This window comes from Orbicella franksi, chromosome 9 (genome assembly GCF_964199315.1).
Source record: "Orbicella franksi chromosome 9, jaOrbFran1.1, whole genome shotgun sequence".
NCBI classification, from domain to species: domain Eukaryota; kingdom Metazoa; phylum Cnidaria; class Anthozoa; order Scleractinia; family Merulinidae; genus Orbicella; species Orbicella franksi.
In genome coordinates, this window is record NC_138153.1 from 19,547,958 (window position 1) to 19,692,136 (window position 144,179).

Consider the following 144,179-nt stretch of genomic DNA (forward strand, 5'->3'; position numbering starts at 1 on the left):
GCACGAGCCTGTAGCTTGTTTTAAAAGCGAAGGGAATGTCAGTTCGACTATGAAGTTTCTTTGAGTGTGAAACAATGTTGATTTCTGTATGCTTTCTTCAAGATTTGCGACGTGTATGAAACTTGGTATATCAATTTTTTTTAAAAAAATGTCTATTTAAAAGGGATGGTAATTTCTTTTGCTCGGCACATGTACACGGTTCATGTGTAGCCTGTCTACAGCCGCCCCCTCCCCTCAAAAAAATCGGGGAGAGAGGCGGCTGTACACAGCTACACATATGCAAATCACAACGTTTGCCTATTCTATTCCATTATTTATGAGACACTTGAAAGCGAGCTCGTGACTCGCGCGAAATTTTCCTTTGAATCTTGAAAACGCAGCGATGTATTTTCCAACTTCCCATGTACCACTCTACTCTATTGCCTATCACCCAATCGGATGCGAGTAAGTAACTCTTGCGAGTGTCCAGAATAAGTTTTTCGGGCAAAATATTAAATTTCATGTTCAATACTAAATTCGATCTTTTTTCTGTAAATCCGTTGACGAAGTATCTTCCACGAAAGTTGGGAATCAGCCAACCTTCATTCACAAATTGTAGTCTAACTGAGAAGAGCACTTTTGTGTAATTTTTTTTTTTTATCACACATGAGCAGCTGGTTAAGTCATTGAAATGTTAAGGATTTTTTTTTTGTAGATTTTCATGTATGGCAATCATGGTAAAGGTTAATAAACTATCGGGTCAACTTATTTATTATTAATCAATAGTTGTGCTATGTTTGATTACCTCCGATCACGGCTCCGATAGACTTGTTTACAAGAACTGGAGAAATCCGCGCGAGCTCATTGGCTAATTTTCATTGTCATTAAGCAGACAGACACAACGCGTCAACGAGTGAGAGCGGACAATTTGACAATTTGTTATTGTAAATGACGTCAGTTTTTCATGCGTCTGTTCTGTTATTGACAATGAATTTCGTCATAACATTGTCAGAGTAGTCTGTGGATCCGCTCGGCTATCGCCTCGTGAATCCACAGCTACTTTGACAATACGTGAACAGTAACAGGGCAGACGCATGATAAACTGACGTTAATTTGTGAAATAGAGGCTGGTTTTCACTAGTCGAAATGCTTACGACTTAGTGAAAATCAAAAATCGGAGTGATAGGCTCGACGGAACTAGATTGTTGGAGTCGTAATGAGACGTGGAAGAACCCACTAATCACAATTCTCGATTCCAAGCATCGTGATTGGTTTATTCCTCGGCTCTGACCATCTAGTTTTCACTGGATCACACGCGTTGGAGTCTTGTTAAAATGAAATTCCCTGTTTGATAATACTCTTCCTGTCTGTAAATATGCAGATCGAACTGTGTCATTGAACTACGGAGCCGAAGTAGGCTTCCTCGTCACACAGTATTATTGTTCCTATATTTAATGCCATTTATTTCCTTCAATTTGTATTCCGTGCTCCTATGAATGGAATTAGACCAATGAATAAGAGAATAGATTTCATGTTGACTATTGCGTTCGCAGAACGCAGTTCATAATCTTGGGTGTCCTGTGATCTCTTTTGACACTTTTTCGTCGAACGGCTGCTTTGAATGACGTCATACGACGTCATATGCGCAAAAACTATCGCGCACCTCGTGGTTTTCGTTGTAATCTGTATAAGTCTGAGCATCGTAAAGCGGGTATTTATTTTAAAAAAGACTACGTGGTTTATAGTTTATTTTATATGTTCACGAACACGACTTCGAATCGCCTTGGCTTTGGGATGTTAACCATGAGAACAGTTATATTTCATTGGCTGTAGTTTGATTGATCAGTTCCAGTTGATTAGTTCCAGTTGCGACAGATAGCTCAATCTTTATCCGGCCGAATATCTGGAATATTTCAGATATTTCGTATTTTTACAATTTTCAGAGCATTTTAGCCTTAACAAGTTTGAAACTTTTCAGAGCATTTTAGCCTTATCTGGAATATTGTTTGGAATCGGTGGAAAAGTACTCTGAAGGCACGATCCAGGCTAGATTGTAGAATACCGGGCCACTCATTTGCATCTCATTGAATTTGAATTGTTTCTTTTGTTTCTACATGCTTCGTTCTTTAATAGAAGCGTCGAGGGATATGTTAATACTTCACATACTTTATTGTTGCCTCGTCAATGGGGCTTTTCAGGAGCAATGACTAACTACTACGTTTTGGCAGCGTTTTTCAAGGACGCTCCCTTCTGCTTAGTACCCTGGTTTACTCCTCATGCAGGGCGTGAAAGCAGGCTCAAATTGGGACTCGCTGATAATGGAACCCCGACCCCCTCCTACCCACCCCGGGGAAAATATTGCTAAGGAGCTGATGTTAATAGACGGAAAACTCCATCATATATTTCAACAAACAATAAAATGCTATCAAAGAGAACATTTTTAAGGAACCTTACCATTACAATCGTGTGGAGAAAAGCAATGCCAAAAGTACCTATGACTGATGTTGGATGGCTCCGTTTTCAAAATGTTTCCTACCCACACTAAAACGCAAAGCCGACGTTTTCAAATTCCTCCGGTTTGAAGAGGAAAGCTCCGTTTTCGTGACGGCTTTGTGTGGACGGTAGGCCTAATCGTAGAATTAAAGTTGCGTTTTCAATTTCTCCGGCGTAGTGTCGAAGCCCGAGATCGTTTAAAGGCGAGATAGCTTGCACAGACCTACCTAAAAAGTTTGAAAACAGGGAGATCGCTATTTTACCTTCTCGACTCCTCCAAAAACTTATTAACTGTAGAACTCCGACGATCTGAAATGTTAATCACAAACATGCTTCAGCGATGCAAAAAGATTTTCCCAAAAAATTGAAAAATTGGCCAAACTAAGTGTGAAAAATGTGCTTTAACGCTTTCCTTCGTATCCGGGAGATTCAGCCTGCATCCGGGAGAGTCCCGGATAATCCGAGAGAGATTTGGCATTAATGTGGGTTAAGATTGAGGGATGAGGGTTTTTGAATCCTCTTGGCGGTATGACTCCACAAAAAATGACAACAATCAACCCCTCCCTCTCCCGCTGGGGATATAGACGTTGGCGTTGAGTTGTTTTGTAATCATGTTTACTTAACGCTAATAAATGGCAATTAAGAAATATTTATTTACGACTGAATACTTTAATGCGATTTCAAGTAGCCCGTCCGTAGTTATGACGCAATGAAAATATGCTTTGCATACTTGGGTTGACAACATGGCAATACAAGCACAATGTGAATTAAGGTAAACCGTCAAGGTCATTGATGTTGGCAAGTCCTTGACTGAGTATCTCAATCAAGTTCTTCCATGAGCCACTTAAAGTTCAACTAATTGACCGCTACAGTTGAGAGTATGATATTTATAAATCTATAAGTTGTTAATGTTTTTTTTAAGTACATATATACATGCATAAATTAGTGTTACAAGAGGTGCGGGATGTGGAGTACTGGAATCTTAGTTATCACTAAAATATTGAGCGATTTTTCAGCTACAGTTAAAATTCCAGCCAGTTTCTCAGCTATCAGTAAATGATGCAGATCTCGAGCTTTAGTTATCAGTTGAGTTCTCAGTTACAAACGCGTCACTTTTAAGCTGACAGTTAGCATTTTGAACATATTTCCAGCTATCTCAGCGATCAGTTAAAACTCATTTAGTCTCTCTTACATGCAATCGACGGAAAGCGGTTTTTATACCTCACAAGGACGCATGTCTTCAGTTGTACGTGTGATAACTTGAAAAATAGGTGTAGATTGACTGAAAACAGTATTTCGTGACAAGGAAAGAGAGCCAAGAGATTGTATGACTCCAGAAGGGGTAAACGTGCCTTTAATCATTTCTAATCGTTTGCCCCCAATTAAGATTTTCCGTTTGGTCAGTAGACCATAGTAAATCTCGTTCAGTCATCACGCGATTGAAGTCGCTGTCCGTAGAAACTTGAAAAAGTTGCGAAACATATTTCATCGCGTTTGTACCTCCTCTAATGAGCAACGTTTGCAGTTCATGGAGTTGAATCGACATCAATCTGATTTAACCGACACTTCTAAGAGAGCTCTTGCTACAAACCGAGGGAAATCAGAAACGTTGAAATCTACGTATGAAACCCTTGAAAGCGAGTACAGGGCAAAACGCAGCAATCTTAATGCCGAGCAAGCACGATTTGTTCGTCTTATGAAGACCAAACTTCCAGCCATCAAAGTGTCCAAGGATGAAAGTGAATCAATTCGCCCTCCATTCCTAACGCCACCGAATTCTCCACTCGCCGAAAGACATAGGACAGCACTGCCGGCTTTAATCGAAAATTCACATACCCGAATTGGTAGAAGAAGGTCCAAATCGTTCTCGGATCTGTCACACACACTCGACGTACACGACCGAGAAACGCTAGGAACTATGTCAAGGCAGAAGTCCTGGGAACACTTAAACGACCAAGAAACATTAACTGAAAAACGAATGAATTTCAACTGTGGTCGACCAAGAAGTCTGTCCGCAATAGATCCGCCATCGCAGGCAACTGCTGACTCCCTCACAAAAAGTCGAAGTGATGATGAAGAAGAAAGGCTTCTGGGAAACGGAGGCAAAACACAATTTTTCGCTTTTGGAACGGAAACAGCCAGAAAACATTCTTCGCCGGCCAGGCTCACTCCGATAAATGTAGACAGCATTCATAAAACACGCAAATTAACCAGTAAAAAGCCATTTGGTGAACAGTTAGAAGACGTCAAGGATTTGAGATATTTAAGAACTGGAAAGTATTCATCAAGCCCGACTCTAGCTGGTGAAGGAAATATGGGAAGTCATGAGTGAATCAATTAAACTAACTACGATATATTCCCCGAAATACCAATCTATTCGTGACCCGGTTATTGTGTTTACATTTTATGTTAACGTTTGTGAGCATTAGTATTGGCCTGCGCTCAGTCAGTCGGAAAATTCTTTGTCAGTGATACAACACGAATAAACCGTTATTGATTTATGATTATCTCCTGTTGTTTCTCGATGCAGTGAGTCATTTCCTGCTTTTCCCGCGTTGTTATCACTTGTTCGCTTGTGATTTTTGAAATCAAACCCATGTTTTCCATATTCATTGTAAATATCAAGCTGTACGATTGGACTGAGTAACGGATTGTAAAGTTTTAATCGATCGGAAGTTCATTTGTTGTAAATTGTGTAACATTGTTGTTTGTAAGGCTGCTCTGACTAACGACCCGAAAGAGGGAAAAAATGACCGCTTTTGGTGGGACAAATTCTAGGAAATGAATTTATTATTGTGACATTTACGCAGTCATCAGAAAAGATTAAAGAGTAATCACGCAGCTTGCCGTATAATACAAGTGGGAAGTGTGAGGAATGATTTGCATATTATTGCTATAAACATCTTCAATTTAACAAATTGACGTCAGTTTTTTATGCGTCTGTCCTCTTATTGATGATAAATTGCGTCATAACATCGTCGAAGTGGCTGTGGAACCACGAGCCGCAGGGGAAAAGACGCCGTAAACTTGCCGTAAACGAAGATAAGTAAATTTTATTTAAAATGACGCGAACATTGTCAATAGCTTTACTCGCGTTTTGATTGGCTACTTAAGAAAGTCCATAAAATATCATTGGTTAAAAAGTTAACAGTTTGACAGCTGAAAGTTTAACTTGAAAGCTTGCATGAATTAAAATTTTATTCCTCTGTACTCTTGTTGATGATAAAAATGAGCCAATCAGCGCGCGGGAAATTAGACAGTTATTGTAAAAATGTGTTGCTATCACTGAGCTGGATATTGACTGGATTCCCAGGAAAGAACTGGATAAAGCGGACTTTATTACTAGATTGATTGACGTTGATGACTGGCAAATTTCCCACAGATTTTTCAGTTATCTCGAAAGCATTTGGGGTTTGCATACAGTGGATTGCTTTGCCAGTTTCTACAATTTCAAAGTTGCTAAGTTTTTCTCCTGCTACTGGAATCCAGGCTGCGCGGGAGTAGATTTTTTCGTTCAGAGCCTGGAGGGCGAAAACTGCCTTGTTGTCCCGCCTGTTTGCTTAATCGCTAGGGCTATTCATTATCTTTTTCATCATAAAGCTGTTGCCACACTTATTGTTTCATTTTGGCCTTCGTCTCATTTTTGGCCTATCATTTCCAGAAAATTTTTCGAGTTCATTATACAGATTACAAGCTCTTTACAGGTAAAGAAGTTTTGGAGCATGGTAGAAACACGAACTCTTTATTTGGATCAGAAAGGTTTCATGGTGATATATTGGCTGTTAGATTGGATTTTAGTCAATCCAGAGAATAATTTATCTATCAACAGCACTAGTATTTCATAAGAGACACTGGTCTCTTAATTTTTCATTATAACATTGGTTTACTTCTGGTATTATGAGAGAGCCTTTTGGAGTAGCACGTAGCGGGTCTGAAGCACTTGCCTGTTTTTGGTCCAATATGAGACTATTCATCCATCTTATGTAAGGCACTGGCCGTTTTATTATTGCTCATTGCGGTGTCATGAAGCGTTTCAAGAGGCACTAGCCTAGTTTTCTTCTTGAAGGTTGATTCTAGTGGCGCTGGCATTTATGGAATCATTACATGCGTACACGCGTACATGTTTTTGCTTAATTACTGTATTTCCACTTATTTTTCTCGTTTAAGATTTTCAATTCCTGTCCTGCGTGGAAGAATTTACCAGATTGCATAAAGCCTAACGCCACCGAAATTGTTCGTTTCCTCATGAAAGCTAGAGCCGACTCAACTGTTAAGAGATATTTAAAAGAAATTCAAAAGTTTATTCATTGGTGTAAGAATTGCAATATAAGCGTTAAACTTCTTTTTCTGTTTCTGTAGTTTCAGTTTTCATGTCTAAAATTACGAAGACTCGAAATCGTATGCCTCGTTGGTTCTCGTTCATGCTGCTCTGAAATGGCTATATTCGTTCACACCAGATGATGTCCAGAATCCTTTAGATACCTCGATATGTCACAATTTCCTGGACGCAGCTAAGCGTTCCAAGATAAGACCCATAGTTAAAAAATTGCCTATTCGCCAGAGGTTATAATGAAGATTGTTAATAAGTTTGCTTCTCCGAATGCTAATTTAAAAGATTTAAGATTAGCATGTCTTTGTTCCCTAGGTTTTGCAGGATTTTTCCGTTATAACGAACTGAGCAACATTTTGCCCGTTCATTTAGAGTTTCATTCGGATTTCGTTAGAAGTTTTGTTCCACACGCAAACGATATATACAGGGAAGGAAACAACGTGTATATTAAGAGGTTAAATGATCAATTTTGTCCTGTAGCGTTATTGCAAAGATATATTCTCGAGGCTAGTATTGATTTAAATAGTAGTTTAGCCCTGTTTAGAACAGTTAGGTTCTACAAGTCTACTAACACGCATAAATTATGTGGTAATAAGCTTTCATATACACGTTGTAGTTAATAGTAGCAACAGTATCTCGGAAAGATTGATCATGATTCACGGTCGTTGGAAGACACATACCGCCAAAGACATGTATATCCATGAAGATATATCAAGAAGATTACAAGTTGCTAGTCATTTAGGCGTTTAATACCGACGTATATTCCTTTCAGCTATTGATTATTAAATGTATTGTCATGTTATGGACGTTATGTTAAAACTGATAATAAATCTACGTCGGTTTGGAATGCTGAGCATCCAACCATCAAACAGTGTTGTTTGTTTTGAATGTACTGCATGTAAGAGGAAAATAATTTACGTTAGTTTGAGCAGAGCGAATTAGAACGTAAACAATTTTTCGCTTTTGGAATGGAAACAGCCAGAAAACATTCTTCGCCAGCCAGGTTCACTCCAATAAATGTAGATAGCATTCATAAAACACGCAAATTAACAAGTAAAAAGCTATTTGGTGAACAGTTATAAGACGTTAAAGATTTGAGGTATTTAAGAACTGGAAAGTATTCATCAAGCCCGACTCTAGCTGGTGAAGGAAATATGGGAAGTCATGAGTGAATCAATTAAACTAACTACGATATATTCCCCGAAATATCAATGTATTCGTGACCCGGTTGTTGTGTAACATTTTATGTTAACGTTTGTGAGCATTAGTATTGGCCTGCGCTCAGTCAGTCGGAAAATTCTTTGTCAGTGATACAACACGAATAAACTGTTATTGATTTATGATTATCTCCTGTTGTTTCTCGATGCAGTACGTCATCTCCTGCTTTCCCCGCGTTGTTATAGCTTCCATCACTTGTTCGCTTGTGATTTTTGAAATCAAACCCATGTTTTTCATATTCATTGTAAATATCCAGGAGTACCCGACGGAGCCGCTCGACAGAAAACCCGCTCGACAGGCTGCAATTACGCTGGCTGGGAAATATTAGCATTAGATCATTTACTGGCTGGGATTTTCGTTCAGCGTCTGGCTGGCTAAAAACTGATTTAAAACACTGTCCCTAGCTGGAAAAAACGTGACTTGTTTGTTTTTCCTGGCTGTGACTTCTTCGAAAAAGCAATCAGTTAAACTGCTTCCGTCCTGGGACAAAAAACGCGTGAGTGAGCTCTAAAGTCTAAAGTCTTCCGCCGTGAGACGATAAACCGCAAGCGGTCGTACTAACTCCCAGCGCCACGCGCTACAAATCAACGCGCGCGTGATGCCATGCCCGAAAATGATGGCTCCATTGTCAGATTGTTGCGGTTTATATTTTTCATCAACCAGTAAAAATTGCATAACACCAGCAGCTGTCATTTTAAATGACGTAATAACACTAGTATCTCGAATGGCCAAATCCGTTAAAAACGTTCTCTTCAATGGAACACCGCCGATCTCCAGGATCTCCGCTCGTTTGTCGTTCCAAAGGCCTTAAGAAGTCGTCACTTCAGAAAACCGCTGCTGGCGCTATTGTGCTGCAAGCAGTCGGCAGTTATAAAGAAACAGTGGAAAGCAACTTAAAGGTTGGTAAATTCATTCCTATAATTCTCTTACAGCACACGGAAAAGTGATGGTACATTGTACTGGAATCAGTATGTTTTGCATAAGAACTAGACTCTAAGGTGTTCATTTACATTCCTCGTTTGCAGTCATTCTGAGTTATTTCGAGGGCTCCGCTGGTAAAGGAAAGAAACGAGATCTGCCAATTAATCTGAGATCTGCTGTGAAAGGGACTTGGCGCAGACAAACAAAGCAGCTGGATAAAGGGTAGGCATAATGTTGTGTTTATATGCGCTAGTCGTCTGCATCGGTGGTCAACTTTTCTCTCTTGATCCTAAAGTAATCAAGTAAAGTGATCTCATTGTACCATACACTCATCGTTTCGCTCATAGTATTTTTGGGTTGCTATAAATCTGCAAATTTGCTTAATCGAAAATTTTCCGAAAGTTGCCGGACGACAAGAGTCAATTGTTTGCCCTCTTTTTCAGTCTTATTGGGTACAAGGGACTATCGCGCGTTGCTCACCGGAAATGGTAGTTAAATCATGCAAGGTATTTTATTTGGCATAATAAGTAAAATGTTAAAATTGTCTATGTTATTAAAATCTTTGTCAGTTAAAAGAACTCAAGATTTTACCTTCTTAAACTTTCCTTCAGTTTTTAGTTGAGAAGGAAACAACTTTCGTCTTTCTGTGCGGCTTTCTTTGAGCAAAAATATATCATTTGTCACCTTTGGTTGTGTTTCACAAGGCTAACTGGTCAGACCTGTAGGTTCTGCGTGTAATCATGTAATAATTGAATTTCCGTACCAGGAACCGAAGGATCTTTCGAAGCCTAAAGAAGACAGAAATCAGCGAAGGATTACAGAACTCGTGATCGTTTGTCATTTTGAAAACATTGTTTTAGAATTGTGAAAAGCAAACCACTAAGCAAGAAAGTCCGGAAAATATTGCCAAAGTACAATTTGACAGGCATAACGCGCGATGTGTTTGACTGCTCCAAGCAAGTGAATTTCCGGTAATAAACGCGATCCAAAACAGCTTTCATTTGAACTCATCGTTGACCTACCAGTTGAGGCAACGGTTTCATTCTGCACGCTAGTGCTGTGAACTAACTAGAGTCGTGAAATGAATGATCTATCGATGAACTGTATATCGAAATGGACACTTCTGCCAGTTTAAAATACTTTCACCAAAGAGCGTACGTCTGGACGAACAACTAACGATTGCTTTTGCTGCGAATCCTTGCGGCTTCTGTCGTGAGTCTTTTGCGGTGATCGCCTTACGAACAACCAACGATTGCTTTTGCTGCGAATCCTTGCGGCTTCTGTCATGAGTCTTTTGCGGTGATCGCCTTACGAACAACCAACGATTGCTTTTGCTGCGAATCCTTGCGGCTTCTGTCGTGAGTCTTTTGCAGTGATCGCCTTACGAACAACCAACGATTGCTTTTGCTGCGAATCCTTGCGGCTTCTGTCCTAAGTCTTTTGCGGTGATCGCCTGACGAACAACCAACGATTGCTTTTGCTGCGAATCCTTGCGGCTTCTGTCGTGAGTCTTTTGCGGTGATCGCCTTACGAACAACCAACGATTGCTTTTGCTGCGAATCCTTGCGGCTTCTGTCGTGAGTCTTTTGCGGTGATCGCCTTACGAACAAGTAACGATTGCTTTTGCTGCGAATCCTTGCGGCTTCTGTCGTGAGTCTTTTGCGGTGATCGCCTTACGAACAACCAACGATTGCTTTTGCTGCGAATCCTTGCGGCTTCTGTCGTGAGTCTTTTGCGGTGATCGCCTGACGAACAACCAACGATTGCTTTTGCTGCGAATCCTTGCGGCTTCTGTCGTGAGTCTTTTGCAGTGATCGCCTTACGAACAACCAAAGATTGCTTTTGCTGCGAATCCTTGCGGCTTCTGTCGTGAGTCTTTTGCGGTGATCGCCTGACGAACAACCAACGATTGCTTTTGCTGCGAATCCTCGCGGCTTCTGTCGTGAGTCTTTTGCAGTGATCGCCTTACGAACAACCAAAGATTGCGTTTGCTGCGAATCCTTGCGGCTTCTGTCGTGAGTCTTTTGCGGTGATCGCCTTACGAACAACCAACGATTGCTTTTGCTGCGAATCCTTGCGGCTTCTGTCGTGAGTCTTTTGCGGTGATCGCCTTACGAACAAGTAACGATTGCTTTTGCTGCGAATCCTTGCGGCTTCTGTCGTGAGTCTTTTGCGGTGATCGCCTGACGAACAACCAACGATTGCTTTTGCTGCGAATCCTTGCGGCTTCTGTCGTGATTCTTTTGCGGTGATCGCCTTACGAACAACCAACGATTGCTTTTGCTGCGAATCCTTGCGGCTTCTGTCGTGAGTCTTTTGCGGTGATCGCCTTACGAACAACCAACGATTGCTTTTGCTGCGAATCCTTGCGGCTTCTGTCGTGAGTCTTTTGCAGTGATCGCCTTACGAACAACCAAAGATTGCGTTTGCTGCGAATCCTTGCGGCTTCTGTCGTGAGTCTTTTGCGGTGATCGCCTGACGAACAACCAACGATTGCTTTTGCTGCGAATCCTTGCGGCTTCTGTCGTGATTCTTTTGCGGTGATCGCCTTACGAACAACCAACGATTGCTTTTGCTGCGAATCCTTGCGGCTTCTGTCGTGAGTCTTTTGCGGTGATCGCCTTACGAACAACCAACGATTGCTTTTGCTGCGAATCCTTGCGGCTTCTGTCGTGAGTCTTTTGCGGTGATCGCCTTACGAACAAGTAACGATTGCTTTTGCTGCGAATCCTTGCGGCTTCTGTCGTGAGTCTTTTGCGGTGATCGCCTGACGAACAACCAACGATTGCTTTTGCTGCGAATCCTTGCGGCTTCTGTCGTGAGTCTTTTGCGGTGATCGCCTTACGAACAACCAACGATTGCTTTTGCTGCGAATCCTTGCGGCTTCTGTCGTGAGTCTTTTGCAGTGATCGCCTTACGAACAACCAAAGATTGCGTTTGCTGCGAATCCTTGCGGCTTCTGTCGTGAGTCTTTTGCGGTGATCGCCTTACGAACAACCAACGATTGCTTTTGCTGCGAATCCTTGCGGCTTCTGTCATGAGTCTTTTGCGGTGATCGCCTTACGAACAACCAACGATTGCTTTTGCTGCGAATCCTTGCGGCTTCTGTCGTGAGTCTTTTGCGGTGATCGCCTGACGAACAAGTAACGATTGCTTTTGCTGCGAATCCTTGCGGCTTCTGTCGTGAGTCTTTTGCAGTGATCGCCTTACGAACAACCAACGATTGCTTTTGCTGCGAATCCTTGCGGATTCTGTCGTAAGTCTTTTGCGGTGATCGCCTGACGAACAACCAACGATTGCTTTTGCTGCGAATCCTTGCGGCTTCTGTCGTGAGTCTTTTGCGGTGATCGCCTGACGAACAAGTAACGACTGCTTTTGCTGCGAATCCTTGCGGCTTCTGTCGTGAGTCTTTTGCGGTGATCGCCTTACGAACAACCAACGATTGCTTTTGCTGCGAATCCTTGCGGCTTCTGTCGTGAGTCTTTTGCGGTGATCGCCTGACGAACAACCAACGATTGCTTTTGCTGCGAATCCTTGCGGCTTCTGTCGTGAGTCTTTTGCAGTGATCGCCTTACGAACAACCAAAGATTGCGTTTGCTGCGAATCCTTGCGGCTTCTGTCGTGAGTCTTTTGCGGTGATCGCCTGACGAACAACCAACGATTGCTTTTGCTGCGAATCCTTGCGGCTTCTGTCGTGATTCTTTTGCGGTGATCGCCTTACGAACAACCAACGATTGCTTTTGCTGCGAATCCTTGCGGCTTCTGTCGTGAGTCTTTTGCGGTGATCGCCTTACGAACAACCAACGATTGCTTTTGCTGCGAATCCTTGCGGCTTCTGTCGTGAGTCTTTTGCGGTGATCGCCTTACGAACAAGTAACGATTGCTTTTGCTGCGAATCCTTGCGGCTTCTGTCGTGAGTCTTTTGCGGTGATCGCCTGACGAACAACCAACGATTGCTTTTGCTGCGAATCCTTGCGGCTTCTGTCGTGAGTCTTTTGCGGTGATCGCCTTACGAACAACCAACGATTGCTTTTGCTGCGAATCCTTGCGGCTTCTGTCGTGAGTCTTTTGCAGTGATCGCCTTACGAACAACCAAAGATTGCGTTTGCTGCGAATCCTTGCGGCTTCTGTCGTGAGTCTTTTGCGGTGATCGCCTTACGAACAACCAACGATTGCTTTTGCTGCGAATCCTTGCGGCTTCTGTCATGAGTCTTTTGCGGTGATCGCCTTACGAACAACCAACGATTGCTTTTGCTGCGAATCCTTGCGGCTTCTGTCGTGAGTCTTTTGCGGTGATCGCCTGACGAACAAGTAACGATTGCTTTTGCTGCGAATCCTTGCGGCTTCTGTCGTGAGTCTTTTGCAGTGATCGCCTTACGAACAACCAACGATTGCTTTTGCTGCGAATCCTTGCGGATTCTGTCGTAAGTCTTTTGCGGTGATCGCCTGACGAACAACCAACGATTGCTTTTGCTGCGAATCCTTGCGGCTTCTGTCGTGAGTCTTTTGCGGTGATCGCCTGACGAACAAGTAACGACTGCTTTTGCTGCGAATCCTTGCGGCTTCTGTCGTGAGTCTTTTGCGGTGATCGCCTTACGAACAACCAACGATTGCTTTTGCTGCGAATCCTTGCGGCTTCTGTCGTGAGTCTTTTGCGGTGATCGCCTGACGAACAACCAACGATTGCTTTTGCTGCGAATCCTTGCGGCTTCTGTCGTGAGTCTTTTGCAGTGATCGCCTTACGAACAATCAAAGATTGCTTTTGCTGCGAATCCTTTCGGCTTCTGTCGTGAGTCTTTTGCGGTGATCGCCTTACGAACAACCAACGATTGCTTTTGCTGCGAATCCTTGCGGCTTCTGTCGTGAGTCTTTTGCGGTGATCGCCTTACGAACAACCAACGATTGCTTTTGCTGCGAATCCTTGCGGCTTCTGTCGTGAGTCTTTTGCGGTGATCGCCTGACGAACAACCAACGATTGCTTTTGCTGCGAATCCTTGCGGCTTCTGTCGTGAGTCTTTTGCAGTGATCGCCTTACGAACAATCAAAGATTGCTTTTGCTGCGAATCCTTTCGGCTTCTGTCGTGAGTCTTTTGCGGTGATCGCCTTACGAACAACCAACGATTGCTTTTGCTGCGAATCCTTGCGGCTTCTGTCGTGAGTCTTTTGCGGTGATCGCCTTACGAACAACCAACGATTGCTTTTGCTGCGAATCCTTGCGGCTTCTGTCGTGAGTCTTTTGCGGTGATCGCCTTACGAACAGGTAACGATTGCTTTTGCTGCGAATCCTTGCGGCTTCTGTCGTGAGTCTTTTGCGGTGATCGCCTGACGAACAACCAACGATTGCGTTTGCTGCGAATCCTTGCGGCTTCTGTCGTGATTCTTTTGCGGTGATCGCCTTACGAACAACCAACGATTGCTTTTGCTGCGAATCCTTGCGGCTTCTGTCGTGAGTCTTTTGCGGTGATCGCCTGACGAACAACCAACGATTGCTTTTGCTGCGAATCCTTGCGGCTTCTGTCGTGATTCTTTTGCGGTGATCGCCTTACGAACAACCAACGATTGCTTTTGCTGCGAATCCTTGCGGCTTCTGTCGTGAGTCTTTTGCGGTGATCGCCTTACGAACAACCAACGATTGCTTTTGCTGCGAATCCTTGCGGCTTCTGTCGTGAGTCTTTTGCAGTGATCGCCTTACGAACAACCAAAGATTGCGTTTGCTGCGAATCCTTGCGGCTTCTGTCGTGAGTCTTTTGCGGTGATCGCCTTACGAACAACCAACGATTGCTTTTGCTGCGAATCCTTGCGGCTTCTGTCGTGAGTCTTTTGCGGTGATCGCCTTACGAACAAGTAACGATTGCTTTTGCTGCGAATCCTTGCGGCTTCTGTCGTGAGTCTTTTGCGGTGATCGCCTGACGAACAACCAACGATTGCTTTTGCTGCGAATCCTTGCGGCTTCTGTCGTGAGTCTTTTGCGGTGATCGCCTTACGAACAACCAACGATTGCTTTTGCTGCGAATCCTTGCGGCTTCTGTCGTGAGTCTTTTGCAGTGATCGCCTTACGAACAACCAAAGATTGCGTTTGCTGCGAATCCTTGCGGCTTCTGTCGTGAGTCTTTTGCGGTGATCGCCTTACGAACAACCAACGATTGCTTTTGCTGCGAATCCTTGCGGCTTCTGTCATGAGTCTTTTGCGGTGATCGCCTTACGAACAACCAACGATTGCTTTTGCTGCGAATCCTTGCGGCTTCTGTCGTGAGTCTTTTGCGGTGCTCGCCTGACGAACAAGTAACGATTGCTTTTGCTGCGAATCCTTGCGGCTTCTGTCGTGAGTCTTTTGCAGTGATCGCCTTACGAACAACCAACGATTGCTTTTGCTGCGAATCCTTGCGGATTCTGTCGTAAGTCTTTTGCGGTGATCGCCTGACGAACAACCAACGATTGCTTTTGCTGCGAATCCTTGCGGCTTCTGTCGTGAGTCTTTTGCGGTGATCGCCTGACGAACAAGTAACGACTGCTTTTGCTGCGAATCCTTGCGGCTTCTGTCGTGAGTCTTTTGCGGTGATCGCCTTACGAACAAGTAACGATTGCTTTTGCTGCGAATCCTTGCGGCTTCTGTCGTGAGTCTTTTGCGGTGATCGCCTGACGAACAACGAACGATTGCTTTTGCTGCGAATCCTTGCGGCTTCTGTCGTGAGTCTTTTGCAGTGATCGCCTTACGAACAATCAAAGATTGCTTTTGCTGCGAATCCTTGCGGCTTCTGTCGTGAGTCTTTTGCGGTGATCGCCTTACGAACAACCAACGATTGCTTTTGCTGCGAATCCTTGCGGCTTCTGTCGTGAGTCTTTTGCGGTGATCGCCTTACGAACAACCAACGATTGCTTTTGCTGCGAATCCTTGCGGCTTCTGTCGTGAGTCTTTTCCGGTGATCGCCTTACGAACAGGTAACGATTGCTTTTGCTGCGAATCCTTTCGGCTTCTGTCGTGAGTCTTTTGCGGTGATCGCCTGACGAACAACCAACGATTGCGTTTGCTGCGAATCCTTGCGGCTTCTGTCGTGATTCTTTTGCGGTGATCGCCTTACGAACAACCAACGATTGCTTTTGCTGCGAATCCTTGCGGCTTCTGTCGTGAGTCTTTTGCGGTGATCGCCTGACGAACAACCAACGATTGCTTTTGCTGCGAATCCTTGCGGCTTCTGTCGTGAGTCTTTTGCAGTGATCGCCTTACGAACAACCAAAGATTGCGTTTGCTGCGAATCCTTGCGGGTTCTGTCGTGAGTCTTTTGCGGTGATCGCCTTACGAACAACCAACGATTGCTTTTGCTGCGAATCCTTGCGGCTTCTGTCGTGAGTCTTTTGCGGTGATCGCCTTACGAACAACCAACGATTGCTTTTGCTGCGAATCCTTGCGGCTTCTGTCGTGAGTCTTTTGTGGTGATCGCCTTACGAACAAGTAACGATTGCTTTTGCTGCGAATCCTTGCGGCTTCTGTCGTGAGTCTTTTGCGGTGATCGCCTTACGAACAACCAACGATTGCTTTTGCTGCGAATCCTTGCGGCTTCTGTCGTGAGTCTTTTGCGGTGATCGCCTTACGAACAACCAACGATTGCTTTTGCTGCGAATCCTTGCGGCTTCTGTCGTGAGTCTTTTGCAGTGATCGCCTTACGAACAAGTAACGATTGCTTTTGCTGCGAATCCTTGCGGCTTCTGTCGTGAGTCTTTTGCGGTGATCGCCTTACGAACAACCAACGATTGCTTTTGCTGCGAATCCTTGCGGCTTCTGTCGTGAGTCTTTTGCGGTGATCGCCTTACGAACAACCAACGATTGCTTTTGCTGCGAATCCTTGCGGCTTCTGTCGTGAGTCTTTTGCAGTGATCGCTTTACGAACAAGTAACGATTGCTTTTGCTGCGAATCCTTCCGGCTTCTGTCGTGAGTCTTTTGCGGTGATCGCCCTACGAACAACCAACGATTGCTTTTGCTGCGAATCCTTGCGGCTTCTGTCGTGAGTCTTTTGCGGTGATCGCCTTACGAACAACCAACGATTGCTTTTGCTGCAAATCCTTGCGGCTTCTGTCGTGAGTCTTTTGCAGTGATCGCCTTACGAACAACCAAAGATTGCGTTTGCTGCGAATCCTTGCGGCTTCTGTCGTGAGTCTTTTGCGGTGATCGCCTTACGAACAACCAACGATTGCTTTTGCTGCGAATCCTTGCGGCTTCTGTCGTGAGTCTTTTGCGGTGATCGCCTTACGAACAACCAACGATTGCTTTTGCTGCGAATCCTTGCGGCTTCTGTCGTGAGTCTTTTGCGGTGATCGCCTTACGAACAACCAACGATTGCTTTTGCTGCGAATCCTTGCGGCTTCTGTCGTGAGTCTTTTGCGGTGATCGCCTTACGAACAAGTAACGATTGCTTTTGCTGCGAATCCTTGCGGCTTCTGTCGTGAGTCTTTTGCGGTGATCGCCTTGCGAACAACCAAAGATTGCTTTTGCTGCGAATCCTTGCGGCTTCTGTCGTGATTCTTTTGCGGTGATCGCCTTACGAACAACCAACGATTGCTTTTGCTGCGAATCCTTGCGGCTTCTGTCGTGAGTCTTTTGCGGTGATCGCCTGACGAACAACCAACGATTGCTTTTGCTGCGAATCCTTGCGGCTTCTGTCGTGAGTCTTTTGCGGTGATCGCCTTACGAACAACCAACGATTGCTTTTGCTGCGAATCCTTGCGGCTTCTGTCGTGAGTCTTTTGCGGTGATCGCCTTACGAACAACCAACGATTGCTTTTGCTGCGAATCCTTGCGGCTTCTGTCGTGAGTCTTTTGCGGTGATCGCCTTGCGAACAACCAAAGATTGCTTTTGCTGCGAATCCTTGCGGCTTCTGTCGTGAGTCTTTTGCGGTGATCGCCTTACGAACAAGTAACGATTGCTTTTGCTGCGAATCCTTGCGGCTTCTGTCGTGAGTCTTTTGCGGTGATCGCCTTGCGAACAACCAAAGATTGCTTTTGCTGCGAATCCTTGCGGCTTCTGTCGTGATTCTTTTGCGGTGATCGCCTTACGAACAACCAACGATTGCTTTTGCTGCGAATCCTTGCGGCTTCTGTCGTGAGTCTTTTGCGGTGATCGCCTGACGAACAACCAACGATTGCTTTTGCTGCGAATCCTTGCGGCTTCTGTCGTGAGTCTTTTGCGGTGATCGCCTTACGAACAACCAACGATTGCTTTTGCTGCGAATCCTTGCGGCTTCTGTCGTGAGTCTTTTGCGGTGATCGCCTTACGAACAAGTAACGATTGCTTTTGCTGCGAATCCTTGCGGCTTCTGTCGTGAGTCTTTTGCGGTGATCGCCTTGCGAACAACCAAAGATTGCTTTTGCTGCGAATCCTTGCGGCTTCTGTCGTGATTCTTTTGCGGTGATCGCCTTACGAACAACCAACGATTGCTTTTGCTGCGAATCCTTGCGGCTTCTGTCGTGAGTCTTTTGCGGTGATCGCCTGACGAACAACCAACGATTGCTTTTGCTGCGAATCCTTGCGGCTTCTGTCGTGAGTCTTTTGCGGTGATCGCCTTACGAACAACCAACGATTGCTTTTGCTGCGAATCCTTGCGGCTTCTGTCGTGAGTCTTTTGCGGTGATCGCCTTACGAACAACCAACGATTGCTTTTGCTGCGAATCCTTGCGGCTTCTGTCGTGAGTCTTTTGCGGTGATCGCCTTGCGAACAACCAAAGATTGCTTTTGCTGCGAATCCTTGCGGCTTCTGTCGTGAGTCTTTTGCGGTGATCGCCTTACGAACAAGTAACGATTGCTTTTGCTGCGAATCCTTGCGGCTTCTGTCGTGAGTCTTTTGCGGTGATCGCCTTGCGAACAACCAAAGATTGCTTTTGCTGCGAATCCTTGCGGCTTCTGTCGTGATTCTTTTGCGGTGATCGCCTTACGAACAACCAACGATTGCTTTTGCTGCGAATCCTTGCGGCTTCTGTCGTGAGTCTTTTGCGGTGATCGCCTGACGAACAACCAACGATTGCTTTTGCTGCGAATCCTTGCGGCTTCTGTCGTGAGTCTTTTGCGGTGATCGCCTTACGAACAACCAACGATTGCTTTTGCTGCGAATCCTTGCGGCTTCTGTCGTGAGTCTTTTGCGGTGATCGCCTTACGAACAAGTAACGATTGCTTTTGCTGCGAATCCTTGCGGCTTCTGTCGTGAGTCTTTTGCGGTGATCGCCTGACGAACAACCAACGATTGCTTTTGCTGCGAATCCTTGCGGCTTCTGTCGTGAGTCTTTTGCAGTGATCGCCTTACGAACAACCAAAGAATGCGTTTGCTGCGAATCCTTGCGGCTTCTGTCGTGAGTCTTTTGCAGTGATCGCCTTACGAACAACCAAAGAATGCGTTTGCTGCGAATCCTTGCGGCTTCTGTCGTGAGTCTTTTGCGGTGATCGCCTTACGAACAACCAACGATTGCTTTTGCTGCGAATCCTTGCGGCTTCTGTCGTGAGTCTTTTGCGGTGATCGCCTTACGAACAACCAACGATTGCTTTTGCTGCGAATCCTTGCGGCTTCTGTCGTGAGTCTTTTGCGGTGATCGCCTTACGAACAAGTAACGATTGCTTTTGCTGTGAATCCTTGCGGCTTCTGTCGTGAGTCTTTTGCGGTGATCGCCTTACGAACAATCAACGATTGCTTTTGCTGCGAATCCTTGCGGCTTCTGTCGTGAGTCTTTTGCGGTGATCGCCTGATGAACAAGTAACGATTGCTGTTGGTGCGAATCCTTGCGGCTTCTGTCGTGAGTCTTTTGCGGTGATCGCCTTACGAACAACCAACGATTGCTTTTGCTGCGAATCCTTGCGGCTTCTGTCGTGAGTCTTTTGCGGTGATCGCCTGACGAACAACCAACGATTGCTTTTGCTGCGAATCCTTGCGGCTTCTGTCGTGAGTCTTTTGCGGTGATCGCCTGACGAACAACCAACGATTGCTTTTGCTGCGAATCCTTGCGGCTTCTGTCGTGAGTCTTTTGCAGTGATCGCCTGATGAACAAGTAACGATTGCTGTTGGTGCGAATCCTTGCGGCTTCTGTCGTGAGTCTTTTGCGGTGATCGCCTTACGAACAACCAACGATTGCTTTTGCTGCGAATCCTTGCGGCTTCTGTCGTGAGTCTTTTGCGGTGATCGCCTGACGAACAACCAACGATTGCTTTTGCTGCGAATCCTTGCGGCTTCTGTCGTGAGTCTTTTGCGGTGATCGCCTGACGAACAACCAACGATTGCTTTTGCTGCGAATCCTTGCGGCTTCTGTCGTGAGTCTTTTGCAGTGATCGCCTTACGAACAACCAACGATTGCTTTTGCTGCGAATCCTTGCGACTTCTGTCGTGAGTCTTTTGCAGTGATCGCCTTACGAACAACCAACGATTGCTTTTGCTGCGAATCCTTGCGGCTTCTGTCGTGAGTCTTTTGCGGTGATCGCCTGACGAACAACCAACGATTGCTTTTGCTGCGAATCCTTGCGGCTTCTGTCGTGAGTCTTTTGCGGTGATCGCCTTACGAACAAGTAACGATTGCTTTTGCTGCGAATCCTTGCGGCTTCTGTCGTGAGTCTTTTGCGGTGATCGCCTTACGAACAACCAAAGATTGCTTTTGCTGGGAATCCTTGCGGCTTCTGTCGTGATTCTTTTGCGGTGATCGCCTTACGAACAACCAACGATTGCTTTTGCTGCGAATCCTTGCGGCTTCTGTCGTGAGCGTTTTGCGGTGATCGCCTGACGGACAACCAACGATTGCTTTTGCTGCGAATCCTTGCGGCTTCTGTCGTGAGTCTTTTGCAGTGATCGCCTCACGAACAACCAAAGATTGCTTTTGCTGCGAATCCTTGCGGCTTCTGTCGTGAGTCTTTTGCAGTGATCGCCTTACGAACAACCAACGATTGCTTTTGCTGCGAATCCTTGCGGCTTCTGTCGTGAGTCTTTTGCGGTGATCGCCTTACGAACAACCAACGATTGCTTTTGCTGCGAATCCTTGCGGCTTCTGTCGTGAGTCTTTTGCGGTGATCGCCTGACGAACAACCAACGGTTGCTTTTGCTGCGAATCCTTGCGGCTTCTGTCGTGAGTCTTTTGGGGTGATCGCCTTACGAACAAGTAACGATTGCTTTTGCTGCGAATCCTTGCGGCTTCTGTCGTGAGTCTTTTGCGGTGATCGCCTTGCGAACAACCAAAGATTGCTTTTGCTGCGAATCCTTGCTGCTTCTGTCGTGATTCTTTTGCGGTGATCGCCTTACGAACAACCAACGATTGCTTTTGCTGCGAATCCTTGCGGCTTCTGTCGTGAGTCTTTTGCAGTGATCGCCTCACGAACAACCAAAGATTGCTTTTGCTGCGAATCCTTGCGGCTTCTGTCGTGAGTCTTTTGCGGTGATCGCCTTACGAACAACCAACGATTGCTTTTGCTGCGAATCCTTGCGGCTTCTGTCGTGAGTCTTTTGCGGTGATCGCCTTACGAACAAGTAACGATTGCTTTTGCTGCGAATCCTTGCGGCTTCTGTCGTGAGTCTTTTGCGGTGATCGCCTGACGAACAACCAACGATTGCTTTTGCTGCGAATCCTTGCGGCTTCTGTCGTGAGTCTTTTGCAGTGATCGCCTTACGAACAACCAAAGATTGCGTTTGCTGCGAATCCTTGCGGCTTCTGTCGTGAGTCTTTTGCGGTTATCGCCTTACGAACAACCAACGATTGCTTTTGCTGCGAATCCTTGCGGCTTCTGTCGTGAGTCTTTTGCGGTGATCGCCTTACGAACAACCAACGATTGCTTTTGCTGCGAATCCTTGCGGCTTCTGTCGTGAGTCTTTTGCGGTGATCGCCTTACGAACAAGTAACGATTGCTTTTGCTGCGAATCCTTGCGGCTTCTGTCGTGAGTCTTTTGCGGTGATCGCCTTACGAACAATCAACGATTGCTTTTGCTGCGAATCCTTGCGGCTTCTGTCGTGAGTCTTTTGCGGTGATCGCCTGACGAACAACCAACGATTGCTTTTGCTGCGAATCCTTGCGGCTTCTGTCGTGAGTCTTTTGCAGTGATCGCCTTACGAACAACCAACGATTGCTTTTGCTGCGAATCCTTGCGGCTTCTGTGGTGAGTCTTTTGCGGTGATCGCCTTACGAACAACCAACGATTGCTTTTGCTGCGAATCCTTGCGGCTTCTGTCGTGAGTCTTTTGCGGTGATCGCCTGACGAACAACCAACGATTGCTTTTGCTGCGAATCCTTGCGGCTTCTGTCTTGAGTCTTTTGCGGTGATCGCCTTACGAACAAGTAACGACTGCTTTTGCTGCGAATCCTTGCGGCTTCTGTCGTGAGTCTTTTGCGGTGATCGCCTGACGAACAACCAACGATTGCTTTTGCTGCGAATCCTTGCGGCTTCTGTCGTGAGTCTTTTGCGGTGATCGCCTTACGAACAAGTAACGATTGCTTTTGCTGCGAATCCTTGCGGCTTCTGTCTTGAGTCTTTTGCAGTGATCGCCTTACGAACAACCAACGATTGCTTTTGCTGCGAATCCTTGCGGCTTCTGTCGTGAGTCTTTTGCGGTGATCGACTGACGAACAACCAACGATTGCTTTTGCTGCGAATCCTTGCGGCTTCTGTCGTGAGTCTTTTGCGGTGATCGCCTTACGAACAAGTAACGATTGCTTTTGCTGCGAATCCTTGCGGCTTCTGTCGTGAGTCTTTTGCGGTGATCGCCTTACGAACAACCAAAGATTGCTTTTGCTGCGAATCCTTGCGGCTTCTGTCGTGATTCTTTTGCGGTGATCGCCTTACGAACAACCAACGATTGCTTTTGCTGCGAATCCTTGCGGCTTCTGTCGTGAGCGTTTTGCGGTGATCGCCTGACGGACAACCAACGATTGCTTTTGCTGCGAATCCTTGCGGCTTCTGTCGTGAGTCTTTTGCAGTGATCGCCTCACGAACAACCAAAGATTGCTTTTGCTGCGAATCCTTGCGGCTTCTGTCGTGAGTCTTTTGCAGTGATCGCCTTACGAACAACCAACGATTGCTTTTGCTGCGAATCCTTGCGGCTTCTGTCGTGAGTCTTTTGCGGTGATCGCCTTACGAACAACCAACGATTGCTTTTGCTGCGAATCCTTGCGGCTTCTGTCGTGAGTCTTTTGCGGTGATCGCCTGACGAACAACCAACGGTTGCTTTTGCTGCGAATCCTTGCGGCTTCTGTCGTGAGTCTTTTGGGGTGATCGCCTTACGAACAAGTAACGATTGCTTTTGCTGCGAATCCTTGCGGCTTCTGTCGTGAGTCTTTTGCGGTGATCGCCTTGCGAACAACCAAAGATTGCTTTTGCTGCGAATCCTTGCTGCTTCTGTCGTGATTCTTTTGCGGTGATCGCCTTACGAACAACCAACGATTGCTTTTGCTGCGAATCCTTGCGGCTTCTGTCGTGAGTCTTTTGCAGTGATCGCCTCACGAACAACCAAAGATTGCTTTTGCTGCGAATCCTTGCGGCTTCTGTCGTGAGTCTTTTGCGGTGATCGCCTGACGAACAACCAACGATTGCTTTTGCTGCGAATCCTTGCGGCTTCTGTCGTGAGTCTTTTGCGGTGATCGCCTTACGAACAAGTAACGATTGCTTTTGCTGCGAATCCTTGCGGCTTCTGTCGTGAGTCTTTTGCGGTGATCGCCTGACGAACAACCAACGATTGCTTTTGCTGCGAATCCTTGCGGCTTCTGTCGTGAGTCTTTTGCAGTGATCGCCTTACGAACAACCAAAGATTGCGTTTGCTGGGAATCCTTGCGGCTTCTGTCGTGAGTCTTTTGCGGTTATCGCCTTACGAACAACCAACGATTGCTTTTGCTGCGAATCCTTGCGGCTTCTGTCGTGAGTCTTTTGCGGTGATCGCCTTACGAACAAGTAACGATTGCTTTTGCTGCGAATCCTTGCGGCTTCTGTCGTGAGTCTTTTGCGGTGATCGCCTTACGAACAATCAACGATTGCTTTTGCTGCGAATCCTTGCGGCGTCTGTCGTGAGTCTTTTGCGGTGATCGCCTGACGAAGAACCAACGATTGCTTTTGCTGCGAATCCTTGCGGCTTCTGTCGTGAGTCTTTTGCAGTGATCGCCTTACGAACAACCAACGATTGCTTTTGCTGCGAATCCTTGCGGCTTCTGTCGTGAGTCTTTTGCGGTGATCGCCTTACGAACAACCAACGATTGCTTTTGCTGCGAATCCTTGCGGCTTCTGTCGTGAGTCTTTTGCGGTGATCGCCTGACGAACAACCAACGATTGCTTTTGCTGCGAATCCTTGCGGCTTCTGTCTTGAGTCTTTTGCGGTGATCGCCTTACGAACAAGTAACGATTGCTTTTGCTGCGAATCCTTGCGGCTTCTGTCGTGAGTCTTTTGGGGTGATCGCCTTACGAACAATCAACGATTGCTTTTGCTGCAAATCCTTGCGGCTTCTGTCGTGAGTCTTTTGCGGTGATCGCCTGACGAACAACCAACGATTGCTTTTGCTGCGAATCCTTGCGGCTTCTGTCGTGAGTCTTTTGCGGTGATCGCCTTACGAACAACCAACGATTGCTTTTGCTGCGAATCCTTGCGGCTTCTGTCGTGAGTCTTTTGCGGTGATCGCCTTACGAACAAGTAACGATTGCTTTTGCTGCGAATCCTTGCGGCTTCTGTCGTGAGTCTTTTGCGGTGATCGCCTTACGAACAACCAACGATTGCTTTTGCTGCGAATCCTTGCGGCTTCTGTCGTGAGTCTTTTGCGGTGATCGCCTTACGAACAACCAACGATTGCTTTTGCTGCGAATCCTTGCGGCTTCTGTCGTGAGTCTTTTGCAGTGATCGCCTTACGAACAACCAACGATTGCTTTTGCTGCGAATCCTTGCGGCTTCTGTCGTGAGTCTTTTGCGGTGATCGCCTTACGAACAACCAACGATTGCTTTTGCTGCGAATCCTTGCGGCTTCTGTCGTGAGTCTTTTGCGGTGATCGCCTGACGAACAACCAACGATTGCTTTTGCTGCGAATCCTTGCGGCTTCTGTCGTGAGTCTTTTGCAGTGATCGCCTTACGAACAACCAAAGATTGCGTTTGCTGCGAATCCTTGCGGCTTCTGTCGTGAGTCTTTTGCGGTGATCGCCTTACGAACAACCAACGATTGCTTTTGCTGCGAATCCTTGCGGCTTCTGTCGTGAGTCTTTTGCGGTGATCGCCTTACGAACAACCAACGATTGCTTTTGCTGCGAATCCTTGCGGCTTCTGTCGTGAGTCTTTTGCGGTGATCGCCTTACGAACAAGTAACGATTGCTTTTGCTGCGAATCCTTGCGGCTTCTGTCGTGAGTCTTTTGCGGTGATCGCCTTACGAACAACCAACGATTGCTTTTGCTGCGAATCCTTGCGGCTTCTGTCGTGAGTCTTTTGCGGTGATCGCCTTACGAACAACCAACGATTGCTTTTGCTGCGAATCCTTGCGGCTTCTGTCGTGAGTCTTTTGCAGTGATCGCCTTACGAACAACCAACGATTGCTTTTGCTGCGAATCCTTGCGGCTTCTGTCGTGAGTCTTTTGCGGTGATCGCCTTACGAACAACCAACGATTGCTTTTGCTGCGAATCCTTGCGGCTTCTGTCGTGAGTCTTTTGCGGTGATCGCCTGACGAACAACCAACGATTGCTTTTGCTGCGAATCCTTGCGGCTTCTGTCGTGAGTCTTTTGCAGTGATCGCCTTACGAACAACCAAAGATTGCGTTTGCTGCGAATCCTTGCGGCTTCTGTCGTGAGTCTTTTGCGGTGATCGCCTTACGAACAACCAACGATTGCTTTTGCTGCGAATCCTTGCGGCTTCTGTCGTGAGTCTTTTGCGGTGATCGCCTTACGAACAAGTAACGATTGCTTTTGCTGCGAATCCTTGCGGCTTCTTTCGTGAGTCTTTTGCGGTGATCGCCTGACGAACAACCAACGATTGCTTTTGCTGCGAATCCTTGCGGCTTCTGTCGTGAGTCTTTTGCGGTGATCGCCTTACGAACAACCAACGATTGCTTTTGCTGCGAATCCTTGCGGCTTCTGTCGTGAGTCTTTTGCAGTGATCGCCTTACGAACAACCAAAGATTGCGTTTGCTGCGAATCCTTGCGGCTTCTGTCGTGAGTCTTTTGCGGTGATCGCCTTACGAACAACCAACGATTGCTTTTGCTGCGAATCCTTGCGGCTTCTGTCGTGAGTCTTTTGCGGTGATCGCCTTACGAACAAGTAACGATTGCTTTTGCTGCGAACCCTTGCGGCTTCTGTCGTGAGTCTTTTGCGGTGATCGCCTTACGAACAACCAACGATTGCTTTTGCTGCGAATCCTTGCGGCTTCTGTCGTGAGTCTTTTGCAGTGATCGCCTTACGAACAACCAAAGATTGCGTTTGCTGCGAATCCTTGCGGCTTCTGTCGTGAGTCTTTTGCGGTGATCGCCTTACGAACAAGTAACGATTGCTTTTGCTGCGAATCCTTGCGGCTTCTGTCGTGAGTCTTTTGCGGTGATCGCCTGACGAACAACCAACGATTGCTTTTGCTGCGAATCCTTGCGGCTTCTGTCGTGAGTCTTTTGCGGTGATCGCCTTACGAACAACCAACGATTGCTTTTGCTGCGAATCCTTGCGGCTTCTGTCGTGATTCTTTTGCAGTGATCGCCTTACGAACAACCAAAGATTGCGTTTGCTGCGAATCCTTGCGGCTTCTGTCGTGAGTCTTTTGCGGTGATCGCCTTACGAACAACGAACGATTGCTTTTGCTGCGAATCCTTGCGGCTTCTGTCGTGAGTCTTTTGCGGTGATCGCCTTACGAACAACCAACGATTGCTTTTGCTGCGAATCCTTGCGGCTTCTGTCGTGAGTCTTTTGCGGTGATCGCCTTACGAACAAGTAACGATTGCTTTTGCTGCGAATCCTTGCGGCTTCTGTCGTGAGTCTTTTGCGGTGATCGCCTTACGAACAACCAACGATTGCTTTTGCTGCGAATCCTTGCGGCTTCTGTCGTGAGTCTTTTGCAGTGATCGCCTTACGAACAACCAAAGATTGCGTTTGCTGCGAATCCTTGCGGCTTCTGTCGTGAGTCTTTTGCGGTGATCGCCTTACGAACAACCAACGATTGCTTTTGCTGCGAATCCTTGCGGCTTCTGTCGTGAGTCTTTTGCGGTGATCGCCTTACGAACAACCAACGATTGCTTTTGCTGCCAATCCTTGCGGCTTCTGTCGTGAGTCTTTTGCGGTGATCGCCTTACGAACAAGTAACGATTGCTTTTGCTGCGAATCCTTGCGGCTTCTGTCGTGAGTCTTTTGCGGTGATCGCCTTACGAACAACCAACGATTGCTTTTGCTGCGAATCCTTGCGGCTTCTGTCGTGAGTCTTTTGCGGTGATCGCCTGACGAACAACCAACGATTGCTTTTGCTGCGAATCCTTGCGGCTTCTGTCGTGAGTCTTTTGCAGTGATCGCCTTACGAACAACCAACGATTGCTTTTGCTGCGAATCCTTGCGGCTTCTGTCGTGAGTCTTTTGCGGTGATCGCCTTACGAACAACCAACGATTGCTTTTGCTGCGAATCCTTGCGGCTTCTGTCGTGAGTCTTTTGCGGTGATCGCCTGACGAACAACCAACGGTTGCTTTTGCTGCGAATCCTTGTGGCTTCTGTCGTGAGTCTTTTGGGGTGATCGCCTTACGAACAAGTAACGATTGCTTTTGCTGCGAATCCTTGCGGCTTCTGTCGTGAGTCTTTTGCGGTGATCGCCTTGCGAACAACGAAAGATTGCTTTTGCTGCGAATCCTTGCGGCTTCTGTCGTGATTCTTTTGCGGTGATCGCCTTACGAACAACCAACGATTGCTTTTGCTGCGAATCCTTGCGGCTTCTGTCGTGAGTCTTTTGCAGTGATCGCCTCACGAACAACCAAAGATTGCTTTTGCTGCGAATCCTTGCGGCTTCTGTCGTGAGTCTTTTGCGGTGATCACCTTACGAACAACCAACGATTGCTTTTGCTGCGAATCCTTGCGGCTTCTGTCGTGAGTCTTTTGCGGTGATCGCCTTACGAACAAGTAACGATTGCTTTTGCTGCGAATCCTTGCGGCTTCTGTCGTGAGTCTTTTGCGGTGATCGCCTGACGAACAACCAACGATTGCTTTTGCTGCGAATCCTTGCGGCTTCTGTCGTGAGTCTTTTGCAGTGATCGCCTTACGAACAACCAAAGATTGCGTTTGCTGCGAATCCTTGCGGCTTCTGTCGTGAGTCTTTTGCGGTGATCGCCTTACGAACAACCAACGATTGCTTTTGCTGCGAATCCTTGCGGCTTCTGTCGTGAGTCTTTTGCGGTGATCGCCTTACGAACAACCAACGATTGCTTTTGCTGGGAATCCTTGCGGCTTCTGTCGTGAGTCTTTTGCGGTGATCGCCTTACGAACAAGTAACGATTGCTTTTGCTGCGAATCCTTGCGGCTTCTGTCGTGAGTCTTTTGCGGTGATCGCCTTACGAACAACCAACGATTGCTTTTGCTGCGAATCCTTGCGGCTTCTGTCGTGAGTCTTTTGCGGTGATCGCCTGACGAACAACCAACGATTGCTTTTGCTGCGAATCCTTGCGGCTTCTGTCGTGAGTCTTTTGCAGTGATCGCCTTACGAACAACCAACGATTGCTTTTGCTGCGAATCCTTGCGGCTTCTGTCGTGAGTCTTTTGCAGTGATCGCCTTACGAACAACCAACGATTGCTTTTGCTGCGAATCCTTGCGGCTTCTGTCGTGAGTCTTTTGCGGTGATCGCCTGACGAACAACCAACGGTTGCTTTTGCTGCGAATCGTTGGGGCTTCTGTCGTGAGTCTTTTGGGGTGATCGCCTTACGAACAAGTAACGATTGCTTTTGCTGCGAATCCTTGCGGCTTCTGTCGTGAGTCTTTTGCGGTGATCGCCTGACGAACAACCAACGATTGCTTTTGCTGCGAATCCTTGCGGCTTCTGTCGTGAGTCTTTTGCGGTGATCGCCTGACGAACAACCAACGATTGCTTTTGCTGCGAATCCTTGCGGCTTCTGTCGTGAGTCTTTTGCAGTGATCGCCTTACGAACAACCAACGATTGCTTTTCCTGCGAATCCTTGCGGCTTCTGTCGTGAGTCTTTTGCGGTGATCGCCTTACGAACAACCAACGATTGCTTTTGCTGCGAATCCTTGCGGCTTCTGTCGTGAGTCTTTTGCGGTGATCGCCTGACGAACAACCAACGGTTGCTTTTGCTGCGAATCGTTGGGGCTTCTGTCGTGAGTCTTTTGGGGTGATCGCCTTACGAACAAGTAACGATTGCTTTTGCTGCGAATCCTTGCGGCTTCTGTCGTGAGTCTTTTGCGGTGATCGCCTTGCGAACAACGAAAGATTGCTTTTGCTGCGAATCCTTGCGGCTTCTGTCGTGATTCTTTTGCGGTGATCGCCTTACGAACAACCAACGATTGCTTTTGCTGCGAATCCTTGCGGCTTCTGTCGTGAGTCTTTTGCAGTGATCGCCTCACGAACAACCAAAGATTGCTTTTGCTGCGAATCCTTGCGGCTTCTGTCGTGAGTCTTTTGCGGTGATCGCCTGACGAACAAGTAACGATTGCTGATGGTGCGAATCCTTGCGGCTTCTGTCGTGAGTCTTTTGCGGTGATCGCCTTACGAACAAGTAACGATTGCTTTTGCTGCGAATCCTTGCGGCTTCTGTCGTGAGTCTTTTGCGGTGATCGCCTGACGAACAAGTAACGATTGCTTTTGCTGCGAATCCTTGCGGCTTCTGTCGTGAGTCTTTTGCGGTGATCGCCTTACGAACAACCAACGATTGCTTTTGCTGCGAATCCTTGCGGCTTCTGTCGTGAGTCTTTTGCGGTGATCGCCTGACGAACAACCAACGATTGCTTTTGCTGCGAATCCTTGCGGCTTTTGTCGTGAGTCTTTTGCGGTGATCGCCTGACGAACAAGTAACGATTGCTTTTGCTGCGAATCCTTGCGGCTTCTGTCGTGAGTCTTTTGCAGTGATCGCCTTACGAACAACCAACGATTGCTTTTGCTGCGAATCCTTGCGGCTTCTGTCGTGAGTCTTTTGCGGTGATCGGCTGACGAACAAGTAACGATTGCTTTTGCTGCGAATCCTTGCGGCTTCTGTCGTGAGTCTTTTGCGGTGATCGCCTTACGAACAACCAACGATTGCTTTTGCTGCCAATCCTTGCGGCTTCTGTCGTGAGTCTTTTGCGGTGATCGGCTGACGAACAAGTAACGATTGCTTTTGCTGCGAATCCTTGCGGCTTCTGTCGTGAGTCTTTTGCGGTGATCGCCTTACGAACAACCAACGATTGCTTTTGCTGCGAATCCTTGCGGCTTCTGTCGTGAGTCTTTTGCGGTGATCGCCTGACGAACAACCAACGATTGCTTTTGCTGCGAATCCTTGCGGCTTTTGTCGTGAGTCTTTTGCGGTGATCGCCTGACGAACAAGTAACGATTGCTTTTGCTGCGAATCCTTGCGGCTTCTGTCGTGAGTCTTTTGCGGTGATCGCCTGACGAACAAGTAACGATTGCTTTTGCTGCGAATCCTTGCGGCTTCTGTCGTGAGTCTTTTGCAGTGATCGCCTTACGAACAACCAACGATTGCTTTTGCTGCGAATCCTTGCGGCTTCTGTCGTGAGTCTTTTGCGGTGATCGGCTGACGAACAAGTAACGATTGCTTTTGCTGCGAATCCTTGCGGCTTCTGTCGTGAGTCTTTTGCGGTGATCGCCTTACGAACAACCAACGATATCTTTTGCTGCCAATCCTTGCGGCTTCTGTCGTGAGTCTTTTGCGGTGATCGCCTGACGAACAAGTAACGATTGCTTTTGCTGCGAATCCTTGCGGCTTCTGTGGTGAGTCTTTTGCGGTGATCGCCTTACGAACAACCAACGATTGCTTTTGCTGCGAATCCTTGCGGCTTCTGTCGTGAGTCTTTTGCAGTGATCGCCTGACGAACAACCAACGATTGCTTTTGCTGCGAATCCTTGCGGCTTCTGTCGTGAGTCTTTTGCGGTGATCGCCTGACGAACAAGTAACGATTGCTTTTGCTGCGAATCCTTGCGGCTTCTGTCGTGAGTCTTTTGCGGTGATCGCCTGACGAACAAGTAACGATTGCTTTTTCTGCGAATCCTTGCGGCTTCTGTCGTGAGTCTTTTGCGGTGATCGCCTTACGAACAACCAACGATTGCTTTTGCTGCGAATCCTTGCGGCTTCTGTCGTGAGTCTTTTGCAGTGATCGCCTGACGAACAACCAACGATTGCTTTTGCTGCGAATCCTTGCGGCTTCTGTCGTGAGTCTTTTGCGGTGATCGCCTGACGAACAAGTAACGATTGCTTTTGCTGCGAATCCTTGCGGCTTCTGTGGTGAGTCTTTTGCGGTGATCGCCTGACGAACAAGTAACGATTGCTTTTGCTGCGAATCCTTGCGGCTTCTGTCGTGAGTCTTTTGCGGTGATCGCCTTACGAACAACCAACGATTGCTTTTGCTGCGAATCCTTGCGGCTTCTGTCGTGAGTCTTTTGCAGTGATCGCCTGACGAACAACCAACGATTGCTTTTGCTGCGAATCCTTGCGGCTTCTGTCGTGAGTCTTTTGCGGTGATCGCCTTACGAACAAGTAACGATTGCTTTTGCTGCGAATCCTTGCGGCTTCTGTGGTGAGTCTTTTGCGGTGATCGCCTGACGAACAAGTAACGATTGCTTTTTCTGCGAATCCTTGCGGCTTCTGTCGTGAGTCTTTTGCGGTGATCGCCTTACGAACAACCAACGATTGCTTTTGCTGCGAATCCTTGCGGCTTCTGTCGTGAGTCTTTTGCAGTGATCGCCTGACGAACAACCAACGATTGCTTTTGCTGCGAATCCTTGCGGCTTCTGTCGTGAGTCTTTTGCGGTGATCGCCTGACGAACAAGTAACGATTGCTTTTGCTGCGAATCCTTGCGGCTTCTGTGGTGAGTCTTTTGCGGTGATCGCCTGACGAACAAGTAACGATTGCTTTTGCTGCGAATCCTTGCGGCTTCTGTCGTGAGTCTTTTGCGGTGATCGCCTGACGTACAAGTAACGATTGCTTTTGCTGCGAATCCTTGCGGCTTCTGTCGTGAGTCTTTTGCGGTGATCGCCTGACGTACAAGTAACGATTGCTTTTGCTGCGAATCCTTGCGGCTTCTGTCGTGAGTCTTTTGCGGTGATCGCCTTACGAACAAGTAACGATTGCTTTTGCTGCGAATCCTTGCGGCTTCTGTCGTGAGTCTTTTGCGGTGATCGCCTGACGTACAAGTAACGATTGCTTTTGCTGCGAATCCTTGCGGCTTCTGTCGTGAGTCTTTTGCGGTGATCGCCTGACGAACAACCAACGATTGCTTTTGCTGCGAATCCTTGCGGCTTCTGTCGTGAGTCTTTTGCGGTGATCGCCTGACGAACAACCAACGATTGCTTTTGCTGCGAATCCTTGCGGCTTTTGTCGTGAGTCTTTTGCGGTGATCGCCTGACGTACAAGTAACGATTGCTTTTGCTGCGAATCCTTGCGGCTTCTGTCGTGAGTCTTTTGCGGTGATCGCCTGACGAACAACCAACGATTGCTTTTGCTGCCAATCCTTGCGGCTTCTGTCGTGAGTCTTTTGCGGTGATCGCCTGACGAACAAGTAACGATTGCGTTTGCTGCGAATCCTTCCGGCTTCTGTATTGTACCTTTTGCCAACGAAATGTCGTATTGACAACGGTAACTGAGATCTGTTTGTATCGTAGGTTCATTTGAAAATAAAAAGGACAGACACTGGGTAGCCAAAGCCTTGTGAGGGCTTTGTAATCTCGTCTCGCTTTTACTTCATGAGCTAAACAATGTTTCTTTGTATGGAGGTTCGTTGACTTTTTGGAACAATAACTGTGAGAAATGAAATGAATGTGAAAGTTTGTCGTATGTAAGCGTTAGAAACTGATTGATAGGTTTCTTGTTGTACTTATAATAACAACGATAGATCTTCATTAATATCTAGATTACGTCTGTTAAGTGAATGGACATTGTTTATACTTCACGCTCTTTTGGAGGGAATTCACGATTTATTTTCAGAGTGAAGCTTGGAGCCCTGAAGGATAATCAGGACACTTTAAGCACATTTTATCTTTCCCTTTTGTTTACTGTTGAATGGTAAGTGTAATCTCTTAAGTGTTACAAAAACTTTCCAGTCAAATGTAAAAATGAAACCATTAACGTACTTATTGCGTTCATGGTACGCAATACTAAATCCGTTGTTATATTAATAGTTTTAAGGAAATGTACCTTGCTATGGTATATTGAAATTACTAGCTCGCTGGCTGGCAAAAAATGGTATACTCGAACATGCTGGCAAACTTTTGGCAAACTTTTCTTATGCTGGTTGGCTAGGTGACAAGTTTAAAGCATGCTGGCTCGTTGACGACCTCAACGTCGAGCGCTGGCTGGGAGTCCGATAACTTCGAAATCCTGCTTGCTGGCGGTGAAGAGCGGGTATTTTTTTCCCAGGAAAGTTAAATACTAAACAAGATTGACGTAACGACACAAGGGTAATGTTAAGCAGACCGTACGGTGGATTTTCGTCAAAACTGTCGTTGGGTACTCCTGAATATCAAGCTGTACAATTGAACTGTGTGACCTTCGGTAAGTTCAAAGAGATCATACTCACGGCTTGTAAACGAACTGCCATATCTTTAATTTCGCTACATCTGATACACAAGTCTTCCGTACCTTCCTTGCCTTAAGACTTCCGGCGTGTAGTTCAGAATTATCACAATCTTTGACGAAAGAACCGAGGCGAAAATAGTACATTTACAAACTGCCGAGGTTCGACCTTCTTCGGAACAGCAAAACTCATGTGCTTTTTTTTGTCACGTGACTCTACATCGAGGGAAAACTGGCGCCTAGTGCGCAATAGCGCTGTTCAACTCAATGCGGTAGCATTTACAGACTGAGCAACGGATTGTAAAGTTTTAATCGTTCGGAAGTTCATTTCTGTCGTAATTTGTGTAGTTAAACATTGTCTATGGTAAGGCAGCTCTGACTAATGACCCGGAAGACAAAAAAAAAAACAAAAGAAGACTGCTTTTGGTGGAACAAAGTCTAGGAAATGAATTTCTTGCTGTGAAATTTAAGCAGTCATCAGTAGAGATTAAGGTGGCTACGCATATGTGATGTATTCAAGTTTTGCTGCATTCTTAAATGTTTGATTTTGCTGAGCATGACATGTCTCATATGGCTTCTTCAAAAAGCAACTGCGTTGTTTTATTCAGAAACCTAAGCATTGCAAGTTCAACTTGCGTCTCAGTGCCCCCCCCCCTCCACCCCCACCCCACTGGACGGGATAGGTGTATAAATGTTGTAACGCTGGGGGTAGCTCTGCGATATACCACTGGTATATCGCAGAGCTAACCCTAGCGTTACACCATTTATACACCTGCAATAGGTGGGGAGAGGCACTGTGACAGTAAAGAATCTGCAAGAACACATTGCAACGACTCCCTGGCTAGGGCTCGAAACTGGACCGCTCGATTCGGAATCAAGCGTGCCACCCATTAGGAGTCACCATTAGGAGTCCTTCTGGCCGGTAGTGTTTTCAAGATCCTACCGGCCAGAGGGACAAGATAAACAGAAAACTGAAAATATTACTGTAGAGTGATTCTAGTATAGTGTAAGACTTAGGAGCAATGTATCAAACTATTCTGCAAATAAAACAGTCAGTATACACAAGCTGTCCCTTTGGCCGGTAGTAGTTTCAAGTTTCTACCGGCCGGCCAGAGGGACAAGGCAAACGAAGTTTGAATTCTGAGATCTACCGAATCAAGAGCTCAATAAAAAATTCGTTCTCAAGGAAAGACGTACTTAAAAACCCTTGTACCTAAGTCAAAGACGTCTACAATGTTGAGCGCACAAATTTACGGTTTACGAACTAGACGGGAAGAGACCTAAAGAAATACACAGCATTCACTGCTTTACTCTCGGTTTTTACCCTCTACACATTATTCTTAACATGTCAGGTAAATAAATAAAAACGTACTTGTCTTGTTGATCAACACAGTTTTACCACTGTCAATTCGCAAACTGATTAACATCAGTTATGTGACTGGTATAGTCCGCCATATTGAAATCGCCGACAATTTCCGAAAGCTGCTCTACTCGGAAACTCGCTCCTTGAACTCCTCGGTTGTCTTTCTGGACACAACCGTGTCAATCAATAATTCTCTTTTCCTCATAGTGGACTGCGCGCTGTTCGGACAAGTGTGGACGTTGTTCTTGCAAAGTTGATGTTGTACGTTCAAACTCGATGCTGTTGGTACAAAGTTGACATTCGTTCAAAGTGTGAACATTACTCGTACAAAGTAATCGACATTCTTTGCCCAAAGTTGACGCGACGTTGTTTTTGCAAAGTGTGGTCGTTGTTTTCACAAACTTGACCTTCTTTGCACAAAGTTAGAAGAAAATTGGCAAGTTAATCTTGATATAAAAACTGCTTAATATTTTGTAGCTTACGAGAATCGACGACAAATGATATCGGAAAAAAAAACCTGTTTAGGAAAATATTAACGCCCGAACGGAGTATGAGCCAGTATAACACACTTTTAAGGCTAAATATGCTGCGTAAGCGTCACAGAAAATCTCGAGACATTTAGCCTGCAGGACAGGCGGATTAGCTGGGCAGTGAGCGAGACGCGATACACGAGCGCGGAGCGCGAGACGAAAAAAATCTGCCCCGCTAATCCGCCTGTTCTGCAAGTCACGAGACATTCGACATTTCACATGATGGACCAACCTCGTTCCCAGGGTCTCTCATCTTACCGCCCCTTGGAGCTCCAGGGGGCCGTAAGATGAGAGACCCTGGGAACGAGGTTGATGATGGACATGCCAAACGTACGGTAGCCTGCGAACACTGACGTATTTCCGGCTGTTGCTCACTCGCTTGTTATTTTCAGCGGAGACAAGCGACAGCCGGAAAAACGTCTGCAATAGACCAAACGAGACCGGAACAAACGTTTTCTCCGGTTTTTTTTTTTTTTCACAGACGACGAGGAATATCTCTATCTTCAGGTAACAAAAAAAGAAGAAGGCCTGATCGCAGGCTATTTTCATTAAGAAGTTAGCCCTCGACAGACGTTGTTGAGCCCAGTGAGAAGTCATTAATGATACATTAAGCCCTGGCAATGCACGTCAAAGACTCGCCCTTTGGTTTGTGCAAGCTCCTTTTACTGCTGGTCGGACTCGATGTCCTCGTCGCTAAGAAGTTTCAAGACTCACAAGGTATTTCTCAACCGATTTCCATTTTCTTAACCTTAGTAAACTACCCCGGGTCTGAATAACCAAAGAACCCGGCGACTCTTGTTCCAATCTAGATATCATTTTGAGAAGATTATTTACACTTTGTGTCGGTTTTGTGAACTAATGGAACCTGTGTGCCTAATGAATGGAACCTGTGTAACTATTTTCCCCTAAACCTGACCAAACCGTGCGCGAAATTAGCGAGCATCGAATAGTGAACTCCTGGATATTACAACGGGAGCTAACGGGGCACGCTGGCACGCTGATTACAGACCATTACATTCGCTTCACGCAGCTTTGTTCTCCAGCAGCCGCGGTCGTTCAATCCTCGCGGTTTCTATTTTGTTTGCGCCCTCGACAGTGCAAGGTCTATGAACAGGGTACGCCCAGAGGGTACGCCCAACTTTGGAAAAAAATAGCAATCGCTCAGACCTATCATTGAGTCCTTAATAGTCGCGAGGAAAGCGTTACTTTACAATATTTTAACCTCGCGGTAGAACGTAATATCGACTATTCGATCGAACATTGTAATCCAGTTCTTTCAGGGGGGCAGAGGCAGGGGGGAAGTGGGCATATCGAAAGGTTTACATTGAAATATGGCTACCAGTGTGCAGATTTCTTGATTTAAACATAAATCAAGGAGTAATTAAGGCAAAATCGTTTCAAAATACGTTTTGCAAAATAGTCAGAGATGTTGAATCTTCCTGTTTCGAAAAAAATTGTGTTTTTCTGGAGAACAATTTATATCTGAGGGTATGACCCCTTAAAAGTAGAGTTACCTGCGTAAATTTCGTGGGTTCAACTTTCGCAAGTTGTTAACCCTTCGTTGAAGTAAAAGACAGAACGGTTCCTTTTTAACTTGGATAATCCAAGTTGTAGGTATGGATGGGTCCTCCCTTCGCTCCTCCGCTCCTTCCCTCCTTCACTTCCCGTTAGGCTTTTTGTGAATACCCTGATCAATGCATACGGCTTTCGCAGTCGTAGCGAAGTTCAAGGTTTAAGTTTTATTAGCAGTGTTTCTCGTTTGTTCTTTGCATTTATGACACAAGTACTCAATATCTTACCGCAGAAATAATCTACATTGAACAGATTTTCGCACGATTGTCTCTATGTAATACAGTGCTGTCTTTGTGGTGTAGAAATTCAACGCTGAAACCAGAGCATTTTATTTTTGAGATCTCTCCAAAAGATATCAACAAAGAGAGAAAAAAATTCGAAGCGCTGAGACCCCAGGACCTACGATCCTGAATGCCTAACTGAAGATCACTTTTAGATCTAATCAAAGATATATATTACGAGTGATTAGTGTTTTTATTTGCAATGTTCCTCATTTGTTCTTTGCATTTCCGACGCAAGTACTTAATATCTTACTGCAGAAATAATCTTCTTTGAATAGATTTTCACACGAGCGTCTCTATGTATAGAAGCTAATTATATATAACTATTATATATAACTAGCGCATTTCCCGAAGGTGTTCTCTTAATACAGGCTTAATACAAGTTTGACTGTACTCGACTGCCGAGAGAGAAGATATTACTATTCCCAAAATTGATCAGCTGTATAAATTTTTGAATGATTCAAGCCGTGATTAAAAATTTATGACGAGAAACGGACAGAAGAATTGAGGAGAATTCGAACGCTGCGTATCGCTATAATTTGTATGGTACCGTAAATAAATATGGACATGACGAAATGATATGAACAAATAATTGAAGAAAAGACATTACACAGGGCTTGGGTTCTGCAGTCAATGATATTGGCTTGGAATAGTCCTTGTGATATTGTGATATCAATTCCATGCTGAACACAGTACTCCATTTGTTATGATTTCTGTTTTTAGTTTTTCTTTAATTTTCGATATTGCTTTTGGTTGCCTTTATTTCATCTTTTTGTTGCGCAAAGACTCTCGGTATATCTCACGTTCTTACAAGGTTAGAGTCATGTTTCGTTTGTACAGTCAATAGGTTTGTAAGGAGGTTTATCATCATTGTTTTGATGTCTAGCTGTTCTTCTTAAAGGCTTTACTGCGTGGGTTAGATTATATTATGTAAGTACCAGGAGCCATAATCGGGGACGGACCGATTATGGACACAATCTTATAGTTAGCTTACGTAGCTTGGCGGTTTTTAAGCAATTTGAACGGGCTAAGGGACCGTTCATTTTTTATGAGGGAGGGGGGGCTGGTGGGATTTCGGAAGCACCATTTAAAAATCGCATGACCCCCCCTCAGCTTACCAATTTTTTCACATGGCCCCCCCTTATAGCGGTCATTTTTTGGGATGACCCCCCCCCCCAAAAAAAAAATTGAACAAACAATATTTAGATTTCAACTTTTTAATATTTCTCTATTATCCCCCCACTTCACGTTATTGTGCTCACTATGAAGACAATAATTACAATCCCTATACTACAGAGAGCTGTTGTTTAAAAAACAAATCAAAAGAAAGAAAAGTCAATTTCGGATCTCCTAGTCATGGCTCGCCCTGAGCGTGTGGCATTTGGCCTCTCATTGGCATCTTCCTCATCTGAATTGATGAGTGCAAGAATGACGTCACTTGAGTCATCTTCTCCCCCAGGGTCAATGGCATCACTGTCATACTCATCATTGTCACTTTCATCCGTTTCACTGCTGTCAGCACCTGCCCTGTTGTCATTTTGTGTCAATGTCCTGGCATTTCTCAGTGTTGGTTGGCCAGCTCTGAGAGGACTCTTCTGCTGCAAGCATGAATGTCTTACAATTACCTTTACTTTCTCACTCTTGCTGCTTTTCAAATGCGCAAAATTCCAAAATGCGCAATAATGGCGAAAGCGACGAGTCGTTTAAGAAAAGGTTTACAGCTGAACGATCCAGGCAGTTTGACATCTTACAAGCAAAAGAAGCAATCTTTCTAAGTGCGGATGGCTGTTCAGAGAGGGCGAGTGAGTTTTCCATGCCAGGGTACCAGTTGAAGCCCAGTGATGGAAGAAAACTGAACTTCTCCATCAAAGAGCACAGAGCAATGGTGGAAAAGTTGAATGTCATATTGAAAGATGTAAAGGAACACGATTCCACACTCTTTCAGTCCAATGGGCTTGCTTTAAAGCAGGGCGAAGAATTTACCCACAGTTTTAATGTAAAACAGATCAAATGTATAGAAGCTAAGTTGACGAAGGTCACGCAGGACATGGAAGCACTAGAAAATAAGAAGAGCAATTATAACAGCATATTCAAAGGCATACTCAAACAGCACATCAACAAAAAGAGAAGGAAAAAAGAAAACCACAGAACGTCTAATGAAAGAAAGAGGAAGCGGACTGAAAACAACGTCCAACGAGTTTATGGAATCTGTGTTGGAAACCCGCTAGGAAATGATCTTCCACAATGCCTTGTGTACTCTCCTAGAACGGCCGTCCCGGAAGAGTGTATTAAAGTTGAGGATGTTGCCACGTCGTTATTTAGAAGAGATGGGCCATACATCGCACAGCTCTTGGAAGGGAATTATTTCACCACAAACCTTGAGCAGGAAGTCAGAGATTATGTTTACACCTTCATGTTCCCTGAAGAGTACACTCTGACGGAAAGCATTGCTGCTTCTTGCAGCATTGGTGAAAGAGACTCCCATAGCAGCACAAGCGGCGACGAAGAACTCGACGACAGCGAAGATGAAGATGAGTGCCAGTGAAAGTTGCATTCGAAAATAACAGTGTTTTAAAATACTTCTTTTCAGTAGCTACAAATGCTTTTTGTCGCCAAACGTTTTTTTAAAGCAGAAGGAAAGTTTGTAATAAATTTGTATCCTGCCTTCTATGTTTATTCTATAGCAATTTTTTTGATATTCAAACATTATGCCATTTTAAAGTTTTCCTAAAATATTTCACGTGACCCCCCCTTTTTCCCTTATTTTTTTGGGATGGCCCCCCCTCGAAAGCCATTTTTTTTCGCATGGCCCCCCCCAAATCCCACCAGCGCCCCCTACCTTATAAAAAATGAACGGTCCCTAAGAAATGCCAAACACGAGCAAGAAACAACCGTACACAATTTGCCTCATGGGAGAGATGTGATGGCCGTTTTTGGCCAAAGCATGATTTTTACCGTGCGTATTTTACTGTTTCCGCTCACCAGACAAGAATTGTTGTCTACGAGAACCAGTATCGTTGCTATGTCGCTGTTTAAGAGTATCATCGACGACCAAATATCAGAAATATTATCGCTGAACTTCACAGCAATGGAATTGCCGTCTGATATTAGGAATAAGTTAAGCCTCTTCCAGGAGGTCAGTTAATTGGGACTCAGCGCGAAAAACGGCGAACGAAAAAATACGGGAGGAGCGCTTTCTCTCGCCGCGTTTCTCCCCTGTTTTTTCCCGCCGTTTTTCGCGCTGCGCCCCAGTAAGGCCCTCTTTACACGAACCCAGGTTGCTTTTTACGCCGGGTTCCCCCGTGATGAATCACCGCGGCGTATAACCCTTTTGCAGTCAGTTGTTTATAATCGTTTACATGAAATCAGTGGTCAAGGCGGGTCAGCCCCCCTTGCCGGGTATGTCGAGACTCGGGTTGACCCGGCGAGAAGGGTTGAAATTTCTTCAGTTCTTACATGTAAACAGTGGGCCAAAAGCTAACACGGGTTGGTACTTTCAGTCACATAACCATATTATGTTGTTTCGTTTTTTTTGGCTTCTACATTAGGATCTCCCACCATTCCGTTATACTTTCTAGGTTTTTTGTTTGTCATCTTTCTAGCCCATGTTTTCAGGTTTTGATCGGTAGAAAGGCTGGCCCGGGTCAGGCTCGAAGCAAACCACACGCTATTGCAGACTGACAGCCCGGTTTGGTGTAAAGTGTATTTTTAGCACTCTCTGCGGTGATTCAACCCGGGGTAAAAAGCAGCCCGGGGTCGTGTAAAGAGGGCTTAACTGAACGCCTGGAAGAGGCTTAACTTATTCCTAGTGCCCTCGGTTTCGATTATTTTCAAACCCAAATCATTTTCACGGCGTGAATAGCATCTTTGAGGAATTTTTTCTTTGTTTTTCGTTAAAAGCCTTCATGTAGTGTGTACTAACCTTACTTTATTTCCAAATTGAAATCAGTGATTTTCGATCGGAGAAGATATTAAATTCCAACAGGAAAAAAACAAATGGCCGCAGTTGCACGTGGAATTGGCGAGACAAATGGAGCTGCCAGTTAAAATGGCTTTTTTGGGAAAATATTTTATTGTTAGAATTTGTTTTCTCAAAGTGCAGCTTTACCTGTGTATTTATTTGTTTCTTTATTTGTCAATCCACTTTTTTTTTATCTTACTGTTTCTCAGCGCTGAAAAAATTTTCAAGGTTTTAGTTTGAATTTCATCAATCAAATTGCGGGAACTTCAGGACGCGCAGTTGATATGTTGTTGAATGGTTCACACACGGCTTTCCAAGGAAACCGAAGGTGTAATTTCTCATATTTTCTAGACATGGTCAAAACTGGACTGTTCGTTACTTTTTTTTTCCTAAAAGTAACCTGCTAACTATCAAAATCGTGAGTTGAATATACAATTTGGACTGAATGAAATATACGCGATATGAACAGTCCACCTCAGGCGGTGTGAGTTTTTTAATAATTATTATTTTTATTTCTTAAATTTCTATTTCTAGTTTGTTTATGTATTTAATTATTCCTTTAATTCACCTTTAAATTCTTTTATTTAAATTTTTTTAACTTCTTTTTTAAATTTTTTAAAATTTTTTTTTAGGCTCGGCACTCCGCACTCCGCACCCCGCACTCCGCACTTCGCGTAACAGTCTACACAGGCATGGAACACACGATCAGAAGATGTGTCTGATCTTTCTATTTCTAGACCAATTTCAGATTTCCGACAAAGTGCCATTTCGAAATCCTTCACGCTTAGAGACCTTAAAAAGGTTTTGAATGGAAATGTTTAACTTCTCCGAATTTGATCTCTAGTGGACAACAACAGAAGTCTGCAATTATCGTTTACTATTACACTTCTCTCGATTCCTCACTTGACAGGCTTTGCCCTTCGCCGCCATCGAGCAAACACCGCATCGCCATAGCATCGGAGAGCATCGGATAGTGTTGTTTTGATAGACTCTACAGTATCACAGAGACTTTTCCCTTCCAAATTGGCTGGAAGTTTCTTATCACGAGCTATCCTCTGATCAGCTGTGTTAATACGACTCACAAAACCTGTCATCGGGTGGTGATGGACAAAATACTGACCCCTAGTCCATGGATTACCCTAATGGACTACCCAAATGGACTACCCTAAAATGGACTACCACTCAAAAATACTACTTCAGATGAGTGGTATGTTAGGAAGCTGCGATTACATACTTACACTGCACGGAGGATTTGTTCAAGGTTACTGTTTCAAAATTGGTCCATACTCCAGTAACAAAGGAGGAGGAAGCTTCGATAGACTACCATATACTGTCTCGCAAAACCACAAAAATTCCCACATAATTATAGCCCAGGCCAGCCAAGAATACTACTGCTCCCACTCCACTCTGAATTTTTGTAGCGTAGTTGTTGGAATTTCTTGCTGTCCCATAGCTTTATCCTCATTCCCATTTCTATTTCATTTGATACACTCAGGAAAAAACAAGAAGACTAGCTGCTTCTGTGCCATAATTTTCGGCACAAAACAAGCAAAACAAATCACGAGTAACATCCTGAAGATCATTTTGTCTGTTCGAGAAAGACTGAGCTACTGAATCACATGGGAGCAAGATTGAGTTGTCCACAGAATATTTGATTTGATTTGAGTCTATGCTTTTTGTGTACAGCGGTTGTTTTATTCAGTATAGTTATTCAAAATGGTGGCTGAAGGCGATGCGGAACGAAAAGAAAAGCATCCTCCATGCAGTGTAAGTATATAATCGCAGCTTCTTAACATACCTCTCATCTGAAAAAGTATTTTTTAGGAGTAGTCCATTTTAGGGTAGTCCATTTGGGTAGTCCATTAGGGTAGTCCATGGACTAGGGGTCAGTGTTTTGTTCATCACCATCGGGTTGTGTAATAGGGGGCGGCAATAAAAAATGCGGGTAATCCAGGCAGGCGGTTCCTCGTGGCTTCGCTGCTTTTTGCGCTAGCGCTCAAATTGCTTGAAAAATAATTTTAGTTTATTGTTGTTTCGCTCGGTTCACTTCGCTTTTAAGTAACCAATTTAGTTATTTCAGTTATGTAATTATTTTTAGTCTATGAGAATAATCGACGTTAGCACGAAATAAACAATCGGTTAGTACTTGTGATTGGAACTTTCATCGCCTCCAGTGTTGGTTTTTATGTAAAATATGGCCATATGAGCCTCGACGCTTCGCTGATTTATCTCGATTGTCGTAGCTTCAGCCACACTGTTGTATTCTGTTTCTAAGATCGCTCAAAAGATGGCATTCTGTATTTCGTGGACTGGACTGGACTGGACTGGACTGGACTTGTAAAACGAGAACTTGTAAAACGAGGACTAGTGAAACGCGGACTTGTAAAACGTGGACTAGTAAAGGGAAGACTAGTAAAATGCGGACTTGTAAAACGAGGACTTGTAAAACGCGGACTTGTAAAACGCGGACTAGTAAAAAACTTGTACTTAACTTAACTTGGACTAGAATAATTGTCTTTATACAAACGATCATCTCTCATCCAAACAACTTCAAATACTAGTCAACTGTATACTTCTAACATACTTAGAGCCAGCGAGTAACATTACATCCATTCCATGAAAACAAATCTTGCCTTCTATTAAATAAATGACAATTAATTTGGGCGCCTCAAAACTTCAAATTAAATTTTAAACTTAATGTAGACAGCCAAAACTATTTTTGTAGCAATATTGTTACTTTTTTCCGTCGCTTGCTTTCCGTCACGCAAGGCGTCACGTGAGGAGCTGTCACCATTAAACACGCTTTTATTTTCTGAGAAAGGAACAATTTCCTTTTAGTAACAATTTCAACAGCAATCTTTTGCATTGGAAAGTCTGCAGATGCGGCTATCGCCCTGTTAAACAAAACTTTATAAGACGTTTACAGATAAGTAAGCAAGCAATGTAATGAAAAGTATTGTAAGCAGGTTTTTTTTAAAATGTATTGTAAGTGATGTTTGTAAGTTAGTAAAAGCATTAAAAAAATAAACAATTCTTTAATGCAAATAATGACATCCTCCCAGATTGTCTTTCTAGGAGTATCTTTAGAAATCGAGAAAGTTCTTACTCATGTGGTGTCACGATTTTACAGATTACAGTCACACTAGACCTGCGAAGATCATGCGCTCCGTCACGCTAGCTGTCACGTGAGGAGCTTTAACCTTTCAATACGCTTTATACATTCTGAGAAAGGAACAATGGCATTTCAGCAATAATTTCAACAGCTTTCTTTTCCAACTCAAGAACCGAGCTGCGCAGGGTATGTTATCGTAAATTTAAAAAAGGGAACTGTATGGTTAGCAAAGTACGTGACAGGACTGACGGAAAAGGGTCTGTTGACCTTTGATCACCAAAATCGCGCCAAAATTCGACTCACCTTTCATTTTTTTACAATGAAATTTCGACGGCTTCTTTGTCATATTTCACAAGGTAAACAGATCCAAACGTCTCGCATCCTAGCTCTGCTTCTATTCTTACTTCACTCCATCTAAATTCTAGAAATTGAACTGGAGGTGTTGGCCTTTTAGCAAGAGATGGTAGCTTAAAACAAGCCGCCATCTTCGCGCGACAACTGCAAATGAAAATTTATTCCGAATTTTGGCCCAAATCAATTGTCATTTATTTAATAAAACGCCAGATTCGTTTGCATGGAATGAATTTTATGTTACTTGGTGGCTCTAAGTATGTTAGAGGTATGCAGTTGATAAGTATTTGAAGTTGTTTGGATGAGAGATGATCGTTCAAATAAAGACAATTATTCAAGTACAAGTCAAGTACAAGTTTTTTTATTAGTCCGCGTTTGACAAGTCCGCGTTTTACAAGTCCAGTCCAGTCCAGTCCAGTCCAGTCCAGTCCACGAAATACAGTGTGATGCCTTAAAAGATGGCAACAAAGAAAGAAAAAAAGTTCGAAGGCTACACCTGCAATTGGGATCCAAGAACCTATGATCCCCAGAATCTATGAGCAAAAGTCAACCTAGAGGTCGCCAAGTGATCTTTTTATTTTACTGGTGTGATGGAATTTAACGATCTTCCTCGCCATATTAAATCAAAGGAATCCCTTATTGAATTCTCAAGGGACACTTACAGACTTTTTCCTTAATTAGATGATAAGATTCATGTGTAGATGCATACTCCTTTTATATATATTTCTGGCCGTGTGACAATTTTCTTAGTGAATTTTTACCTTTAAGACCTTTTGTATTTTTACTTATGTACTCTAATAACAGGACCTCCTTTGATACCAGTATTTACTACACTGACGGGGTTTATCCTGTATAAATATAACTATTATTATCGTAAAAGTCTGACAGATGGTCAGTTTTAGATCTCATTAAAGACATATTACACAACCTTATCTCGATGTGTCACATGCATGGGGCAATGGATGGGCTAAGCCGAAGACAAAGAAGCGGTTAAAAAGTAAATGCAAAGAGAAGGAAAATCACTGATATTGGCAGGGAAAATGAAATGAGAACAAAAAAAAAAAAATAGAAAACAAAACGAGAACCCGCAGTTCAAGGATTTTATTACTTGGTCACGCGTCCAGTATGGGATAAGAAGCGGTACTTTCTTTGCGGTAACGTCTCGGACAAGGATCACCGATGACTTCCTGAATGTTTTCGCAGGTGTCACATCTCCTTATGTTTTCTCTTGCTGTTGGGTTTTTCACTATTTCTCAACAATGCCAGTGGGCTTTAACTTCATTTTTCGCCTCTCTAGCTCGATAAACAAATGATGTATGACCTACGGATTAAAACGTCAGTTCAGTGGCATCAAAATTGCCACTGTTTACCGACGATCCATTTTCCAAGTTGAGTGGCTCATACCCACTTTGATTTCTTCATCTGACAGGCTGCGTTGCAAACGATCAATCGACAATTACCATAACAGGTAGTAATGGTACGATTCCAAAAACGCCTGGATGGCTTCCGCTCAATGCTACATGTCAGTGGAACATCACGGCCCCTGTAAACAAGGTGCTCAGAATTTACATCACGGCCTCATTTCAGAAGCCCTGTAGCGATAAACATCTAAGGATCCACGATGGACCTAGTGACGCAAGCGACATAATGGCTGAATACAATTGTAACAGCACCCTGGTTAATGGAACTTCTTTTTTCTCAAGCGGCCGTAGCTTGTGGTTGGAGGCGAAGACTGGAGTAACTGAGAATGCCAATGCCATGCGTGTGTCGTATGAAGCGCAGGAAAAGCAAGGTAAATCAGTATGGTTAAGGGGTATCAGTCGGCCTTCTTTAAGCCGTTGAAAAGAGCTGAAATGCTCTTATAACGTTAAACTGGAAATTAAAATCTCATAGTAGAAGGTAAAAGTACAATTCAAAGAGACTTCTATTCTCTAGCCGAGTGCAACTTCAGTCTTTGAAAAAAGGTAACTTCCACCTTGTTATCCTATTGGCGATAACAAAACGTTATATACCTATTTTTTCATTCTATGTCTTGAAATTAATAATTTCGGATATTTTTTCCTCGTGAAACTGGTGCGTTTTCGGTGTCACCCAGTCATACAATTGTTGTACCGAGCCCTCCGCCCTCTGGGTTACGACTCGAGTTTTCAATGTCTGGTAATTGCTCAATGTTCACTTTCAGAATGTTCTAAAAACAAGACCTTAGTTGCTCCTCAGTCGCCAACAGAGTACAACTTTTCCAGTCCGTATTACCCTTATGGTTATCACAGAAACAAGACTTGTGGATGGTACATCACGGCACCCGAGAATCACGTTCTTAAGCTTCATTTTTTGCCACAGTTAAACAATTGGAATACTTTAAAACACAGCGTGCAGATTTATGACATGGAGGACTCGGATCTTACTACCATCAGCCTGCAGTCCTGGAAAATATATTCCAAGTTTCGTTCTGTCTACGTTGTTTTCAAGAGCGATGAAAAGGTGGATGGAGGTGTGGAGCAGGGAATATTTGTCAATTATTCGGCTATCAAGACAGGTAAGGTTCTTGGAAATGAGGGCCTAGGAGAGCAAAGTGGGTGTTGTAGGGTATAGTGTGGTAATAAGGCGGGGTATTGGAGATTGGGGCGGAAAGAGGAAGGAGGGAGGCGGGGATAGGGAAAGGAAGTTGCCAGATATGCGGTGGGGTAAAAGCCAGAACAGGATACAGGGACGAAAAGTGGGAGAATGAGAAGAGGGGGTGGAATAGAGGCAGGAAGTGTGAGAAATAAGGATAGGAGCTCAGAGATGGGAGGGGAGTGAGAGAAGACGTTTAAACTCTGTGGCACAAACTAAATGTTCCAAATGCTATTATTATAGGAACACTTCTGTGAATGTACACGAAGCTCTTTCTCTGTTTCAAACTAGACTCGAAACTCTCAGTTTCCGCTGACTTTGATATTTAACCCCTGGGCATCAATCGATCAATCAATCACTCAATCGATCGATCGATCGATCAATCAATCATTCAATGTACAACAGCTCTCGCCACTTATCAACCGATTAAATCCTCGAGCTCGCCGTCTAACGGTTATGATTTTGTTTGCAGTACGTGATTGTTCCTTGGCCAACTCTGATGACGAGAACTTGAATATCGAGCTTCGAAATGCCTCGGGAGTGGTCAAAAGTCCCTGGTATCCACAAAGTTCTCATTACGAGTTAGCAAACAAATGTCATTGGAAGATAATTGCACCAAAAGGGAAAGTTGTGAAAATAGAATTCTTATCTTTCCGAGTATACTATATCTATGTAGAAATCGCAGATAGAATAAACGGATTGTATCCTCGTATCGTGAAATTCTCTGGGGAACTACCATCGTTCAATTTCTACTCGACGGGACACGAGCTCAGCATAATGGTTAAAGGATATAGAAGCAACCTCGGTGCAGGATTCATTGCAAACTACTCATCGATTCCTGCAGGTGAGAACTGAGTATATATTTTAGTAGACATATATTTTTGTAGTTTGTAAAATAATTCGGAGTATATTTTTTACCAATATTGCAGCACTACAGTAATGAAGAGAAAATTATATCGCTCGATATGCAAATATACCTAAAAATATATATGATATACCTACTACACACTCCAAACAGAAGCTGATCATCATGTCCAAGGGAAATTATACTACAGATACTGTTATTATAATTAACAAATAGATTCCATGTTGCCGTGCAATCCAAGTAGGAATTTATACTCGGATGGAAAATGGCAATGACTATTTCTGAAGTTTATTAGGCGAGACTATACCAGGAGTTTAAGTGGTTTGCGCGGTCACCCGAACTATTCCGAGGTTACCAAGAAATCGCTTTGAAAATGAACGTCCATTGTTTTCTAGCACGTTTATGCCCCTGCTTTTCTCTAGACTGATCAACAGCTAGCTTCTCTTGCGTTTCTCTTGCGTTTCTCTATGTTCATGTTAATGAGAATTAGAAAATTATCATTTAACTGGGTGATTTTGCCTTGATGTATCACCAAAATCTCACTAAATTAAAAGAAATATGAAGTAAACTGTGAAGAGGGCGCACATTCTAACTTGGATGCTTGTAACCAAGGACTTCCACTGTTTAAGCACGTAAGCAACCAGATCATCTGCTTCATCACTATAGACCTGTGCTGGTAGCGACCTATGCCGGTAGTTACCTATGCTGGTAGTGAACTATGCCGCTAGAGACCTATGCCGCTAGTGACCTATGCCGCTGGTGACCTATGCCTGCTGGTGACCTATGCCTGCTGGTGACCTATGCCGCGGGTGACCTATGCCGCTGGTGACCTAAGCCGCTGGTGACCTAAGCCGCAGTTGACCTCTGCCGCAGGAGACCTCTGCCGCAGGAGACCTCTGCCGCAGGAGACCTCTGCCGCAGGTGACCTCTGCCGCTGGTGACCTGTGCCTGCCGGTGCCAATGCCGATGGTGACCTATGCTGCTGCTGACCTATGCCACTAGCGATTGTGCTGCTGGTGACCTGTGCTACTTGTGACCTGTGCCACTAGTGACCTGTGCCACTAGTCACCTCTGCCGCTAGTGACCTTTGCCGCTAGGGACCTATGCCGCTAGTGAGCTTTGCTGCTAGTGAGCTATGCCGCTAGTGACCTATGCTGCTAGTGACCTATGCCGCTAGTGACCTATGCTGCTGGTGACCAATGTCGCTAGTGACCTACGCTGCCAGTGACCTATGCTGCTAGTGACCTATGCTGCTAGTGACCTATGCTACTAGTGACCTATGGTTTCAGTCACCTGTGCCACTAGTGACCTGTACCGCTGGTGACCTGTGCCGCTAAGGACCTATGGCGCTAGTGACCTATGCTGCTAGTGACCTATGCCGCTAGTGACTTATGCTGCTACTGACCTATGGCGCTAGTGACCTATGCTACTAGTGACCTACGCTGCTAGTGACCTGTGTTACTAGTGACCTATGGTTTCAGTCACCTGTGCCACTAGTGACTTGTGCCGCTGGTGACCTGTGCCGCTAGGGACCTATGCCGCTAGTGACCTATGCCGCTGCTGAGCTATGCTGTTGGTGTGCTATGCTGCTGGTGACCTGATACGCTGGTGGCCTATGCCGCTAGTGACCTATGCCGCTAGTGACCTATGTTGTTAGTGACCTATGCTACTAGTGACCTATGGTTTTAGTGACCTGTGCCACTGGTGATGTGTGCTGCTGGTGACCTGTGTCGCTGGTGACCTATGCCGCTGGTGACCTATGCAGCTGGTGACCTGTGGCGCTGGTGATCTGTGCCGTGGTTGACCTGTGCTGCTGCTAATCTGCGGCGTTGGTGACCTTTGCCGCTGGTGACGTGTGCCGCTGGTGACCAGTGCCGCTGATGACCTCTGCCGCAGGTGACCTCTGCCGCTGGTGACCTGTGCCGCTATCGACCTATGCCGCTAGTTACCTTTGCTGCTAGTGACCTATGTTGCTAGTGCAAGATAGATAGATAGATTGATAGACACTTTAGTACTGTGATAATACCTTATATCTTGGGAAAATCTCATTCAAACTTGGGGACAGAAAATGTATAGAGGAAGCCAGAAACAAATAGCAAAAATATGACTATGTAAAATTTCTTATAATATATAAAATCTAATATTAATTATACAGTGGAACCTCGATTTAACGAGCCTCTATTCAACGAAGTCCTCGATATAACGAACGATATTCTAGGTCCCAGCCAAAGTTACAGTAAAATGTATGGAATAGAACCTCGATATAACGAATTCTTCGATATAACGAACATAATCCGGAAGCCCAAACGTTAAATCTACCTCGATATAACGAATTAGTGTCAACACGCGACAAAAGATAAACGCTGACCAGATCAACAGTCAACAAATGCTTGTAATCCTTATGGTAAAGAGACAGCAACCTTTCAGTCAACGGCTTATTATATGTCACAGACATTGGCACTATAGTATTTCGACATCAATTAACTTCTGCTCTATCTCCTTTGAATTCCGGAAATGTTGGGTAGTGCAACATAACAACACTAAAGCCCGTTTCCTTGAATGCATAGACAATTTTCTGTATAACCTCTATGTTGTAACATTTTTAAATCGCTACTCTGAAAGTGTCGTTCTTTCGCAAACAAAACCTGCGCGTCTGCTCAAAAGTGAAAATAATTGATACTGAAAGCCACCCTGCTTCATGAATTGCATCTCAAAACGCGGCACTTCTGGGTGACGAAAACTGCATTGAATTGCGTGACAGAAGGTCACCTGTGTTACAAATCAATTATTAACTATGACCTCGATATAACGAAAATTTTGGTCGTTTCCCCTCAAATTCGTTATATCGAGGTTTTCGATATAACGAACCCTCGATTTAACGAACAATTTTGGCCGGTCCCCAGCGACTTCGTTAAATCGAGGTTCCACTGTACTAATCTAATAAACTAATAGTAGCTGATCTGAAAATCTGATGATAACATTATGCTTAATTATGATGAGCAGAGCGAACAGCAGCCATCATCCACCAGTGACAGATGAAGGCTCAGAAATTCGACTGAGACCCCAAATCACATGATATTTAATTGCCATATTGGGTGTCGTGGAAAGTATTTGAAAGTCATATATGGGCTGCGAAATCCACTGGTTCGACTCTGTTGTCACAAAACTGTTGTAAAAACTGGATAACCTTATTTAACACAAATAAATTAAATTCACCTATTTCATGCTTCATCTAGTTTCATTAGGAACTTGCGACCTAAACAAGAGCTCCACGGTGTATCTGACAGGTGAAGGAAGAACCTTTTCAACTCCTGGATATCCACTAAACCCGGGCAAAGGAACCTGTGGCTGGAACATCACTGTACCTCCTGGGGAATTTGTAAAAGTCACATTTTGGGAAATGGTCGGATACCGTCTTCAAAACTACGCCACAGTCTATGATGTGTCAAACTACACTTGGCGCAAATTGGGAACATACGCTCGAGACTACAGAGAGAATGAATTCTATTCAATAGGAAACAGTGTGTTTGTAGAGTTTACATCGCTGTATCTAGTGTATCCAGGAGGCTTCTTGGCATCTTATGAGGCTCTTAAAGCGGTGCCCGCGAGATACTCTTGTTCTAAGCCCAGTCCGTACTGGTGGTCTAAAAACGTGGTCACTCTGCATCGCCCTCAAGGTGAATTTGCAAGTTTTGGGTATCCTCTCCCTTACCCAAATGACGTAGAGTGCTCATGGAAAATTGAAGCACCCGCTGGATATGTCATCCAATTGACCTTTCATTCTTTTCATTTGGAACAGTCCAAATATGCAGATTGTCTGTGGAATGATGCTGTTGGGATTTTAGACCACGACGCAATATTTGCAAGGAAAATTGGAACTTTCTGTGGTTCTTCGCTTCCTCCGATTATTCAATCAAATTATTCAAGTGTGTACGTGAACTTTCACACTGACAGCACAGGCCGATACCCAGGATTCCATGCAAGCTACAAAACACTTCCTGACCGTAAGTTACTGCATTTAGCTACTTCTTGTGTCCCTCCCTCCCTCCCTCCCTTCCTTCCCTCCTTCCTTCCTTCCCTTCCTTCCTTCCCTTCCTATAGTGTACCTCCCTTTCTTTCTCCCTTCGTTCCTCCCTCACTTGATTCCCTCCCTTAATACCTCCCTCAATTTCTCTTTTTTTCTCTTCCTACCTTCCTTCCTACTGCCTTCCTACCTCCCTCCCTCCCTCCTTCCCTCCCCCTTCCTTTCTTTCTTCCTCCCTCCGTCACCTAACGGAAAAGGGGAGTATTATATTTTTCTCCAAGAATCTCAATCTCAATCTTTATTTGTACTCACTCTTGCTCAAAATAAATAAGTACAATGTTCAATGAAGATATTAAAAGTACAAATTAGAGTACTAGCTCTAAGAACAAACTAGCTATAAGATATACCTCTCTCTGTTTCTATTTAGCTTCCATGGGACCGTGCAAAGATCCATGGCGAGACAACGTTATTCCCATGAATGGAGAAACAGGGAGACTCTTCTCGCCACAATATCCACGCAACTTTGCTGGCAGCATTCAATGCACCTGGGTAATAACAGCCCCCAAGGGAAAGTTTGTAAAGTTAAGTATAAAGACCTTGCAGTTGGGGCCTGATTGCCATTCCTCCGCTCTTTACATTCGGGATGGCCAGAATTCATCCAGTGATTTGCTTAACAAGTACTGCAAAGTTGAAGGATTTCAGTCCCTCCTGCCTTCCGTGTTTTCCGGCGGTCGCTATCTTAGGGTTCAGTTCCAGTCTTGGAAACATTATCGTTCTTATGTATCAAAGTTTGACGCTGTTTTTGAAGTGGTAAAACAAGGTAAGATTTCATTATTAACATAATAAAATTTAATCCGCGGGTACCTCTTATATTATGTCTTGTGTCAGAAAAATATATGTAATGGGGCGGGCTTATTAAATTCTGTAAGAGGCCTACCTGAAAAAAAAAAAAAAACCAACTAAAGCCCCACCCTAATTTTAACCTTATCTTTCATTCCGCACGGAAAAATGTTTTCGCTCATAACTACATCCAAAATAAGCTCACGAACTCATAAGGCCTCCCCAGTAGGCTGGTTTCATTTTCCGCTTTAAACTTATTTTCAGCGGCAGTCATTCTTTGATAATTGTTTGCTGGCAAAACACAATTAATCAAGTTTATTTGAAGACCGATCTCGCTTCTCATCCACTTGGGGTCAGTTCTGCGAGTACACAGCTAAAAATTGCGCCGCCCATGTTCACAAGTTTTGACACGGGGCTGCTCTGGTTTGGAATCGGAACACTCCCATGCGGGACTTACTTTCTTGCTGGTCCAATCATTGGATGAGATCGGGACTTGGGTGCCCGGTTTTTGACGTTGATCCACTCGGCCCATTTGGAACCTCTTATTGTATTTTAATTTTGGTTTCTGTAAATATAATTCATTCATTTAAATGTTAGCCATACCGAACATTGATAAGCGCAACAACCTCCATTTAGCGCTAAAATATTCACGCACATTTGTCCTCAGGCATTATCTGTTCCTCGAAGCTCATGGCTTTCCTCGAGCTCCGTTCTCAGAGCAGATAACGACCGTACGCGGTCGAATTTCGATAAATATTGTCACGTTAAATGGTCGTTATTACTTTTTATCACGTGACTTCTTTAGATAAGGTTTAGTGGGAATAGCGAGAATTATCAAGACCGCCAAGGATTGGGTTACTAGCGAATCTGAACAATTTTTTTCAGTTTTGAAGACATGATTGATCATCGCAGTTATACACACAACTTATACAGTTGTGAGATTAAAGCATGAAAATACTCATCTGTATTCTTCGCCATCTACGGATATATTACGAACTCACAATGTGACCAGCTCCCAGATGGCTTGATAGCTCAGTTGGCAGAGCACTGCACCGGTATCGCAGAGGTCATAGGTTCAAATCCAGTTTAAACCTGAGTTTTTTTTCAGGCTTTAATTTTACAACTGCTTAAGTTGTGTCTATAACTGCGATGATCAATCATGTCTCCATATCTTTCTCGGCAGTGCAAATATATGATCTTTTATGTATTTACTTGTATTATGTTACTTTTGCTATCGTTTCTTTGCTTTGGTATTTCCTTCAATCATGAGACCAAAGTCCCATGTCTTAATAATACGCTTGCATCGCATGCACAATGCCCATGGTAAATTGCCGTAGCATCCACAGGCACAACTGTTGTTGCAGCCTCGCGCCCGGGTCATCTCTACTATTTATAATCAACAATGGGCCGCAATTTTGACAATTGTCGAAAATAGAAAACGTTGTTTGGGGACGAGGTGGATATGGTATATATTAAAGTTGTCAAAATGTAACATTCATTATTTCTCAACCAGTGTAGACCGTCCTCATGGCATAACGGTTTGCTGATGTCCACCGTTGTTCTCTTTTAGTTAAAGATGATTTCCAGTCCATACTGCGCAGACTCAGCACCCTAATGTTTATAAACCGTCATTAGAATCCTCACTCGATGGAATGCGAATCGATGTTATTCGTTACGAACTATGTACCTTATCTTTGAGGCCTTTCAGATTCTTTTTCCAACAGCTTCATTGATTTTTACAGTTGCGAAGTTGTTTCATCAAGTGATATGAGAAAGAACGAAGCATAAAGCTTCGATCGCTTCGCATCCATAATGGCGGTTGTTTTGAAACTTTGAATTTACTTCATGTAAGTAGTTGCGAAATGTTTACATTTTGTGATGTCTCACATGAAACAATACAAAAAACGCAAACAAACTCTGTACAGTACGGACTGGGAATCATCTTTAAATCATCATTTATATAAACTCAAGTATAACACACGATCGTCTCAGATTTGTCAGTACTCTTTTGTTAGTTGAATATATTATTTCTAATTTATTCATGAATTTATGTTGTGTTGTTTTCAGTGCCAGCTCCCTATTCTTGTACTGAGAAAAACCAGGTTACGCATTTGAAGTCGACATCTGGCAGCCTGGCAAGTTACAACTACCCTCTACCTTATGATGAGCCTGCTGAGTGTACTTGGGAATTCAATACGGATTCTGATTACAAAATAAAGTTGTGGTTCGATTTCTTTAATGTGTCCTGCAAATACGATTATGTTCGATTGCTCAATAAAGATTATTGCGGGTCAGAGAAGCCTTCCCCCGTTCTTTTAACCACCAGCGATACAGTTTCCTTCACGTCCTATGGGTTTGATGAGTATCCTGGCTTCAAGGCAAGCTACGAAGCAGGTAAAAATTGATTCTGTCTGTTTGTCTGCCTGCCTGTCTGGCCGTGTCTGTCTGCCCGTTTTGTCTGTCTGTCTGTCTGTTTGTCTGTTGGTCTTTCTGTTTTTCTGTCCGCCTATCTACCTGTTTTGTCTGTCTGTCTGTCTATCTATCTGTATGTCTGTCTGTCTTTCTGTTTGTCTATCTATCTGTCTGCCTGTAGTAGTAATATGTAGCAAGGGAGGATGTGGGGTAAGCGAGCTAATTCCCACATAGACCTTATTCCCAAAGTAATCCCTATAACGTTAACCTGAAATACAACCTGAAGCAATGCGGTATCAACATTGAGAATTGGGAACAACAGGCCAGCGACAGACCTAGCTGGAGATATGCCACCCACACTGGTATGGAGCACAGTGAACAACAGAGGAAAGAACACCGTGAGAGATTCCGGTCAGCGAGAAAAGAGAGGTAACAGGCTGCCAGCACAGCACATCTCTACAAGATGCTCCATCCGTCTGCGAATCTGCCGTTCGAGAATCGGACTGTTCAGTCATCAACGAACTCATAAACTGAACACCGTCAAGCAGACATCCTACTCGAGATCGAGGGATTACTTACTTCTACTAAAAATACTGTAATTTTAGTCAGGAATGATAAAAATGCTAAAATGTTTGTTGTCATTGACTAAAAAAAGACGTTGATTTGGACGTTACGGTTAAAATACTGTAACCTTCTTCAGCATAAAAAAATTATGCGTTAAAAACGGCGTCAAGATATAAATGAGGCCTTTACAAATGAGCGAAAGTCCCACTGGGGATTGGCTAAAATAGTGTACATGTCTGGAATCTAGATGTACTCATTAATAGAATTGGCATTCGGATTCGGCTTCGGTTTTGGCTGCGGCCGCTACTGCTGCTTCTGCTGTTACCTCTACTGCTACTGCTACTGCTACTGCTACTGCTACTGCTACTGCTACTTCTAGTGTTGCTGCTGCTGTTGCTACTGCTGCTGCTACCACTATTTTTACATGACTCCTGGTTTTAGAAATTCCAAGGGGGTCTACAGGTGACTAGTCCTGTGACACAAAGTTAATTCACGTGAACAGTCCAAGCCGGTTGACATTTTCGTCTTTAATTTACCGAACACATGTACGCGACGCGCCTGGACTGGGAATAAGGCCCATATGGGAATTAACTCTTTTTGCCCTTCATCATCTCTTGTATGTAGTTTCTAACTAAACTGTTGTAGTTTTTAACTAAACTAACTAAGCTGCGTCGTGAGATCTGAGTTGCCTAGGTAACGAGTTGAAAGATAACTCAGTTTTTAACTACTTAAAGTATTGCCTTCATGGAGACTGAGAAAGACACGTAACCTAGGTAGCTCATGTTGCCGCGTCCTGCTTCGAGAGCACGTTGTAAGCGAGTATAAGACACTGGCCCCTAGTCCACCGACCACCTTATGGACGGCTAAATGTATTAACCCTTCAAATTCTTATTAATCCTAAAGACTACCGTAGTTGTTTCTCTTCTTCCAATAATACCAGTTATTTTACGGATCTCTTAATGATGCAAGATCAAAAATACCAAGCAACCAGGATTGTGAAATGAGATTGAAAGGGATTTCACGTGACGTCACGGCAGCCATATTGGTGTCCCAAATCAATCCTATGGGAGTTGTACTCTTGTCTTGTAAACACTTTCTTTTGTTCCAGCCCTCTAGTGTAAGATAGAATAGGACAACAGGACATAAAGCAAATTTCAACAAGTTTCAACTACATCGTTTGCCTTTGTGAGCTAAACCAATCAACCTTCTAGTTCATTTACTGTCTTGTTTGAGTTCACGCGAGATTATTTCACGGTTATGCTCTAATATCCAAGACTTTCCTAATGGTAACATACTTCATCTCTTCGCAGAGAGAGCCTCAAGTCTCAGTCCCCTGAAGATTGTGGGCATTTCATTTGGCGTCCTTTCAGCATTGTGTGTGGTTATATTTATCGGCTACAAGTGCTGGAGGAAAAAGAATCGTATTCCACACAGTGCTGTTGTGCACAGCGTGGCAAACGATGTGCAAACTGAGCAGGAACAAGACACCACTCTTTAGCTTGACAGGCTCAACATCAAACGAATCTAATTTGAAATCTTGCTTGGTCACGTGGCTCTCTCATTGTAAACAGACTGACAGACGTCAATTAACAAGAAATGGAGAGTGACTAGCTGATGAAATTAGCACGATTAATCGTCACATGTTATCGAGCTTTTTCAAAAGTTAAATAAATGATAATAATGATGATGATACCGATGCCGATGCCGATGACGATGACGATGACGATGACGATGACACTGATAAAAACTTTATTTAAGTTTCAAACCCTGTAGCCTGGGAGAAACCCATACTAATAAGGGGACACAGACTAATACAAAATACAAAGCTAAGAAGACTAAGATATCTATACAATAGAATACATATATGTTATTGGTCGGTTGGAAGGTCCGTATAGTGAAAAGCTGTAACCGAGGTCTTGAAAATCTATCCGAGACCGCAGGCCGAGGGCAGCATTTTCAAGCCCGAGGTCACAGTTTTTCACTATACGGACCGACCCTAGGCCGGCCAATAACATGTTTATTATTTATCCTGCGGTAAATTGGCTTACAAATGGTTTTGTTTACGAAACTTTGTCATTGAATCGACTTACGTGCCGTCTACTAACCATTCGTAAAAAATCTTTGCATCGAGCGAGTAACTCAGATACTGGACGAAGAAAGCTGTATGATTGAAAAACATTACTCTGGTTTAAAGTGCACCTAACCCCAAAAATTTTTTTCGCTAAAACGAATCCACTTGTTATTTAAAGCATTTGGGCAAAAAAATTTTTGAATTTGGTTGAATCCTCGATTTGCTATGCCCTTTCAAAGTCGCGCCTGAAGTGTTACACGACCGAGTTTCAGGGAGTCTGGGGCGGCGGTTGCTGATGACGTCTACCCAGGAACCAAACACAATGGCGTCTCAGTCAGCTCTCTGTATTTGCTCGAGAAAATGGAAACAAAACTAATCGTTCCAATATACTTTGGGACTAAAACATCCAAGTTTTGTTTCAGAATCATTTTTTTTTCGTCACTGGAGTCAGAGTTAGGTTTCGATTCGGAAGACACCGAAATAAACTTCGATCGAGCACGTTCGGCAACTGTGAACTCACTGCTCAGGGTTTTGAGAACAATTTGCAATATTTCAAGCGACGACGGGGAAGACTTCTTTGCGGACGAGCTGCTTGTATATTAGGAATGGAAAGCTAGATACGAAGGAGCAGGCAAGCGAAAAGCAGGAAAGAAAACTCAAGGACTGCTTTGGATGGTAATTTCGTCACCTAAACACAAGACTCCCACGCGTGTTTATAACCTGTTTACATTTGTCCGTAGCGAGAATGTATTTTGTCAAGGTATGGTGGTTCTATTAAATCCAGTTTGTGTTTTGCTTTCTGGAATGCTTCATGTTGATAAGAGCGACGTAAGTGTTGCAGTTTTCGAGACTTGATGATCTCCAAAACACTGGTTTCGATGATTGAAAATAATAGAATTGTTTGGACCTGTATTTTTGAAGCTACGGGAAGCAAGGCGGAAGGAAACATCTCATACAATTACCGATTTCACATTGCCACACGTTTTAAGTCGTAACTCCAAATAACCAGTGTAAATTTTTTTCAAAGTTTGCAGTGAAATTCGTCGGATAAGCGAAAAGGATGTGTTCCCTAAGCGGTCCGCAGATAATGTTACACGGTCATATTTTCGACACTGATGTATAGAATGTTTGTCGCACTACTGATCTCCAAACCTTCGAAAAACTCTGTGAGTGTAACAATTTTGTTATCATGTAATTCTAAAAGATTAATCTTCGACTTTAATCTAAATCGAAAGAGAAATAAGTGCTGGTTGGCGGCGTACAGTTGCGACCTATTTACACATCAGTATATTTGGTTGTAACGCCTCTTGATTGATCACACAACTTTGCCGGCTATGTTATAAATATTGCGGGACTGGAAGATATAGGTTGTCGGTAGTATTTCGACAAATTGCTGGTTGGCTTTGAGCAGAAAATTTTGAAAATAGCGTTTGAAAGTCTGCGGAACAAATTCCAGTGAGAGTTCTTCAATGGTTCTCACAGACTCAGTTCGCTTGTTTCGGTTCGACAAAATCAACCATCGTTATGTCTTTATTGTACCATTGACCGATCATCGCTAGTAAATTGTACAGTATATCTTTTTTTAGATCTGGGATATTGTTGTAACAGCCGATAGCACTTCTGATAGGCATTTCTGCACACTTTTCGAATGTGTATCGCACCATCCTGAAGGAAATGAGAGGACGTGAGATATTCGATCTTCCTGGGTAGACGTCACAACAGCCGCTGGACCCATTCTCCTCAAACTCGGTCGTTAAACAAAATGGCGGTGTTTTAGGGCTATTTTCGAGATTTCGTCGGGGCACAGAAAATCGAGGATTTAACCGAATCGAAAAATTTTTTCGCAGAAGTATTTCAAATAACATGTAGATTCGTTTTAGCGAAAAAAAAAAATTGGGGGTTAGGTGCACTTTAAATAAATGTAAAAATGTTAGTAAAAATTTTTTTTCAGCCTTCATCAGGGGAAAGTGACAAGGAAAGTGTCACTTTCCCCTGATGAAGGCTGAAGTTTTAGCCGAAACGTTGGGACTTTTACAGAAAACATTTTTACTAAAATTTTTACATTTGTTTAAACCAGAGTAACGTTTTTCAATCATGAATCAACCACCTGGTTACAGGACCATTTTTATAAAGAAAGCTGTATTGAAGAACAGATTTATTTCCAACTACTTTGTGTTAGTTGCATTTAGTTCACCACTTAAGTTTTCCTAAAGTGTTTTTCGGTGTGAAATTTTGTGCAAAGTTTGAAGTTGTACTACAAAAACAATCTCTGTCAGTCGTTGCGAATCACTCAGTGAAATCAGACTTTTCTACCGTAAATTGAATAGCAGAAAGCAAGGAAATTCGTCGTTTTGTTTTTGGATTTAATCATTTTTACCTGAGCAATTTGCAGTTATGTGAACGTGCCCATACATTCTCTGTAATAGCGTTCCCATATATGCTCTGTAATTAAACAAATAATTTATTCTAGCTTGAGTATAAGAGTTCTAGGTCTGAAATTTAGTAGACATCATGTCTGTATCATTGACCTTAAAATTGTTCATTTTGTTTTTTGATTGAATTTTTTACCTTTATTTTGCTGAGGACGAACCGCGGTTGGGTATATTGTTTTTCAAAACTCGGCCGTAGTTTTCTTGCAATTTCCTCAGCGCAAGAATGCTCTGTAAAGAATAATCGTTTGGAAATATATATATTTGACAAAACTACACCTGAACACTAAAGTGCATGGATTGATACTGATTACAGCATCAAATGCCGCATTACTGATTAAACCAGTGATCCTATACAACAAAATCCCTCTCGCTTAAGTTTGTAATTGTCTAGCGCAGTATCCTAATTGCTGACAAATCTTTTCTTCTTATCAGGAGATCAAAGTGTAATCATTTAGAAAAGAAAGTTATTCTATGCAGCCAGTCAGAAGCGGAATCGCTCCAGCCACCCAGTTTTATGAATTTTTAAACCTACCGACCATTCTCTAACTGGCTACACGGTCTGATGCTTGTACTTCATACTTCAAAGCGATATGAATGCAGTCTTCGCTCTGCTAGGGAAGGATATTTGGGACAAGGCTGATGTTTACCAAAATCAAACACGCACTTTCAGTCAAGTTTTTTCACGTGATTATGTTTCATTAAAATCTCAGTCCAAATTTGGTATGCTGAATAATTATAACTGCATAATCGAGAAAGAATGATACGGATGAATAAAGAAATATAATCAGCGACTACATAAAAATCAGGACTTGTATCTAGTGACGTAAAAAGAGAAAGCAAGTCAAAAGATCGTGGGTACTTACCATTTACATGGGAAAACCGGAAATTCCAGTTGGAAAATCAAATGGTTCGCCCCATACCGTTTGGGAAGCTTCAGAAAATATGGGCTGTGATTTGAGTTGATGCTATTTTTCTGCTCTTTTAAGTCTCTCTAACAGATGTGGATATACTTTATAGTGATTCCCTCTCTCGCAACGTCGAATTTAATTGTTTAATGTTTATGCCTGAAATTTCCAACCGGATGGTTTTTGTAAATGGTAAACACCCCGTGATTCGATTTATACTTAACAAATAAAGAAGCCTGGACTGTGCTCTGTACTGTTGTAAAGCACGCAGGAAGCGGTACAGCACGAAAGATGTGTAGGGGAAAACACGAGACGTAGTCGAGTGTTTTTCCCTACTTTTTGAGTGCTCTACTGCTTCCTAAGTGCTTTACAACAGAACAGAGCGCAGCCGAGACTTCCTTATTTGTTTTATGATAAAGAATCCGATAATTTCTCCACGCATTCGGCTGAATTTTCAAACCAATTTTTATCTTCCAAACGAGCAAAAGTGGCGTCAGCCATGCACTGTTCTCCGATGAACCACGCTAAAATAAGCCAATCACAATCCTTGTTAGAATTTTTCAAATAATTTGATTGGCTAACGAAGCGACAGCTGTCAATCACAAACTGGACTTCAGCTAAGCTTTCAGTTTCGAGTAGTTTGAGCGGCTTTCGAGAGAAGAACGATGCCTTCAAAGTTCGCTTTTAAGTTAATTTTTAAATACGGATCTAAACGCAGGTAAAGGTTTATAGTCCACAGGAATCGGGCGGTATTGTGGCCCATGAAAACGAGCACTTTTCCAGTGGAAATTACGAAACGCGGAGCTCAAAGCTTGCGGATGAAAATACGAAATGCCGAGTTGAATTTGAAAGGAGCTGCAATTATTTACGGCTTGTATCCGCATGCAGCAAGATTGCCCGAACTAGCGTAAAAGTTAGAAAAACTAAGCGGCTCCCACTGGTTCTATTCCGAGCACAGAAGAGAATATCAGAGCAAGCTTTGCACTGACCACTCGTCGGTTCACTTTGCTGAGATGACCGGAGAACGAGCGTTATTGCACTACATGTAAGTGTTGTTTAAGCAACTGAGCATTTTTACAAAAATAAAGCTTCTCATCATAAACAGAGACAGTTCAGTTGTTGTTTTCTGTCTTTGTTTTACTTCTGAAGTATAATTTCTGTCTTCGTAACAAATATAATGTCTTTATCGAAGCACAGTTTAGGTTGAGAATTTGTTTATTTCGTTATGTGTTTTGTCGGCGGGAATCTAGCAAAACTCGTTATTTTAGTACAGTTTTAACACTACTGTTGCTAACAATGGTCTCTGTGAGCCATATTTACTGCAGACAAATAGCTCGTTTCCACTGCGGTTGTCTGAGTCACAGGGGATGTTTATTTTGGGTCAAATTCGTCAAAATTCCGAAGCAAAAATTTGGAAGCCAACTTACCGTCATCGACCCGTACTCTGTTCTCTGATAAAGCACGCTGTTTCAGCCAATCAGAACGCGCGTTATATGGAAACTTTGTTATAATTACTAATAAGAATTTTATACTGAAGCAAAACGAAGCAATTGAGTTTAGTTCAGTATTGGAGTCGAAAGGTTCAATTATACTTTTAAGACTGACTTTCATCATATTTCTAACTCGGATATTGCGTAAGCAATCTACAGGGTTTTAGTGGTGGTGGAGATTATGCAAATGTCTGCACATGATGTCCTTGCATCATCTGTAAACGTTTTGGAGTAATTCCGCTGACCAGTAGATAAAGCTCCTGAAATCATTGCATTAGTCAATATTGCAGGCACGTGCATCGGTCTAGCTGCGATTGTTGTACTAAAAATGGAAACTTGTTTTTGTTTGCTCTCTGGTTGTAGTTCATTTAACATTTCTATTACAATTCTAATCTGAAATTAACAGTTAACTGATCTTAACTCTAAATAAGACCAAATGTTGGGTTTTGTAATACGCATTTTGAACGTTTTTGATGAAAGAGGTTAAGTTGCTGGAAGCTGCTATTGTAAATTTCCGCTCCGAAGTTTGAAGTTTAGTAAAGATTGACAAGAGGCAATCCTCTCTACATATCGATGGTACTACGACCGGAGGGTTGAGATCCTGAAATTAAATTTCGGAAATCAAAGCAAACAGTTTCGTTGAGGCCACCATAGCATTTGTTGAAAAAGTCTCTAACAGGGAACAACACGGTCTCGCGCGCCTCTAAAAGGCTCACGATTACGCCAGATCTGCCGCGAGAAAATCCTGCTCAGTCTCGAGGACAAACTCACATAAGTCGCATCGGAAGACAAATCCCGCATAGCGGGAGCGAGGAGAACTAGATAGAATCTCACGAACTTAGATGCAATCCGAGCATTAGAATTTGGCCCACGGGTTTGTTTGAGCTGATACACTTTGACACTTGAATAGGCTGATGAGCTATCATATCGCGAAGTTGCACAACAGCCCTCGCGAATAGCTTTATCTGTCTATTTGTAGTAGATTTAATCATCGCAACACGATCGCATGTGTACAGTTTGATTTTGAGGGCATTTGAATCAACAAAATGTCGATTCGCGCTACAATTGTACGGCGAATTTAACTGGAAAAAAGGACAAATAGGATTTCTCTGTTCCCTTTGTTCTAGCTACACTAAACGTCGGGTTCCCAGAAGTTTGCAGTTGAAGAGACTATATATCGCTTATTTGTTAGCTAATTCGCATAGTTGCATTGCTTGCCAATTTGAGATAAGGCTTAAGTACTTTGTATCTTTCCCCCTTGAATCGAAGCAAGGTTTCTTACATGTTACTATGGTTAGCACCCACGTTCCAATCTAGTGGACCTGAGTTAGATTCCAGGATTCGTCGGCTTTTTTCCGTTTGTTGTTTTTAAACTACTGGTCTTTTTCTTTTCTTGTTCCACCCTTGTTTGGTGAAGAACATCCGTCATTAGGGTATTGGGGTATAAGGCTATTAAGGTACACAGGTATTACGATATTTGGGTATTAGGCTATTAGCGTATTGGAATATTAGGGTGTTACAGTATTACGGTATTACGGCGTTACGGTATTACGCTAGGTTTAGGGTTAGGGTTAGGCTATTAAGCTATTAGGCTATTAGGGTATTAGTCTATTAGCGTATTAGCGTCTTAGGGGATTAGGATGCTTGGCTGTTAGAGTATTGAGGTGTTAGGGTCTTATGGTCTTAAAGTATTAGGGTATTAGGGTGTTAAGGTATTAGGGTATTAGGGTATTAGGGTATTGGGGTATTAGCGTATTAGGGTATTAGGGTAATAGGGTATTGGGGCATTGGGGTATTAGGGTATTAGGGTATTAGGGTATTGGGGTATTAGGGTCTGAGGTTATTAGGGTATTAAGGTAATAGGGTATTAGGGTATTAGGGTATTAGGGTATTAGGGTATTAGGGTGTTAAGGTATTAGGGTATTAGGGTATTGGGGTATTAGGGTATTAGGGTATTAGGGCATTAGGGTATTAGGGTGTTCGGGTATTGGGGTATTAGGGTATGAGGTTATTAGGGTATTAAGGTAATAGGGTATTAGGGTATTAGGGTATTAGGGTATTAGGGTATTAGGGTGTTAAGGTATTAGGGTATTAGGGTATTAGGGTATTGGGGTATTAGGGTATTAGGGTAATGGGGTATTGGGGTATTAGGGTATTAGGGTATTAGGGTATTGGGGTATTAGGGTATGAGGTTATTAGGATATTAAGGTAATAGGGTATTAGGGTATTAGGGTATTGGAGTTTTGGGGTATTAGGGTAGGTGGTTAGGATATTAGGGCGTTAGTACGCTTTAAAACTGCAGCCTGTTGAGACACTTTCCCACAGATATATATTAGCAATATGTTTTTTTACAATAACTATCTAATTTTTGTGCGCTGATTGGCTCATTTTTATCATCTCTGATAAAATACAGCCGGATAAAATTTTAAATTATGCAAGCTGTCAAAATGTCAACTTTTTAACCAGTGAGAATTTATGGACTTGTTTTAAGTAGCCAATCAAAAAGCGAGAAAAGCTTTTGACAATGTTCGCGTCATTTTGAATAACATCACTTATCTTTGTTTACGGCAAGTTTACGGCGTCTTCTCCCCTCATTTATTCCCGGCATTTGACCATTTTGGGGTCTTGTTATTGTAAAAAAAAAATCGACGTCAGTTCTTTATGCGTCTGTCCTCTTATTGATGATCGTCAACAGTAGCACCATGCATCTCTTGGGTATAGCTATTTGGAATGATAGTACTTTCACAAAGGAATTCAGGAGTGCCTTTTCTTTTCCTCATCGCCTGGTATTTGGAGTCATTTCTCTTCATGTCGTTTTTCAAAAACCATTTATCCGCGAGTGACAAGTCAGAGTTTATGGTATCCTGTACTATCAGAGGATCAGCAAAGAAAATTTGCGTGTCATCTCCATAATTTGACAGGTTGCTACGCTTAAAGTGGTATCGTTTATGCCAATTATACTTTTCTTTCCTTTTTCGACAGCCATTTTAGAACAACCTAAACACCCAGCAGGACCGAGAGCTCTCACTGATTAGCAGTGCGACTCGTTTACTGGACTGTGCTATGCATGAGATCAAAGAGTGAGGCAGATTGGTCGGAATAAATTAATCGAGGATAGTGAATAGGCTTATGTCTAATCATTTGCAAAAACCGGTCACATGGTACAAAATCTGCCACACTGATAGAAGGCGAGCTCCGCACTGCTGAAATTCAAAACAAAGAAAATTCAGGGATGACCGGCTCAGGTCGCTTTGGTTTAATTTGGAGGTCTGTACATTTTTTTTTTTGCCATCCAGGACGAATTTTGTAACATGTAGTCGGTTCACGCAAAGGGCGCATTGAAGTCCCTTTGTTCCTTTTCTACAGTTCAGCGCCATGTTGCTTTTAGGCGCACCAGAATATCACGTCACTGTACACACAAAAAGTGTGCATTTTTTCCTTCAGTAGACCATTGTCTTCGAAAGTGACTAAAAGATCATTATATTTTCCTCATAATGTTTGGCTTTTTTTTGTTTCACTTGATTTTGCGTATCTGGTGACTGTCGTGACTGACATCTTAAGATTCTTCCATAGCTCGATTTAAAGTGGTTCACAACTGTACGTAGCTCTTTGTTTCAATTGTGCTTTGATAGATCAGTGCTGCTACCCCGTATTACATGTACACGGCATTGAAACAATTGTATCAAACGAATTCTCAGGGCTTGAGATGACCGGTTGCCTGAGAAAACCGTATCCTCAGTCTTAACTTTTAGTGCTTCTCGCTCTGAGCCGCCGAAAACCCATTTTCTTATTTTCTTATTATATTTCGTGAACACTGTTTTGGGTAGAACGTGATTTTCACATAACAAACTGTGTTGATTTTTAAGCGGTCTTGCCAAATTCACCTGATTAATCATGTCTTTGTCTTCGTAGACTAGACAATAAGGCAGTGCTTAAACATTGGAAGGAATTTTACGTTTCATAACTGGTCAGGATCATATTTCAAACAACTTTGCATTTAGGAACTTTTAACCTTTGACTGTAACGTTAATGGCTAAAAAAAAAAAAAAAAAACGATATAGTAAGTCATAGAAGAGGAATTTGAAAAGTCCCTGAACAAAATGCAGTGACATGATGTTGAAAACTCGTCAGTGGGGTCTGATCTACAACGTGGAACTAAATTCAAATATGAGCCTATGAATTTTAGATCGAAAGGTTTCATATCGGAATGCGCAACGTCAATCGCTTTGACTGTCCACAATATTTGGTGACGGCAAAAAAAAATTACTATACCCAATAGAATAGAATATTTCGTGAAATAGTTAGATTACATCCTTAATCAGGGAAGCTTCACGGAAAGAGTTAGAGAGTTAAGGTACGACACTGATCTGTAGCTGTCAGCGGTCTAAGTGTACGCTTGTGTGACTCAAAAGTAGCTGTCTAATTCTTCAGTAATTGTTGTGTACCCTTACTTCATGGTGGCTGTCAGTGATCTTTGGATGTTCTTCAGCTGAAACAGCTTAATTCTGATATCAAGTGCACGCTTGTCTGACTCAAGAGCGGAGGTGTAATCGTCCAGTAGATGCTGTGTAACTCCTACTAAATTGAAACTTTCATGGTCTCTGCACATTCTTCTCCAAACACATTAATCCTAACATTTCCCGCACGCCTGTGTGACTCCAGAGCGGAGGTGTGATCACCCGGTGAATACTGTGTAACCCCTTCTGAACTGTCACCGGTCTTTGGGGGTTCTTCACCAAACAGTTTTATCTGATATCTAGTGCACGCTTTTTTGACGAAGGTGTAATCTTTCAAAATAAAAATGAGCGATAGAAATTTTACACAACGTTTCGATGTCGTCATGACATCATTATCAAGTGACAAGAAAATAACGGTTCATCAGTGTTATATATGCGGTGAGAGGTGTGATTGTTCATTAACATATTTGTTTAACCCTTTGAATACCAAACTTTTGCCAAAAAATACCGTTTTTAACCGTTTAGTCAGGTTTTTTAGCTGCCATGACGCTAAATAAGCCTAAGTTTTGCTAAAAAAAAGCGTTTTTTTACTAAAAGGAGAGATTTTTCGAGGATTAGGTACAAAATTGAGCAAAACTTCAATTACGGGCACGCGCATTAGCCAAAATTTGCCACTAACCGTTCTCAGTTTCGTTTGTTGGCCCTTTACTTTCTGTTTTTCTCTGCCCTTTTGCATTGTATGTTCTTTCTGGCTGCAGTGAAAAGTTGGATGTTAATTACGGGCGAAGCCTAGAAATGGACCTTGATCAATCATAGGCGTTGTGGACCATGTTACCACCGTTTTTGCACCAAAACTGATAACTTTGTTTTTCGATTTGCGACGTCGGAATGTCGTCGATATCTAAACCTGACCATTGTGCGGAAAGGGCTAGCCTAGCACTACTATCTGTTTATCAAGAATATCTGATGACATTTAAATTGATGACGTCACAAGCGGTACAAAGAGCACGACCATTAATTACGCATATATGCGTAGTTGGTATTCAAAGGGTTAAACAAATAGTTTCGCGCGGATGGAATCCGATGGCGTTTTCAGGCTAGGTTTCTTCTTTCTAATAAACAGCATTTCGTAAATCAAACAATCCAGTTTTCGGTTGCATTTCTTTAGGACGGAAAAATTATTGACAAGGTCGTCGATGTTATAAAGGCCGTGATCGTTCTTTAAATGCTTTCCGATTGCGGAGAACCTGTGTTCATCAATACGTTGGTGCAAATGCCGGCTGGTATACCCGACATACTCTGCATCGCACAGATCACATTGGTAATTGTACACTACGCATTGTTGATTAATTAGAGGTGGTTTTGGTTCACGCATCTTGAGATCTTCACGGATTTTGCGACTCTTGAATACTGGTTGAAGAGTGTGATCGATTTTCTTGCTCAGGTCAGATAGTTGTTTTTTCACTGCATCGGCCGACGTTTGATCTTTAAATGGCAATACCACTCGGTGAACAGTATCTTTGTTGACGGGTAGTTGAGGTGGCACGAGAGGATCTTTGGTCATCATTGAGGTGACAAAGTGAGAAATGATGGAGTTAATTGGGCTTTCAGGGTACTTGAGGTTCGTAAACATCAGCTCCAGGCGATCACATTCAGTCACGAAAGACTCCCATGTGGATGACAGGTGAAAAGCACGGTTTACCATGGTTTTAATGAGCGATTTCTTGTACCTTTTGTCCACATGGCTTTGGTGATGGAGTAGTAGGCCGGTATTTGTTGGCTTCCGGTAAACACTGGTTTTCAGTTTGTCAGAAGCTAGTTCCATTGTGAAATTTATGGATGGGTGACAGTTGTTAAGTGTTGTTAAAAAGGCTTCTGCTGCTGGCACATCCTTCATCATGGCAAGCGTGTCATCGACGTACCGCCTATAAACCTCTGGGAGCTTGTTGTCATGTTGTAATTTCTCTTCGATGGAGCAGAGAAATGCGTTTGCTATAAGGGGTCCCAAAGGTGAGCCCATTGCCACTCCGTCAGTCTGTTCATAAAGCTTGCCATCGAACTGGAACAATTGGTTCTTAGTTGCTACTTCTAGAAGTTGAATCAGGTCAGGCTGAGTGATGTTTAACTTGTGTGTTTCATTAAACCGGTTGTTTACGAACGCTTTTTCGGCGATCATTTCGATAGTTTCATTAAGTGGTACATTAGTAAACAAAGACGTGACATCATAGGATACCAAAATGTCGTTTTCGTCGACTTTTAGGTTTTGAATCTCTTCTGCATATATAACACCTCTCACCGCATATATAACACTGTTGAACCGTTATTTTCTTGTCACTTGATAATGATGTCATGACGACATCGAAACGTTGTGTAAAATTTCTATCGCTCATTTTTATTTTGAAATGTTTATCGAAATTTAATCTCATTCGAAGGTGTAATCTCCCAGTAAATTCTGTGTTATCTCTACTGAATGGAAGCTGTGAGCGGTCTCTGAATGTTCTTCACCAAACAATTTAATTCTGATATCAAGTGCACGCTTGTGCGACTCAAGAGCGGAGGTGTAATCTCCCAGAGAAAGCAGTGTAACTCCTATAGAATGGTAGCTGTCAGCAGTCTTTGAATGCTCTTCACCAAAAAGTTTTAATCTGAACTCAAGTGCACACTTTTTTGACTCAAGAGCGGAGATGTAATCCCGCAGGGAATGTTGAGTAACCCCTACTTCATGGTAACTTTCAGCGGTCTTTGAATCTACTTCACCAGACAGTTTAACTCTGATATCACGTGCGCGCTTGTGTGACTCAAGAGCGGAGGTGTAATCCCCCAGTAAATATTGGGTAACCCCTACTTCACGGTGGCTGTCAGCGGTTTTTGCATTTGCTTCACCAAACAATTTAATTCTGATATCAAGTGCACGCTTTTTTGACTCAAGAGCGGAGGTGTAGTCTCCCACTGAATGTTGCGTAGCCCCTATACCATGGTAGCTGTCAGCGGTTTCTGGATGATTTTCACCAAACAGCTTCAGTCTGATATGAACTGCTCGTTGGAACGACGTCATGGCTTCTGCGTAATTGCCTCTCCTGTATTGAATGTTACCAAGCTCTGAATAGTTCTGGGCTAGTGCCTCCTCTTGATGTTCTGAATTGTCACCTGTTTGTTCGTTTCTTTCAAGGCTTCGTTGCAGTGCTTGTTGGTAAATTCTAATCCTTCCCTCGGCAATTGTCATAGCGTCTTCGTCTCTACAAAGCGACTGCAGCAGAACGACGACATTGCGATGAAAATTGACTGACCAGCCTAATGTACTTGTGTGGAGTTCTGACTCACACTCGTGTAGTATGCCAAGAAGCAAGTTGCCAAAAAATTGTTTAGTGTCCGAGGTAGAAAAGTTTTTCACTGCTTCGCTCACGAGCAGGATAACTTGAAATTTAAGAGGCTGGTTTGCCAAAGCATTGCCTGTTTTTGGTGACATGAAGCAACGTTCGTCACCTGGCATTGTTGTTGACTGTAGCATAGGGATAACCAGTAAACTCGCGTCTCCGAAATCTCTACATTCCTTTAGTGCTTTCATATAAAAACTGAATGAGCTCATTGAGTCATTTTTGCATTGGTAATAGATGGCAAAAATTTGAGAAATAATCAGCCTCAAAACTGTGTGCTCCGGACTTGTGTTCATGGAGGTAAGCGCTTCTTCCAAAACTTTCACTCCATCCTCTATCTTCCCGATAACAAGCTGATAGAGTCCATAGTAGGACAAGTGTTTTACTTTTTCTTCTTCGCCGTCGGAGTAAGTAGATACTTGAAGTTCCTTGGATTCAGAAAGCAGCTTCTTTGTGTTTCCACTTTCTGCCCAGGTCACGTAGGTAAACGCCTTGGAAGTGAGTAGGCGACTGTAGAAAACCGTTCTTCCAGACTGACTAGCCGCCATTATTGCTGAATCGAAAATTGTCTCAAATTTAGATCCATCACTCCAAAAGAGTGAGTCAAGAAACAGCTCTGCTTTCGTCAAAACATCAAAAACTCTGTCGGCTGTCTTGGAATCAAAACAACCGTCAGTTAAACTTTGCACAATGTTTGTTTCGTCTTCATAGAACTGAATGAATGCTGACATGGAACGCCCAGTAAGGAAATTTTCATTGAGTTTCTCGAATAAGCCAATGTAAAATGTATAGAAGCGAGATTTTGAGATGAGCACTGTTTCTCTCATGTCATTTTCTCCCTTTTCCATTGCAAACGATTGAATTAGTTTATGCATAGAGAATTTACTCAAATTTGAACAACAGTCGATAAGAGATTTTCTCTGAAGTCTTCGCAACACCTTCTCTGCTTCGGTTGCTCTTGTAATCCCCAAAACAGCTGCGGCAACCGTTACATCAAAATTTGCCAGAAGGATGCACAAGGATACTAGTGCCTCTTGATCGTGTGTAGAGAGTCTCTGGAAAGACGACTCGAAGAGACATTCTAATCTCAAATTGCTTGGATAATCTGGGTTGTCCAACATTTCTACAATATTTTCTGTACGCTCTATGAATTCATCAATGTATTGACTTGATCGAGCAAATTCTTCAGAAATGGAAGAACACAATAATTTAATGGCTAAGGGAACCTGCCCACAGATTCGCGAAACTTTTGTCAAATCAGAAGAGCTCGCTTCTGGGAACAATTCTCGAGCTAGGGCTTGACATGACAACTTGTCTAGCTCTCTTATTCTGATAGACACGTGTCCTTGAAAATGTAAATTCAAAAACGACAGAGACTCTCTTGTTGTTAAAAGGAAGTTGACCTTGTCACTGCGATTGAGGATTTCTCCAATCAATTGGATAACCTCCTCTTTTACGTTTGGCACACCACATTCAAACAGTTCATCAGCATTATCCAGGATTATAACACAGCAATGAAATAGTTTGCCAAAAATTAAGCAAAGCTCATCATCAGTTGATAAATCATGAAACTTGTCATTTTCAAGTGTCCCAGCCTGTCGGAACAGACTAAGAAATTTTGACGTTAAATCGCTTTTTGACTTGAGCCCACGTAATGAGAGAAAGTACACGGGCAGCTCCCGTGCTTGAAGACGATGCCCCACTTCGATCGCAACAGACGTTTTTCCGAATCCTGGTGAACCCCAGACGGAGACGAGTCGGGTTGCCTCGGAAGTCATGTGACCAACAATCTTGTCACATTCTGCCTGGCGGCCTGTGAAGTGGGGAACCTTTGGAGGAAGATTTGATCTTGGTAGAAATGTCTTAGATCCTACCAGAAGAGTAAAGAATAAAAAAATTACAGGTTAAGAAAACTCTTCTGTTGAAATATGACATAAAAGAACTAATATTATTTAACATTTTTGCCCGTCTAGACCGTTTAGCTGTATTTGGTTGGCTTAAATGTGGTTTTCAATTCTAATTTTAATAAACAACAAACTTCCCCCCCCCGGGGGGGGGGGCTACTCTACAGAGTTTTATACGGAACGGCTCCACCCTACGGTCCAACCCCTTACACTTTCGTATGCCATTTTGAAAGAAACGTCACCCTTTTCACATACCTCCTTAAGAACGCTCCATCCCCTTTCTAGACCCTTGGATTGAAATGAAGTAAATGATCAATATTTCCAGAGAACAATATGCATAACCAGAAGAGATGTTAACCAGAAAACAAGTATTTTTCATTCAGTTCATGTTCTCGTTGGGCTTAAATGGTAGAGTTCCCTACCATTTCATATACCTCAACTTGTGACATCCCTACTCTTTTATATACTTGAAGCCTGAAAAAGGTACCTCTTTTGGGCAAAGCCTCCCCGTATAGGCCATTATCGGAAGTACCCCGAGGAACAAAATAAGTCGTACACAGAAGGCGAGCACATTTGACGTTAGTTTCACTGCCTGAAAGCGATATATTGTTTCTTACATATTTATAATAGCGTAAAACGGACGTCTGTTTCTTTGGAATCGTTTTATTAATAACGCATGCAATTAAGGTACGGATTGTGTGAGCATTTTAGTCATTTTAGGAGCATTTTTCACTTGAGTGTCAAAAGTAACTGCTTTGTCTATGCATTTGAAGATCGGTTTTCACTCGGGTTTCGAAAATAATTTGGATTTGCTTTAGTTTTGCATTAGCGCGTTGCATGATTGACTTGATAGCCAATTGCTACTTTGTCATCCAATCAGACTTAGACCAAAACTTATCATGAATCTTTCGCACACATTTTCCTTTGACGTGCTTTCAATCGTTATCAGCTACTTGTATTGTGACAACTTCGGCTTTGGACACTCAGTTGAAAACTGCTCTGTTACATAAAATTGTTGGCCAATACACTAATCGCTTTCGGTATTTACCAGATCGCTCAGTCTTGAGTAGCTCGTCAAACTTCTGATTAATCTCGGCAATTTTCTCATTCATCATTTCTTGGTTTGCGACAGTTGTCTTTTCGATTGCCTTCCTCAGTTCTGAAGTGTCTTCTTTCAACTCCTGTAATGTCAACTGGTTCTTTAGGAGTTTTGCGTCTTCTTTTCGTTCCTGTTTCGATTGAGCTACATCTGACTTTATTCCCATTAGCACGTCCCTTATATCGTCCTTAAGAAATGCGCTTGCTGCCTGAAGCTCCTTTTTGATGTCGTCTTCTAGCTTACAAATTCTTGGTGTAGGAAAGTCCGATTCAGTCAAACCTCCAACGGCATCAATAGGGTCAGTCTTGGCGCCAAGAGCATCGATGGCGTCTTTGGTGTATTGAATGTATTGATCAAACGTCTTTTTGTCAATCTCAGAGCTGAATGAATGACAAAAGGCATTTCTTAGAAGTCGCAGTTGATCAATCGCCAGTGCAAAAGTTTCAGCGTTATTTCCGCCAGGGCTGACTACAGAAGAATGAAACCTTCCATGCGGCGGTTTACGGTACTTCAAGTACAAATCACTGAGTGTCCTGTGATGACCTGCTGTGTCTGGTAAAGCGAAGGACTCCGCGTGGATAGTGGCTTGGAACAAGGCGCTACAATCCCATTCTTCGTAAGAGAGGTGTGTGGGTACTTTGGTTTTACCGCCCTCTGTAGCAAGGAACATGTTTCGCACACCAATGGAGTCATCCCACAGCTGGTAACCAGGGAGATGTGCGAAGGTATTGTCCCACATGTGTTTAAAAGTTTGGCGTAACACCTTGGGGAACTCATTCAGCACAACAAAAGCAAACTTGAAATAGTTCAACTGTTCGTTCGTAAATGGCTGTAGAGCCATTACTTATAGCGATAAACCAAACCCGGTGAAAAGTATTTATTTCGGCAGGACGATACTGTCCCTGTTAAAAGAGGAACAGCGAACAGTTATTTACAGATTAACTGGCATAATTGGAGGCGATTGAATCTTTCCATGGGAATTGTATTTCCTCTTTCATTCGCCACTTTAACTGAGAATGGAGTGAAATCTGGGTCGAGTCTTCCAGTCTCATGTCGCAGTCACTTGTGGGACCGTTACTCTGACAATATGGCTTCTCGTCTTTTGTTTCTCATCAATACCGGTGCCACAAGCGACTGCCAGATTAGTCTCGACTCAGATTTCTTCTCGATATTTAAGTGCGATTGTGGCAAATTGATCAGTGATTTTAATACAAAACTGGTAACATAGTGGAAATACAAACTAGTGGCTATTGGTTCAGGATAAGAGATGTGAGATCCCTGCTTTGCTTGTTGAACTCTCTGAGATGGGCACAGTCAGGAGGGTCTAGATGGGGTGTAACTGATAACTGAGAGGTGATCAAAAATTTAAGTCACAGTTGAAATTTCAAGCGTTTTTAATTAAAGCTGAGATCCGTGATCTGTAACATTTACTGATCGCTGAGATCACAACATCTCCATTCAGTCCTTCAGTCAGGAACAGCACCAACTCTAATTCTTTGACAGCGAGGTTGCCCAAGGGCCAGTGGGCAAGTTCGTTTGGATATTTGACTCACATTATGTGCGCATGAGCAGGAAGACTGTGCGCTGAATATTGAAGTTCCACAGCATTACCACGTGCAAGATGTCGACAGGTTTCATGTCAATTGACAGTGCTTACTTCATACATAGCTGAGTTGAGTCTATTTAACGTAGACTTGTTTTTCGTTAGAGAGCCTAAATGTGCCCCATCACCCCCCCCCCCCGGCGTTTTCTCTAAAAGTATTTTTGACTTAAAGACGGTGCCTACTAAATACAAAGGTGTTTGCGCCAGGTTAGGACCACGCGGAAAAAGTAGATCTTTGCGAGGGCTATTGGAATCCACGAAGAAAAATGGGGCTAGCCACGCGTTTTTTCGAGATAATTAGCCTTGAATCTCAACAAAAATGCTGACGTCAGCATTTTTCTGAAAACAGAAGGAGAGGATATTTCTTCACAGCTTCTTTAGAATTCGCCTTTACTTACAGAAAGGCAAACAAATTTATAAAGATCTGAAAACTACATGGTAAATGGTAACACAAAAACCATTTTTGGTATGTTTTTAATAACAAAATCGTTGCAACAGCACTTTTAGCGTCTCTGACAGCCTTTTCACCTAAAATACAGTCTAAATATCTTTTGCTCGCAACCAGAAACTAATCACGTGTTGATTAGGCTTGCAACTTCCATTTCCTAACATAAAATGTAGGGTAACCATGCGTTTTTTAAAGTTATTGATCCTTTTTGAAACTTTTTACGGTGCCCGTTACATTTTTTCCTGTCACCTCACCAGTAAGTAAAACATTTGCGTATCTCGCACTTGTTTTGCGCGCGCACTAAGCCATCTGCAGGCACATGTTTACAGTTGGATTTCAGTATAATTTTCAACATATAACAACTAGTTTTGCAGCTGGAAGACGTTATCAGTTAGTGGTTAGCGATATGCTGCTGTTCTTGTGTTCCTGGTTTAAGTACAGGTTCATTAAACTTGATTTGGTCCCCAGTAGGAGAATTTTGCTTTCAATTTAGTCGTGTATTTGGTAGCGTAGTTGATTGCGTCATGTCAACCCAGCGCGCGCGTGGCGCTTAAACCATGCCTTGCATGATACGCAGAACGTGTGCGCACTAACAAAAGTAGGCACCGTCCTTAATAGGCCCTTAGTTACACAGTGGGACTTTCAAAAGAAAGGAACTCGTACCAGTCCAGCCCGACTTTCCTTTGTTTTGAAAGTCCCACTGTTTAACTTGCGTCCCAGCCTAATTAATTCCGTACCATGTGACCGGATCGTGCAAAGGGCCTATTGACGGGTAAAGCATCCAAATCCGTGTTCAACGACGTCACAGAAAGTCAAAATTACGTGACATATTTCAAAGTGTCCGCCACCTTAAAATTCAAAAATTTTGAAAGTAGTCAAAACAACTTTAAAATGGATTCAGTCGTGACAAGATTTTTCAAGTGCACACTTCCAAAACCCGTGAATGACGTAGTCCGTCATACACATTTTACGGCGAAATAGACAAAGCTCTGTCTATTAGCCAAACACGATCACAATACATTATTGCAAAATGGCATTTTCAATACAAGGAACTGTCATAATTTATGCATAACAAAGACGTCTAAAAACGTCGATTTTCTTTTGAGGTAATTGCAATTAATTAAGTCACAATAAAAAGCAGCAAAACGTAACGCTACTGCAGAGGATATTATATCTTAATGTAGCAAATTGTCTTTGCTTAGTGTAGCAACAGGGTCATCCAAGGAAACTCAGTTGTGATAAAAAGTTAGTTCTAATGTTCGATTGTATTCTAAGAGCGGGAAATATAGCGTGCAAGTTCCATTGTTCTGCTATAATCGAGCGCAGTAAAATTGAATGACTGCGATTAATCTGTAGTAAAATTGATAGCTCAGTTATCGAACCTTTCATATTGTCTGATCGAATTGAACCTTTGGGAAAGAGAGAAAATACATTCCAGTAGGTTTAAGACACTGAATTAAGGGAGCGAAAACTACAGTCTACGCCGGTTCCACTTCGAATACTTTGTAAACAATAAGTTATAACACTTTCACTTACCTTCAGCGTTCTGAATATTCCTTTAAAGAAACAAGAACTCTTAACTGTGCTCAATTTTTGACAGGTTAAGTGAACAATTTCCCCAACATTAAAAAACGTCTTTTGAATTATTTCTAAACAACTTTGTTGTCAGTCTTTTTGGGAATTTATTCCCGTGGCATGATAAAACCCTGACCCACGCAAGAATAAAATCATAAAGGTCCAAAAGTCATTCATGTGGTTGATGGTCTTTTGTTCGCCATCAAATCGAAAGTGGGCCTTTCCCTTCTCTATAGACAAGTCTGACATGTTGCTATGTGACGTAAATGGAAACAGTTTCTAATGAAGTGCTTCATACCACAATTCAGTCAAGGATCACTGATCCGCACCAGAAGGGGAATAAATAACAAAGAGATTAAATTTGATCAAAATATCCACCTTTTTTTTGATAGCTCAATGAAAGATTGTCTGCTTTGTTATCTCATTGGCCACTCTAACGGCGCGCTCATCTATAGTTTCATCCATAGCTAGAGCTCCTAATTTATTTTTCACAAATGATAAATGGCGAGAAAAAGCGAACATCCTCTGAGGACTGGTCTGTGTGTAGCCGCCCACTCCTCTGAAGAAAAATAGCGGGCGACTAATTGTACACAGGGACCTGAGGACGAGAGTGCATTTGATCAGTACCAACGGGAAGTAGGGCAGATTTGGTCGAAAATTTCAGAGCGGAAAAACATACAGCGCAGCTTTCTGCGCATCCCTAGTCCTACTTGCAGGCTCAGGTGATGAGGCGAGCTGCAATGGGAGCCGCAATGGTGGAAAGAATGGCGGATTCTGATAAGGTACGCGAGAATGTCGTTCGATTGATTGTTTTATACTTGGGCAAGCATGAATTTTTTTCGGCATTTCGCTGTCAAGAGAAGAAGGCTCTCCCTGCGTGTGGAGAGGCTCTCTTGCTTATATATTCAGTGGTGTGCTTATATGGGTGCAATACGTAAAGAGTATTTCAACGGAAAATGTGTCTTTCTTGTATACCGCGGGGAAGGGTTCAGAAACCTTCTTTAGATTAATTTTATCCGAAAAAAATCGATTCCCCACGGAAGCAATACACCAGCTGTCCATTAGTGAGGTTAAAATGTTGCTGCTTTCTGGGAAAATTGGGAAAGCATATAAAGTTCTTAACTTTTTTGTCTATACGATCGACGAAATTCCCGACATTTTTTCAAACTCGGAGGCTGGTGCGAAGCCAAAACTCGCGCATGCTTATTACGTTTTTCGCTCTGAGGTCGAAAATAGGTTTCTACTTTCAGTTTCAAATCAGCGGTACGAAGAGTGAGAGGGATGAGAGACTGGAGCCCAGAATGGTCAGTATTTTGTACCAGAATAGGAAATGTTATTTCAGTCACTTTCCTTAATCGTTATTAAGCTTGGTAATGCACCATTCCAGATACTCACAGTTTCCCACTCAATCTCGTCCCCAGGATCTTTCAACCGAATGCATGAACACCAGAAGCGGCTAATTTCGTTTCAGCATAAGTTTACTGACTTGGCGAATGCAGTGAAGTAACCCTGAAGGTTTCCCTCGTGGTCCTTTCACCGTGGGAATCTGCCGTATAAAAATGTTCTTTTCTCATTACAAGTTACGTTTGACAGACAGGGCTGGCAACACATGTAAATATCGGGCCTTCAGTCAACTTTAATACGTTACGAGAGAACAAAACTAAGCTTTTAAGACTAAACTGAATTTTATAACTCATCACTGGTTTATTTTGTCTACAATAAATCATTCGCTATGTAGTTCACTCTAACGAACCCAAATACATATCAAACATTTTTGAAGGGGTATGGCAGTGGAGTGCTTGTTACCAAAATATATTTTTATTTTGTTTTGTCATATTAGTGAACATTGATGGCGGTCGCTGATTGCTTCATTCTCTTACAGGTTCAGGCAATTACTTTTATAATGGGTAGCGCCATATTCCTCAGAAACCAGAATTATTGACACAATGCTGACATCCTTAACAGTTTATTGGAGACAACGATGATGGCACGATCGAAGACCACCTTAAAGTGTTGAAAATTTAAGGTGGCTTTGAACCCTATGTCCAGAAACTTTTTTGGCTAAAAGTTGCGTCTTATCCTGCTTATCAACATTTAATAATGTAAAAAAAAAATTACCACGTCGTTTTTGAATTATAAGTCCTTAAAGCTATAATAAAGGCTTTTTTAGCAGGTCATACTGTTGCTATGGTAACCTATTTTGTCACGATAATTATAACAACTTGTTCACCAATGATTGGGGAGGTTTTGGTACTGTCATTGTAGCATCAACTAATAAATGATGGATACAGTGACCCATCAAAATCTAAGTTTTGGAAAGTGCTCGAAATTGTTTTGAGCCGAAGTGACCGTCCTCACTTGGTTCATCTCGAACCACAATGTAGTCAGTATCACATTTCGGAGAGGATCCTTTCCCTCCAGGCCCGTAAATACATAGGTGCAGTTGAGGTTCAGCCTATAGGTTCTCGGGTATGAAGGGCTCTGAAATATCATGGAGAGGTGAAACAATCAAGTTTGGAACAGCAGCAGAAATTCAGTTTAAGAACTGCTTACTTGTACGTAAGCGTTCCGCATCGTACATGTTTAAAGAGCCTTAGTTTACGTATCTTTTTGCTCGATTGCTGTAATGATGCTAATTTTAAAAGTTTGCCGGCGCCAGTTTCAGTCTATTGTAAGTTCCTTTCTATGGCCCTCCGCAATTTGTTGTACAGACATATCAGCGGCTCGGTAAACGTTTGAATTTACGGTTCTGTCCACAAGAACCGATACAAGAGACCCAACAATGTTCAACAGCTAAGCAAAGGTTTGTAAAGAAATGAGTACAATGGTTATTCCCTCTGTGTACCGGTACATCAGGACACAACCGAGGTAACGAACAAGGTTTAATTGTTCGTACGTGGAGATTACAGTTTCTCGGTGTAATTCGTTGCAAATACAAGGGTTCTCCAGTTAAATATCGCTCTGAAAGGTAATCCTAAGTCTACGAAACCAAATAGTGACTTAACTTGATCCACGACGTATTTTCGAACAATTCAACTGGAAAGTAAGAACTGGCTTTCAAAAGATTCAACATGGCCGGTTCCATTTCGCGCCAAGCTTACGCAAGGTCCCAAGGATTTGTGGGAGCGCTCAAAGTTAACTAAGGTAGCCCTTGAAAAATATAACAACACTCTCTGAAGAACAGCTATGCAAACGAACAATGCAAAACAACCAAATCTGCTTCGCATTTCACTGAGATTTGTTTGCTAACCAAGCTGTATGACACGCTCGCCCGTTTATAAACAATAGCTTTCTGGGTCAATATCTTCTCAGTATGTGCCAGGGTGCAGGAGCCATAATCGGGGACGGAGACCGTAAGTCTCAGGATTCGCGCGCACCTATGATATGGGACAATTTTTCTATTTTTAGAACAAATTGCGCTATCCTGACGTCATATATCCGCGCGGATTCACGCACATGTCAGGCTCTCTCGCGTGGATGTTGTCACGTTGCGTGATCAAATGGTGAGAGTTGAGAGATTCTCTTGCGTATTTTTCACAGCGATGGCAGGGAATAAGGCAGGGAATACGAACCAGGGCGCTTATATGTAGTTTTATGCTCTGAGCTAACGGAAAAGGTGGGTTTTCAGGGTCGAAAACAAGACTTCAATCTCGCGCTGGGAATGAATAATAAGATCTGCTCACGCTAGTTGTAAGCTTACGCGTATGCTTAAGAGTATAGCAAGAAAACTCTCTACTCTGGTATCGAGTTAATCTGTGAGTTTCTCAGACAATGTTTAATCATAATCAAAACCTGTTTTGATGGTTTCGTATTGTCTCTGCTTGTTTGGTGAGTTTGCAAAAGTTTTTGAAAGGAAAGTCTGACGCGTACAATTAGCTCATTTGCATAGTGCATGCAGCTCGTGCACTTTCAAGTCCGAGTCGGTGTTTTCAATTGTCAACAAATCTTGACAAAGATTTCTTTCGTTATCTTTTGTGCTGAGATGCTGCAACAAATTTCAAGAATGCAAAAAAGGCTACTAACATCATGTGTGTTTCTTCAACATAAGCATAGTGAAGTTTTACACTGCGAAAATGAAAATAGACAAGGAGTTTTGATAACTCGATCATCAAAGTCGAAATCGTTATTCCAAGTTGATTAAAGAAAGCGTCATCGTAACTTTGCTGATTGTTTCTGCTTTATTCACATATTTTCAGCTTAGCTTTTAATATGTTCTCAAACATTTATCAATCTTAAACATATTTAAAAACTATAGAGCTATTGTTTGAGTTCGATGTACGCTTTCACACGAAAGTTGCGGCGGAAGTACAATTTGTCATGTTTACTGACTGTACAAAACACGCATCGGCGGGCGCTCTCATTCATCGCAACAGAGAATCTACTGGATTTTTACACGAATAAAACTGAGCAGTATCTACGGACGTAAAGTTATTAAGCCTTGATGAAACATCAAGCGCTGCTTACAATTCAAGCGAAACTCAAACTAGCAATTATTTTGTTTTACTTTTCGGTCGCGATAGACTGACAAATTCCTCGCAAGCGTGTGGCAAGAGGAGCTAGGAAACTACGAAGTCCTGAAGTTCTGCTATATCTAAATATATCCAGCTAGTTTTTTGCTGTGTAATGGAAAAGCTGTTAATCTTCAACATATGTGAAATTTAAAGTGGAGTAATGTACAGCTCATGTAAAAGAAGCATCAGTCGGAACACAACTTGGTCAGCGATATATATAAGCTTACAGCGGAACATACCTAAATTCGACACTGTCTCACTTCACTCAAACTGGGGCAGCTTACGACGAAAATACTTAAGCAAAATATTCCAACAGACGTAAACGCGTTGAGTTGTGGGGCAAAAACATGAAACATTTCGGGAATTTCGGACGCCATTTCCCCCGCGCGACATCCGCAAAAATCCTCGCAGCATATACGCGCGTGTGCCGCAGGTGATGGCGCAATTTGTTCTAAAAATAGAATTATTGTCCCATATCATGGGGACAACCCCAATACTTGAAATGGCGCGCGCTTACGGTCTCCGTCCCCGATTATGGCTCCTGCCAGGGTGTTATTATCTTTGTTTGATAGTTTCAAACATAATTTCGACGCGCTGTCCGTGGTGGTTTAGTATGTCCACGACTCATCCAATCTCGAAGTAGCTGCGTTATGGTATATTGAATAATTTTTGTTATGTACGAAGCCAAGTTGACCTCCAAGTCGGAAGGGTGCCCCTCAAATTGGAAGTGTATTGAGGTAAAAAACCTGGGAGAGACAACAGTAATTTAAAAGGACAAATTAAAGGGCGGTTATAATTGACTTTGATCACAAATAAAAAACTTGAAAATTTTAACTAATGTTTCAAGATGCGCCATCCGTGAACATTAAAGCAGATATACTTATTGGCTTGAGAACAACAACAAGCTTATTACCAAATAGAAAAAAAAGTTAAATTTTACAATATAATATATTAATACAAAAAAGAGGTAATGTTTACTTAGGATAACTATAAAGCTAATCGAGCTGAGTAAAACTAAGTAATGCGGTTTAAGTACAGGAGGTAGGTTGGCACTAAAGCTTGGTGAAAGCAATCAATTAGTCAATAAAAAAGAGACGAAAAGAAGAAATAAATAAATAAATAGATAAATAAAAATAAATAAATAAATAAAATGAACGAACAAATACCAGTTGAAAACTCATGAAAAGTAAGACTGTAAGATGTTCAGCTTGACTTTGTTTTTAAACGTTTTAGGGGGGAGGTGTTTAATGCTTTCGTCAAGGTGATTCCAAACTTTTACAGCTGCAAAGCGAATGTTGAACACTGGAAAAGTTGAAAATTTACATGGACATGTCAATTTTAATTTACAGCATGTAAATATTGATTTACATTCTTTGTAAATTACAATTTACATGTTAGGGTTTTGTAAAATAAATTTACAGGAAATTTACAGCTTTTAGTACAGCATGTAAATGTTCTGTAAATAGTGATTTACATTGTTTTTGTCGACAATGATCATTTGAAGAACATGTAAAAACCTGTAAAATATTTTACGCACTTTTACAGTATCTGCCTTTGTAAAAAACATGTAAATTGCTTTACTAAACCATGTAAGAAACGTGTAAATAATTCAAGCGAATGCTGTAAAAAGTCTGGAAATGTTATGTTTGTAACCCTGTAAAAACCATGTAAATGAAAAAAGGGGGCCTGTAAGAAACATGTAAAAACCATGTAAATGAAAAAAAGGGGCCTGTAAGAAACTTGTAAGAACCATGTAAATGAAAAAAGGGGGCCTGTAAGAAACATGTAAAAACCATGTAAATGAAAAAAGGGGGCCTGTAAGAAACATTTAAAAACCATGTAAATGAAAAAAGGGGGCCTGTAAGAAACATTTAAAAATTATGTGAATGAAAAAAGGGGGCCTGTAAGAAACATGTGAAAACCATGTAAATGAAAAAAGGGGACCTGTAAGAAACATTTAAAAACCATGTAAATGAAAAAAGGGGGCCTGTAAGAAACATGTAAAAAGCATGTAAATGAAAAAAGGGGGCCTGTAAGAAACATGTAAAAAGCATGTAAATGAAAAAAGGGGGCCTGTAAGAAACATATAAAAACCATGTCAATGAAAAAAAGGGGGCCTGTAAGAAACATGTAAGAACCATGTAAATGGAAAACCTAGAAGTTGCACGGGTGCAGTGGGGGGCTGTAAATAGCCTGTTAAAAACATGTAAATTAAAAAGGGGGACCTTACAAAGGCTGTGAAAACAATCTAAATGAGATAATGGGGGCTTTTCGAAAAACTGTTAAGACCACGTTAATGTAAAATGGAGACTCTTAGAACAAAAAGATCTAAATTTAAGAGAAGGCCTGCCTAAACACTGCAAAAACCATGTGACGGAAAAGTGGGCTTATTTAATATAACTCTGGTGTAACGGTTCAACCAACGGAGACTGTTGAAATGGTGTAAATTCCAAGTTACCGACAGGTTCGCTATCCTCTTGTAAACGGTTGGTTGGATTTTGCAAAGAAATAAATGAAAAGTTACCCCGGCCAGGTTAAACTTGGGGGGACGGGGTGGGGGGGGGGGGGGGGGAGAGGAGAGAGGAAGAGTTGTCTCGGGTAACCGAGAACATATAAATGGGACCTTTTAAAGGCGCGTAAAGTTAAAATGTAACACCGCCCTAAAGCTCCGTAAACCTACCGTGAAGCCTCCATTAAAGTGCCTTTTACGTTGAAGCATTTGAACTTCTCTGAAATCCAAGTGTGTGCTATAGTTTGCTTTAAATTGAAGTTGGGTTAGAAGGTATGCACCAAACTAAATCGCTGCATTGGTCGACACCGCACTAAGCTGTCTTCTTGTGAACTTTCCGCGCATCCACAACGACAAAATAAAACTAGAATTGTTACTGCACATGCAGGCGTCCCAAGCTTACGTCTCTAGAAAAGAGAAAAATTAATTCTCGGACACGTACGTATTTATTCATGAAGGACCATGAAAGCGTCACGTGTTGTGTGAGCTCAATACGGAAAGAGCCCCGTTGACCGAGTTTGAACTGACGCGAGTTAGGTTAGGCAGGGAACCATAAGGGACAGCCGGCCCAACGACCGTTTTCTCTCTAATGCTTTGAAACGCTGTTTTAGGCTATCTGGTGTACTTTCAAAGCTCTGTAGGTTAATTTTAGGTTGCGCAAAAAAAATTTATCTGTTCGGTTATTCTAGAGGAGCTTGCGTATCTCGTACTTATTAAGGCTTTTTTGTCCATTTCCCGAAAACGTTAGGACTTATCGCCTTTCCGAAAATGATAGCTTACTTTTTTTCGGTACCCAAAATGACATTTTGTTTTTTTGTTTTGTTTTGTGTCTTTTTTTTTTTTTTTTTTTTGGTGATTTCTACCGTTCTGTGCTTTCATTGCCGTCACTGTTATCCCAGTCCCTTTGTAAGAGCATACCAGCCTTGTGAGTGCCCGATCTCCAACAAACAGGAATCAGCGGTCTTCATGTTAGGTACCAGGTCCTCTCGGTTCTCCCGCCATGTTTGGCAGTTCGTTGGAACTTGCATCGAACTCGAGCTCTGTTTTAGGGGCCAAAATCCACTCTACCTTCGCTTCGTCATCGTGCACGGTTTCAAGGCAAAGTTTTCCCTTACCCAGAAGCTGAAGATAGGGATCACAGGCAACAACAACAGGTAAGCAAGTTTTGCATAAATTGAACGAGTAGAGTAAAGTAACGTCAAGATACGTATACATTTCGTTTTGCCTTTGGTTGTGAATGTGTCATTATCAAGGACAAGTTACATTGCTTGTGGAATCGACTTTGTTGATGTTTACCTGCTGTGCATAAAGGGCTTTATTATCTGTTATTATCTGTTCTCGATAACCGAGTATGAGCATGCGACATTTGTTATTGGCTTATTGGCTGATGCATTCTCTTGTAAGGTTATGTTGCCCTCTGATGTGAATGCTAGGAAGCTAAAATGTAATGTGCCATCTTCAGCAGAGAAATTTCTCTTATGCTAATGTAAGTATTCTGAAGTTACTCAAGTATCTACAGTTGTACCTACATGCAAGTTACAATATGCTACACAACTGTACATGGACATTGCACCCACTGGTGCTGATAGTAAGCTAAATGTTGTGAAATTTTCTTTCACAAAAAAAACACCACGATACTTTATAAAGAGGTATACATGTACCTCAAACTGTCATGAAAACTACACAGGACTTGAAAAAAAAAAAAAGGAAGAGTAACTTGCCCAGGCAGGAAAATCTACTTGTCTTGGACGACACAGTATAGTCAATCGATTATTTCATAACAATCAATAGGAATTAGTCAATGATATCAGAAATCAATAAAAGAATTCGTCATGAGTAATCGATTGTGATCAAATTTTCAATAAGCATTATCAATTTTGCTGATACTAGCTTATCTTTTAAGCAACATTTAATAAGGAAGAAATGAACAAAAGATATAAAGTGAAATATGAAATCATGAATACAATTGCATAAAAACATAACATTGTATCTTGTAAACAGAATATTTTGCAGGCATACATGTATCGGGGACTATGTTTTGGGGGTCTTTGGTAGTGCCTTTGAAATCTACATTAAAAAGTTACAATCAAACATTGTGTTGAGGGACACAATTTTTCTACAGTTTATGTGAACTAACAAAGAGAGGCCAACTTTCAATTGATTCTCTAATGGCTGATAAATTTGGTAAAATCAAATTGATAACTTGAAACTTCTCTAGCATGTGAGTATGAATTTCTTTCAATTGATTGATAGCACTGATAACACTTACATTAATTTCAATTTATTGATTTATATCAATTTATGGATCAATTTCAATCGATTGCCTTACCCTGGGATGACCAGACAGCATTTTAGAGACCTGTTACAGCTGTACATTTTACTTGTACGAAATTGGGCTCTTACCAAATACATGCAGGTTTCATGTGTCATGCATCAGACAGACTATTCTGTTCATTCATCTGTAGCAGGGCAGGAAAAAAAATTGTAAGTCACTTGCCCACTGGGCCAGTCAATTTCAGTTTTCACTTGCCCCCATTTAAATATTGGTTGCCAGTGTGATGGCCAGTAAGGAAATCAGAGGACAAATGCGAATGAAGTACGCTCGGATTCCTAACTAATTCTTGCTTTCAACCTAATAATTAACTAATCTTTAGGTCCTAAGTTTTGAAATGGAATGACTGGAAATTATCATTTATCAAGCTGGCATTTTTAGTCAGACTCACAAGACTACTGAGGCTACATGGTAATTTCACTTGCCCACCGGGCCACTGAATTTCTATTTTCACTTGCCCAAGAGCAAAATTTACTTGGCTGAGGAAATCAGACCTGGTTTTTTCCTGCCCTGAGTAGATCACAGATAACACCAAAATGTGGAAAAAACAAAAAATATTCACATAACCCATTACCAGAGTGTGTCACAGAATCTGTGAATTTTTCAGGTGTGTGTTACTGATGTTCTTACCACATTTTGATGTCTTCTGTGATCTATTACTGAACAGATGCGCGACAACGTAGAATCTATCTGCTTCGTAATACATAACAAAGAAACAAAAACAAACATTTATGACATCAGCTGTACCTTTGTCCACCAATAGAGCATAAGTGCATGTAAGAAACAATCAAATTGTGCCTGCAAATAACTTGACTTATTACATGTATTTAAACATTGTTTGATAGGAGTTTGATTTATTGTGCATGAATATTACGATGTAGAAGATAGTGAACATTGAATATTTACTGCCACACATTTTGAGTTTAGTTCTTCTACATCCTCTGACATTCAGTGCCTTCCAATCAGAGATGCAAAGTTTTTGTCACACAGTAGCTACAGATGTAGATGTAACATCTGTTTGATTGATGAATATTCAGGGCTCAAAATAATTGCCGGTCAACAGGCAATGTCTGGCCAGAATGGTGACTTGACTGGCCAAAAACTTCACTCGCCGGTCATGTTGACCAGTCATGTCATGTTGAGATGGTCACGTTGTTCATTCTTGAATAAACAATCAAATCCCCAACTGTAAATCTGAGAGTTTTAAATCTCTTTTTTATTATGACCTCTAATGAAAGCATACACCAATGCATACATGTATCTGTTCGAACGGCTAAAGACCATTCGCTTGCTGTTTGTCGTGTGTTCAAGATCGATAGGAATGCCATTTGAGTGACTCGGGTTAAATCCGTTCAGAAAAATATTAAGCCAATTTTTAAATGGTCTAGCAGTGACTGGAAGAAACAAACTCTATTTGTGGGTTTAATTTGGCTCACATTACATGTACTTGATTTTTGCATAAATATCCTGAGCGGTCAGAAACGAGACGTGACCGAGCTAAAATTACTTTGGCCAGTCAACATGACTGGCTACAGTCCGATTTCAAAGGTCACAGTATAAATTGGAATGATAAGAAACAAAATAATAACTCCAGTGTAAAATTCACTGATTGATATCATACACAGAATTTGCTGATTCATACTCAGACATAACTTATCTTATTTAATGAAATGTTTTATGTTACTTGTAGGATGAAGTAAAATTGAGAGTGGTCAATACATGCATACTCCTTGGCATTGATGCTTGATCAGGAAAAAATCAGCCACTGAGAAGTCTACAGTACTTATGACTCTATAAGGGGTCCAAGGCCCATTTCTTGAAGGCCCTGGAAACTTTTCGGGCCCACAAAGCCATCTTTAATTGAGCTGTGTCTAAAAGCTAAGAGCTGTATATGCCTGGAACTTCTTGTGTGAAGGAAACCTCTGTTCATATTGAGAATAAGTGATTAAAACAGCTCTGTAAGCATAAGATTTCAGATTTTGGTATGGCTTTCTGGGTGCGAAAACTTTTTGGAACCTTTGAGAAATGGGCCCCTGGTGCATTACAGTCTAACATGGTGACCTTCAACACTTTGATATGTTCTGGCAGCTTTCTGGTTTAAATTCAACGACTTTAAACATTATTTTTTAATGCTTTGAAGTATCACCTACACTGTACCTGTGTTAGTGAATTAGCATCAAATTTAAATATCTCAGATTGCTAAGTTGATACTTATTGTTCAATACAGCAGCTATAAGATTTCATCATAAAAAGAAAAGGCTATGTTTACATACATGTAGTACCAGATCAATAATTTATTAACTTATGATGTGTCATGGGAACTATGGTACTAGATAGGCCTTTCAATTTCAACAGGCCCCTATGAATTTTTTTTTTACAGTACAGTTTTTTTATCACAAAAAGAAAAAGTAAAATTTTGAATATTGTTTACAGTGAATGTTTTGTCAGGGGTCCAAAATGTTTGTACTGTTTGGATTCCGGACAGTTTTGGAAAAAGAAGGAAACTGTGACTTTGTAAACATAGCCTAAAAGATGTCAGAAGCCTTGTTTTATGTTATGCAATGTAGTATTCCTTTGGCATGAATGTTTTTATGATGAATTTAAAATGTCAACCTCTATCTTGTGGTAAATGTTTTTTCTCCCTATTTTCTGTTATTTCAAAGGAACAATTCACTCTATGAAAAAAGTTGATCAATACTTCACACTTACATTGCAGTAATTTTCATAATAAGGTAAAGGTAAAGTCTGCATACGAGCCACGTGGCCCAACAGGCTGGAGCTTATCCTGCTTTCTGTAGCAGGAAGCGACTAGGACTATTTCTGCTCCCCCTGGATGAGATGCCAGTCCATTGCAGGGTTACCCCACCAGTAAATTCGCTGCTACCCACTTATACACCTGGGTGGAGAGGCACTGAGAGTAAAGTGTGTTGCTCAACAACACAACAGAACATACCTGCCTAGAGCTTGAACCCGGATCGCTCGATCAGGAGTTGAGTGCACTACATGTAACTACGAGGCCATCATACCTCCCCCATTTCTCATTATTAAGGCCAATTTAATCCTACATTAATTACTTAGTAAGAAAAAACAGTTTATTCATTCATTTTATGACAAAGGTATTATCATTATGTTGCATTTGACTTTGTGGATTTAGTATATATTTAAGACAGGTATCCATTCGCAAACAATTTTAATTTAGTGATACACCTAAATTGCAAAATTTTCACTAGTTGTAGCTGACAACAGTATAGTTCTTAATCATTTTATTATTTATGAATTAAATAGGGCTCAATATGACATGGTTTCGCACAATCTTGAAAAGGTCTTGAATTTTAGTAGTCTTCTTGAAAAGTGCTTGAATTCGGTTAAAGGAGCTCAGTCATGGTATTTTAAAATATTTTGGCCATGCACAAAATTACATTTAAGTCGTCTTGTTATGGATAGATAGAAAAGAAAACATGTTTTATTTGTTGCAATGTATACATTGTAAACCTTATTCATGGCATATAAAAACTATTTGAATTTTACTGAGTTTGTTCTGATTGCAATAAATTTCTGATTCTGTATAAATTTGCATATTTTCTACTATTACAATTAAGGTCAACAGATTTGATTACAATAAAACAGTACATTCCATGCATTTTTCTTCAAGTTATTTTTTACAAGTCATTTATCGTACAGGGTTTCTGCCTCCCTTTTTTGATTTCCATGTTATTTGCAGGCTCCCTTTTTTCAATTTACAGGTTATTTACAGGCTCCCTTTTTCAATTTACAGGTTATTTGCAGGCTCCATTTCTCCATTTACAGGTTATTTACAGGCTCCCCTTTTCAATTTACATGTTATTTACAGGTTCCCTTTTTCGATTTCCATGTTATTTACAGGCTCCCTTTTTCCATTTACATGCTATTTACAGGCTCCCTTTTTCGATTTCCATGTTATTTACAGGCTCCCTTTTTCCATTTACATGTTATTTACAGGCTCCCTTTTTCCATTTACATGTTATTTACAGGCTCCCTTTTTCCATTTACATGTTATTTACAGGCTCCCTTTTTCCATTTATATGTTATTTACAGGCTCCCATCTTCGATTTACATGTTATTTACAGGCTCCCTTTTTCCATTTACATGTTATATACAGGCTCCCTTTTTTGATTTATATGTTATTTGCAGGCTCTCTTTTTCGATTTACATGTTCTTTATGGGCTCCTTTTTTGATTTCCATGTTATTTACAGACTCCCTTTTTCGATTTACACGTTATTTACAGGCTCCCTTTTTCGATTTACATGTTATTTACAGGCTCCCTTCTTCGATTTACATGTTATTTACAGGCTCCTGTTTTCATTTTCCATGTTATTTACAGCCTCCCTTTTTTTATTTACATGTTGTTTACAGTATTGTGGCACCCTCCCTGTATTAAATTTACATGTTATTTACGGGTTTCCAGGTTGAATCACAAGAAATTTACAGGCTATTTACAGTATTTGCAGGAACAGTTTACATGTTATTTACATGATCTTAGCCCTTTGCTTTGAAACATTTACAGTGTTTTCTTCATCATTTACATGTTTCACTTAAAATATTTACATGTTATTTACATGAAACCTGCAAAACATGTAAAAGGGGAAAAATCATGTAAATTATTCTTTACAGTCTTTTTTTGGTTATTTACATGTTAATTACATGTTATTTACATACTCTGTAAATTTTCAACTTTTCCAGTGGAATTTACCATAGTTTGTTTTGATGGTATTGATGTAATAGGTTGATTTAGAAGCAAGCCTAGTATTGTATGAGTGTACAGATGCTACTGTTTGAAAGAAATTTTCAAAGGAAGATGGAAGAAGATTATAGTAATTAATAGTGATACATGAGGAGTGCATTGTGAAGGGTAACAAGATCAGTTAATTTAAGGATCTCTAATTCCTTAAAAAGAGGCTCAGAGTGTTCATCTGGTTTTGAAAAACTTATAGTACGTATAGCTCTCTTTTGAAGAGTTATTAAGGATTTAAGAGTAGTACTATAAGTATTGCCCCAAATTCATAAACCATAGGTGAGGAAGGGGTAGATAATTGAATAATATAATTGATGTAATATGTTTCTATTTACATAATATCTAATTTTAGATAGTACTCCAATACCTCTTGAAACCTTCTTGCTCAATTCGTGTAAATATGGTTTCCAGTTCAAATTGGAATCAAAAATGAGTCCTAAATATTTAACTTGATTATTAGATTTCACAGACATATTGATTATCAGATTTCACAGACATATTGAAGATAATAAGAGAAGCGAAACATCACAAGGAGTAAATTTATCAAATTGACGTCAATTTTCATGAGTCTGTCCTGTTATTGATCATGAATTTGTCATAACATTGTCAAAGTAGCTGTGGATCCGCGAGCTGATAGCCGAGTGGATCCGCAGAATATTTTGAAAATGTTATGACGAAATTTATGATCAATAACGGGACAAGCGAATGAAAAACTGACGTCAATTTGTTTTTTACAATAACAAATTGTCTGCTCTCGCTCATTGCATAAATTGTAAATTCATGAGTCTGTTCGCTTATTGACAATGAAAATTATCGAATGAGCGCGCGAGAATTTCAGCATTTATTGTAAAATTCGTTTTACCTCTCGAAGCTTGTGTCCCAGAAATGGTTTGAAGGTCAAGGTTTTGCATAACATAGTTTGCCTTTCTATTATAAATTAGACAGGGAACTCGAAATGATCCCGCAAATATATATTGAGTACAGACGCTTTTGTTGTCATGATGCCGCAATATCGGGAATTTTGTGTTAAAGAAAATATTTTTTTTATATTTTGAGATATAAACCCCTGCTATGATTGGGTATGAGGCTTTACAGGTCAACAAAATGTGCCAAGTTTTCTCCCGATATAATACAAGTTTTGATCGGCTACCGTTCGGGTGACTATTTTTTGTGTGTAGATGCGTACATTTTGTTACTCCATGGTTGCATCACTAGATCTTTTTTTTCTGTGTATGGCTAATAAATGAACTAAATTTTAAACCTTTAATCAACTAGCGAGGGAAAAAAAGCTAGAAAATGAGCTGGAGTATCAACTGAACTGCTGACTATTTGCAAAGTTAAAAAGGGTTATGTAAAAGAAATTTAGGTAAAAGCTTCCCTTAAACCAGCGGCTCAAAACAGTCGCGCCAATCCCGTTTCCAACAGTATGAAGTGACTACGCGTATTGCTACCCCTCTCCTCTCCCAACCCCCCCCCCCGGGGGAGATGAAAGTCCACTGCAGATTTTATATGGTCCAGGCGCCCTAGCAGTGTGCTTGTACTCACTCCTGGGAGGAAAGAGATAGCGTGAGAGTAAAATGTCCCAAGAACATAACACAATGATCTCGGCCAGGGCACCGTGTCGGTCAAGTAATTCATGGCTGCCAAAAATCAGAGATCTAAACAATAATATGACAGCTTTCAAACCCTTCTAGACCGATAACATAAATGAGTGTCACGTGGTTCGCATTTGAGTTATCAGCATTTGAACATAATTTCAAGGGTGTGTTTTATATGTTATACTGTTTCTATGACAATAACTGATGTCTCTAGGTAGAAGTTTTATTTGACTCTTACTTGAGGACGATATTGAAAATTGTTCACCAATAACTGGACATTTGTTTGATTTAAATTACACAGGTTCAAGGTTCAGCGCTATAATCTCAATAGGCCATGTTCGTATTCTCGGTATTGGACTGGAACTAGCTTGCAACTGAGGTTAATGCGGGAGTCTTTTCAAATGCAAATGACATTAATTTCTTTTTAATGATATTCCGCCCCATGAGCCTCCATTGCAAGCTAGTTCCAGTTCAATACCGAGAATACGAATATGACCTACTATCCGTACAATTTATGGCGATCAAGTGGTCGGACTGAATGATTTCATTTACAGACTCGAACAGTACGGATTCAAAGAAGAAATTAATCAAAAGGTGTTAAATGTAAGGACATTTTTTGTTTTTTTTTTTCAATAAAAGAAAATTACAGAAGACATGCCATCTTGACTTGAAGTGTGTAGCCAGGCTACTCTACAGATAATGTCACTCCTTGTGACTGCACCACACCAGGCGCGAACATATAATGTTTTTTTTTTTTTCATCTATCGGTTGTTCTTACTTTTATTAATATTTATAATATTCATCTGCACTTTTGCCATTTTTCGTTGCAAAATGAAGCACTTGAGCCATCCCGATTCTTGTAAGTCTTGTAATACTGTGCGCTTACTCGCTACTTTCAGTCTTATCTAGCTTACGAAATGTGTTGCTTAGCAACATCAATGAAGTAATCGGCTGACAGCAAGATTGAAATGAAGATGGGATTCTTATCGAAGAATTTTCTCATTCCGCGTAGGAACCTGCTGTTGTACTTTTCTTGTTTATCACGTGTAGTCTTGATCATTCGTGACCGAGCGTGTTAGTGTTGAAACGTTTATGTAAAATTATTTAGGTCTCACAGTTCATAATTCTCGCTCTCTTTCAACTTTCGTCTGCCATCAGGATTCCCTTCACCACCTCTTGCTGCCCAGGCTGAGACAGTGGGGATGAATATCTATTGTTCACTAGTTCCCCGCAATTCGTTGGATGAACTCTTTACTCCACAACAGGCGCAAGATTTTCCCGCGCTAAAGTGCCGTGCGATTGCGATTGTTTCCTCTGATTTTTGTAGCATGAAGTCCCTAACTCTTGCTCTGAAAATGATTGCTTGCGCGTGTTTGTTCTTTCCACCACCGGAGAAAACTGAAGATCTATGTGTTCCTCTTGTGTAGCCGATGCGCCGCTAGGGCGGTTCTGTTCATTTTCTTGGTTTTGACATTCATTAGTGTTTTCTTCGTCACAATTTCTTCTCTTTCTTTTCAAGTAAAGAGTTAATAACAACAAGATCATCATTAAACCAACAATGGTAGACACACCGGCAATAACAAGTACTATTGGTGGAGAATCTGCGATGGAAAAGAAATGAAGATAAATCACAAACGATGAATTTCAACCTAGCTCCATAGGAACATCTGACCGACTCCCTAGTAACTGATACTGTTTAGTGCCAGGACCTCCTGAAACTAAACACTACTATCATGAGCAAATACCATTGACAAGGAGCAAAAGGAAAAACTGCTTGTGGATCTCTCTCATCTCGCCCACTCGTATGTTTCATCGCATCAACCTTCAGGATTTTAAAGGAACTGAGAAAGAACAAGGACATAGTTATACTTAAACCTGACAAGGGAAATGGCATAGCTGTCATGGACAGGGACGCTTACGACGCTTATGTCAATCCTTCAAACGTGCAGACCGGCCCGGTCAGCTCTGATGGAACTTCTACACATTTCTACAAACTCCCTTATTTGGCCCTTTCTCTAAAGTTGCGCAGATTAAATTAAGACAGCTGTTTAAACGTTATTACAAAACTGATGTAGATAGCAAGTTAGTGCCGTGCCGCAGAGTCTCCGTGCGCGTGTCGCTTATAAATTAACGTGTGCTGGCTGTAATGCTTGCTACATTTGCGAGGCCACGCCACATTTGTACACGTCTCCGCGAGCACCTTGTGTCGGACGAGGCTTCGCATGTTTACAAGCACTTGAAGTAATCAGGGACTTGTCGTGACTCGTGCTCTGCAGAATCTTTCACGATTCCAGATTCTGCGGCCTTGAGTTTTCAAGTTAAGATAAAAGAAGCGCTGTATATTAAGTGGGAAATTCCAACTCTAAACTAACAGCTGAGGCATTTAGATTAACCTCTTTCCTTCTACTACTATTACTACTACTACCACTACCACTACCACTACCACTACCACTACCACTGCCACTGCCACTGCCACTACCACTGCCACTGCCACTGCCACTACCACTGCCACTGCCACTGCCACTACCACTGCCACTGCCACTGCCACTGCCACTGCCACTGCCACTGCCACTGCCACTGCCACTGCCACTGCCACTGCCACTATCACTGCCACTACCACTGCCACTGCCACTAGTATTGCCACTGCCACTGCCACTGCCACTGCCACTGCCACTGCCACTGCCACTGCCACTGCCACTGCCACTACCAACCACTACCACTGCCACTGCCACTACCACTGCCATTGCCACTGCCCCTGTCACTATCAGTGCCACTGCCACTGCCACTACCACTGCCACTGCCACTGCCACTGCCACTACCACTGCCACTGCCACAGTCACTGCCACTACCACTACTACTACCACTTCCACCACCACCACTAGATCATTGGATAATGCAATTCGAAAGTTTTCATTGGCTTAGCCATCATGGGTTATGAGCCATTATACCATGCTCTACAAATATGGTAAGCGTATGCGTGAATATTTGGGGCGTTTTTATTTTTCTTTTAGTCTAGTTTTCTATAATTTGGGAGCGTTTTTAATAAAACAATTATTCCACTCGTGCTTGTTGGATATGAGATGATTATAGTCATCTATCATCTCATATCCAACGCGCGCTCGTGGAATAATTGTTAATTATAACACGTTTAACTGTAATGGAGAGAGGACACGAGAGGATAACTAAGAGAGTTGGCTCTTCTTCAGTCAAATGAATCGTTTTAAATCTATTTATGGTATGCGTAAAGTAGAAATGCGGAGAACATGACTTGGTCACGCTCAGGAGAGTCATAAATGCTCTAACAGACCAAAAAAAGAAAACAAAAACAAAAAACAAAAAACACTACTTACAATGAAAAATACTTACAATACAATGCTACAGTACAACATTTATCTACTACTTACTTGGTTATAGTTACAGTACTTACATTCCAGAAAACTTTTTCCCTTCCCCCGATTGTATGCATATGATATTATTTAGGCACGATTAACCCCTTTTATAGTTTTTACTTGGGCTTCCGTAGGAAAGCCCGAGTCTTAAAGTGCTAGCGTTTTGGTCGCCAAAAGGGGGATCATGGTCCTAGGCGTTCCATGCGTAGACCATGGAAACTGGGAACGAGAAACGCGACATAGCTCGCTCTCCGTGACAGAATGCGGTGTTTTGCGAAGAACGTTTTAGCAAGAATCGCGCCTTATACATTCATCTCACATACAAAGATGTCGATCGTTTTCAGAAAGGGTCGGTCCACGAATTATATTGCTTGAAAGCCAGCCAGGTAAGCTATGTTCACGCTCGAAACGTTCTCGTGAGATAACACTGAACTGAGCCGATTGCGGTATGAGTTCAATCTACGAAAACACTGGCAAAAAATAGGCAGTCAATGACGGTATGTGGCTACTGCTGTTATTATTTAGAACATTGCAGTAAAACAAATCATACTGCAATGAAACGAGCTAAATACGAAAACGTTTTTGGACTCGTAGTTCATTAAAAACGTGCGACTTGTTACTTGCATCGCGCAAAATATGTCGATCTCCAAAGTTGTAAAGATAAGACTTTCGGTAACTTGAATTAAATATCTTACCTCCAAGTTAGTTGGCTTTCTAGTAGGGTGCAGGAAAAAAAAAATAACGTGTGAATTTGGAGGCACATTGTGCGGCAGAATTAAACCCTCGATTGTGCGGGGAATTGTGCGGAATTATTGACGAACCAATGTTCTTGTCAAGTCCTAAGGAAAATCTGCATTAACGATAGCTTAGCCAGTTATTTCACTAGTTGTTCAAATATATTTAGCGGTCTTAGCAATTGCCAATTCTTATTCTTTTAGAAAACTGTTTCTGACTGCAAAAGAAAATCATGTTGCGTGACATGAACTAGACGAGCATGAAACCAAAATAAATAGCAAAACAGAATGCCGCATCTTCCCTTATAAATGAGAGTCCTTTTAGCCCATGGATGACGTAATTTACGTCATCCATGAGCTTAGTAGGCAGTCCAATGGCACTCACTCACTCATTCACTCCATTCTGATTAATTTATTCATTAAATCCGGATTAAGCATTTTTCTCCTACCTCCCCTGCTAGGTATTGTTTTTGTCTCAAGGACTACTGGGGATATGTGTGATTGGGGATATGTGTGATTGGTTTTATGGGGGTACTAGAAAGGCGTAAATTTTTGTTTAACAACATGGAGGAACACGGCACGGAGGTCGGAGATGGGTTTTTGTTCGATCTGTAAACAGGGATTCCTTCGTGGGTTGAAAAATGGAAACTTTTTACGCTAAGGAACACTTGCTACGACAAATCGACGATCCTTGCATGGAAATCTTGAAAGCTGCAATGTCTATCGACCGTGGTCCGAGGACGAATCGACGGAATCGTTTAAAAATGTTTTAATATCACTCGGAGGAGGAATGAAATGAATGCCGTGTTGTATGGAAGCTAAGGTAAGTCTTCTTGTTGTATCGTTTTTTTCTTTAAAAACTATGTCTATGAGAACACTTTTGCGTACTAGTAATATTAGATTCTTTCGTTCAGAAACTGCTCGATTCCGAAAGTAGTTATCTGAAAAAGCACTTCTAAACACAAAAGAGCTGACGTTCGCCATTTTGTGTCATTGTTAGATGTTGCCTTTACAGAGTTGATTTCTGTCTGTTGGCGATTTATATTACCGATCAGTAGTATGGTTGTAGTTTGTACTGGAAATGCTGATAACAAGTCTCTCGTGTATATATCCAGCCTCGTATAGCTTTGAAGAAGCTTACGTCGAGTTCAAAATAAAGGTTAGTAAGAAAGTTGAAAGTGAAATGAGCAGACTAAGAACACAAGCAAGCCTTGTTCCTTTGGCAGAGTGTTACAGACCGACAATTCATCCCAAACAAAAACAATCTTGTTTCAGAATGTTGGATCTCTCCACCTCTGGCTCCACCTCTGGCTCCACCTCCACATACATGATGTGCGAAGTGAGTACAACACTCAAAAAACTGATGTCAACATTTTTGTTGAATCAAAACTTTGCTTGTCAGATAGAGATGATGCATATCAGCTTCAGGAATTTACGCTTTACAGACTTTAGCCAGTCTAACATAAGAACTTTCTATGGAACTGCTGTGTACCTTTTAATGTTTTGAATTGTATTAAATTCCATACGGATGTAACTTTAATAATTTAGAAATTACTGTTATGGTTTTAACCCAACCAATTCCAAATATTCATGTCATTGGTATCTATCGTTCGAAAACTTAAGTTACAATTTCACAGTTAATTCATGCTCTTACTCATCTACACAACTCAGTATTAATAGAACCTACAATTCCAACTGTACTGCTTGGGGATTTCAATATTGATCTAATGTAGGCAAATACAGAACAAAACGCTCTAATGAAATATCTTATAACAGACAAAGGATACACTCAGTTGATTAACCAGTATACTACTGACTACCATACACAGATAGATCATGTACCCCAAATTATGTGCACAATCAGTGGGTGATCATCAGCCCATTTATATAAATTTCCGTGAAAGCTGTTTGAATATGTTTCACTATGTATATCATACGAGATCATTATAATTAATTTAGCTGAAGGTGAAACTTGACATACCAAATAAGTATCTAAAGGTATCAAGCAACTATTTGAATCACATATAGAAAACAGTCAGAACATTTATTGGCAGACACAAAGAATGGTTTGAATTTCCTGAGTGTGCTTTTTATGTTCCTAAACTCCTAGTCCTCATAGAGTTTCAAAATATATTATTACATGTAACTCTACCAGAATTTGGAGATGCTATGTATAAGAATAAATTTTTCAGGTTAAAGGAATTATTTTAGCTCCAATGTTTCTTGAAGGAAAGCATGCCATTCATAACTAGCATTTTCTTTCTTAAACCCTTTCCAGAAAAGCAAGAAATATCACTTGGACACCACATTTAGGTAAGTACCCTATTTTTATTGGGGTTGGGTACGGAGGCAAGGGAAAGGGTAGCAAATTAAAGATCTACATCTGTAATGTTTCTGCATTCATTTTTATACCCTTTTAAAATATGTCACTATTATCTTTATTGTGTATTGCAGGTGAAGCAAGTTCTACTATTGTGCATATGCAAATAACCCAGAGGAACACTGTGGTAACAACTACAGTATACTATGATATGCAAGCGACAGTAAGCAGATGTTAATAGTAACAACACCATTACTAATGCTATATGTGTTTATCAGCTGCCAAAAATAATAGCAAAAGACTTCATAGAAACCGGTTTTAACGACACAAGTCACCCTTAAGACTTCATGGAATTAATCTGAGAATTACAGATAAATGTGGAACACTCCTACTTAGGAAGGGAATAAGATGCTTTTAACACTTGTGTTAGCTGCCACTTGAGCTGTCGAAACTCATTCTTTGCAAAAGACATTGGTTACAAGTACATAAAATGGCTCTTCAAACTGCACGCCGTAAATCCTTGAATTAGCGCCCGGGGCGCTTATTTCATATTTAGGAGAAGACGAGGGGGCGCTTATTTGACTGAGGGGGGCACTTAATGAAGTGGGGGCGGTGGTTGTGCTAATTCGAGGATTTACAGTATAATTACGGAGTTGGAAACACTTTGGAACTTTGTCCATGTAGGTTTCTTAAAATTAAGAATGTCGACAAGTGAAATCCACCTCAACTCACTACACCTGTCAAAACTTAATTCAGAACCTACAGCTTTACAGTGGAATACAGAAATACACCTTCAACGTAAAGTTAGCAGCTCCATATCGTGTTCATATACATGAACATATACATGTTGAGAAACATCAGTCTTTTATATTAGGACTACAATTAAAGGAAAATCATCATCATCATCATCATCTTTATTTAAAAACACGGTAAATACATCAGGCATTAGGAAAATACTAGACTCAATCATAAAGGAACACAAAAATAGAATATGTTAATCTCTCTCTATTAATTAAATACAAATCTTGCAATGTTTATTTGAAGTATAAGCTATCCTAACTGTTTCAGGTTATACCTGTTGAATTTTCATTCAATTCTTAAAATGGTTATCATGCTGTACTTCTACTACATGTGTGTCCTGATGCTGTAAAGGGATTATGTTATTTACAACTCAGCCAAAAAATGTATAATCTGATCTGCATGTATAGGAGTCTGTTGGCTACAATGTATCCTCTTAGCTTTTATGTGCTACATTATGGTAGTCAGTATTTCAGTGGACTTAAAAAGAAAGAAAATGGTCCTAATAAAAGCAGTGTTCAACTTGATTTTTGTTGTTGTACTCTAGCTGTTGAAATCTATTTCAAACATGTAATAAATAATTATTTATTTTAAAACGATTTTACCAGAGAACGAATTCAACCACCTAAAGGATATGTGTTAATAAACAACCATATTTAGACATCAAAACCTATCCATCACATATGACCAACTGATGTTTCTTTTCCTGTTTTCCACTGCAGTACCAAGAACAACTCTACAATGATCAATTCCTCTTCTCTTTGAATTCAACTACGTTTTCTTCATTCATCCAATAGGCCATTTCCGAGTTGCCATTTGCCTCTTTGTCAAAACGAGTCTAAGTACAAAACCATTCATATGACTTCCGCCTACAGGTTCATTAACTCATTTTTATGTGAAAGGTTTCGCACGAAGACTCGTTTTGAAACAGACAAAAGGAAACATTCATCCATGAGCTGCTCACAGGAGCCTTTGATTAAAAATACTTCTGCCTTGATTCAATAAAAATATGTAGCTTGAATATTTCTTCATAAACTGCGTTAAGGGTCGCAAATTCTTGGAAGTTATCCGCAAAATACACAACTTGAAAGTTTATGCAAATTATGTGCAATGCAATTTGAGCCTAGTCACAGGGCTGTTATTTTCCCGAAGGAGTTTATCATGATTCGTTTTGGCTCTCTCGAAAGGGATTATTCGCTCTCTAAAGGAGATATGACTCTTAAAAAGGGTTTAAGATCCCAACACGGCAAAGATGTTCAGCTCCACAATTTACTGGGATCGCCACGACCAGGAAACAAACTTCGTACAATTTCTGCTAGCATGTACAAAGTAATCGCCATAAGTTGTACAAAGACCTCGAAAATTCTTTGCAAACAACTTCTCCATCAATGCGTAGACAGCTGTGCTTCATTCTTGAACCAAAATGGTTTAAACTCACAACTTGCGATAGGATGAGGAGGATACTCAACGAAGCAACTTGAATAGTAAATATCTAAGCGGAACCCTTGTGCTAAAATATCCTGATTCTTTAATTTGCTTTTATTGTGTCCAATACGCGTTTTCGTATAATACGATTTGATACTGTGGTACGAAGCCCGAGTAAACGCTCTTAGAGTTAGAGTTACAATAACCTCTTGGATTTCTACCTTACTAGTTACCACATGCTGTTACATAATGCTGGTGCACACTTTTTAACGACTTAATGATTTTGTTTCTTGTTGATCTGAAATATTGTGTCTAGATTTGGGGGAGCATGCTCATGATAAGAAGTCACAGTTCATTTGAATAGATTCCATTTCGAATTGTATTTCTTAACAGTGTTTGTCTTATAAGCATAACATTTTTCGATTTCCTGAAACTTAAGGAAAGTTTGTGAAAATATTTGTAAATTCGGGAGGGTATTCTTTATTTTCGATGAATAAATGTGATATCTGCCAATTAGAGGTGCATGGTGTAGAAGTATATATCCTCTGTACTATCAACTAGTCCCAGGTAGATGGTAGGGTCAAAGAAAAGTTCTGTGGCTTTATCTGATGCTGTATCAACCAGTGTTGGATGTTTGCAAATGGTTTGAACGAATTCACAGTCCCAGAAGAGATGAATCAGGCTTTCTTTTTTTTGTTCACAGAAAGTACACATGTCTGTTAAAGAGATACCCATTTTATAGAGATAATCAATCGTTGCAATTCTTCTGTGAAGAAGCTTAAATTGGAAAGTCTGAGGTTTGGTTTCTTTCGTGCAATAGAAAGGCAAAATTATGACTTATCCCATTCTATAAAGTTTTCGTAATTTTCGCAGTCAGCTATCCATTTACTTTGGCTTTTATCAGGTGATGAAGTGATTCCTTTGACAATTAACTTATACGCTTCATTGTAAAAGCTTGAGGACGATAGTAACTTTTGACTACGAGTAAGTTGGTCTTCAGAGTTCATCGTAGCCTGGTCCTGAAAACACTTTTTTACTTTTGCTAGGGCGGAGACTACACCATAGTACTTTAAAAAAGTAGTATTAACTTTGTAGCGAGTTTTAAAACCCTTATACTTTAAAAAGTCAAACTTTTGATCTAGCAAGTCTTTGGCCTGATTAACTCCCGCACGAGACCAATCAGAATAAAAGATTGGCCGGTTTTCAATTCTTTTAAGGGAGTTGTACCAAATTGGCGCATTGCCGAAGTGTGTTGGGTTTTCTTCATGGATTAAATTTGACCAGATTTCGATTACTTCCTTGGTAAAAGAGTCCTGAATGTTTAAACCAGCTACATCAGCTTGCTTCAAATTACCAGTCAGAAGTAATTCACCGTCGTGTTGTTCAATAAAAAAAGTCAAAAAATAGTTTCCATTTTGCTTGATTGTTGTCATCAAGATACTTCTTTACTCATTTTGATTTCAGAGCATGGTTGAAGGATCGAATGTCTAACATTTTTAATCCACCATCTTTACATTCGTTTAACATCACACTTCGTTTAATTTTATCCCTCTCCCATCCCACAGAAAATTGTACAGAAGTTGATGTATTTCTTTCAGATAAGATTGCGAAGATGGCAAAGATGACATGATGTAAACAAGCTGAGATGCAGCTAAGCTTTTAATAACCGTAACTTTCCCTAGCAGAGTTAATCTTCTGAGCTGCCAGCAACTTAAGATTTTAGAGATTTTTTCCTTCTTTTCCTGGTAATTTGGCATGGCAGCTTCTTCCTTGCTAATCGAAAACCATACTCCAAGGGCTTTGACCTTCCGAGAACTCCACTTGATGTTTTGATTTATTTCTAGTTTATCCGTTCGGTTTTTAAAAGATCCAATCCAGAGTGCCTCGGTCTTCTCGTAGTTGACTTTTAGGCGTGACAATTTGACGAAGATATTAAGAACAGCTTCGCCTAAATATCAACTAGACTTGGAAATAGCGAAAAAATCGAATTTCTTCAAACTCGCCCACAATGAAGCCCTACGGGCACTAGTTACAAAAATATTGTTTTAAGTTCGATAAATCAAAAAGTATTTTTTCCGCAATTTTTTCGTTTCGATGCCCCAAATCGGCCAAAATCCATCGAAAATGAGCGGCATATTCAGAGGCTCGTAAACTCAAAAGCAAAAATCTTCATTACAAACTGAGTGCACGTCGTATTTGTACTTCCTTTCTTGTCTATTTAGAGCTAAATAGATCGTGATTTGATTAGAACTTAAATATTTGACTTATTTTTTAAGTTAACGACCCAAGACAGCTTTACAAGAGGTCTACATTTAGCCTATTTTCAAATGCTAAAAAGGCGTTCTGGTACACGGCTTTTCCCAAAATGACTAGTTTGGTCTGAAAGAGCATTGTTTCTTCTTCAAATTAGTGAAATAAAATTTTTGGGTAAATAAAATCGCGAGCGCTGAGATAGCGAACTAAATACAGCACTTCTTCCTGAAAACTTGACCTTTGACCCGAGCGTAACGAAACCGATTAGTGCAAGAAAACCCGGAAGAAAAGCAAATGCTTCGTTATTTTGAAACAATTTCTAGTGATATCTCTCCGAAACCATGATTGCAAGAAACTATTTCCAGCTATGAAATCTTGCAGGGTCAAAGAAGGAGCTAAAGGGCGCATTTTGACACAATAACTTTGTTTGCTGAGAATTGAAGTCAATGATCGTTAACGAATTCCAGTGAAATTTGCAAACTTGAAGTATGTTAGCCGATACTTACCTGAATATTTATATTTATAGAAGAGTCGTCTTCTAGGAGTAACCTTCAAAAGAAGCTGGACCCAGATTTGGAAACCTTTAAAAGAAGAAATGTTTAATATTCCGTGACCTGCCCGATGTTATAAATTCCATGAACATGCCAACCGCATGTTTGTCGTAAAACCAACTGAACTCCACTGACAGTTTCCATGGGCAACCCCAAGATAAACAATTCCCAAAAATGTAAAGTGAAATTGGCTGTCTTCATGAACAGTTAGAAGCTAGAGTCAAGTTCCATTACCTTTAAAAAGTGCTTGATTTTATTTGTTTGCGTCGACTTTGTTCACTACTCTCACGTTCGAATGCCGCGAATCGGTCATGCCAAAACAGTGCAGACCGTGCAGACTGCAGACACTTGTTTGGGCTTTTCATTGTGACTCTTTTTTTTGGGTCTAGTTACAAAATAGTGTTAAATATATCTGAAAGTTTGTCATTTATCCACAGGCTGCACAAGCGCAGTATTTGACTTTTGATTCAATAGACAAACGCGTACAAGACTGTGTATGGGAAACTTACTCAGTGTGCACGACCGATACTACGCAGTATGCGAACGTGACAGTAACTACTGAGTGAACAACTTAGAATCAAGCCCTTTTAAAAGGTAATGGAACGTGACTCTAGCTTCTATAACTGTTCATGAAGATAGCCAATTTCACTTTACATTTTTGGGGATTGTTTATTTTGGGGTTGCCCATGGAAACTGTCAGAGGAGTTAAGTGAGTTTTACGACAAACATGCGGTCGGCATGTGCATGGAATTTAAGCTAATTTATAGCAGCGGGCAGGTCACGGAACATTAACATTTCTTCTTTTAGAGGTTTCCAAATCTGGATCCAGCTTCTTTTGAAGGTTGATCCAAGAAGACGACTCTTCTATTAATATAAATATTCAGGTAAGTATCGGCTAACATACTTCAAGTTTACAAATTTCACTGGAATTGACTGCAATTCAATTCTCAGCAAACAAAGTTATTGTGTCAAAATGCGCCCTTTAGCTCCTTCTTTGACCCTGCAAGATTTCATAGCTGGAAATAGTTTCTTGCAATCATGGTTTCGGAGAGATATCACTAGAAATTGTTTCAAAATAACGAAGCGTTTGCTTTTCTTCCGGGTTTTTCTTGCATTAATTGGTTTCGTTACACTCGGGTCAAAGGTCACGTTTTCAGGAAGAAGTGCTGTATTTAGTTCGCTATCTCAGCGCTCGCGATTTTATTTACCCAAAAATTTTATTTCACTAATTTGAAGAAGAAACAATGCTCTTTCAGACCAAACTAGTCATTTTGGGAAAAGCCGTGTACCAGAACGCCTTTTTAGCATTTGAAAATAGGCTAAATGTAGACCTCTTGTAAAGCTGTCTTGGGTCGTTAACTTAAAAAATAAGTCAAATACTTAAGTTCTAATCAAATCACGATCTATTTAGCTCTAAATAGACAAGAAAGGAAGTACAAATACGATGTGCAATCAGTTTGTAATGAAGATTTTTGCTTTTGAGTTTACGAGCCTCTGAATATGCCGCTCATTTTCGATGGATTTTGGCCGATTTGGGGCATCGAAACGAAAAAATTGAGGAAAAAAATAATTTTTGATTTATCGAACTTAAAACGATATTTTTGTAACTAGTGCCCGTAGGGCTTCATTGTGGGCGAGTTTGAAGAAATTCGATTTTTTCGCTATTTCCAAGTCAAGTTGATATTTAGGCGAAGCTGCTCTTAAGTAGCAAAAAGGATCTTTCAATTGAGGACTTTGTACCGTCCAATATAAGCGTGGTATCATCAGCATACAGGCTTATTTTGCATTCATTGTCCGAAATTTGAATACCACGAATTAATTTATCTCGTCTTACTGCTACCCCCAGGATTTCAGCGCATAAAATAAGAAGGTAAGGGGACAGGGGACAGCCTTGACGCAGACCTCTACCTAGATTAAAGAAATCTGAAGACCAGCCATTGTTTTGTATACTGCTGCTAATGTCAGTATAAAAATGTTAATGAAATATAAATGTTAATGAAATATTACTTCCTGACAGTGAACTTGAACTTCAAAAATGCTACGCTCCTAAACTTTGCCACAACATCTTATTCAGGTTCACACATACAAAGCAGTGCTTGTAAGGGAAATCTGTAAATCGTGACATGAGCTCATGTCACGTAAAATCAATCAGCCTCACCTCTCACAGCTCTGTATGTCGCTTTGAACTTCACTGACCTATATCGACTTGCTTTGAAGCTCACCCGCATTTGACTTCCAATAGTAGAAATCTTCTCAGGTCTTGCGTGACCACAAAACAATCCAAGCTGCTGACTGTCACGGTGCACGCCGTCACGCACTTCTAGATAACTTTCGTCCTCCGTCGTAGAGCATGGCTGCGAGTTTCCAAAGTCGAAGAATATAAATTCCAGTTCAATAGAGTATTTTCTTGCCACGTAGATATACCACGTGCATTGAATATCGTCAGTGAAGAATTCTGGATAGCCAGGACTTGCGAGTTCGCCCTTCTGGGCATTCATCTCAATTTGACTGTTTTCGCCTGCTGTGTTATTTTTTGAACAGTTTGCAGAGGCTCTTTTCACTGTCAACACACAAAAAAAGTTGTGGATAAGGTGTGAAAAAGTGGGCCACTTAACAAGTGATGATGGTGGTATGGAGAACAGAGAATAAACAAATGACTTCGCGGATTACTGTAAATTACACCGCAGAGCATGTTGAAAGAGTGACTGAGTTGCGTCACGTATTCTTTGTTTGTTTTTCTATATAAAAGGAAAAAAGAATTATTAAACATCACACCACATCTTCAGCTAGTTAGGAAACGAATATTCTCTCATCCGCGAACCAAGGAAAATTAACTATACATGTATTTATAGCCAAAGATATTACTTGTGTATTTCGTGAAGAGAAGTTTCTGGTTATTTCGATCATGACAAAACAAATGACAATGACAAAACATCAGTCTTGTGAGCCATTGTAGGTGGATGCAGTATTGTTTCTTTTCGTCTGTTTTTAGTATTTTGCGTTATTTATATCCGGTGCATGAACGAGAAAACCTTTCAGTCTGAAACAAAAACACAAGGCTTAAATTGTCCCAAGATCCCAACAGGTGTAAATTCTTTCATCTCTCCCATTCCATGTGAACAAACCAAGAAGACTATTGCCTGGGTTTCCAACCCCCCGCCCCCTTCCCCGCACACAGTTAAATTTTTGGCTATTTCTCATCTATCAATTACAATTTCAGCCCCTTTCTTATTTATGAGTGGATTTTTATTATCAATCTCAGATGTCAGCTATCAGTTAAACAAGCCCGTTATTTTTCGGCTGGCAGTTAAATTTTTCACCGATATTCCACTATCAGTTAAAGCCCATCCACACCGTCTTATATTACAGGTTACTGTAGCCTATCTGCCCATTATTTACAGAAGAATTCCCAAGTTAAGGTGAACAGGTATTTGTTTTTAAAACAGAAATGCTATTCATTCAAGTCAACTCTCGATAATTAAAATTATCGAGGGCACGATAATGAACTAAAAGGCAGAAGTCAGGTCAATTATCTAGAGGATGTTTAATTTATCTTTATTTTATTATAATTTTTTAAGGTCAAGCATTTACCAAAAAAAATGATAACGTTGTTTCCGCAAGAGTCGCCGACAGCTGTCAGATAATCGGCTTTGCGGTTCCACTAAGTTGTCGTTTTCTTTTGCCAACTAAAATCTTCCTTACATGTCTTAATGCTGCTCACACGCAATTCTTTTAAAAATCTTGTGTAACGATCATTCTCTAAGTTCTTTATAGCATCATAACAGATAGAAGTAGGAAGGTGATGAGAATTAGGAAGCTCAAAGAATAATATTTTTGCAAATCTTTGCTTTGTTAAAAGATTAAAAATCGCTGGAAAATTTCGAGCATTACTTTTTTCCTGTTTGAAGGTAGAAAAGGGAATTGGAAAGAAGGATGGACTACCTACAGTCTTGAGTCAGTTTGAGAAAATTAAAAGTGTACCTTGTCTATCAACCGAAACGACTCATATCGGTGTGTTAATGTTCTAACAGACCCTTCACTGGATTGAATAATATATTCCCTTTACTGACTGTCGCACGATTCGTTTATTGTCGGTTCTGATATTTTCTTGGCACACCATTCTTCTGTTAATTAATTGATTAATTGATTTTCTTTATTATATATCCATCGCCTATCATCTTAATAAGTGAATTAAGTTTATCCTAAAGGAGAAATTAAAGAATAAATACGTGATATCGAAGTTATATATTTTTCTCCCGATAAAATGCAGCGTTAAACGACTGTATTTAGAGGTCGGGACATTTCCTTTATCGATTATTGACAAAAATTCTCAAGGCGCCAAACAGCCGCAAACATGAGTAAAGGAAACCTCATTTTCGATTCAACTTACACAACCTATTTCGTCAGAGCAGTAGGAGTGCCTGTAATACTCGATTCTCAATCAGTGAACATGTGAACATAATTTATAGGCCATTTAACTGCAGACTTGAAGACGGCAGTTAGCTAAGACAGCCAAATACTCCGCCAGTCTCACTACCCACGTCTATGAAAAGAAATGAGATCCCCGTTACTGTTTTGAACTATGACAATCACTAAGGTTTTAAATATGCCAGGATTTATGTTAAACAAAAAGCTTGGAGTCTTCGTGAGAGATAAATACAGCTAAGTGCTTCTCTTGAAGATGGCGTTTTGACGCAAATTAAACAAAAGTGTAAAGAGAAATGCTGAGAGCATTTTAGCAACGGTGAACGAGATAGCTGTTCCCATTTGCCATTACCTAGCAGAGTCTGAATGGCACCAGAGTAAGTTTTGATTTGCCTAAACCCCGTGTCTTATTGTCCGATATCACGTTCTTGGTCAAACAGTCAAATTTCGGTATTTTTGGCAGGAGATAAACCTTAAATCTTTTGCCCTATTTCATCCAGTAAGTAGAACGTATTCATTCGTTTATCCTGGGTGAAAAAAAGTCCGGGAAACAGGAAAACGTTACTATTTCCTGTTTTTATCTGTTTGAAACACTCACAGACCGCAAATGACTCTCTCAAAGGAACAAAAGCGTGAGAAATAGCGATTTATCTGAAACTGGCCTAAGTGGCCATATGTTGAAAACTTTCCAGCTCTTCGATGTTCGTGTTACTACTGAGAAGATCTTGAACTACTGTATTTCAGTCAGATGTGCTCAAGAACTCGGAGATTTCTCAGTTGACTCCGTGTAAGGTCATACCAAGCAAGATCACTGTGTTGTTGTAATTTTAAAACCATTGTTTGCCTACGAAATTCCAAAAGCGTTAACTATAGCTAAGCAACACTTGGTGTTGTCAAAAGCGTGCTTGTTTGAAACAAAGAAACGGAGTTTCAGTTTAATTAACGACTGATGCGTTATAACTCTAATAAACTCAGCTGATCAATAATTTTGTGACCTCTTCGAAACCTGTTCGCAGCGTTACGTTCTAGTGTGTTATCTATGCGTAGGAGCTCGAAGATTATGATAACCTATGGAAGTCAAAGAAGCACGCTCTCAAAGCGAAATCACCATTTGAATGAGTCAGTACTTACTCAAGCTGATCACGGCAAGAATGAGAAGGAAATGAACATGCATCTCTGGATATTCGGCGATTCGTGGGGAATTCTAGGCTTATTGACTCCTTGCAAACCATCTGGCCATAAGAATCGCTGCCTCCAGAGACTTCATGTCGCAGAGAAGGTCACAGAAACTCGATCTCCACGATTAAACTCAAAAATAACTTCTTTCACCTATGCAAACAAATTAGGCAGATTGTTTCTGGAGACCACCACAGGGCGAAGGACAAAATTTAAAATTCTAATTGTCTTCAAGTTGACAGCGACAAAATAGAATTTCAAACATCGCGTCATATAATGCGACACTCGTGGTTACTGGATTTCAGCGGATCAAGCGAAATGTACACCTTAACTCAATCACCAACTAGCAGCGCACAAGAGCTTTCTCTATTTTCCGTTTTATATGTTTGACAGGGTGACCATCAACAAGTTGACATGTCTTGTAATGCCAAAAATAGCACGCTTTTTAACCTCAATTAAGAATCAAGTCCTTTATTGTATTTTTAATATACTTTTGCTTATCTCAGATCTCCGGCAGTCGTTTTGCAAAGTTTGTCATCGCGAGTTTGCCATTAAGCTCTTTGTTATTGTTATTATTTTTAAAGAGATTATTTGATTCGACATCAAAGATGACGAAAAGTCGAACTTCAAAGCTGCCGAGGAGATTTTAAGAAGCTTCTTTTTCTTTCTTAATCCAAAATGAAAAGATTGTTTAGTCTTTCTTGGGGATTGTGTGAATGCAATATTCTTACGTTGACCAACTTTAGCTGGCCTGACTGCAATGAACTCGTTCTCGAGCTTTTATCGAAGATTGTGGAACAAATGTCTTGAACTGTGACAATTTTAGGTATGTCAAACTCTGTTTAGGTTGCCCGTAGATCCATTTCACGGTCTTCATAATAAACAGACCGGTTTTACAGAATTTTGAAATACGGTGCTGAGTGCACTGTCGAAAACACTCAGTTCGTTTTAAAGAGAGGGATAATGAGTTTGCTCAGAGCAAAAAGCGTGCGGTCAGAGTTGTGCCAAAAAGGACTTTTTTAACAGAAATACCAGGAGTTTTTAAATTCGTTCCATTAAACCGCAATTTGACAGCAGTCACATCAGTTCTACACGCTACAGAGTTAGAGCTAATCAAAAACATATTAAGAATGACGTAACTGTCAGTTAGTGATAAAGGTGCGCGAGGTGTGATTGACGCTGTATGTCCACAGACTTGAACGCCTGGCCTGAAGGCCGGATATATATCCCGATTGGGTTTCAGCCCAGAAAGTTCATTTATGCTCAATTATTACGGCTTCCTTTTGAGTCTTAACTTTAAAAGTACCTCTACGACTTACTTTTACCGTGTAAGATAACAGTGGATTCAGCCCAAAAAAATGTCCCGGGGGATAGCGATCTCACGTAGATGTTAATGAAACTTTAGCCAGAAGAATTCTACCGATCACTTAAGTCATGTCCCCAGAAATTTAGCTGCTAGGAAATTTGTAATGGGGCTAAATATATCATTTGGCTGAATTTGGGTATATGGTATTTCCGATATCTTTTGCTCGACTTTCTTAGTCTCGACATAAGATTCAAGATGTCATGAAAGTGTTCTAAGCGAAACACCTGCATAGGCGGGATTTAAGCCCGGGTTGTAATAATTTGGGATGCTAGATTGTAAACCCACCAAAGTTTTTAGACTTGTTGTTGTTTTGGAACTAAGCAACGAAAGCACGTTTACTTCTTCTAAAACCGTTTTTTCTTCAGTCACATCGATAGTATATGGATAAAATCATTTCGTGACTTTCAAGAGCCCTGTCACTGGAGTCTCATCTCTTTCTTAATCCGCAGATTTTGACTGCAGAGCTCCTGTGGGGGGTACTCCCCTAAAATACCTGTAGTAGTATATGTCACTCGACGGCGTTGGGATTTTGGGACTCTAATAAATGAATGTTTGTAGCGGTTGATGCACTTAGCTACAACTAGTTAGTTTTCAGGCATGCCACTTAAACTTAAAGAACGGGGAGCGAGAATGGAGAATCCAAATAGGCCTCGTCCAATTGAAGTTACCTTTTGCTTATCGTTTAGGGACCGTTCATTTTTTATGAGGGAGGGGGGGCTGGTGGGATTTGGGAAGCACCATTTAAAAATCGCATGACCCCCCCTCAGCTTACCAATTTTTTCACATGGCCCCCCCTTATAGCGGACATTTTTTGGGATGACCCCCCCCAAAAAAAAAAAATTGAACAAACAATATTTAGATTTCAACTTTTTTAATATTTCTCTTTTATCCCCCTACTTCACGTTATTGTGCTCACTATGAAGACAATATTTACAATCTCTATACGACAGAGAGCTGTTGTTTAAAAAACAAATCAAAAGAAAGAGAAGTCAATTTAGGATCTCCTAGGTATGGCTCGCCCTGAGCGTGTGGCATTTGGCCTCTAATTGGCATCTTCCTCATCTGAATTGATGAATGCAAGAGTGATGTCACTTGAGTCATCTTCTCCCCCAGAGTCAATGGCATCACTGTCATACTCATCATTGTCACTTTCATCTGTTTCACTGCTGTCAGCACTTGCCCTGTTGTCATTTTGTGTCAATGTCCTGGCATTTCTCAGTGTTGGTGGGCCAGCTCTGAGAGGACTCTTCTGCTGCAAGCATGAATGTCTTACAATTGCCTTTACTTTCTCACTCTTGCTGCTTTTCAAATGCTGCTTCAGCCCGTGGTGGTTTGAGTACTTGTTTAGTTCTGGAACACGTAGCTTTTTAAGCTTGGTTAGATCTTCGCACAACTCAGTCCAAGGATAATCCTCCTCCCTACTTAACTTTGCCTTTTCTTCTGCTCTCTTTTTCCTTTTAAATTCCAGCACTTCAAGATGCTGAAGATAATCCACCACAAACTTCGATTTGACAATAAACTTATCTGCAAATAGAGCAACGCTCTCTGGGTTAGATAAAACCAGCCTGCCACTTCCATGCTCGTTCTTCTTTATATTGTTAATCCAATCGGGGAAAGAGCGCATTACTACATGAGCATCATGAAAGAGGCTCATTCCAAAATGCGCAATAATGGCGAAAGCGACGAGTCGTTTAAGAAAAGGTTCACAGCTGAACGATCCAGGCAGTTTGACATCTTACAAGCAAAAGAAGCAATTTTTCTAGGTGCGCATGGCTGTTCAGAAAGGGCGAGTGAGTTTTCCATGCAAGGGTACCAGTTGAAGCCCAGTGATGGAAGAAAACTGAACTTCTCCATCAAAGAGCACAGAGCAATGGTGGAAAAGTTGAATGTCATATTGAAAGATGTAAAGGAACACGATTCCACACTCTTTCAGTCCAATGGGCTTGCTTTAAAGCAGGGCGAAGAATTTGCCCACAGTTTTAATGTAAAACAGATCAAATGTACAGAAGCTAAGTTGACGAAGGTCACGCAGGACATGGAAGCACTAGAAAATAAGAAGAGCAATTATAACAGCATATTCAAAGGCATACTCAAACAGCACATCAACAAAAGGAGAAGGAAAAAAGAAAACCGCAGAAAGTCAAATGAAAGAAAGAGGAAGCGGACTGAAAACAACGTCCAACGAGTTTATGGAATCTGTGTTGGAAACCCGCTAGGAAATGATCTTCCACAATGCCTTGTGTACCCTCCTAGAACGGCCGTCCCGGTAGAGTGTCTTAAAGTTGAAGATGTTACCACGTCGATATTTAGAAGAGATGGGCCATACATCGCACAGCTCTTGGAAGGGAATTATTTCACCAATGCTGCAAGAAGCAGAATCACCACCAACCTTGAGCGGGAAGTCAGAGATTATGTTTACACCTTCATGTACCCTGAAGAGTACACTGACGGAAAGCAGTGCTGCTTCTTGCAGCATTGGTGAAAGAGACTCCCATAGCAGCACAAGCGGCGACGAAGAACTCGACGACAGCGGAGATGAAGATGAGTGCCAGTGAAAGTTGCATTCGAAAATAACAGTGTTAAATACTTCTTTTCAGTAGCTACAAATGCTTTTTGTCGCTAAACGTTTTTTTAAAGCAGAAGGAAAGTTTGTAATAAATTTGTATCCCGCCTTCTATGTTTATTCTATAGCAATTTTTTTGATATTCAAACATTATGCCATTTTAAAGTTTTACTAAAATATTTCACGTGACCCCCCCTTTTTCCTTTATTTTTTTGGGATGGCCCCCCCCCTCGAAAGCCATATTTTTTCGCATGGCCCCCCCCCCAAATCCCACCAGCCCCCCCCTACCTTATAAAAAATGAACGGTCCCTTAGCCAAACGAGTCCTGTTCCAAAACGTTTTATAGATTATGAAAAATAGTTGATTTGCACGAAAATTAACATGTTGCAGTTGGTGAAACCAACTTCCATATCACTAGCTATACATATAGTTTCTAATCGTTTTGACACAGAGGCAAAACTGAAGTAGCTCGCGAACAAAGTATCAGGAGTGATTGTAAACCCTCCCCACTCATAACTCAACGTCAAATTTGTTTTACATATATAACTTGCTTGAAAACTCTGCTTGCTTTACATAACTTCCATTTTTATTGAATTTTTCTCCGAATTTGCTTACTGCAGTTCTATGTGCTCTGGGTTTGGAATTTAATATAATAGGCTTAAAAGCTTTTCTTTTACGTCAAAACTAAAGTACCATTACTTTGTTGACCATAACCTACCGCCCCTCTAATCTGCTAACAGAGATCACTGGAAAACAAATACCTTTATGTTTGGTGTGGATGATTTGACAAGCAAATGCAACAAGCTTTTTTGTGTGTGTTGCTTCATGGCGTATCGATCGGCTGTATGAAACACAACAAATACCAAAAAGTAGATCTTCCTTCCTATACTACAGCGAAATGACATCACGTGAGTACTAAGAAAGATTTCTTATCTGGATTTATATTTTCTCTAATCCTGATTCCCGACAAGACAAAAATCTTTTTGTTGACCCTCTTGTTTCAGCAGATAATTTTTTAAGACATTAAGGTTACCATAAGCGAGAAATCACTTGTCCTGTTATCACTTGCTTGATTTCAAGATGTGTGGTCGAGAGTATTATTTGCATACCATGTCTGCTTCCATAGCCTCGACGTCTGTCAGTTGAATCGGGTTATCCTGCATCTTTGCCACTCTCCTTTGTTCCAGTACGTTTCTAACGGCGGGTCAGGAGGGGTCGGCTCGGAGTTCCGCTGTTTGCTGAGAATTGCATGTAAGGTCTGATCCGATGAACGGAAAAAAAAAACTCGGCCCGTTCTTGTTACTGACGTGACACACGGCCCTCCGTCTAAACTCCACTCCCTCTTAAAGGGACTTAAACAAGACTCAGCTTCGCCGCTTTTCTCTCTTATCCATGTATCTTGATGGTTTTCTTTTTTAATACAGGAATGGTTGCTACAAAATTAAGTGTAATAAATTATCATTCTAATTACTTTAATCCATTGCTTTGTCAATGTTAAAATTACCAATAGGACGATTTTCACTTGAGTGTCGCAAAATCAAAACCAAAGTAATCACTAACCAAATACAAAGAATAAAGACAATCCAATGAACCAATCAAAACTCGCAGTAATTACATGTACCTGATGCATGGCGCGGGAAAACGTGGGAGAACGAGTCACGATTGGTTTTGATTTCACTTCTAATAATTACAATTACAATTTCCTTAAATGTGATTGGTGCATAGACTGCTATATTTTGCTCTAATTAATCTGCAAATTTGTGCCGGATAGGACAGTGTAATCGGACAGTTGGCTGTAATCGGACACCTGTAATCGGACAGTTACATGAGCCAATCATTTTAAGTCCTCTCCACTAAATCCACCAATCACGACATTGATTACAATCACTGATTGACCAATTCAGGAGCCTGACTCTGTAAAATTGTGGAGGCTGCTTTGAAAGAAACTTAACAGCCATTTTGCAAGCTATTCTCCATACTTTTAATTATGATATTAAAATACCTCAAAAGCTCTTTTTCAAATGAAACTTTTACTTTTATGGGAAATTGTAATGGTTATGATTAATTGGTAACAGGACATCGTGTCGTCCAATTTAGTCCGTAATCATACTCGTGATTAACAAATCGGACTCCCGCTTAGAGGTCGTCCGATTTTGTTAATCACTAGTATGCTCACAGACCGAATTGGCCTCCACTCGGTCCTATTACCATTGGACAAGAAAGTCGTGGAATTTTTTAAAGACAAATGTAGTTGCGTAGTTGTTGAAAAACCAATTACTTTTCAACCTCAAATGAAAACCGTTCTATTATCTATTATTATTATTATTATTATTATTATTATTATTGTCGTAGCTTAGGAAACGTGGCTTTCTAACCACACAAATCCGAACAACCGATGGTTGTTGAAAACTAGGATTGTAGACGATTTTCGTGTACGGGTCTCTGGTAAATTTAATAGGTATCTTTTTTAAACCGGGTCGTATCTAATTTTTATCTCAATGCGCAGAAGAAAAATAGAATGTTCAAATTCAGATGTCAAGGGACGAATTCTAATCACATGCCCGTTGTTGAAGAAAAAAGACTAGACTACACTAAAACTTCGATATGACGAAGGGCCAGGGGACTGGCAAAATATGTTCCTGATAACGAGGTTTCGTTGAATCGAGGTTCTTTTCTGTATATTTCACTATTACTAGGGCGAAGACTATCGTTCGTTATACCAGGGACTTTGTTATGTAGAGGTTCGATTTTCCACTGAACCAATACAATTGAGACTAACAGTTGGTCCAGAATCCCAGCCCAAATGTTGCCCAAATCCCATTTCCAAGCCCATATTTTGCCCAATTCTCAGTCCCATTCCCAATTTTTGTTTGTGATTCCCAGTCCCTATGACCAAAATCCCACTTTTTTCCAGAGAAGATAAATAAGCAAATCCCAGTTCTCATCTCAGTTACCCCTTCAGACCCCTGTAAAGAACCAGGTTTAAAATACATTAGAAATGCGTTTGTCTTGACCGAGACAACACCTGTTAGCAATTGATGATTGATCAGCGGCGCTTTGCGTTAGACCATTGACAAGGTTGAGGTTTCTCATTAAATAAGTCTAAACTAAATACATCGTTGATATGCAGTGTAGTCAGGATTTGTTTGTGTGCTCTGTAAGTTCTTGACAATCTGAGTCAACATTAACATATCTTTTACGCTTTTGAAAAATAATTATTTAAAACACTATCAAAAACACCCTTTTCGGTTTTGTTTGCCACGCTGTTAAACCATTAGCAATAAAAGGTGCTGGCCAGAAACGCTTTTCAGTCCAAATTCGATAACTCTAACTGTTGTTTTTGTTTGGTTTGTTTTCAGAGACATTTACCTCTGAAATTTTTGTTTTGCTTTAGAAGCATAGTAAATATATTGATTAATTCTTTTAATTAACAACAAACAGTTACGTCTGTTATCAGCGACTGGTTTCTTAGTTTGGCAAAAGCCGCTAGTTCTTTATTGCATTATACTTGTATGGCATTGATTCATCTGTTCCTTTATGCTTACAGAGTCGCCTTTTCCAGACGGTCTGACCTCCCTTTGCCGATTTACAACACGCTCGCTTTTCCTCGCTTTTCACTACACTTGCCATAACCAGGCCATTCCTTTCACCATTTTATCCAAGAACTTAGACCTCGAAACCTCGGCGAGGCCTTAGGAGGAACTAGGCTACTTGGCGCTGTCACTATCTCATTATTCAAGGACGCCTCTCTGCGAGGTTCTTTTGGTGTTGCGGGGAATATCCTAATAGTTATTCCAGGTCGAGTTGTGTATACTTTCACGCCACCAGGTGAACGAGGCTTCCATTTCTTCATTGCAGATACTCCAAAAACTGCTGCCACTAAAATGGCGAGTACCACGGCAACTCCAACACAAATAGCAGTGGCTGAAAAACCTGTAGATGGAAATGACAGGAATTTGATTAATTTACTCACGTTTGCCACACACGAAAGCTCTTGTCTTAAGAGGGTTTAAGGCCAAGACGGAGAAAATAACCAGTTTCTCTCCGCTCCTCTCCTCTATAAGCACATTTCGATCCCACATTGTGCACGGTCAAGACACAAATCTCCCAGTTACAATTTCATCTGTTTGGGTCTTGCCCATTATGATTTCGGCTGCTTCTAGCTTGGGTGACCTCATCTTTTAGCCAGATGTATTTTGGCCCTCTGTCAATTTAAATGATTTGAAAAGACAAACTGTCGTTTAATAGTTATTCTGGGGGGTCATATACCTATTTGTGGTTCATTAAAACTTTGGCCTTTCAGTCAGTTGTCGCTTTGATTGTCATCAAAGAAGTACAGTTTGTCGATTAAAGCTGTAATTGGTCCGTTTCATTTTTTTCATTAAGGGACTCTTCTATTTACTTCAAGACCTTGAAGGTCTATCTGTCTATAGTTAAAAGACCTGTTACCGCTCTATTGGTCTCTATTGACTGACCAAGCGGACAAATCGCTTCACAATGCAAGCTTGGGTGGCGTGTGAGACGATCCATCGTAATAAAATAAAAATGTTTTGAACAAACTGTAGCATAAGGAATTAATCAGGATGAAACTTGATGAAAGGAATTTATGTTAAGTTAGAGCAGAATACTGTAATTTATATCATGCCATAGAAAATACAGTCAATCAGAATATAGGAAAGCCGTTGTATACTCCACGGCATTACACGTAACCTTCCCATCGTGCGCTGCATTGATTGTGTTGGCCACTGTATCTTCTAAAGTCTTTAAAAGGCACGAGTGTGTATACCGACAAAATACATGTGACTGGTAGTATATTCCGTGGCATACCACTCGAACGCCTGACACAACTAATATATTTTTTTCATAGTCAGGATTCAGGATTATATAGAACAAACATCAAATTAGTTTAGTATACAGCTAGAGTATTGTTTTGTCTGAGGTCGCCAGCTTCGCAGGGTCGCTGCTTCCGGTTTTTTTCAAAAACCTTACCATTTGACGTGTCGTATGAGCAGTATGACGTTACAAAGCCTCGTTTTTCCATTGACTCGTCCGAACGAAATTGTACCAACATATAACTCCCGGATGAAAACGTGTCAGAAGGTATGTTACTACCACAAAACGTTCCAAGAACTGGACTATCAGGATATTCTCCATCTCTAACTTCAACAAAATCACCGTGCTGGCATGAGGGGCCTGGAGCCTGAAGGTCGAATGCGGAGAAGGAAAGTTGGATTTTGTTCTTTGGGAGAGAAATTAACCAGGTGCAGCTCATGTTGGCAGGATACGTGTCCTGAGTATCATAATCTGGACTGTAAATTGTGTCTGATGATTTGGTGAGGTAAATATTGCTGTTCCAACTCTCAGATTTGTTCCTGGAACATCTTGTTTCTGAAAAAAGAAAAAAAGAGAGAGAGAAAATAAATATTAGTGAGACGTATCTCCTAGTATGTTGGAAGTATCCCCTTAGTGAGCACAGTGAAATTGAATAACGCCAAGTGGTTCGTTGAAAAAAAAAAACATAAAAATTGGTAAATCGTTGTAAGTTTCTTCACATGCCTGCATGACAAAGAGTAAATATTTGGAAAATACATTACGTACGAATTTGCACTTGTGAAATAAAACGCTATCTTCAGTTTAATTTCTTAAAGATATATCGCGCTGACAGAACCATGCACGCTAAAGTGACAATGACTCACCACTTTGAACAAAGAACCAGAGCAGGTTAAGGACATCTGCGAGAACAAAATAAGGACGATTTTTTTAGGTAACATTCATGTTGTCACTGTTTTAACTGAGACCAATTTACAATGGAGGCTTTTGCACAGAAATACCTTCTACATTAATTTGAAAGACCTTGCGCGTTGACGTCAGTGCATTCTAGTCGCAGTTCCAGTGCTAGAGTACCTTCACTCAGAGGCAGTCTGGTTTTCATGGTAAAGTTCCTGTCCTCTAAAGCATTCTGTGCTTTTTCATTGCATGCAGTTTTTTTCCTATTAACCTAAGAGCTATCGCGCTTGACGACTCCTTGAAAACAAGAAGGTAGCGTTGTTGTCAACGTTTTGGTAAAACCATTTTAATTAGTAAAGTTAACACTCAGTCAGTAAACGACAAAATACTATACTAGGACTGATCAACCGTTTATCGTCAAAACATAATCTCCCCTCCATCCCCCTCCCCCCACAACTCTTCAGTGCACCTGAGTAAAAAAAAGCGAGAACAAGATGACCACAAGCCGACGTCTCAGACTGAAAGCAACAAGCAGAATAAAGGATATTTCCAGTCTGGTACTAAGTGATACTAAGACTCAACCAAAGCACAGTCAGCGTATAGCACTGTAGAAACAATTTGCTAGTACTAGCACTAGCGTTTAAAACATGATTTGTAAATCATTCAATTTGGCCGGTCTATTGCTTATTTGATTAGAAAGGCTTAGAAGACAAAAACATGTACATAACGCAAAAGTTCTTTACAACCTGGTCCAAAATTGTTCCGTTAAAGTTTTATTGTAGACGATCTTTTTTTAGCTCTTTTCAAGCTTTGGCTTTTCATCATCACTAAACACATTTTTAGAACTGTAATGATATATGTTCTTACACGGCTCTCCGTGTGAAGGATCGACAGAGCGAGCGGGAGATAAAACGCCATTTTGTAACTATGGCATCGCGTAACCAAAATATAAAATAGAGTAACATTTTTGTAATTAAATACAACACTGTTACCAAGCAAGGTAATTTCCAGGAAAAAATTGATGCTGTGATGGTATATGATGGGTCGTCAGGAACGCGAGTAGCCTTCTTTGGCTTATACAGATTATGAAATGCCTCTTTATGTTCTGTTGATGCAAATTTCATTTTACATTTAACGAAAAATGTAAAATACAAGTAGTCTCTAGCCGTGGTTTCAACTAAAGTGCTGGAAAGAATACTTACAAACAAGCCTGAATAGAAATGATTTTGCCATCTGCGTGGTCTTGTTCTGGTGTGCAACTCAACCACCAGTTTTGTTTGCATTAGAAATGTTGACGCAGACTGTCAATATATGCAGATTTCGGCCGAAGAAGCAAACAGTTATTTCTTAATCCACGTAAGCAAAGAAACTGAGCAATTAATTTAAAACGATCCCACAATAAACAAAGGAAAATTTCATCACACCTGAGATGGGCATAATCCGAAAGGATTATGTGGCATTCGACCAACAATAGCTCAGTTAGCACAAAAGCTTCGTTTTCAATGGACATGAAGTACATGCACGAGCATAAGCAGAAGGAAAGAGGAACGGTTCATTTTTCTTGTTCTAATCGTTATTTTGAAACTGATTTAATTCTGGTGATCTGGTGAGCTCGACATAAAAAAGACTGTGGAGCCGGTGTACATTTATTCGTTTTTAAACTCGTCATCGTGAAGTACGTTTAACTATCTGCACTCATTTCTCAGATCTTCTTTCACCTACACTAACATGTTTAGTTATGCTGCTTATATTGTTCCATAAGACCGACAAAACAATTTCGTGTCTTTTCCATCATATGTTTTCTCACCGTTTTCTATGATGGCTCCCTTAACAAACCAACAGTGACTGCAAGTTTAACCTTGGAGCAACTGCTATCTCTGTGTTTTAACGAGAAGTTAAAAAACCAAGAACGAAAAATTTGTGAAGCTTCGTAACTGTCAAGTAAAGAATATTTAGTATTTAATTACTTGGAATTACCAACGAATATCATCATTATACATTAGTTTCTAGTATCTCTCTACCTACCACCCGAGTAAAGGAATCGGCTTTTTTTTTTTATCACCGATTATCACTCCTCTCAATTTGGACAGCTTTAATTTTACGGCATTAAAAATTGATGCAGTAGTTTCGAGTCCGTTTTGTTACGGACAGAGAACGAACCCTCTGGTTCTGTGGTCATTTCGATCGAGTCTACAACGAACTGAAGCCGGTTTCAACCAACGGTAGGTATACATATAAGCACTATACCTTCTTATAGTCCGTTAATGCATTTTGCTTTTAATAAAAATTTCACTTTTGTGAAACAAAATTCCAAATGGAAGGTGATTCAGCAGCAGCTCAGTAAATGGGATTTTTATCTGAGTGGTACTCCATGAAAGCAATTTACTCCAAATGGAACGCTTTAAGTAAAGAGCTTTTCGGTTTTATGGGAACTGAATGTGCAATTAGAACTCGGTATTTATTTCCCTTGAGTCAAAAATGCTGTCAGTATCAAATTCTCGTCCCCTTTTAAAATTTCTGGCACCGAAATAGGTCGAAAGTTTTTATTTTTGGTGGAACATAAACATGCAGGCAACCAAATACACTGGAAGTTACTGAACAGAAAAAATTATTCGCAATTCGCATTCAAAGTCGACCAAAAAATAATAATGATAAAAATTTACTCTCAGAAAAAGCTGAAAAATTCATCAACTGATAAAATCTGCGACCTGCATCATCCAAAGAAAAATAAGAATCATCCTAAAGCTTTAATTACAGCAGGAGAACATATACACAGTAATATTAAAATGGAAATTTAAGTAATTATGATCAAATGTTAAGAAGTTGTAATTTTGTCAAATGCACTTTCACTTAGATAATTCTATTTCAGCGCTAGTAATTTTTTACTTCAAATAAATGACATTTAATTTTTCCTTGTTATTTAAATTTACTTTTAAGATTCTGACAATTTTGACAGCATTTTAAGTTGAAAAAACGTTAAGCAGGTGCTAGGGAAAACAATTGAACGTTGTTGAAAACGATAATTGTAAGTCGTTTTACCAAAACAATACTGATTTACTTACCCTTTAGCAAAAGGTGAGAAATAGATGTAAAAATTGCCAAAACCCCTTCTTATATTGTAGCATAAAGTAATACGTTTAAACGCAGAGGGTCACGTGACGTGAGGGGGCCTTTCCACAAATATCCAGATATTTTTTGTGGGGGATACTTAAAAGTTTCCTGTTTAAGATATTTAGCGAATTTAGGGATATTAAGAAATATTCATAGCTTGAAGTTTTGGCTTAGCCCTGTGTTTTCCTTGCTATATTCTCGAGGCAGAAACAACCCAGTTAAGCGATTTCGAAATTGAAAAAAGGTTTCTAATAATTTTATATCACTACAAGTACTAAAGCCACAATTTAACAAAATGGCGAATACTGGTAACATTAGGGCGCCTGAATCGGCTTGCTCTACTCCTTTAGTATTACAAAAAAAATTGAAATTTTTTGCCGAAGGGATTCAAAATCGTTCATTTTTTAACCAAACAATAAGGGATATTGAGGGTTTTCCGAGATATTTCGACCTTTTTTGTGATATTTAGAAACATTTTTGAGAATTTCCAGAAAGATATTTAGGCGATTTTACGTGATATTTGTGGAAAGGCCTAGAACTTATATATATTATATTTTACTGAATATGTGGTTCAGTTTGCCCTCGAGAGTGCTCAACAGTCATGTGGCTTCGTCTAAAGAAAGTGGACTGGACTAGAACGAGAACTAGGCCGGTCCACTTTCTTTACATTATATTTTATACATTTTTCCGGAACCTGCAGAAGATTAGTTCCAATAGCCAAAATATTATTCATTGAGTCTGTCCTCATCTATTTTCTAGTACTGCCTTGTTTTATAGCATTACTTCTGAATTTTGATTTCTTGTAAAACAATTTCCCTATAGCTGTCAGTTCATTGATTCTCAGTACCAAGAGCCCATGCCATGGTCTCCTGTCAATACCCATATACTTGAGTTTATATTGATATTTTGATAAGAGAAAGTATGTTCTGATCATTGCTGAGACTTTGTCACATGTTACTGCGAACAGCTGTCATTACAGTCGTAACTGAACCGTTTTAGCCAAATGGTTAGCTGACGCGCTGGACTGCAAGCCCCGGTTGTTCAAAAGATGGATAGCGCTATCCAACGCATAAATCACTATTTAGTGGATGTGTGTGTGTGTTTTTTTACACCTATCTACAGTACTAAAAGCGATTTATCCGGTGGATAGTGTCACCCACCCTTTGAACAACTGAACCCAGATCAAATAGTTCAGTCTCAATCCCTGGGCGAGTAGCTGTGCTGTGTTTCTCTCATAGTGCCTCCCTCCACCCTGGAGTGTAAATGGATGCCGGTTGATCTTCTGTGGGGCAACCTAACACGACGCTGGGGAGGAACCTGCAACGGAATTGCATCCCAGCAACACTCCTAGCCGCTTCATGCTTTAGAAACCGGAGTTAAGCGCCCGCGAGATTAAAAATAATTAAGCATGGTTCGATAAAATGCTCCATCCAGCTCATTTTTGTCACACCAGACCAGCAGTTTCATTTCTCCATTATAACTTTTTACTTCTCTCACTATATTTTCAGGAAAAATGAATCAATCGAACGCCACAACAGATTTTTCTGATATCTCATCAACATCCGCTGATGGTACACATCTGCAGTATGACGCAATCCAGTCTGATGACGCCACCTGGATTCTGACGTCAGCATTCATTATTTTTACCATGCAGTCTGGTTTTGGTTTACTGGAGGCAGGAATGGTATCCAAGAAAAACGAAAGCAATATTATGGTAAAAAACGCCGTAGACGTCATCTACGGTGGCTTCGCCTATTGGTTGTTTGGATTCGGTTTCAGTTTTGGCCGGGACGAGGGAACGACAGCTTTCAATGGGTTCGGTAAATTTTTCACAGATGCAGAGGGAGATGAAATGGGCGACGTCTTTGCTAAGTACTTCTTCCATCTGTCGTTTTCCACGACTGCAACGACGATTGTTTCAGGGGCCATGGCGGAGCGCGTTGAGCTCAAGGCGTATATATTGTTTTCGTTTGTAAACACGCTGACCTACTGTTTTCCCGCGCATTGGATTTGGGAGCCAAAAGGTTGGCTTTACGAGATGGATGCTATCGACGTTGCAGGGTGTGGGCCGGTACATGTGGTCGGCGGTTTCAGTGGCTTGGTAGCCACGCTCTATCTAAAGCCGCGCTTGGGAAAGTTTGACGAGAACAACCGTCCCAAGCCTAACCCGATGGTCTCACCAACTAATGTCATGCTAGGGACGTTTATGTTGTGGGGGTGGCTTGGGTTCAATTGTGGCAGCACGTTTGGAATCACGGGAGGAAAGTGGAAATTAGCATCGAGGTCAGTGAAAAGTTTGAATTTCTTGAAATCAAGCTTTACATGGGTGTGGGATAATGATGCAACTTTAACATTATTTTCTTCAAGGAAAAACCGATATTAGCAAAAAAACAATTACAGCAGGTTGTTATTTCTTTCAGAGCCGCTGTAGTTACACTAAATGGGGCAATTGGCGGAGGAATCTTTGCAACAGTGTTTAGGTGAGTAAAGTAACTTTTTCCGAATCTCTTCTAACAAAAACTTCTGCCTTCATAATGGAGGAAAACTCTCACATTTTACTGAACAAATTTTTGCAAACAAACACTATACTACGTGTAAGTAATGCTTGATAGCATTTGATTGATCACACACCAGGCGCTCAACGTAAAATTTATATCTGAGCTAATCTGTGTAGCATGGTAAAAATTACTACTATATGGAAGTACTCCCTAGATCCCTAGCTTGAGGTGGAAAAGTTTAACTCGACATTATATGCATCTTTGCTTTAATTTTATCTCCTTAGTTATCTGAAGCATAAAAACCAGCTAATGATTGACGTATTTGTGACTGGGATTATTTCCGGGCTTGTCAGCATTACCGGTGAGGGTCACAAAACTATAACTAACCTAGTACTTGTATAATTTTTCTTATGTCTAAGTCTTGTTGTAACAGGTAATTACTTGGAGAGATCAAGCTATGCATAATACGAACTTCCTATAGCGGGATTTCGAACGATAATTTGGGATTTCGAGCAATAATTACAAATGAAACCAGTGTCGTATGAATACGAGCGCAATTAAGGATCTCAAAGTAAAGTCTCAAAATTGCACGAACCTGTTAGTGAGTACGCATTTAAAATAACTTTCAAATATCACAAGTGACATAAATCCTTACCTGGTCGATCCTTCATACGACTGCTCATTTATTATATTACTGGGAAAGTTACGAAAGCGCGCGAGTTAATTTGAACCGTTGTGCAAGTAAAATATTAGCGATAAATTGGCCTGCTCTCAGCCAACCACAATGACAAACTTTTTCAGTGTGTAAAAAAGTAGAAATCAACATCGTTATTAATTCGAAAGAAAGGCAAGTTACAAATTCTGAAACTAGAAATGTTAATCACTACGCTTCGTCTCGTTTAAGCGATTTGTCCTGTTGTGTCTCCATGGGAAAGTCTGCTGATTGGTTTCATTGGTGGCGCCATCGGTTGCTTTGGAGAAATCTTCCTCGAGCGCATGCGTATTGACGATCCAGTTCATTGTATTACTACTCATGGCATCGCTGGCCTCTGGGGGTTGGTAGTGGTGGGACTATTTGTCGAGAAAAACCCTCTGATGTCCAAAAACTATGGCGTTTTCAAGGGAGGTAGCTGGAGAGTCCTTGGTGTTCAAGTCCTTACTGCTGTCAGCATTGTCCTATGGACATCGCTGACCACATTTGTTGAACTTTACGCGATAGATAAGTCTATTGGTCTGCGCGTGTCACGTGAGAAGGAGCTCGATGGAGCGGACAAGTGGGAGCATGGGATTGTTTTGGATGTAAACCAAGATATGTTGAGTGAGGCTTCCGGTCGGACGCTATCAAATAATGGCATGCAGGGTCAAGAATTGGTTATGGAAGAGATTTAAGATATGCCTAAAGGGGAATGTTTTGCCACAATAATACACATTGTTCTCGTGAAACTAATATAATAAAAACGCAGAGACAATGTTTGGAAGAACAAGAGTACAGCTCGTAAACTAACAAGAGTGCTGGTTTTCACTTGTGCAATGAGACAAGGAGACAAAGTTATTTCTCTTACGAAATAAACTCTGCAAAGATGGCCTATAGCAGACAGCGGCGGAGGGGGTAGGGGCAGTACAGAATCTCTTTTATCTGTTTCTTGTTTATATAACTCATTGACGAGCAGACGACTCTGGCAGCTTTGTACAGGATCCAAAATAGAAAGAGAATTCCAAAGGGTCTTGATAATAGCAGGCAAGTCAATAATTTAAAGAAGACGACAAAACTGTTAAGTTTCAAAGACCAGTTTCGACAGAACCTACTGTCATCTTCAGTTGATTAATTAATGTACAAAGCGTTGCAAGTTGAATTTATAATAAGTAGAAAAATACTAATTGTGATGAATAGTGACCAAAAAAATGAAGCAAAGCGTGAAAGTGTGAGAATAGTTTTAGATTTACATGGTGTAATTGTTGATTCAAAGAGGGTTGTTCTCTTTGAATATGAATAGCCTCTTTTGTCTTAAGTTGGAAACTACTAGAGGCGTGATCCAAAACATGGAAACAATCTGCTGAACATAAGGCGCGACAATGCTCAGAATTCTGCAGATATTTAAAAATGTGAGAGGCCTTATCACTGGATAAATACTCTCTCACACGCGTGGAAAAATGCCGGACCGTTTTGCTAAGCATTACAGCCTGTACACGCAAACTTATAAACCACACGTGTACCGAACCCGTCAGGAATAGGGTCTTTCACGCCAAACATGTTACCTATCTTGAAAGAAGAATCATTACAATAGTGCTTAATTAATGAAATGGCGAAGCTGTAGGGTAGCTTAAAGTAAAACGTAGGTGAAGTGGGGGGGGGGGGAGGGAACCCCGGGGACAAAGATTGCTTTGTGTCCCATTGATGTAAAGATTTATGACCTTTTCAATTAAATGGGCGGGGAAAGACAATTACGATAGGTGTATAGAAAGGAGATTTTCTTTGATTTGCAATTTTAAAATACAGATGCGTCATGAATTTGAGTAATGAAGTGCTGAAATCATCCAATCTGATGATGTCGCTGTGCAGAGATAAGTAAAGCGTTGATGCTTTGTCTTGGATTTCCGCGCAAGTGGCAACCAATCAAGGCCGCGCGATTTATGCAGCGCCACGTCTCGAGTCTGGAATTCTGGGAACTGAATCCCAGTCTTTTCCATCGAGGACTACTCAACACAATAGAAACATGCTTGAAACGTAGTTGTTATTTTAATATGATTGTTTAATAACAGCTTTTAGGTGTGATCAGTAAAACATTCCCAACAATTGGTTGTACAGTCCTGTAGGCTTCGTTACGTCTTTTTCAATTTATTTTAGAATTTTAATATAATCTTAAATTTGAATTTTCCTAAGATACTCTTTAGTGTGAATAGATATTGCCTACTGACGCTAAAGGCTAGCAGACGCTTGACTTACAAAATAGTAATTCAAATCCTACCTGTCAACGAACAAGTTACTAAACGATCAACGCGTAACTGAGTTTTCATCTAATTTTTAAAAGCAAATTATCGTTAAATAGCTAAAAACTTGCTATTTCGTCAAATGACAAATAAAAGTTGAAATTATCGACTGTATGTCGTAAAAAAATGTGTAAGTGGATTTTATAGCCCATAAAAGGCTTTCTCTTGCGTTCCCCTTCCTTTCTCTTCATGCGTTCTCTTGGTCCCATCCTCGACTAGACAGCCTTTCACTGGCTACCAGAAAATGGATAACCATTCAACTGTCGACCCGTAACGACCAACGGACATTTTTCTACCGTTAAGCATTAAGGAAGACTCCAGTGGGATTATAAACAGGCAAATGAGTGTACCATTCATTAGGGACCTGGACGCAGTACGACGCTGTCAAGTACCGCCTATTGTTAGAATTATCCTCGAGTTAAGGAAGAATTGCACAGTAATTTCGCAAAAAGTTTTAAAGTATGTAAAGACCTGGCATGCACCTCTGCCAAGCTTCACGATCGTGACTAAAACACCACACGAGTATATACGAGTAACATACGAGTACATACGAGTACCTACGAGTAGCTTACGAGTTCAGACGAGTAGCATACGAGTACAAACGAATAACATACGAGTACATGTATACGAGTAACATACTAGTACACACGAGTAACATACGAGTACATACGAGTAACATACGATTATATACGAGTAACATACGAGTACATACGAGTAACAGACGAGCACATACGAGTAAAATGCATCGCTATCACAATTCCCAAAGGAAGTTCGTGTAGGCCTTTCATCATCTTTTGTTTTCATAGCGCTATGGTTTGTTGCAGTTCTGGATTATGTCTGGTTACAGTTACCCGTCTGACTAACTTATAGGTTATTGTTCAATTTTCAATATATATTGATTAATATTTTGTTAAGTGGAAAATTCATTTCAAAGTAATGTTATTGTTTCCAGGCTTAATATAACCGTTTTCTGACCTACACTATGGAAGGGTATGTTATTGTACATAACCAATAAATTTCATCTGGATTAATATATATATATATATATATATATATATATATATAGGCAATTGTGGAAAACGAGGACGGACAACTTCGAGCGAAAAAAAAATATATATACAGTAATCTAAAAAAAAGTTTAAAAATTTAATAAAAATAAACGTTTCGGTCAAAGACCTTCATCAGTTGCAGTGCAAGTGAATAATAAATTACAATAACCTTAAATAAGTTTACAGTATAAAAAATGACATAATATTACAAAGATGATTACATAACAGGGCGTGGTAACACATGAAAACGAAAAAATTAACCAATGATAAACAATCGGTGATTACTAAGCGAGATACTATGACAATGCGGTACAAAACTCAAAAGACACAAACCAAATAAGAATAAATAATCGAATATAATACAAATAAGATTAATATCAAAAAAGTAACGCGATTCGTCGAGTCAGCCGAAAGTGTGAAGGGACCCGCGTGTAAAATATTCCATGTTCAAAAAAGGTGGTCCCAAAATCCCCAAACAAAGCCCTTGAAACTATGCCGCGGCAAGGCACAACAGGCGCCCTAAACAGGGCCCTTAAACAACAATAATGTAATAAATTCCCCGATGGGGGCCCCTGAGAAAACCTAGCGCTAACAAAGCTAACAAGATCCAAGGTCAGGGCCTTTGAACACCTGAACTAAGATAACCGCCAAATTTGCAAGTTATTTTTGCGCTAATTGTAGTTTATTCTTTTTTTCGAGTGGAATTCCTGACGTTTATTCAAGCCAAAAGGTGCCAGAGAGAACAACTGTGCACTCCAATATGCCTCTTTAGTGATTAAAAGCTTTTCGATGTTACTTGTATTGTTTGCATTTATCTGCACTTGATCAATACACTGGAAAGAAAAATCGTTTAAGTCGTGCGGTGTTCTGTTGAAATGCACCGCTACCTCACAAGTCTTTTTCTTGGTCAGCATAGCAGACTTGTGGTTGCGAAATCTAACTCTAAAATCTGTTGTTGTAGAGCCAATGTATTGTAAGTTACATTTCTTACACGAAGCCAAATAAATGACATTTTTTGAATCACAGGAAAGTTTCAATCGTATCTTATAGCTCTTGCCTGTTTGAAAACTTTGGAAAGAATTTGATTCAACAAGGTAGTTGCGACAGAGATCACATCTTGTTCTTTTGCATTTAAAGCAACCCTTAACCTCAACAACCTCTTCAACCTTAGTGTTAGAGCCATAACGAGATGGCGCTAACAACTCCTTAAGGTTTTTAGATCTTCGAAAAGAGGCTATGATGGAATTTGGCGGAAAAAATTCTTTTAATTTGGGGTTGGATTCCAAAATACCTAGGTGTTTTCTGATGATGCGACCAACATCAGGTAAATTTGGATTAAATGTTGTTACAAATGGAAACAATTTCTTCTCAGCTTTGGCACGAGTTCTAAGTAAGTCAGTTCTAGATGTAGTTAAGGCTTTAGAAAATTGATCTTACAGGAAGATCCTACATATAGGCATTTGGCTGCAGTTGAAAGTTGGTGCAATAAATGGGTCAGAAAAGGTGAAATTTCAGACCAATTAGCTAATTGGATAATTAACAAAAAAGCCAAACCAGGGGTCGCCTTCGGTAATATTAAAACCCACAAAGCAGGGAATCCACTCAGGCTTATCACATCGTGTTGTGGTACGGCCATAGAAAATCTTTCAGCCTTCAGTGAATTTTACTTGCAACCGTTGGCTCGTAAGTTGCCATCTTTCATCAAGGATACGACCGATTTACTTAATAGAATTGAGGATCTTAACAGGAGTGGCCCTTTTCCCGAAGGCACCCTTTTAGTTTCTTGGGATGTTGTGTCAATGTTCCCTAACATAGATAATCAACTCGGTCTTACTGCAGTAAAGAAGGCACTGAATGCCAGAGAAAACCAGCTTCCATCCACTAATTGCATTTTAGAAGCAGTAGAAATTTGTTTGAAGAGCAATCACTCGGTTTTTAAGGAAAACTTTTTCCTACAAATTCATGGCACAGCCATGGGCCCAAAGAACGCCTGTAGTTACGCGGATCTTGCCATGGGGGAAATAGATTATCAAGCTAAATTTTCTGGCCCCATAAAGCCGACTTTATGGTGGCGATACCGTGACGATGTTTTTGATCTCTGGCAACAAGGCCTTCCTGCACTGCATGAGTTTACTGACTTTATAAATTCCCTATATCCTACCATTAAATTTGAATTAGTTTTTTCTGAACGCGAGCTTCACGTGCTAGATTTAACTTTACATCTCATCAGGGGTTTCATCCAGACAGACGTTTATTCAAAGCCAACTGATAGCCACTTGTATCTTCCACCATCAAGTGCTCACCCCAAACACGTTTTCAAGGCTATCCCTTATGGCATAGCAACTAGGTTACAGAGAAACTGCTCTGAACAAGTATTTCTTGCCGAGAGAACAACTGAATACAAGGGTTATCTAGTCAATCAGGGTTATCCCACAAAACTAGTGGAAGATCAATTTTCTAAAGCCTTAACTACATCTAGAACTGACTTACTTAGAACTCGTGCCAAAGCTGAGAAGAAATTGTTTCCATTTGTAACAACATTTAATCCAAATTTACCTGATGTTGGTCGCATCATCAGAAAACACCTAGGTATTTTGGAATCCAACCCCAAATTAAAAGAATTTTTTCCGCCAAATTCCATCATAGCCTCTTTTCGAAGATCTAAAAACCTTAAGGAGTTGTTAGCGCCATCTCGTTATGGTTCTAACACTAAGGTTGAAGAGGTTGTTGAGGTTAAGGGTTGCTTTAAATGCAAAAGAACAAGATGTGATCTCTGTCGCAACTACCTTGTTGAATCAAATTCTTTCCAAAGTTTTCAAACAGGCAAGAGCTATAAGATACGATTGAAACTTTCCTGTGATTCAAAAAATGTCATTTATTTGGCTTCGTGTAAGAAATGTAACTTACAATACATTGGCTCTACAACAACAGATTTTAGAGTTAGATTTCGCAACCACAAGTCTGCTATGCTGACCAAGAAAAAGACTTGTGAGGTAGCGGTGCATTTCAACAGAACACCGCACGACTTAAACGACTTTTCTTTCCAGTGTATTGATCAAGTGCAGATAAATGCAAACAATACAAGTAACATCGAAAAGCTTTTAATCACTAAAGAGGCATATTGGAGTGCACAGTTGTTCTCTCTGGCACCTTTTGGCTTGAATAAACGTCAGGAATTCCACTCGAAAAAAAGAATAAACTACAATTAGCGCAAAAATAACTTGCAAATTTGGCGGTTATCTTAGTTCAGGTGTTCAAAGGCCCTGACCTTGGATCTTGTTAGCTTTGTTAGCGCTAGGTTTTCTCAGGGGCCCCCATCGGGGAATTTATTACATTATTGTTGTTTAAGGGCCCTGTTTAGGGCGCCTGTTGTGCCTTGCCGCGGCATAGTTTCAAGGGCTTTGTTTGGGGATTTTGGGACCACCTTTTTTGAACATGGAATATTTTACACGCGGGTCCCTTCACACTTTCGGCTGACTCGACGAATCGCGTTACTTTTTTGATATTAATCTTATTTGTATTATATTCGATTATTTATTCTTATTTGGTTTGTGTCTTTTGAGTTTTGTACCGCATTGTCATAGTATCTCGCTTAGTAATCACCGATTGTTTATCATTGGTTAATTTTTTCGTTTTCATGTGTTACCACGCCCTGTTATGTAATCATCTTTGTAATATTATGTCATTTTTTATACTGTAAACTTATTTAAGGTTATTGTAATTTATTATTCACTTGCACTGCAACTGATGAAGGTCTTTGACCGAAACGTTTATTTTTATTAAATTTTTAAACTTTTTTTTAGATTACTGTATATATATTTTTTTTCGCTCGAAGTTGTCCGTCCTCGTTTTCCACAATTGCCTACAAATTTCATTACTCGAGGTTTGGACTACGAATCCTTTTGGATCCTTCTGGCGCGTGGCATCCCTGTTGGCTCAAAGCATCTTAACTTTATATATATATATATATATATATATATATATATATATATATATATATAGTTTAGTGTACGATGTGGCGAAGAGACCAACTCTTGACTGTTCTGGACGAGTTTAATGTACTACGTTTCGGCCGTTCGGCCTTCTTCAGGTTAAAAGTTAAAAACTAAAAAAAACTATTTACAATGGTTGCGATTTACAGAAACACTGACTTATATACAGAGCAGAAATATTATGATTGAGGTTACGTAATACAACAAAGGTCTAAATTACAAGGTGAAAAAGGATTAGATAATCAAAGACAAATACAGAACTATGGGTGACATGTGAATACAAATAAGGTGAATACAAATGAGTGACACAAACTAGAGAGAAAAAATCTAACTTAATTGGTAGTGTTTACTCTGAAGTAACAAGCTCCCCATTGAAGGCCTCTGAATGAATGTAATTAGGTAAAAATCATAACAGGATCCCAGGAAAGGGCCATTAAACTACAGTAATAATTTCCCTTCCAAAGCCCCTGAATGAAAAGCCGACAACAAACATAACAGAATCCTTGAAAAGAGCTCTTGAACTTAGAAATAAACAAATAACAAAAACAGAATAAAATTAAAATGCGTCATATTGGAAAAGTGGCAAATCACAACTACTCAATTGTAGTAATTAATGCGGTGTCTTGATCTAAATTCCCGCCGTTTGTTAAGACCATGAGGATTAAGGGTAAATAATTGCGCGGTCCAATAAGCTTCCCTAGTGAGTAATAATTGTTCAAGATGTAAGGAATTTTCAAAAGACGTAATTTGTTCAATGATGATGAAATTGATTTGAGAAATTTCATGTTCAGAGTTATTAAAGTAGATGGCCAATTCGCAAGTTCTTTTGTTCTTCTGCATGTTCGACTTGTGGTTACGAAATCTTACTTTAAATTCAGTCGAGGTGGAGCCTACATATTGCAGATTGCATTTGGCACAAGTGGCTAAATAAATAACATTTTTTGACGAACAAAAGCTGTCTTGTTCGTCAAAAAATGTTATTTAGCCACTTGTGCCAAATGCAATCTGCAATATGTCGGCTCCACCTCGACTGAATTTAAAGTAAGATTTCGTAACCACAAGTCGAACATGCTGAAGAACAAAAGAACTTGCGAATTGGCCATCTACTTTAATAACTCTGAACATGAAATTTCTCAAATCAATTTCATCATCATTGAACAAATTACGTCTTTTGAAAATTCCTTACATCTTGAACAATTATTACTCACTAGGGAAGCTTATTGGACCGCGCAATTATTTACCCTTAATCCTCATGGTCTTAACAAACGGCGGGAATTTAGATCAAGACACCGCATTAATTACTACAATTGAGTAGTTGTGATTTGCCACTTTTCCAATATGACGCATTTTAATTTTATTCTGTTTTTGTTATTTGTTTATTTCTAAGTTCAAGAGCTCTTTTCAAGGATTCTGTTATGTTTGTTGTCGGCTTTTCATTCAGGGGCTTTGGAAGGGAAATTATTACTGTAGTTTAATGGCCCTTTCCTGGGATCCTGTTATGATTTTTACCTAATTACATTCATTCAGAGGCCTTCAATGGGGAGCTTGTTACTTCAGAGTAAACACTACTAATTAAGTTAGATTTTTTCTCTCTAGTTTGTGTCACTCATTTGTATTCACCTTATTTGTATTCACATGTCACCCATAGTTCTGTATTTGTCTTTGATTATCTAATCCTTTTTCACCTTGTAATTTAGACCTTTGTTGTATTACGTAACCTCAATCATAATATTTCTGCTCTGTATATAAGTCAGTGTTTCTGTAAATCGCAACCATTGTAAATAGTTTTTTTTAGTTTTTAACTTTTAACCTGAAGAAGGCCGAACGGCCGAAACGTAGTACATTAAACTCGTCCAGAACAGTCAAGAGTTGGTCTCTTCGCCACATCGTACACTAAACTACAAATCTATGTAGAGATATTGTATCCGTTGGATCCTCTTACTGGGAGTTCATCGTTTGGTACACCATTTTTACACTGCTTATATATATATATATATATATATATATATATATATATATATATATATATATATGGATTTTAAATGCACTTATGTTAAGAAAATAACCAAAATTTGCAAATTTGAAAGAAAGTTAGACTGTTTTACCCCTTACTTGAGGAAAGGGAGATGGATTCAATTCATTGAACAGCACGCCACACACACGCCGAGGCTTTTACTATGCTTTTAATTCGAGGAAAATAACTCTATGAGACATTTGCGCGCGCTAAATCTTGTGTGCAATCATCGTAATCTGCGTTTATTTGACGCGAATCGTCGTATCATGTCACATCAGCGCTCAGGTTTGTTTGTGCGTGTGTGACGCGCGTACGACGGACGTATGTATGTGGCACATGCGCATGCGTCTAATACGCGCGCGTCTGTGGCACTTGCAGGCGCTCACGTGTGTGTGCTAGACATGACCCTCACACATTCAAAAATGAAATGTAAATAGAAAAATGATACTCTCCTGCCACCGTATGTTTGTCCTCTGTATTCGTATGTAACCAATGTATTCGTATATAACCTGTTTATTTCCGTATGTGTCTGTATGTACCCGTATGTTACTCGTATGTACTCGTATGTTACTCGTATGCAGTCGTATGTTACTCGTATGCACTCGTATGTTACTCGTATGTTACTCGTATACACTCCTATGTTGCTCGTATGTACTCGTATGTACTCGTATGTTACTCGTATGTAATCGTATGTGCTCGTATGTTACTCGTATGTACTCGTGTGGTGTTTAAGGCGCGATCAAGCTTCACTGCAGATGATTACTGCTTAATTTCTGTTGCTACCACACTTTCATTTGCTAACTGTACGTTACATGTATCCCATTGGGCTCCACTATCTAGATTTACTCCGCCATTACTAAACGAGCTATTCATTGGAAATGTGCCATTACTCAAGTTATCGTTTTGAGGGCTTCTAAAAGAAACTTTCCTCCGCCACTTTGGTCGAAAAAGTCTCCTTCGAGCGCGAATAACATTCCTTGAAGTGCAGTCAATCTTAGCGGCTTCCAAACCAATCAGATTTACCTCTACTGATTTCAATGCGCCTTCGTGTCCATTTTCTTTCGCGTTGACGCCATAACTGCGTTGAGTTGAGTTCGGATCGTGTTCGTCGATTCCATGTTCCACTTTGTCAGCCCCCATTAACTCGTCCTCCACACTCATGCGCAGTCCCAGCAGCCGATTGACCAATAGCAGCTCAAGAAATGTTGTTAGCGCAGCCCAGGCGGAAACAGCGACGACCGTGAGCAGCTGAACACCCAAGAATCTCCAAGGACCGCCCTTGAAGATTCCAAACTCGTTAGAGAATCTATTTTCGAGGATATCTTTTTCAGCAAAGAAGGCGACGGACAATAGGCCCCAGATTCCTGCCACACCGTGTGTGGGCACACAGCCGACAGGATCATCGATACGGAGCCTTTCGAGAAGAGCACATCCAGGGCAGGCTAGGAGGGCGCCTATTGCACCAATTACAATAGCTTCCCATGGGCGAGTAAGAGAACAGATCGCTGCGTATTGAATGAAAGAATATGAATGACTGATGAACGCTGACTGAAGAAAATAACAAAACTACCAGACGCAACATGATACGCGTGCAATTCCATTGCATTGCATGAGAATATTCTCAAACTGTTGGCTACGAGCTCCGAGTCGAAACTCTAGTTTACTGACAGCGTTCGTTATTCATGAAAATAGGACTCATCGCACTCGCTTCTGAGCTAGAAGCGCTAAACACGACAATGGAGGGCGTTTTTAATTTAAGATGATCATAACTTGTTTACCAATTATTTGCTTGATGTCACTGCTGTGACCGAGGAGGAATGGTAGTAATTAACTAATGTAGAAGTGCTGATGAATGCTAAAAACTGTTCCTCGATTTTCAATGCGTCAAAGTGTGTAAGTCTTTTTCGTCAAAACTTGTCAAAACCTTCTCTCATTGGCCTTGTCATGTGACGAAGATCTGCAAATATCCTATACGTCTAGATCAAAATAAATTTTTTTAGCAACCAATAAGAAAATCAAAAAAGCCACAGACATTTTTGTAGTCCGTCATTGATTGACATGGTTCAGTTTGTTTGGTCGTACGTGCGTGGACGAAGACAGGTAATTCAGTTTAGCAAACACTTTCAGTTTTGCATTTGAAGGCTTGCGTGTCCTTTAAAATAATCATTTCTTTTGACGCTCCGGTGGTGTATACTTTTCTATGGTTTTGTTAAAAACGACGCGAGTACGAAAGATTTTCGGCAATTAAAGACACCCTCAAATAGGTAACCTAGAGGGTCCGAACAACTCGGACTAAATGTTAGCTGCAAAAGTGACATCACTCAACGCAAATTAATTTACCTGTTATGCTGACGAGCCCAGCCAGAATCCCAGTCACAAAAATTGGAATGTTTAACTTGTTCTTTAAACAAATGTAGCTGAAAGTAACAGCAAATGGAATAATTTCATGTAAAGATGTCAAGCCATCCTTAGACGAGTGGGGAAGTAAACCAGGCAAAAATTGGAGCGGGAAAAATTTCGCCGCTTTTATTTTTGCCGGGTTTAACTCTTCCCGCTCCAAAGAACTACCGCTGGGTCCCCGAGGATGATGTAAAGCGAGGTTGCCTTATCGATAAGGTCTGGATCCCATGTTTTTACCCAGTTCATCATACGTCCCGGAGGGGGAAGGATAGCTATTCAGCGGAGCTTTACACGGGGAGCCTCCGCACTGAGGTCTAAACCTTTCCTTTGTATACATCATTTTTGACAGGAAAAGCAACCCTTCTATGTACACTTTTCATAGAAAATGGCTACTCTTTCACACACCTAACGTACAGACCCTTGGATTGAGTGATCTCTTTAAACATTGGGATGAATTAGCCGTTGAAGGAATTTGTTCTGGATATTTTGATGGGCAATTTGAACTGAAAGAAACTTCGTATACCTCTACCTAGAAAAAGGTAAATCCTTTTAGGCAGAGTCTCCCCCGTGATGGCATGACACATGTCAGGCGCGCCTAAACATGTGTGTAAAATTGAAGCGCATTTTCATATCAGAAACAGCATTTTCGAGCAGCAATGTAGTTTTTGTGGCAAAGTCAATATTTAAAAATTAGTCCCAGCTGACAGAAAAGTCAGATTAGTATTCCTACCTGTATGTCATCCCCAGTATCCCTCCACCTATAGAGCCGTTGATAGTTACAACTGCTGCCCTGTGTGGTGAATTGCATACGACTATGAGCAAACAAAAAGTCGCCACTTGAAAGAACGAGCAGGAATCGAACTAATAATTAATCTTTCACGCACTCCTTCTTCTAGTTTGATTTGTGATCTAACATGAAAGGTTAGCAATTCCATGACCATATGCTTGGGAAAACGTCATAGTTCAATAAAGGAAACGACTTAAAGATCGAAGCAAGCCCGGGCATATAGAAACCTATTCTATGATGTACGTTATGTTATAGTTAAGGCAAACTGCAAAGTATTGTCTCTGATTTTATTGTTATGTTTTTTATTATCTTTAATTATATCAATATATAATCATGATAGGTAGAAAAATATCCGCTATTAACCGCAAATACTGCTTTGTTCACTTTAGTGTAAAAACGTTACAGATGGCAAAAGTTTAATATTTTTCGCTTGTCGTTTGCGGTCAGTAACCATCAATCCTAACCTCATTTTTAAGGCCTCAGGGATCCAGCCTAGAGAAGCCAAAAAAGCGAAGAAAAAGAATAAATGCGTATTCCAAGATGTAGTTTGAGCTACCAGTGAACACTATCGCAGTTCAGTAGTTCAGTAAAGATTGGTTTTAGAAAATAATCCTCTTTCTCCAACTTCTAATCCCAAGGCCACCCGTTGCACAGATCAAACTAAACCCATAATTCAATATCTTGGCCGTTTAAACCTGAATTATTTATAACCTTGTACTATAGAACATTCTTACCTGGAGGCAAGTTTCCACTTCATGCCGCTTATTCCAAACGTGCTGCCACAGTTAAAACCCAGCCAGCCCCACCATAACATGAAGGTCCCCAAGAGAACATTCGTAGGAGAAGCCATTTGTTTGGGCGGAGAATTTGCATCGAATCTGCCTGTTCGGGGCTTTAACATCAAAGTCGCCACCAAGCCACTCACTCCGCCAACTAAATGTACAGCACCGCATCCGGCAATGTCGACAGCGCCCATTTTCCGAAGCCAACCGTGTTCATCCCAAATCCAATGAGCTGGAGCACAGTATGTCAGAGTGTTTAAGAATGAGTAAAGTGTGTACGCTTTTAAGCTCGTCCTTTCCGCCATAGCACCAGAGACAATGGTTGTCGCTGTCGTAGAAAAGGAGAGATGAAAAAAGTACTTTGAAAAGATCTGCCCCATTTCTCGTTCGTCTGCGTCCGTCAAGAACTTTCCAAGGCCGATAACCGGGTTTTTACGCTCGCTGATTCCGTAGCTAAATGCGAATCCGAAAAGCCAATAAGACAGTCCACCGTATATCACATCCACCGCGTTCTTGACCATGATGTTCGCTTCATTTTTCCTGGAGACCATTCCGGATTCGAGAAGTCCGAATCCGGACTGCATTGTGAAAATGATGAAAGCGCTGGTCAAAATCCACGTAGCGTCATCTGAACCTATTCCTTCCGCGAAGTCTCCCTTACGGAGGTCCTTCGTTGTTGGTGCTGTGGTTGAATTTAAAGTGAAGTTTGCTTGATCCATGTTCGTTGGTTTTGTTCTCGAGGCAAGGAAATCCCAATAAGAAGAATTCTAAAACTGCGTAAGAGATATATCCGGGGATCAAACGGGTTGGCTTTAGAACTCTGCTCCAACTCGTCCTGACACTATCCTTTGAAATCGGTTTTCAGTTCCAGAAGTTCCTGTGTTAAAAATAGTCACACGCAGCTGACTGTCAATCATTCTCCTGAAGTTTAAGTTGACGTGAATTATTCTGAAATTTTTCTTGCTGTCACTGTTGCGACAGTCTTAATAAGGTCACCGGCAACCAAGAAGAAATTTCTATTGTTTTCGAAACACTTTTATCACGAAACATTATCCTGTTTGCGTCATTAGCAACCACTAAGGAAGTAATAGCTTAAACAAACGATGGTTTGAAAGGAGAAAGCGAAAAAGGGCAAGAAAGTCATTGAGTATACCCATGAATAACAAAGAACGCATAATTATCGTAGAAAATAGTTCAATGTCTCCAGATGTGGCGAACTATATCATATATGAGAGGGGGGCGGGTGGCGGTGTCACAATTTTATGTTCTTAATGAAGAAATCTTTACAAGATCATTTTGGTAAGAAAATTTCATCAAAATCGGCAAGATTCGACACGGACGGTGAAATCGCGAGTTCTTACGTGATCTTCCGAGACGAAAGAGTTCAATAAGAAGGTATATTTGTTTGGGTGACAATCTTTAGTTTAATGTAGTCTATTCTCGCAAACAGGGCAGTATTACGCGTCAAAGGTTCCGGCCACCATGCTCGCTATCGTGTGTCATGGCGTGACTGGCAATGTTTTCTCACTGTTACTGTTAATTAGTTATTTAGACAAGTTTCCGGACAGAGGTGTTTCTACAACAGAGTGTTTCTTTCCAAGGCCTAAGAACTGATAGCTGCCAGTGGAAGTTTTATGTTCAAATTGTTTAAATAATAATAATAAAAAAAAAAACACAAGTTAGCTAACTTGCTAGCTAACTTGGTAATTTAAAAAAAACACAAAACAAAACCAATATCAGACCCCAGCCGGAGTTGAATTCATTCATTGAAATTCACGGAAAAGCCGAAAAGCGGGGGAAAGTCACATATGGTTTCTGCTTTTCTCCGAAAAAAAAAAAAGTCAGTTAAACTTCACGCAAACTGTTTCTTTAACCAATTTTCGACAGTGATAAACCTCTACGTGGCACGCAATGCGTGCAGACGGCTATGTACATTCAGCCAACTTGTTTATCCTCAAAATATTCGCCGTTTTAGCGCAAAACTGACTTTTAAAGGCACATAGCAACAGCTACGTTGAACAATTGAAATGAGTTTCCTTTACCTAATTGTGTCTCTAATTTCTAATTTTGAAGATCTGGGTACTAAACTCAAAATGAAATAAAAATGAGGAAATGCGTTCTTCCCGCGCTTATCAGCTACAACCAGTTAAACGCCATCATTATGGATCTAAACTAAATTTTGTTCTTAGCGTCTTTAATTTAAACCTTACAAATGAAAATTTCCGGCAAACGTTTGACTTTTGACAAACTTTTTATTCGGCATATCTTTTTAATTTACTTTGCACCAAGCACTCATATCATCACGTGAGAGAACAAAGTGGACAACTCTAGAAACATGGTCGTTAAGATTATTTTAAATTCCTTGATTGAAAACGGAAAAAAAACAGCGTAAATTAATTATTGATCTTTCCGCCACATTCAATTTGTTTAGTCTATATATTTTAATTTGCCACACACAATAGCTAGAGTCAGAGAACAACTTTTATGTGATTAAAGACAACCATTGGAAAAGTGATGGAGGGATAGCGAATTTTTAGGCATTTTTCGTGACTTCTCCTATTCGTGACCTGTACGGATCCGTGCGCTACTTCCCCCTTTTGCGTATAAATATAAGGGCCGCAGGTGTCGAAGTGATAGGACCGGAAAAACGCGCAGGCCCTACTAAAAAGGCGTACGACCCCGCGAAATCGATGCGACTTAATTAAAGACAGAGAACAGCCTTGTTTCTGGAAAATAATATTTTCTTCAAAACGAGTGATGAAAGTGAACATTCTGACAGCGAACTACTTAGTACAGCTACCATCTTACTCTGAAAGCACAGAAAGAAAGTTAACGCGCCTCACAAATGCGAAGTTCATAAAAGCAGTCATATGATACAAGGCTTATTGACTGAGGAAGCTTGGTCGGCCGGACGGGAAAATATTTTGCTCGAAGACAGGATGTACGGACTGAGTGTAGCGAGATACGTGCGTCCTGACTTCAAGTCAAATATTTTCCTGTCTGGGCCGACCTTCCTCAGTCAATAAGTACGTATAATTGCCCTTCACTTGTGTTGCCGGGTCTGCACCTTTTAAGGGTATTAACTAAAACAAATGTAAGCAAGTTCTTGTCTTCGGCTATCATCGATAACTCCAGCCCATCAAGTTTCGAATCAATCAGGAGTGTTGATTCTCCTTACAGAATTCTGTTCAATTATCCTAAAGTTAGTTCTTAGAATATGGTTTTCCATCAGTACAACATTTCATTCTTAATGATTTTCTCGTTTTCAAAAGAAGATGATAGATGTAATCACTCGCGGAGGATTTTACTATCGTTCTTAACTGTCTTAAAAGTCGGGCATATCAGCAAAATTATTAGAATCCAGGTTAGCAAAAACCAGAGGAGCGAACATAATAATAGTAATTGAAAGGATCATCCAGGCTACTGAACGAAGACATGCGTTTATAAGCAATTCACAATAACATGAAACGTTTACGTAAATGAGGAAGCCCGCAGTTAAGACTAAATGCAAAAAGAGTATACTTGGTTGCAAATTCAATACAGACGGATCTGGCATCAAGAGTATATTTAACAACCATGGAGAATATTACTCTCAATAAGATCTAACGGGAAAGATTTCAATTTAACGCTTGGTTAACCGTTTCTCGCTAAGAAAAGTGTTAAACGCTTAAAAATATTTAAACAAACGTTGCTATATTTTTGCTGGAAGGAAACGAAAAGAGACTGGAATCGATGTCCTGGTATTTTCAGTCTCACTCAGCCCTTCAAAACAGTTTTTTCATGTTTCATGTTCCAGTTAAACGAGGAAAACAATCTTTACACTGGCAGAAAAAGCTCCTTTAATAAGGATATTGCGACTTAAGATTTGATTTGTTTGCTAATAAAAGGCATGGCGAAAAACGACAGTGCAATCTTCGCCACCGGATATGCCTTGCAAATTTTCACTTTTTAATTTTTGCCTGTTTTTTTTAATTTTCATATCTTTATGCAGTCGTAGTAATATCATTTCTTTCGAAGTAGAATTTTCTGTTAATTATACCAAAAAATTATATGAAAGAAAATCTTACTGACGTTTAATAACTACTATTCAAATTTCTTAAATTTACCTCGTGAAGACAGATCAAGGAATTAAGATGCAGAGATGTCTCACCCACCTACTTTTTGTTGGCTTCCTTGGGGTAGGACAGCAATGTTTCGCACCGCAATTTCCTCAATCAATATTCATTCTGGAAGACGAAGGTAAAATGTTTGACGCCAGTCGCTGTAATTATGAATAGAAACATTCTGGAAAGTAGGCGATCTTGGCGCATTATTTTCATATGTTGAATGCGTGGCTGGCAGGTGTTTTCTTCATGCATCAGAATAATTAACACCTCAAACCTTACCTCAGGAAGCGTTTTGTATTTATTTCACACGTAAGGTTGTTGGCTTTCTGGTTGCTGCTCAGAATATCTCATGATCAAGCTTATGCTTTTCTCGATCGCTGTGGCTTTACAATTGATTTCACGTTCAATGAACATTATAAGCACCCGGCTATCAAAGATCCTTGTTGCGAGTTTTTCGCAAAATGTGTAGTTGTAATTTTAAAATGGATCTTTGCCAAGACCGAAAGGGTTTTCAGTGTTTACTTATGATTTTTAGGTATTTTTCCGA

The 144,179-nt window shown here is 41.0% G+C and overlaps 6 protein-coding genes across 7 annotated transcripts in view; 3 read left to right on the forward strand and 3 right to left on the reverse strand.

The window, feature by feature from the left end:
* The window catches only part of LOC145497915 (dorsal-ventral patterning tolloid-like protein 1), an 11,909-nt gene extending 11,162 nt beyond the window's left edge, over positions 1-747 (forward strand). For both annotated transcript variants that reach the window (XM_081477790.1, XM_081477791.1), the window contains one exon: positions 1-747. This exon is cut by the window's left edge and continues 177 nt beyond it. In XM_081477790.1, the coding sequence (XP_081333916.1) occupies positions 1-14 (14 nt within the window). In that variant the 3' untranslated portion in view covers positions 15-747.
* A 34,730-nt stretch (positions 748-35,477) lies between these two features.
* Positions 35,478-57,741, forward strand: LOC145497900 (cubilin-like). The gene is made up of 8 exons (XM_081477776.1): positions 35,478-36,220; positions 46,210-46,593; positions 46,963-47,316; positions 47,866-48,237; positions 51,495-52,262; positions 52,710-53,102; positions 55,190-55,516; positions 57,409-57,741. Exons 1-8 carry the CDS (start codon positions 36,124-36,126, stop codon positions 57,594-57,596), a joined length of 2,883 nt encoding a protein of 960 aa, XP_081333902.1. The 5' UTR covers positions 35,478-36,123; the 3' UTR covers positions 57,597-57,741.
* Positions 57,742-67,901: 10,160 nt separating this feature from the next.
* LOC145497889 (uncharacterized) lies at positions 67,902-77,552 on the reverse strand. The gene is made up of 3 exons (XM_081477761.1): positions 77,418-77,552; positions 73,780-74,732; positions 67,902-72,697 (listed from the first exon to the last, which is right to left on the reverse strand). Exons 2-3 carry the CDS (start codon positions 74,669-74,671, stop codon positions 69,876-69,878), a joined length of 3,714 nt encoding a protein of 1,237 aa, XP_081333887.1. The 5' UTR covers positions 74,672-74,732; positions 77,418-77,552; the 3' UTR covers positions 67,902-69,875.
* A 15,690-nt stretch (positions 77,553-93,242) lies between these two features.
* On the reverse strand, positions 93,243-110,579 carry LOC145497985 (uncharacterized). Its single transcript, XM_081477859.1, has 3 exons — positions 110,205-110,579; positions 106,807-107,208; positions 93,243-94,779 (listed from the first exon to the last, which is right to left on the reverse strand). The coding sequence occupies exons 1-3, from the start codon at positions 110,245-110,247 to the stop codon at positions 94,430-94,432; spliced, it is 795 nt and encodes a 264-aa protein (XP_081333985.1). The 5' UTR covers positions 110,248-110,579; the 3' UTR covers positions 93,243-94,429.
* A 13,479-nt stretch (positions 110,580-124,058) lies between these two features.
* Positions 124,059-127,372, forward strand: LOC145496937 (putative ammonium transporter 3). Its single transcript, XM_081476705.1, has 4 exons — positions 124,059-125,299; positions 125,437-125,496; positions 125,799-125,875; positions 126,419-127,372. Exons 1-4 carry the CDS (start codon positions 124,530-124,532, stop codon positions 126,901-126,903), a joined length of 1,392 nt encoding a protein of 463 aa, XP_081332831.1. The 5' UTR covers positions 124,059-124,529; the 3' UTR covers positions 126,904-127,372.
* An 8,861-nt stretch (positions 127,373-136,233) lies between these two features.
* Positions 136,234-140,353, reverse strand: LOC145496841 (putative ammonium transporter 3). Its single transcript, XM_081476597.1, has 4 exons — positions 139,479-140,353; positions 138,688-138,747; positions 137,898-137,974; positions 136,234-137,062 (listed from the first exon to the last, which is right to left on the reverse strand). Exons 1-4 carry the CDS (start codon positions 140,243-140,245, stop codon positions 136,317-136,319), a joined length of 1,650 nt encoding a protein of 549 aa, XP_081332723.1. The 5' UTR covers positions 140,246-140,353; the 3' UTR covers positions 136,234-136,316.
* Between the last annotated feature and the right edge of the window lie 3,826 nt (positions 140,354-144,179).

Excerpts from the sequence above, each read along its gene's own strand:
- LOC145497900 (XM_081477776.1), top strand. The coding sequence starts at position 36,124 with ATGCACGTCAAAGACTCGCCCTTTGGTTTGTGCAAGCTCCTTTTACTG. Across the intron at positions 52,263-52,709 it reads CTACAAAACACTTCCTGACC|CTTCCATGGGACCGTGCAAA; the intron begins GTAAGTTACTGC and ends GTTTCTATTTAG. Across the intron at positions 55,517-57,408 it reads CAAGGCAAGCTACGAAGCAG|AGAGAGCCTCAAGTCTCAGT; the intron begins GTAAAAATTGAT and ends ATCTCTTCGCAG.
- LOC145497889 (XM_081477761.1), bottom strand. The coding sequence starts at position 74,671 with ATGGCTCTACAGCCATTTACGAACGAACAGTTGAACTATTTCAAGTTT. Across the intron at positions 72,698-73,779 it reads ACTCAAGACTGAGCGATCTG|GATCTAAGACATTTCTACCA; the intron begins GTAAATACCGAA and ends CTCTTCTGGTAG.
- LOC145497985 (XM_081477859.1), bottom strand. The coding sequence starts at position 110,247 with ATGCATGTTCATTTCCTTCTCATTCTTGCCGTGATCAGCTTGA. Across the intron at positions 107,209-110,204 it reads TCTTGCCGTGATCAGCTTGA|TGAAAAGAGCCTCTGCAAAC; the intron begins GTAAGTACTGAC and ends GTGTGTTGACAG. Across the intron at positions 94,780-106,806 it reads GACATACAGAGCTGTGAGAG|ATTCTCCACCAATAGTACTT; the intron begins GTGAGGCTGATT and ends TTTCCATCGCAG.
- LOC145496937 (XM_081476705.1), top strand. The coding sequence starts at position 124,530 with ATGAATCAATCGAACGCCACAACAGATTTTTCTGATATCTCATCAACA. Across the intron at positions 125,300-125,436 it reads AAGTGGAAATTAGCATCGAG|AGCCGCTGTAGTTACACTAA; the intron begins GTCAGTGAAAAG and ends TATTTCTTTCAG. Across the intron at positions 125,876-126,418 it reads CGGGCTTGTCAGCATTACCG|CGATTTGTCCTGTTGTGTCT; the intron begins GTGAGGGTCACA and ends GTCTCGTTTAAG.
- LOC145496841 (XM_081476597.1), bottom strand. The coding sequence starts at position 140,245 with ATGGATCAAGCAAACTTCACTTTAAATTCAACCACAGCACCAACAACG. Across the intron at positions 137,975-138,687 it reads ATACTGGGGATGACATACAG|CTACATTTGTTTAAAGAACA; the intron begins GTAGGAATACTA and ends TGTTACTTTCAG. Across the intron at positions 137,063-137,897 it reads TGGGCTCGTCAGCATAACAG|CGATCTGTTCTCTTACTCGC; the intron begins GTAAATTAATTT and ends TTCAATACGCAG.